The sequence below is a fragment of the Natator depressus genome, chromosome 9 (assembly GCF_965152275.1).
Source record: "Natator depressus isolate rNatDep1 chromosome 9, rNatDep2.hap1, whole genome shotgun sequence".
NCBI lineage: Eukaryota > Metazoa > Chordata > Testudines > Cheloniidae > Natator > Natator depressus.
The window spans coordinates 84,485,711-84,625,201 of record NC_134242.1 but is presented as its reverse complement, the minus strand read 5'-3'; the positions used below and the strand labels follow the sequence as shown (position 1 = coordinate 84,625,201).

Sequence of the window (139,491 nt, the reverse complement as noted above, 5' to 3'; positions counted from 1 at the left end):
ATCGTGTGCCAGCAATGCCCCTCTGCCATGTACATTGGTCAAACTGGACAGTCTCTACGTAAAAGAATGAATGGACACAAATCAGACGTCAAGAATTATAACATTCAAAAACCAGTCGGAGAACACTTACTCTCTTTAGTCACTTGATTGCCACTTTTAGGTCTGTAATTCTTCAACTAAAAAACTTCAAAAACAGACTTCAAGGAGAGACTGCTGAATTGGAATTAATTTGCAAACTGGATACAATTAACTTAGGCTTGAATAAAGACTGGGAGTGGATGGGTCATTACACAAAGTAAAATTATTTCCCCTTGTTTATTTCCCCTCTTACTGTTCTTGTAAAGTGCTGGAAATGGGCCACCTTGATCATCACTACAAAAGGTTCTTCTCCCCCCCCCCCCCCCACTCTCCTGCTGCTAATAGCTCACCTTTCCTGATCACTCTTGTTATAGTCTGTATGGTAACACCCATTGTTTCATGTTCTCTGTGCATATAAGATCTCCCCACTATATTTTCCACTGCATGCATCCGATGAAGTGAGCTGTAGCTCACGAAAGCTTATGCTCTTATAAATTTGTTAGTCTCTAAGGTGCCACAAGTACTCCTTTTCTTTTTACGGATACAGATTAACAAGGCTGCCACTCTGAAATGTGCCAAATGTCTTACTAAACTCAAGATATATCACATCTACAGCTTCTCCCCATCCACTAGGTCAGTAACATGATCAAAGAAGGAAATTAGGTTGGTTTAGCAGGATTTGTTCTTGACAAATCCATGTGGGTTATTACTTATTACCCTACCATCCTCCAGGTGCTTACAAATTTATTGTTTAATAATTTATTCCAGTATCTTTCCAGGTATCGAAGTTAGGCTGACTGGTCTATAAATCCCCGGGCCCTCTTTGTTTCCCTTTTTATAGACAGGTACTATGTTTACCCTTCTTCAGTCCTCTGGGACCTAATGTACTCAAAGATAATTGCGAACAGTTCCAAGATTGCTCCAACTAGTTTCTTAAGTACCCTTGGATGAACTTCATCCAGTCCTGCTGACTTGAATACACCTAACTATTCTTTAAGTGTTCTTTCTCTATTATGGCTTGTGTTCCTTCACCCTTGTTTATTAATATTAATTGTGCTGAGTATCTGGTCACAATTAACCTTTTAAATGAAGACTGAAGCAAAATATGCATTAACACCTCAGCCTTCTTGATGTCATCCATTATTAGCTCTCCTTCCCCACTTAGCAGAGGACCATACTTTCCTCCATCTTTCTCTTGCTCCTAACGTATTTATAGACCCTCTTCTTACTGCCTTTTATAGCCTTGTTCCTACATGCTTGTGCTGTCCTTTTGTGCTCATCTTTAGCAATTTGTCTACTTTTTGTAGGATTCCTTTTATGATTTTCAGGTCATTAAAGAGCTCCTAATGGAGCCAGATTAGTGTCTTACTATTCTTCCTATCTACCTTCCTATTTGCATTGGGATAGCTTGCAGTTGTGCCTTTAGTATTGACTCCTTAACTCCTTTTTTCCATTAAATTTTCTTCCCATGGGACTTTACCTCCCAGTTCTCAGAGTTTGTTAAGTCCGCTTTTTTAAAGTCCATTATCTTTATTCTGCTGCTCTCATTCCTTCCTTTCCTTAGAATCATTAAATCATCATTTCCAGGTCACTTTTACCCACATTGCCCTCAACCTTCAGATTCACAACCAATTCTTCCATTAGTCAGAATCAAGTCTAAAATAGCTGTCCCCCTGATTACTTCCGCCACCTTCTGAAATAAGAAGTTGTCCCCAATACATTCAAAGAACTTATTGGAGATTGTGTTTTGCTGTATTACTTTTTCAACAGGTGTCTGGGTAGTTAGGGTCCCCTACTGCAACTAGATCTTGTGTTTTGGATATTTCTGTTATTAGTTTAGAAATACCTATCCAACTCTTCCACCTAATTTGGTGGTCTACAGTAATCTGTGACCGGGGTCCTAGTGTGAGTCAGTTGTGGTCACTCAGTTAGGGTGAACTGCAAAGAATGGGGCAGACAATCCCCATAAAGCTGGTGGATATTCCAATACTTAGATTTACCATGCCAGCATAAAACAGCTTCTGAGTAACCAGTAAGGTAATAAAGAAGTCCTAACACAGGTTCCTTAAAGTGATCCAGCCTCAGGCCTACATCCAGGTACCTAAGTCAAATATGATGATTTCTGAAAATCTTATTTCATCATATAAAAGAAAAGGTTATACCAATCCCAAAGGATCGGACACATTCCCCAAGTTATTGAATATTCCGGATCTTACCCAAATACACCCTACAGCCAATTCTTATTAACTAAACTAAAATTTATTAAAAAACAAAAGAGTATGGTTAAAAGATCAATATACCTACAGACATGAGTTAAATTATTAAGATTCAGATTCATAGAGAGTTGCAATGAGTTTTCAGAAATAGTTCATAGGCTATAGTCCAATGGTCATTGCAGGGTGTTCCAGTTTAGGACTGGGATCTCAATCCTTATGGCCTAAGCTTCCCCTGTGTGAAGTCTCAAGCAGATATGAGATGACAGAATCAGGACCCAAGGATCTTTTATACAATTTCATGTCCTCTTTGTTCCTCCGGGAACAAAAGGTAATTAGGATGACTTTGAAGGAGATCCATCACCGGTACTTAGCTATAGAATTAACATCAGGCAATTTGCTTGTTCTTCCACCATTCACAGTACATTTCAAAGAGATGAATACAGAGATAGCCTATGTTTACAATTTAAATTCTAGGATGTTCAGAATACAGCATAGACAGGGACTGTTGATTGACCCTACTCATACATATGTAAATACACAAACACTACCATGACACCACCCCTGTTGTTTCCCCTTTTATCTTAATGCAAAGACTTTCAATTGGTCTGGCTCACACCTCCTTCTGGACCTCAGAAAAAGTGTGTATATTCTTGATGTATAATGTAAGATCTCCTCCCTTGTTCTTCCTGAACAAGTTATACTCCTCTAAAACAGGACTCCAGTCATGAGATTTATCCCACCAAGTTATAATGCCACTTAAGTCATAATTTAGTTTATGTACTAATATTCCCCGTTCTTCCTATTTATTCCCCATACTCCTTGTAGTTGTGTATAGACATCTATGTTAAGCGGATTCCCCCACTGTTTTCTGTCTCATATCCTATGACCCTACTGTAATTTTCCATTCCCTCCTCCTGCCACAACATCTAGCCCTCTCACAAAGTCTTTTTTTAATGCATGCCTGTGGTTTTTTGTCACCTGCCCCTTTCAAACCTCGGTTAAATCCCTCCTCACTAGGTTGGTGAGTCAGTGTCCCAAGATGACAGGTTTCAGAGTAGCAGCCATGTTAGTCTGTATTCACAAAAAGAAAAGGATTCAGAGTAACAGCTGTGTTAGTCTGTATTTGCAAAAAGAAAAGGAGTACTTTTATTTGAGCATGAGCTTTCGTGAGCTATAGCATCCGATGAAGTGAGCTGTAGCTCACGAAAGCTTATGCTCAAATAAATTGGTTAGTCTCTAAGGTGCCACAAGTACTCCTTTTCTTTTTGCAAATACAGACTAACACGAGAGTTGTGAGAGTGTTGGGTCATCCTTCAGGATAGGTTGTAGATCCTTGATAATGTGTTGGTGGGGTTTTAGTTGGGGGCTGGTCACGCGATTACAGATATGAAAGTTGCGATATTACAACAGAAAAACTTCAAAACCAGACTCCAGGGAGAGACTGCTGAATTGGAATTCATTTGCAAATTGGATACAATTAACTTAGGTTACCTTGCATAATGACTTAGTCACTCCCAGTCTCTATTCAAGCCTATTTCCCCTTGTTTTTTCCTCCTCCCCCTCCCCCTTCCTCAGACGTTCTTGTTAAACCCTGGATTTGTGCTGGAAATGGCCCACCTTGATTATCATACACATTGTAAGGAGAGTGATCACTTTAGATAAGCTATTACCAGCAGGAGAGTGGGGTGGGGGGGGGGGGAGAGAACCTTTTGTAGTGATAAACACCCATTTTTTCATGGTTTGTGTATATAAAAACATCTTCTGTATTTTCCACAGTATGCATCCGATGAAGTGAGCTGTAGCTCACGAAAGCTTATGCTCAAATAAATTGGTTAGTCTCTAAGGTGCCACAAGTACTCCTTTTTGTCCCAAGATGCTGTTCCCCTTCTTGGTCAGGTGGACCCCATCTCTTCCCAGTAGTCCTCCTTCATCTCATAGTTAAGGAAGCCAAAGCTCTCCTTTACCTCTAGGACGTGTCTGTTCCTACCTGAGCCCCTACCCTCAAAACAGCAGGATGGATGAGAACACTGCCCATGCCCCCAGCTCCTTCACCCTTGCTCCTAGTGCCCTGTGGTCACTACGGCTCTGCTCAGGATAATACCCGACAGCATCCTGAATACCAACATTATTGAGCACCGTGGGGTAGTGGTCAGAGGGATAGATGAGCCTCAGCAACCTTTCTGTGGCATCTCAGATGCAGGCAGGCAACATACCTCCTTGGATCTCAGGTCAGGTCAGCAGATGGAGGCCACATATACAGTGCCGTCCTTAGGCATAGGCAGCATACAAGGCTGCGTGGGGCACCACTGGGTCTTAGTGTCCACCCTTCCGGCTCTTCCTATCCCTGTTCTGACCCTTCCTGCAGGCTCCCACCACAGCTGGCTGCTGCAGCCTGGTGCTCTTACTCCGGAGGGAATCTAGTAACTTAAACATGAAAAAGCCCTTCCAGTCCACCAGACCTATTAGCACAACATTGAAACTGTTAAAGAGCCATTCAAGTGGCAGTGAAGCCATTTAACAAGCATTTGCCAACCCCCAAGTATATACTGTCAGTTTCTGAATTTACTGACAAAAATAAAAAAGAAAAAGGAGTACTTGTGGCACCTTAGAGACTAACCAGTTTATTTGAGCATGAGCTTTCGTGAGCTACAGCTCACTTCATCGGATGCATAGCATACGATATGCTATGCATCCGATGAAGTGAGCTGTAGCTCACGAAAGCTCATGCTCAAATAAACTGGTTAGTCTCTAAGGTGCCACAAGTACTCCTTTTCTTTTTTATTTTTACGAATACAGACTAACACGGCTGTTACTCTGAAACCTGACAAAAATAGTTACACATTACTGTAATATTTACTCAGAACATGTTAGTCTACAGGGCCTTAGTTTAAAATATGTCATTAGTGAATTGGTGATTATAATAAAATCACATCTCTAAAGAATCCTTGCATAGATTTTTAGAGGCACAATCATCTTTAGCCTTAAATGCTTGGATCTTCAGACATACAGTTTTTTAAATAAATCCTTCAAAAGACCACACTTATCTAAAATACACGTTAATTTTAATTACTATAGGTTTAAAAAACAAAACAAAAAAAAACTTGCTTCCAAAGTCTTCCTGTCCTTTCTGTCCATCCCTTTCTCCCTTCACACACCCACCCACCCGCTTTAAGAGATCCCTTAAAGGGACAACACCCCTTTCCTTCCAGATAGCCGGATAGAGAGTTTCCCTTTCTTTACTTCTATCCGATGAAGTAGTTTTAAAGGGAGCCCTCCAGAAAAATCAGCACCTAGTAGGATATAAAATCCTTTGTTGTGCCTAAAATCTTTGGAAACATTTTTTAAAGTTGGTGAAATTTCATAAACATGTCTATTGTTATGGAGATATCAAAGTAAATTACTGTTCCCTTTTTCTAAAAGCAATGAACGTTGTTATGAACACACTAAACCTCTGTGACTGATTAATTTAAAATGTCTTTGTTTCAGAGAGTTAAATATGTTGTAATCTGGAATGATTACTTTATGAAGGCTTCAGAGTACATTTAAAATATAAAATCAGCTTAGAAATACTGATTAAGAAAATGTAAAACAGAGAAGAGCTGCATCATGTATTCCATAATATTTGATGTTTTATTCAGGAAGACAGCTGACTCGCCCTTATTACAAAGTTTTTGCAAATAAATCTCTGACAAACTTCAGGGCATATCAAAAAACCTGTGACTGACTTTTTTATTCCCAAGTTTAGTGCTTTTAATTAGGTACCTTCTGCATGTCCAGTCTTCACCATCTGGCATGCAGTGGAAAACATGCCCATTTTCTTTAGAAAGAAATTGCAGGAGAGTATTTTTTCAAATGTCATTTGCTTCATTTGGGTTCATGGATTTGGCTGGAAGGGAGTGAGCAGGGAAGAGAGGAGAGAGACAGTGGGCAGGGCCTAGGTGGAGTGGGGCGGGGCTTGGGGTGATATATGGGGCAGGAGTAGAGTACGAGTGGGGTCACAGGCAGAAGAGGTGGGCTGGGGAGCTAGCCTCCCCAAGCGGCAGCTTCACCCACCGCCCATGACAGCAGGTAAGAGTGGGTCGGCTCCCACACACCCAGTGCGCACTGCAGTGTCTTAAGCGGGGGCTGTATTCACAGAGCTGAATGTGGTGCCACACATTCTGCGTCAGGGAGAGGGTACAGGGGTCTCTACGGGGAACTGTGACTCTCCACCACCATGAGGCGGGACAGGCATCTCAATATCCTTTGCTGCCTCGTCCCTCCCGCCCCTCCCCCCCCGGGCTCTGAGCCCAGGCTGCTGTCAGGCATAGGGGCACCAGTTTAATAATACTGCGTGGGGCCCCATAAATCCTAAGGACGGCGCTGCACATATATCAGGTCTAACAGGGGCAGATAAATGTGCAAAAGGAGGACCAGATGGCCATTACAGGAAGTAGGAGATACCTTAGCACTCTGAGCCTGATATACTGCAAGAAGGGACATCTGACAGATTTCAGACACACAAACATACAAGTGAAGGTTGCCTACAGAAAATATAACATCCTGTCATCTAATCTTACAATCCTTTTCTCCAAGCAACACTGCTGGAGTACGCTGTCCATTCTCTTTATTCTGTTCTTCCCTGCTTTGGAAGTACTCCTAACTGGTAGAGAGGGGCTGTACTGAGATCTAAGTACATCAGACGAATGGAATCACAATGCTGATAGCTAGGATTGTGAGTGGATGGATGTGATGGGAAAAAGGGAGGACTCCAAGAAACTACTTCTGGTGAAAAGAATGAGTACTACTTGTGGCACCTTAGAGACTAACAAATTTATTTGAGCATAAGCTTTCGTGGGCTAAAGCTAAGCTTTCATTGGGTGCATGCAATGGAAAATACAGTAGGAAGATTTTATCTCACACACACAGAACATGTAAAAATGCCATACACACCTTCCCATTCACCCTGTGGCAGCTGATGCCCAAACTAAGTGGTGGGGCTGCAACTAGAAAGATTTCCTCCCTGCAGGCTGATCATACTTTAAGTGTAAAAACTGGAATTCTAGTTGGGTTTTGTCAGAGGGAAGCATTTTCCTGGGGTTGGGGGAAAAAGGAAGACTAGTCAGGAAGTGGAAACAAAGAGGTGATTTTAAATGAACACTTTATAATAAAGGAAAATGGTCATTGTCCCTCTGTTATTCTGTACTGAGTCCCACCCTCTCCCCATCCAATCTAGCTCTGTCAGTACCATTCTCTCACACACACACACTCAGCCCCATCTATTCCTATCCCAGCTCAGAACCACCACCACCACCCCAAGCAACCTCATCTCCCTACCTTTTCCTGTCTAATACCTACCCTTTCAAACACCCCTGTATCCCTGCCCCCAAGCTGAGAATCCCTCCACTTCTTACCCCTGACAGTTCCCCATCAGAAACATCCCACCTCTGAACCCATTCCCACCTGATACCACCAACTCACAAAGATGCACCCTCTGCAGGCTGCTAACACCAGGTTCAGCCCCAGATCAGATTCCCCTCTAAATGAGGGAGAGAAAGACTAGACGCATGGGGCCTGTGAAGAGTTCTCTATTCTCTGTGGGACTGATCTGAGCTAGCTCTGTAGAAGCCAGTATCCCCGTTCTGTGCCTCCTCATGGACTCTAGAGGCAGCAGGGAACCCTGTGTTCTTTCTGTGGGCTAACCTGAGTTAGCCCCGCAGAGGCCTGTACCAGACCTCTACTCATCAGAAGCAGATATGACATTTGAGGGGGCCCTTCCACCAGTAACGCTCTGGAGCAATGCTCTGGTAAGAAGCCCAGTGCCACAAAATGAACTTCTGATTGAGCGTGAACAGTAGTCTGTATTGTCAGGAGCACAACTAGCTCCCAGCCTCATTGCTAAGCAACCCAACAAGCTCAGCTGGGCCCAGTGTGCCTTCTCCAAATGGCTGTGCCTCCTGATTGGGCAAAGGGGCCAGCAGTCTACTACTTGAGCCTTGCACCCACAGCAGCACAGTGGCTCCCCAGTGCATACCATGCCTGCAGCTGTGCTTGCCCTGATCCTGCTTCCAGCCCCTTGCTCCAGCCTGCTTCCAGTTCCGTTCCAGCCTTGACTCCTGTCTACTCCAGTCTAGTCTTTGCACCCTGCGCGGCTCCTGATTCTGACTTTGGTTCTGATGATTGGCGTGGCTTCTTGACCCTGGCTCTGGCTTACCCTTTGGGGTGGTGTTCCCAGTCCCGTCTCCGGTTCTGATCTTTGGCTTGGCTCTGTCATGTACTTCTTATGCACAGTGCCACCACGTGGCTGAATAGTATAATACAGATTAGCATTCCACTACAGGCTCCTCCATGATGACTCTGGCTTTACCCTCAGCTCAGTACCTGACTCCTGGATCTATGCCTACCATTACATTGAATTGCCCCCATAACTACTAGGCAAGGTCCTGCTCCACCCATTAGATAGGCTGTCCACTCCCCAGCAGCTTACACATATCCTATCTTAATCCATGCATTAACTCTGCTCATACATAGTATATACTGCAAAAAAATATTTTTGGCAAAACCGTACATTCGGGCCAACATTTTCAAACTTGGACCCCCAAATTAGGCACCTAACTCCACTTTAGACACCCAAAACAGTTCTGATTTGAGGCATTGCTAAGCATCTGCAGCATCCTTAGAAGTCCAAGAGCTGTGGATGCTCAACTCCTTCCTCAAACAGGCACCAAAAATAAGTGGTTTTAACTTCCCAAGTGCAGACATATTGGCCTTCATCAGCTTGCTAACATGTATCACCAGAAACAGATTAGGTCAGACCTCCTGAGGTCCCTTCCAACCCTGATATTCTATGATTCTATGATCATAGTTTTCTATCACATTGCAATATTATCTGAAGTCCACCACTGTGTAGTATTTCTTTCAATTGCCACTAGATAGCAGTGTCATACTATAATTTATTTACCTGGTCCTAAATATAAAACTCCCAGTTTCATGCTAAGAATGACATCCATTTCTTAATATCAAAGTAAACCCTTTTATAACTGCCTTTGTGGTGGTGATTTGCAATACTTCAACTCTGTTTTAACTGCTAAGCTCCAGAGCTTGCTGAAAAGATTGCTTACCTAAATAGACTGCAAATGAACTAGTACTGCAGTCATCGCTCAGGGCACATCTACACTACTGCCTAACTCAAAATAATTTGTCGCTCAGGGGTGTGAAAAAGCCTCCTCTCCCCACCGAGCAACGCAACTTTCACACCAGCACTATGTTGGCGGGAGATGCTGTCCTGCTTATATAGCTTCTGCTTCTCACCAAGATGGAGTAATTAAGCTAACGGGAGAGTGTGCCTCTTCACCAGACGTGCTACAGCACCACTTCATCGGTCCAGCTGACTGACCTAACCCCCATCACAGGGTGCTCCACTCATTGCTAGTCTGGCAACTCCTCCTGGCCACTCTGGGGATTAGCTCATCAGGCAACGCCTGGAAGCAGCACCATCACTTCATCTCTCTCTCTCTCTGCTCTGCAGCCCCTCTCTGAATCCAGGAACTGCAGTATCTTCTTCGTGACTCAGCACTCTGACCAGGTCACTCAGCATTCCCTCCTTCCAGGGTATATCAAAGTCCTTTCTTCTTAGGCAGTCTTCCTATTCACTGCCTCAGCTGCCACTTCTTCAGTGGCTAGGAAGGGAACCCAGGCCCACCCACTGCTCCTTCTCTAGACTGTTTCCTACAACTCTTGGTTATCTCCCCCCTTTGTCTGAGTGTACCAGCTCCAAACCCTCCTCCTCCCCAGGGAGTGACTGATGGGCACTTCCTGCCTTAATAGCCCCAGCCCACCTTGTTTCTCCTCAGCTGACTCCCTCACTCAGTCAGGGGATTACTTAGCCACCTGATTCCTCTCAGCCGAGGCTTGTTGGGTTAATTAGCCCTCTTTGTTTTCAGTAACCCTTTCAGGTACATATGATGGGGTGTTCACCTCATCATACCTCCCCTGTAGACAGCACTATGTCAGCAAGAGAGCTTCTCCCACTGATATAGCTACCACCTCTCAGTGGGGTGGATTAACTACCCCAACGGGAGAAGCTCTCCATCAGCATAGAAGTGTCTTCACTGAAGCACTACAATAGCGTAACGCTGTACATGAAGACAAGCCCTTGGGTTTTGGACCATGGGGTGAGCAAATTCCAGATTCAAGAGGCCTTCCACTGAATGCTGTGGCCCAACACTTATCTGTACAAAACTAGGGACTATCGGTTCCAGGGCTCTCGCTCTGGAGTTAAACCATGAGGAGACTTATAAATATAGTACACAGGCCCTAAACCATAAGTAGGTTGATAGATCAAAACTAACACTTCGGATAGTATCTGGGAACAAAACATGAGCTAGAGCAGTCCCCAACAAGTACTGCTATGTAAATGGTCCACTGCTTTCTGTAAAAGCAGATGATTTCTGTCTTCACTACAACACTATTCCAGATGATCAGCACCCAGGTTAGCTTAGCCCAATGTGAGTAGGCACACTGCAAAGCACTACCAGAGTTACTGTGTCTTCACTGGTGCTGCATTCCCCCATGTAAACAACGAGGAATCCGGTGGCACCTTAAAGACTAACAGATTTATTTGGGCATAAGCTTTTGTGGGTAAAACACTCACTTCTTCACCCCTCTGATACTTATTCCCCCATGTGTCACTGGACTTCTGGGACCATAGCCTGCAATTTTTTGTGCGGCAGTAACCCGAGCTGCTCTATGATTCTTTCCCAGTGATTTGTGGAGAACTTATTTGTCCTTCTGGGAAGATGAATGAATTGTGGGAAGGCCTTCAGGACTGTCAACACTCAAGTGATTTCACCTGCATCCTCAGTGCAATGGGGGTGGGTTACCACTTCAAATGAAAGTGGAACTTGGGTTCTAACCTACAGTATACCTGTGTGCCAGATACCAGAGTTAGTGGACTTTCAGCTCAGGCTAAGAACTATTGTGTGGATGGGTGGGGAATTAGAGGCAAAACCTGGGTAAGAGCCCAGGCCAATTGCAGTGAAGACATACTGAGGGGCTTGTAATGGTCACTTCAAGCAGCGTGCATTGCCAAAGTCTAGTCCAAAGATAACACAGACATAGATTATATCCAAAAGAAATGGTCACAAACTCCATAGAAATATATAAAGACACAGGAAGCTCTCTTTGTCTCAAAGTAGCTGAGGACCCAATAGGATGCAGAGGGAGATCTATTGATGCAGTCTCAGGCCTAGAGCCAGATAGAGAAAGGTCAATGAAATTATAGCTCTAAGGTATTGCCAAAATTTATAAAGATTTGCATGGAAATCTTCCCTTACAAAAAATCTGGAGAACAATAATTGACCTTTATGCCAGGGGCTGGGAGACCAGAAACAACAGTTCTGGAAGATGACTAGACTAGAAATCCTGCTGTCATGAACAATACTAGGTAAGGATTTGGACTTTCCTTCTGTAGCTTTAAGTTATGATCTGACCACTTGCTTAGATCTCTTCTCTGGTATCTATTGCTTGTATTAAATACACTGTGTGGCAAAGTTCCTTGTTCACCTCAGCAGACTCAGTTCTTTTTAGCCTTAGAAACACAGGTTTGGGCAAGGCAGTCCTTCTAGGTGGCCTAAGGTCAGGCTAGACCTTTCCTCACTCAGTTCCTTGTACCTGTTTTCCTTTCCCTTCTGGGGAGGGAATGCAGCCTCCCTTCCTGGGAAGGTTCAGTATCTTGCTACACCCAACCTGCTAGTGGCTTCTCTCACTCTTCCCCCCCCCCCCCCCCCTTTCCTCACAGGGGAGGTTTTAAAAAGGTCTCAAACAGTTGGAGTCAGCTGAACCTAATTGGTTCTCTAGCAACCCCTTTTCAGCTGAACCTTATTAACCTGTGGTTACCTCTCCTCAGTGGATAGAGAGGGGCCTTTTAACCTTCTGGGACTGATTACTCTGCCCCCTTTGTAGCTGTTTGTCCTGGGTTTATTACAACTGTTACCCTCTTTCTGACCCAAACATTTAGCTAATTTTGGGGGTCTTGCAGGTTGTTTCAGAGGAGGAGAAATTGATGATGGAGTCAGTTATTTCTTAGATACAATCCTTTATATACAAAATGTACAAAGTCATATTTCCCTAAACACAGGAGGAATCAAACAGCAGGAAACAGTTTCTTTGCTCAATTTCTAAGGCTCTTTCAGCTTTCACTCTACCCAAATATTTCTCTCTAGGCTTTTTCTCAGCTTCTCTGGCAGTTTCTGGATATGTCCACACAGCAAAGAAATACCCACAGCTGACATATGCTACCTTTCTCAGGCTTGTGGGGCTTGGGCTGTGGGGAAGGCTATTTCACTGCTATGTAGACTTCCTGGCTCTGGCCGGAGCCCGAGTTCTGTGACCCTCCCACCCTGCAGCCTGAGCCCGAGCCCCACAAGCCAAGTTGGCTGTTTTTCTTTGGCTGTGTAGACCTATCCTTTGGGGCTTTGCTCCTTCTCTGTCTGCTTCTGTGATGTAGCTGCCCTTTCTCTCATATACACACACGGCTGCAATCAAAATCAGTTTCCCTCCCTGTATTTCCATTCAGCCCACTGTGAAACCTCTCTTCCCACAAAGTCCGATTTCTGAGCAGCTTTACCTGTGGTCATTGTTTTACGTGGTGTTTCCCATTGTTTCAACTATCTCTAAACAAAGGGGCATTTAATTATTCCCTCAATTAGCCTGAGTGGATGATGGCTGTTAAGCCTGCCAGCTTCAACAAGGTTTCTCCAACCCGCAACATAACAGTATTATGGGGATGATCCTCTGTTTTGTAGCATTTGTTGCACAGTGTATAATGCATGCAGGTTAAACTCAGGATGCTTACAATCATTTTAACAAATGCTGCTGCCCTATAAATACATGCAGCACACACACACACACACACCCCACCCAGCAAAGCACAGCAAATGTTTCATTGGGGGACAGACACAGCTACTACTCTGTAACTTCTCTGGTTATTTTTTCTTTAATAAAAACGTCTCATATTTGCATAAGAAACTTAATCTGAAGTTTGAGGCAATTTTTGGGCTCATGAATAATGATGAAAGGAGCCTGATGCTCCTGGTGATGTCTCAGACCTGGTGAACTGGTGAAACAGTTCATTGTCCATGGCCTACTTAATCTCTTTCCTTTCTGTAATGTACTTTTGCAGACAAAGGTGCTATTTAAATCCAGCTGTGATAGTTTATTGGTGGATCCCCGAGAACTGTACTGAGACCACCCTTGCCATCTATCATTTAGAGGGACATAACCAGCCTTGGATCTAATGTCTAAACCTGAAAGAAAAATAAGGCAAGTCAAAGAAGAGTTTCAATAAAAAACATCCTCTGGTCTCCATCACCACAGTATTGTTATAAAAGTGGGTAATGGCTGCCTATTAAGGGTCATTGACATAGTCACTCCAGAGCAAAAGTCCCCACAGAAAGTGGCAAGCCCATACAAACACGTACAGTACCGAGGGAACCTAAGGGACTGTTCTAAGGCTAGAGCCCCAGGTTCTCCTGGCCAGCCATACAGCTACAGCAGAGGGGAGGGGCTGTTTCCATGTGTGTTTAAGCTGTTGCCATGAGGAATCAGAAGCTGGAGAGAAGCAGAAGCAGACAGTTTCTGGCTTGAGGAGCCCTGGGGGAGAGGGAGGAGACAGAGCGATCTCTTGGGACAGGACAGAAGTGCCGGGTCAGAGATTTTTGTCAAAGGGGGTTGCCTGTGCGCTGTTTGTTACCACCCCTGCTTCAGAAAACAGGACTCACGCATCTGAAAATAAACCGATTACATGAAGAAATGCCAACTTTGTCACAAATTTCTGTTCCCAACGGGAAGTCTGACCTGGGAGACCTGCTGCTACTCTCCAGAGGGTCAGTGGTATTTAGTTCTGGCTTTCCCAGTTCTGTGAGCTGGGGGTGGGGAACTGACAAAATCATGCCTTTGTATTATGATAGCATGAGCCAGCTTTTGGCAAAGTGAGATTCTTCCCTGTCTGTGTCAACAATGGACACCACCCACAGGCTACTCACCAACTTGACGTGTTTCTCTCAGCACAAACACAATGGGGACATAAGTTCAAGTGTCTGCTTTAATCTTTTATTTTTACAGTGGCTCCGTCTTTCAAAAGCAGGTAGCTGGCCATTTGGCTCCACTGCCATTGGCACAGAATGACTGGATGCTTCCTCACCGGCCTTGTGCATTCAGGAATGCACCCACTAACCCATCAGAGAGGTGCACACATATGCTGTGTGTTGCTGTGCTCACCAGTAGACAGGGGTTAGACTCCAGTTTATGCAATAAATAAATCCTGCTGCTCTTGATCGGCATGCTTTCCTTTAACAAACCTGATTCCTAAGGCTGGGGTGTACTACTACAAGGAAGCGGGAGGCACAGGGGCTGACAACATCCCCTCTAACTTTCCTCATTCAAATGGAAAAGAAGGGAAGTATTTAGTCTGTAGGAGGGATTAAAGTGGTGACTGTCAGGAACAGCTGGAACATGTATATCATTTCTTTTTTGTGAGACTGGGTTTTTCTGCTTGCTGTGGGAATGCTGCAGAAGCATGTTACATTTTGCTGAATAAGTGTGGCACCAGCTCCTTATGTAAACAAGGATCAGTCACCAGATGAGCAAAAAAGGCATGGCACTGGCTGTCTTCTGCATGCCTCCCTACCTCTATCCAGTGAGGGGGGGTTAGAAATTAAACAAGGATGCAGCTTTGTAATTAGACACTTCAAAAATTGTTCCAATACAGCTCAGTTTAGATTTGTACACGTGGAATATGACAGATACATTATGGCTATTGTAAAACACTTTATTCTCTACATGACTTCTAGATGTTGCCAAATGGGATTTTATTTATGTATTTATTTTTGATAATTGACCTTTAGGGAAATGTACCTGCGTTGGACACTCAGCTATGGTCATTGTGTCCTTTCCTAGTCAGTTAAGAGGCTGGAATAACACAGCAATGCTGCAGCTTGGGGATATGAAGAAGGTTAAGGAGGAGGAGGACAATGGAAAGATGCAGTTGAGGGTGTGGGAGCAAAAATGTTCTTATCAGCTGGGTTTCTCACATTTTTGTTGTGATAGGCACATGCCCTGTCTTCCTAAACCCGTCAGGCCACTTATCAGCTAGAGCCCTGGTTTTAGACAATCTCCCCATGGATCTTTTCTCTGAATCTGTGGGTGTTGGCTGACAGGGAATCTGTTCATGTTAAATATAGGGCTGGGGTGGCTAATAAGGTATATTCCATCCATGATTAAATCATGGGTAAAGCCCATGTTTATGTAACTAATCTGACTGAATGACTCACATGGCTCTCGAGACTTGCTCTATGTAGCATGAATTGAGAGAATGTCTAAGGTGGCTCAGCCTGCTTTCAGACTCCAGATACAGGAGCTGAATCTGACTTTGCCTGTTATTTCTGAGACTCAGGTAGGGTTAAAGATAAGAATAATTGTAGTGAGGTATGAGCTGAATTAGTTTTCTCAAAACAGCACTGGTTTCCTATTTGCTCATTGGTGCAGTTCCAGGGGTTAGATATTGATCTATGGAGTCCTATATAGTCACCTAAGAGACCACATCTGTGCAATCCTACTGCAGCTGAGATCAACTGAGCCATCTGTGCCAACAAGTCCACAGATTTGAATGTCTAGAAGCTTTGGGAAGGATGTTCTGACACAGGGCCCTTCAATAGGCATTCATTTCTTCCCCTCCACATCTGACGGCACCCCGACAGGGTCTGATTCCTGTCAGGGTACTCTTCAGACCATTGTGGTTTCTTTTTCTCAGGCCTGTGACTGGTGGAAAGGGGAATTGGGTAAGAGTCTTGTTCTGTGGGTGTCAGCATCTTCAAAACAATGCTCATGGGTTCAGACCTTGATACTGGATGCATTTCATAAAAGTAAAAATAGAGTAATGCTGTGAAACACTGCTGAAGAAGCATTACTCCAAACAATATATCTGTGACATTAAGAGTTATTGTACTATTTACAGTAAATCAATTTAGTGAGATCTACTAGTGCCCACTCAAGTTAGTGACCAAAACATCAACAGCACTGAAAACATTCTGACTCAGTTATTGACTTCTCTACAAGAGGAAAAAAGCCCTATGACAAAGGCCTAATGGGCCTGAGCTTTCTGTATGATTCCTTTGGAGCAGGAAAAGTGAGGTAAGGTAAAACTTCACGCTTGAGTGAACTTAGTCATATGTATAAACTTGAGACCAAAAATTCAAAGGAAACCTGCATGCACAGGACACATTTTCATCCTGGCTAGTGTCAGCAAAAATACAGAAAGACATTCTTAAAATCATATGCATCGTTTTGGCCCAGTTTTCTCGTGAGTGGTGTGATGGCTGGCCACATCTATACAACAGGTTTCAGAGTAGCAGCCATGTTAGACTGTATTCGCAAAAAGAAAAGGAGTACTTGTGGCACCTTAGAGACTAACCAATTTATTTGAGCATAAGCTTTCGTGAGCTACAGCTCACTTCATCAGATGCATTCAGTAGAATGAAGTGAGCTATAGCTCACGAAAGCTTATGCTCAAATAAATTTGTTAGTCTCTAAGGTGCCACAAGTCCGCCTGTTCTTTTATCTATAAAACAGGCTCTCTTAATATTCTCAGGTATTGCATGTGATAAAAGAGAAGTAATCTATTAGTAATTTAAACATTTATTAAAACCAGACTAACTCTCCTTCCAAGGGTAGCAGCAAAATGTTTCCCACCTTGAGTCAAAGCATCACTCACTATTCTCTCTGTTGCAAACTTAAACATGGATTTGCTAGCTAGGATGAATTTGTTTGTCTTTAAAAAAACAAAACAAGAAACCAAAACAAACCCTAACTCTTCTTTAATGTATTGTTTCAGAGTAACAGCCGTGTTAGTCTGTATTTGCAAAAAGAAAAGGAGTACTAGTGGCACCTTAGAGACTAACCAATTTATCTGAGCATAAGCTTTCGTGAGCTACAGCTCACTTCATTGGATGCATACAGTCTCTAAGGTGCCACAAGTACTCCTTTTCTTTTAATGTATTGGTGCCTCCACACACCTACCTACACATTAGTAGATTCCAAGAACGAGGCTTACATAATGTCGCTGGAGACTGTTTAGGTATTCTAGTTGAAATGAGGCTTGTTTCCCTCCCCCCGCTTTCAGAATAACTGAACAGCTATAGGGACTTCACCCTTGCTGCAAATCATTGTGGTTTAAAAAAAAATTGGCCATTGTACCACTGATGAATGATACTGAAACTCACATCAAGCAACTAGCAAGGCACTGGCAAATACTAGTTTCTTAGGGCAAAATTCTCAAAAACACCTAAGTGATTTAGGAGCTTAAGCCATGGCTGGGTTGCAAGGAACTGAATTAAGTGAGGCAACTTTAACACCATAATTGTGCTGTGGCTTTAGGTTTGTTTTAGCCTTGACCTATTTTCTTGTGTTTCCTCCCCTTAAGTCTCATGAGACTTAGGCTCCTATGTCACATTTGAGAAGTCTGCCTTCAGTAATTAACTTGAGACTGAACAAAAATGTTTCTGCATGGGAATTTCTGAAGAAGTTTATTAAGGATTGTCCCTTGATGTGGTCTCTAGTATTGCTGAATTCCCTGCACACACACCCACCATCACCCACATTACACACCTACATGGATAAATATAACTATGCCTTATGAAATGTATCCAAGGAAGTGGGCATTCACCCACGGAAGCTTATGCTCCAATACGTCTGTTAGTCTGTAAGGTGCCACAGGAGTCTTTGCCGCTTTTACAGATCCAGACTGACACGGCTACCCCTCTGATACTTGACACCATGCAAGGCACTGCATTGAGCCGTATGGAGTGGAAATACATCAACCTCATGAAGAAACTTGCACAAGTACAGACAGACATCATCTTCCTTTCCAAATGCAAACGGATGGACATCATACCAAATGGACTGAAGGTGAAAAATCCATTACTATCTACATACTGCACAGACCACAGTGAGAGATTAGGCCACACACTATCAAAGAAACTGAGGAACCACCTGATCAGCATCCTATACAGCAAAGAGGAAAACATCAAAAAAGAGCTCTCCAACCTGGAGACTCTCATCAATAATCAACCTTCCATACAAACGGACTTTACTAAAATAAGACAGGAGATGTACATTACACACTTCACCTCTCTACAAAGGAAAAAGGACTGTAAGCTGTCTAAAATCCTACCTGCCACCTGGGGCCAAATCAGTGGTACCCCTAACTCACCCAGCAATATCGTCAATCTATCCAGCTACACACTTAGCCCTGCAGAAGAGTCTGTCCTATCTCGGGGACTCTTTCTGCCCCGCCACCCCCACAAACATGATATAGTTCTGCGGTGATCTGGAAGCCTACTTTTGCCATCTCTGACTCAAAGAATACTTTCAAGATAACACTGAACAGCACACTGATACACAGATACCCTCCCACCAACAGCACAAGAAAAAGAACTTCACGTGGACTCCTCCTGAGGGTCAAAATGACAGTCTGGACCTATACATAGGATGCTTCTGCCGACATGCACAGGCAGAAATTGTGGAAAAACAACATCGCTTGCCTCATAACCTAAGTCGTGCAGAATGCAATGCCATCCACAGCCTCAGAAACAACCCTTGACATAATCAAAGAGGCTAATAAAGGAGGTGCTGTTGTCATCATGAACAGGTCTGACTACCAAAAAGAGGCTGCCAGACAACTCTCCGATACCAAATTCTACAGGCCACTTTCCTCAGATACCACTGAGGAATACACTAAGAAACTGCACCATCTTCTCAGGACACTCCCTACACTAACACAGGAAAAAATCAACATACCTTTAGAGCCCCAACCGGGCTTATTCTATCTACTACCCAAGATCCACAAACCCGCAAATCCTGGACGCCCCATCATCTCGGGCATTGACACTCTCACTGAAGGACTGTCCGGATATGTGGACTCTCTACTCAGACCCTACGCCACCAGCACTCCCAGCTATCTCTGTGACACCAGTGATTTCCTGAGAAAACTACAATGCATTGGTGATCTTCCAGAAAACACCATCCTAGCCACCATGGATGTAGAGGCTCTCTACACAAACATCCCACACACAGATGGAATACAAGCTGTCAGGAACAGTATCCCTGATGATGCCACAGCACAACTGGTTGCTGAGCTCTGTGACTTTATCCTCACGCACAATTATTTCAAATTTGGTGACAATATATTCCTCCAGACCAGTGGCTCCGCTATGGGCACCCGCATGGCCCCACAATATGCCAACATTTTTATGGCTGACCTGGAACAACGCTTCCTCAGCTCTCGTCCACTCACGCGCTTCTCTACCTACACTACATTGATGACATCTTCATCATCTGGACCCATGGGGAGGAAACCCTGGAAGAATTCCACCATGATTCAATAGCTTCCACCCCACCATCAACCTCAGCCTGAACCAATCTAGGCTGGGAAGTCCACTTCCTAGACACCATGGTGCAAATAAGTGACGGTCACGTTAACACCTATAACACCTATACCGAAAACCCACCAACCGCTATGCCTATCTTCATGCCTCCAGCTTCCATCCCGGACACATCACATGATCCATTGTCTACAGCCAAGCGCTGAGATACAACCGCATTTGCTCCAACCCCTCAGACAGAGACCAACATCTACAAGATCTTCACCAAGCATTCTCAAAACTACAATACCCACACGAGGAAATAAGGAAACCGATCAACAGAGCCAGACGTGTACCCAGAAGCCCCCTGCTGCAAGACAAGCCCAAGAAAGAAACCAACAGAACTCCACTGGCCATCAGCTAAAACTTCAGCTAAAACATCAGTCCTCAGCTAAAACCTCTCCAACACATCATTAGTGATCTACAAACCACCCTGGAGAATGATTCCTCACTTTCACAGGCCTTGGGAGGCAGGCCAGTCCTCGCCCACAGATAACCCGCCAGACTGAAGCATATTCTCACCAGCAACTACACACCGCACCATAGTAACTCTAACTCAGGAACCAATCCATGCAACAAACCTCAATGCCAACTCTGCCCACATATTTACACCAGCGACACAATCACAGGACCTAACCAGATCAGCCACACCATCACCGGTTCATTCACCTGCACGTCCACCAATGTAACAGACGGCATCATGTGCCAGAAATGCCCCTCTGCTATGTACGTCGGCCAAACTGGACAGTCCCTACGTAAAAGGATAAATGGGCACAAATCAGATATTAGGAATGGCAATATACAAAAACCTGTAGGAGAACACTTCAATCTCCCTGGACGCACAATGGCAGATTTAAAGGTAGCCAAAAAAACTTCAGGACCAGACTTCAAAGAGAAACTGCTGAGCTTCTGTTCATTTGCAAATTTGACACCATCAGCTCAGGATTAAACAAAGACTGTGAATGGCTAGCCAGCTAGAAAAGCAGTTTCTCCTCCCTTGGTGTTCACACCTCAACTGCTAGAAGAGGGCTTCATCTTCCCTGATTGAACTAACCTCCTTATCCCTAGCCTGATTCTTGCTTGCATATTTATACCTGGCTCTGGAAATTTCCACTACATGCATCTGATGAAGTGGGCATTCACCCATGAAAGCTTATGCTCCAATACGTCTGTTAGTCTAAAAGGGGCCACGGGACTCTTTGCCGCTTTTACAGATCAAGACTAACATGGCTATCCCTCTGATACTTAACTAAACTCAGTGAGACTACTACTGTGGTAAGCAAGTAGGGTTTGGCCCTGTATCCACAGACAAGATACTCAGAATACTTCAGAGTGTAAGAGGGATGTAAAAGCACACAGAGACATGACCAAAACTTCTGAATGCATCAATGTGGTTGGAGACTAAAGACAAAAAATCTAGAGCTTTCAGTGGTTTAGAGATTTCCAGACAAAGACCTGGCAGACTTCTGGAGAAACTAATGGAGCAGCACAGTGCTAAAATCCCACAGGTTCACTGTTCCTGATGACTGCAGCCTCCATGTAGACAATACAAGGATGCCATAATTTCCAAACTCCTCCCCTGTATGAAAACCATGGAATTCATGCAAACCATCTCCAGTCCCACATATTCAGTTAGACACACTCTGCACCTGACATTTAGTCTGGGTGTGGACACAGCAACGGACACTCATCCAGGCAAAGATTATGGCCTTCCTTTTCCTCTACCGGGCAAAGGAAGCAACAAAGCTGAGTCAGCCAAGATCTTCTTCATCCCATATGTTTTCAGCACACTTTAGGCAGGCCGACTACCCACTTACAAGGCTTCTACTTGCTCATAAACACTATAATTTCCCAGTGACCACAGCCACCAATGCCCTGTCCCTGAGAAAGCCTCCCTCCTGAACTGACTGGAAAGAACAATGGGGTTCACAAATGAACTATACTGAATGAAGTGGATAGGCAGTAGACTAGAATGTGGTTGGTATAAACCTGTTTGGAGTCTATCCGCCAAGATCACCAACTACTTACAGGACTCTGCCACTGCTGTAATGGAAGGAAAGGGAGCCTTCTACTCCATTGTCATCATAGCTTCAAAATCATGGCCAGCAAAATTATTCTGCATAGGGAAGCAGCGAGTAAATCGAGACTGTGTGTTGCAGGCCCTTGTTTTCCCTATAAACCAATCTAGGTGCTGGGAGTTGAGTGGAGCTGTGATCCTGAGGTAAAACTGATAGGCTGGTATGTATGGTCCCTCTGGAGTAGCAGATCTATGAATTCTGTAAGTGTCCAGTGGAAAAGGGGCTGGACACGCCAGGGGGAGGCTCAGAGTGCTCCGCAGTAGGAGTGCACCTCTGATCAGCCTGCAGAGCCTTGATAAAGGACTGAAGAGCCTGCATAGGCTGAAAGAGGAGTGCTTATGTTTCCTGTGTTTGGGGGAGCTGACACCTGGTGGGCACAGACAAGGCTTGCTCACACTAAGGGTAGGCAGTAGAAAGATGCATTACAACCCTGGGAACCCCGGAAAGCGTCATACTGTCGCCTGCATATAGCAGCTTCCCATCTTTTCCCATTGGGACCTTCCTACTGATGTAGTCCATCAGCATGATAAACGGCAGCGGACTGAAGGCTGACCCTTGATGCAGTCGGACTTTGACTTCGAAGGTGCTTGTAATTCCATAACATGTTTGGATCACTGTTTTAAGTGATCTATATAGTGCAGTCACCATAGTTATTACATTCTCAGAGACTTTGTATTTCCTCAGCACTGGCATCAGCATCCTTCTATCCACTTTGTTGTATGTCTTTTCCGGGGCTGGAAAAGCCCAGAAGCTATCCTGTGGGCGCTCCAGCCGTTTGTCTATCACTTTCTGAATTACAAACATCACATCTGTGGTTCCTTGTCCTTTCCTAAAGCTAAAATGTTCTTGTTCAAGGAGGGCTTTTACCATTCTCCCACTCCTAGCATCTAAGATATCTTGCAATATATTCATTCCATGTGACACTAGCTTTATCCCTCCATAGTTTCTACATTCATGGGTACTTCTCTTTTTTAGGTATTCCTTCTTATGCATTGGGACCAACATAGACTTGAACTTGTCTTCAGGAATTCTCTTGTCTTGCCATGTGGCCTTAATCACTCTGCTCATTCATTTTATGCCTCTCTCGCCTAAGACTTTCACCAGGTGTGCCGTCACTTCATCAGGTCCTGCTGCCTTACTGTTCTTCAAACTCTGGACTGCATGTCTCACTTCTTCCTCCGTTGTGTCAGATTCACACCCTACATTCAGATCACGTGTTGGCAAATCCATCAAAAAGGGGTTTGCCTCCTTTAAAAGATTCTCACCTTCCACCTCACCTTCACTTGTTCAGCTGTTCCTAGCAGTCTCCCCTGGTCATCATTTACAAATACCGAGATGTAATGACAACATGTCATCTATGATTTGCCAAGGCAGCTACACGCCACTGGGTCAGTTCTGCTCACAAAACCCAGAACCAAGAGTCTGAAAGCTGGGGACAAATTGCTGCCAACTGGATGGGCTTTGCAGTGATGAGAGCTTCCAGAGGAGCTCAGACTAAGCCAGCATCTGATCACTTTCAAGGCAGGGTGCACAGACCCTTCCTCTCTTTCCCAACATAGCCAAACTCATGGGAGTGTGTGTGAGTGAATATACTCCTAGGGCAGTGTTTTTTTCAAACTGGGGTATGCGTACCCATGGAGATACTCAAGTTCTCGCCAGGGGTACACGAGAAAAATGCTGTACTGAGGGACAACACATTTTATTTTGTAAGACTTGGTAATCTAATCATGCCTATTATGACCAGATGGGGGTACACGCTAGACAGCTTTATTTGAAAAGGGGTACATAGCCTGAAAAAATTGAAAACCACTGCCCTTGGGAACCTTTGTATCAGAGAAGAGCAGAAGACTCCTGAAGCTCCGGGGTGTTGGAACAATTTTTATAGCAGGACTGCTGAGAGCCATTGAACTAGACTGTAAACCCTGTATATGATGGAAACCACTCCAAGCCAGGGGGTACAGCAGCACCCCTAGTTCCAGCCCCTATGCTGAAGTCCACTAGATAGCTGATCAGGCCAGTTAATTTGATAGGGGAAAGCACACAGAGGCTACGGGGATGGTCGCTATTAAACGGATAGATGACTATTTCATTTCCACTCTTGCAGTGAAGGCTGGAGTGCGACCCTTCATGTCACGCGAAGAGAGACAGAGCCCTAGCCCTCGCTTCCGGGCCGATGTGACACCTCCGGGCTCCGGGCGGCGGCTTGTGGCCAGCGTGGCTGGCAGCTCGTTGCAAGGCGGGGGGCTTCCAGCGCCCCGCTTCTCGCCACCCGGGGCCCTGCGGCGTGGGAGGGAGGCGGTGTTTGCTGTGTCTCCAGCCCACACCCTGCTTGGCGCGCGGACCAATGCAGCGGATTTCGGAGCCGCGCCCCGGCCAGAGCCCTGGCCCGCCCGGAGCCGCCGCAGGTTCCTTCTCCGAACGTTGTGCTGGCGGCTCGCACCGGCTCCCCCGGGTGTGTGTGTGTGTGTGTTTGCGTTTGCTAGCGCCCTGCCTAGCCCAGTCCCAAGCCAGGCTGATTAAACCGAAGGGACGCTATTGCACCCGGGTGGGCGTGGGAGAGCGAGAATAACCGGCGGCGTGTCAGTAGCAGGGTGGGTGTGGGTATTTTGCACACGCTTGTTTTTGTTTATCCCTGTCCGCTCGGCCCCGTCACGTGCTCTGTGTGTTGCATTGTGTTGTCCGTGGGAGGGGGGAGCTGCCTGTGTCCGTGCTCAATGTTGTGACTTCCTCCTTGCGCTGTAGCAGCATTGGAAACACAGCTGAAGGAAGCCGATTGCTGCTAGTTTCAAATTGGCTGGGAAGGAACAATACACACAAACGCGTCCACCCTGGATTCCGGGTCTCTTCTCTTTGAGAGGGGGGGAAGATGAGCTCGGGGGACGTTGTTTGCACTGGATGGCTCATTAAATCGCCCCCCGAGAAGAAGCTGAAGAGATATGTAAGTAAAGCGACTCTCCTGATATTGTTCCATCCAAGAGCATTTTTGCATCTGCTCCGTGTGTAACTCTTGCTTTGAAATGTGTCAGGGATATAAGCTTTTGTCGGGACCAAAACAGTAAGAGAAAAACCGATGCGCTTATTAAGCGATTTAATTTTCAGTAATGTTTTTGCGCCTTTGTAAAGGAACCTTTGAGGCTCACAAGGTCAGAATACTTAAATTGTATGTTATGCAACAGAGCTTAGGTTTAAACCACATTTCGGTTTCAGTTAATGTTGCCATAACTGTAACAGTTTTGTAACAGTCACTCGGGTATCTTGTTCAGAAGCTGAGAAGAACCTCCTGTCCCAAGGTTGTTAACTCCTTGCTTGAATTAGGGTGGCATGCTTTGCTAAGACGCAATGTAATGGCAATGACACTTGATAATGCCAATGCCTGGGATATTTTTGTTGACCAAATTAACATTCCAGTTGCATTTACACAGCTACACTTTTTGCCTGTCATAAAGAAGTGCCAGGACATGCCTTGCTATAAAGTTTCAAATGGTCAAAAGGTAAAATGGACTGAACAAAACAAACAAGGATTTCCAAGCCTAGATAGCAGCAAGGGCATTTTGAGCAATGGGCCCCCCTTGTTTCATTTTCTATCTGCCTGTTTTTCTGCAAAAGAAGGGTGTGTGTACAAACATAGGAAACTGTATCACTGCAGGGCTGCAAAGGAAGGCATTCCAGGCAGAAATAAATGACCTTTTTAAAAAAAAAAATTGCTTGGAATAGCACTAAACTTAAACCCATCTTGGGCCATTTTGCATGCACGTTTATGAAAATCCTTATTCAGGCGTGTTTTTGTTCAGTCTTTTTGGAACTGTGTGATGTTCACTTAAGTAGTGCACTTTCCATCTATCTTGCCCTAGAGCATTTCCCTAGACTAGAAGGATGCCACCATATGTTTCTGTCATAATTTTGTAGCCATTTACATGGCTTACATCATTTGTCATATTTGCGTGGGTTTATCGGCATTTTTTTTCTGGATTGCTGATGCTAGCTTTTTTCTAGTAATATGGGGAACCACTCTGTCTTATGAAGAATAAAATCACAGCTCTTTTGCCATGGACTTCTTTTGTTTGCTTTTAGAAAAGAAGCAATTTACTGATGATAAAATTGACATCAAACTTATTCTAAGCATCAGTTTCACCTCTCGCACCACGATAGTGCATTTAAATGGCTGGATATTTGCTTTGTTCGGTTAATGTTTTCTAACTAAAATAACCCATGAAGTCTGTCTTGAGAGAGCAGCAAATAAATAGGAAAATCTAGTGGTTTTTGTAGTATTTTCTTTAATAAATAGCACACTAAGATTCTTTTGCAGAGGTGTATAAGCCACTGATTCATCCAGCTGGTAGCATTAGAAACTCTGTCAGTGAAACTGTTTTTGATGACTCAATATTCATAAAAAGGCAAGGAAGAGAAAACAGAATGTGACAAAGCTGGGAGTTGAAAGCCCCCATTATACAGTCAAGATAATAGTCGCAGCAGGGGCACTGATCAGCTCACAAAACTAGCTGCAATCTGCAAAAGCTGTCCCTAGATTTTGCACTACAAACCCCAGTGGAATTGAGTCTTCATTATTCCTCAAACCTGAGCCATTAGATTAGCTAGATCTCTCTTGATTAATGTTTGTTTTCTGGTCAATGGGATAAACTACTGCCTTGTTCACAGTAAAGCAGAAGCAAATCTGCTCTAAGTACAGCAAAGATTAACATCTTTTCTTTTATCCCAGTGCTTACAGTGTGGGTGGTGGAATCTGAATGGTAAAGTAATTTTTGGTAATAATAATAACACCTAGTTATAGCATTTTTCATCCATAGATCTCAAAGCACTTTAGAAGATTATTGTTGTCTGTTATGGTTTCATCACCACAATTTTCTGATATAAAGACAAAAAAACGCTGCTAAAAGAGTGACTAATTTAAATTGGTCTCTGTAGGTATAAGTATAAAGTGTTTACTGCAGAATGCTGTAGGCTATGATTGTGGACAGAAGCCATACACTAATCCAAAAGATTTGCACCGCTCTTTGTGCCCAGTTGTCAGAATGTATACTCTGATACTGAATCTTTCATAGATTTTAAAAATTATGTGCAAATTGTAAACACCTGGGTCTGATGTGCCACTCATTTGCACCAGTTTTACACTAGAGTAACTCAGCTGAATTCTTTGATGTTGCTCCCAGTTTATACTGATCTGAGTATAGGATGAGAGTACCATGTAGGAGGATCAGGTACTCTCCCTGTTATACACACAAGTGGTTCCTAATCCTGTATCCATTGCAGTCATTGGGAAATTCTCAGTGATTTCAGTGGGATAAGGAGCAAAGGTATATTGAGGGGAAGGAAATAGACCCTCAGTTTCAAACTTACGCCTTAGTGTGCTGACACCGTGAAGACTTACAGGTGCTTAATGTTACGCATTGTAAGTAGTCCCACTGAAGTCACTGGGACTACTTACATGTATGCTTAATTTTACACACTGTATGTCTTTGCAGGATTGGGACCTAAAGGTGAAAGCCTGCCTTCACTGAGGCCTGGTTTGTATTTAAAAGTTAGGTCAAAGTATCTCTGGCATTCAAAGGTATGAGTCTCACACCCCTGAGTGCTGTAGCTATGCCGACCTAATCCCACGTGAGCACAGCTAGACCTAGCTACCGTCACTCAGGGAGATGGAGTTCCTGCAATGGCAGAAAACCCCTTTCAGTTGCTGTAGGACTGGATGGGAGCTACAGCGACCTAGCTACAGCACCGTAGCTGTGCCACTGTAGCCCCCGTAGCGTAGACATGGCCTCACACTTGTGCCCTGTGAACTCTGTTAGGTTTTGTGAGCATAAACAAAGTCTGAATTTGGCAGTAAATAAGGATAAAATTATTTTGAAGCCTGTGAAAACTGAAAAGCAGGTGTTGGAGTCTGTATTTTTCCTGTAATGTCTCACAAAGCTGACACTCTGAGTATTACTATTCTTAGAAGTGTCTTATCATTCCCTAACAAAGGGTGCTGTCTTACAAGTGAAGGAAATGAACATGAGATTAATTACCAACATGTAACTTTCTGTAAAAACAGGCTAATGCTAAATGCAGAGAATTCATTAGAAACACAGGACACTTGATTTTTGTATAAGGAAATATTTTAACAGTACTCTAATGTCCTATACAGTATTGTACTGCTCTCTTATCATGAAACATTAATCTTTCATCAGCCTATCTAAAGGCTCAACTGTGCAAGGAATCTCCCTGGAGACTATTTGGTGTTTGCTGCAGCTCTTTGTCCCATAAATGTGACCTGCAAACTGCTGAGCTCTCATTTCCCCACTGTGTTCCATTGTAGATTTTTCTCATTGGTTTAATCTATGTAGGTTTTGGGGGACGGTTCTGTAAGGTGCTGGTGCAGGGTTTGGTGAGGGGTGTAACCGTGAAAGCAGTGGTTATACAGTACGTGGGGATCATAGTTTCCTAGACTAAGAATTCTAAATATCAGACTCGATATATTTTAAATTTTGATATTTCAGCACTTTGGGTGAAATCTTGACCCCACTGAAGTCAAAAGGATTTTTGTCATTGACTTGAATGGGCCCAGCGTTACTTACTGGATGAAACAGGATTATCTGGGCTTGTTCAGAGAATGGGCCCTGGATATTTAGGTCTCTTGTTGGGGTGCTTTTATCCCCCCTATTAGCACTTAATAAACACCACCAAGTCAGCAAATTCAGTTAAGCTTTTAACATCTCACAGGAAAGAGCACTTATTGTAGAATGAACTATGGGTATGTCTTCACTACCAACATTAAAGCGCTGCTTGGCTGTGTAGTCGCGGCACCAGCGCTAAGAGAGAGCTCTCCCAGCACTGTAAAAAACCCATCCCCATGAGGGGAGTAGCTGCCAGCGCTGGTGCACTGTCTACACTGCCATTTTACAGCGCTGAAACTTGCATCGCTCGGGGGGGGGGGGTGTCTTTTCACACCCCAGTGCTGTAAAGTGGCAGTGTAGACAAGGCCTAAGTCTGCATCTTTCCAGCCAAAGTCGACTCTCGCTACTTGTAGATAAGGCAGTGAGCATTCAGAAAGGAAGAGCAGCCAGGGATGTTCCACCTATAATCAGTTACACAATATGAACCCTGAACAATAGGGAGCTTTTTGGTACCCTTAGTGTTGTAGATGTAGCTGGGAACAACCACCAGTCTCTCATTGTTGAGAAAAATAACAAAACTGTTTCATGGCCTAGAAGAGAGAGGAGGTATTGTCAGTCAGGGCGTGAAATTTACCAGATTTACTACTAGCCAAGAAAGACACAAAAGAGGAGGATCCAGAGCTGTGCCACTGAGCTCCAGGAGCACCTTGGTGAGAAGGCCAGCCCTATAGATACTTTTTTGTTCCCCCATTCCCCCCCAAAATCATAAAAACTGTAAACTCTAAGGCCAGTTTCTTAGCTGGTGTAAATCAGGGTAGTAGCTCCATTGAAGTCAGTGTTGCACAGATTACCAACAGATGAAAATCTGACCCTTAGTTTTTAACCTTTAGTACTGTAGAAATTGATGGGGTAGGTCCCCTTCCTCACCAGGCCCAAGGTCCCACTTGACTTGGGTGAGTGGATATTTCAAACACTACCAACAATCAAGATTCTTTATCTGGAGCTTGAAAATATAGGCTAAAAAGAGTCCCATGTAAGTAGACATTGACTTGCATTTCTCACCATAACCCTTCTTGGAGCTTCTGTATTAGAAGCGTCATGAATTGAAGCTTGCTTTAGATTTGATGGTTTAGCTAAGTGGCTAGGCTAGGTTGTGGTAAACAACATCAGTTCCAGATATCTGAAGCTTCATGATCCACATACATGATTTGACACTGAACGCTAGGCTTTAAAAAAGATCTGAAAATGGCTAACTGTTTCCTCTGAACAACTTCTCCATTTTTTTGCTGAAGTTCTGGTATTTGTCAGTAGAACATACAGGAAGCTGCTAGCAGCTCCGAAGAACCAAGAAAAATTTAATTATGGGAATAATTTGTTCAAGCAATGGAAACAAAAATCTCACAAAAATTCTGGAGGCTGCTGGGATGTAAAAGATCATCCAGAAGGTTGTCTGATTCCCTAGTAGTTGAGTAGTTGAGACACTTCCTTCCTGCTCTAAACAAAGTCTGCACATTCTAGGTACAGGTCAAATTAACCCCATTAGTAAGGTTTGACTTTACTGGTAGCTCTTGAAAAGTAACAGAAGAGAATCCTCAACTTAAGTTTCTCTCTAAGCCAACTTATTTCCTGCAGAATCTTTCCATTTTTGCCCTGGTCCCCCTACCGTTTATGCTCTGGTGAAGTCAACAAGCTGCACTTGCCACAGTGAGAGAGCTGATTGGACTCAACCACTTTATGAAAGGTTAATTCCTGTTGACAACAGAAAAACCCTATGGCCTTATAAAAAGAAAAGGAGTACTTGTGGCACCTTAGAGACTAACAAATTTATTTGAGCATAAGCTTTCGTGAGCTACAGCCCACTTCATCAGATGCATGCAGTGGAAAATACAGTAGGGCAATTTTATACACACAGAGAACATGAAACAATGGGTGTTATCATAACACTGTAAGGAGAGTGATCAGGTAAGGTGAGCTATTACCAGCAGGAGAGAAAAAAAACATTTTGTAGTGATAATCAAGGTGGGCCATTTCCAGCAGTTGACAAGAATGTGTGAGGAACAGTAGGGTGGGGGGAAGTAAACAAGGGGAAATAGTTTTACTTTGTGTAATGACACATCCACTCCCAGTCTTTATTCAAGCCTAATTTAATGGTGTCCAGTTCGCAAATTAATTCCAATTCAGCAGTCTCTCGTTGGAGTCTGTTTTTGAAGTTTCTTTGTTGTAATATGTGGAGGTCATAGAGCCTGTCTCCTCTATAAACTGTGTTCTTCAGCTATGTAGTCTATTCTATCTGTTGATATAAAACCTAATCTACTGTCTGGCTGGCTGGTGTTCTGATCAGGCTACTAGTTTCTGAGAAGGAGGCCGAAAAATAAGTATCAGGTGAAGACGGGTTGCAATGGAAGTTACTTTTGAGCAAGGACCATGTTCTCCTCTGTTGTAAAGCACTAGTTGATGTCTCTGAGCAAATAACAGTGAAGTTATTTTAGGGTAGAGTTTCCTTCTCTAGTATTAAATGTTCATAATTTGGTGAGTGTTAGATCATTTTATCCTATTTTAACCATGTTTTGGGGTTTGATACAATGCTTACTCTTCTGACATGGTGAATAATTCTAAGAAAAAATTTGTAAAAAAATAACCACTGCTGTTCTTGGCACCCTGAATATCAAAATTTCCGTCAGACTATTAATTTGGGTGGAGCTCTGAAGTCCCTGTTTAATCTTTGACTACATATTTTCAGTGCCCTGGAATGTCCAGCTATTGATTTCTTTTCAAAACAGCAACACAGAAGTTATCAAGTCTTTAAATTTGAAAATAAGGACTTAAAAAAAGCAGTGTTCCACAAACTTAAGTGGAGAAGGAAATGTTAATTTACTGGTAGTTAATCTAGTGATGCAATCAGACATACATTAGAGGAAAAAGCTGTTAAAGTAGTGACCCTGTGGTAGATGCTTTGTTATAGCCTATGAAAATTGGAAGGCACCTAACAATGTTACTTCTACCCATTATTATTATTTAATATATTACAATAGAGCAAAATATTTTGTATTGGTCATCTCAGAGCATTTGTCACTTTTAATCTGTTGTATACTAATTTGTTTTATATTTTTTTGTTTTAAGGAGGAAGGGAGATTATGTAGTATATTTATCCTTATAAAGTTTTTTAGAAGAGAGGATTTTCATCGGTGTTGGAAGTGAATTAGTAATATGATCATGCAAAAAAACCCAAATCCTCACTTGCTAAATTAGAAATGAAATTTGCATGTCAAAACAGTGCATCCAGGCAGATGATGTAAACTTGCTCGATCTTATTTGACTATTGAATAAAATGCTTTAATTCAACTTTTTGTTTTATTATATTTTAAAATCTGCCTTTGTTGGTTTTCTGTTTCACCCAACTTGCACCAGGACACAACTGGCTTTCCAAATATATATACCAAGAGAAAATTAATATGTAACATGGGTTGAGAGGTACTGTTAAGGGTGGTGTAAGTTACAGTATTACCAACCCCAAGCGTTCAAAAGTCATGAGTCACATCCCAAAAAAGGAATGAGATTCTTTTAACAAGAATTAACCTTTTTTTTATAAGCCTTCTGACTTTTGCCTCTGTGGGGTCCATGTTTTTAAGCTTTTCTCCACAAGGATGATCATGAGGGCTAGAAACTTACTCTTTTTTTTAATTAGATCTGAGAGTCTCATAGTCACATGACTCTGTGAGTTGAAGCTTTAAGAAAAACAAGTATCATGAGAGTTGCAATAAAATCATGACCGCTGGCAGCACTGTGTAACATTTGGACATTAAAGGTGCAGAGGGTAAAGTGTTGTAAAGTTCCCACTGAAAGTAGGATCAGGTTGAAATATAGTTAAGATACTGCAGCCTCAAAGGTAAGGGCCCTGCTTTACAATATAAGGGGGTAGGCAGGGCTCTGTATATAACTTACTTTTGCAGTCCATTTTTTTTTTAATGGGGTGTTTGTTTGTGCTCTGGAGCTATCAGTTAAAAATAAATCTAGCCTTGAGGGTGGAGAAGTGCTCTCTTCACCATTTTGAAGGCTGACTGAACAGTGTTATCTTCCTGAGTTTGCAAAGAGACAGAGCCGAAACAATAGCTCTTATAGGTGTGAGCTTCCCCATTCATTTGTGTCAACAGGCTGTTGAATTGTGAAGGCAAATGGTAATGTCAACATTGTTAGTTATTCCCTGCTGGTCATTTTAGCAGGAACATCAAGCTAATATACTTAACCATTGTTACTGGATGTATTGGCAGACACTGGAGGGGGGCAATTAACTGCTATCACAGGTTGCTGAAATAAGGGTTTCAAGAATGCCCTCTCACTTAGCATTTAAAATAATCATTGCCCTTCCCAAAATGGTGAGGGGCAGGGGAAAGATTCATCCCTTACCAATAACAGTCTTCAGAGGGGTAGCCACGTTAGTCTGTATCAGCAAAAACAACAAGGAGTCCTTGTGGCACCTTAGACTAACAAATTTATTTTGGCATAAGCTTTCGTGGGCTAAAACCCACGATGGGAGTTTTAGTCCAAGATGGGAGTTGCCTTACCAAGTGGGGGGTCAGCGCTAACGGGGCCAATTCAGTTGGGACTAGGCCACTTCCACCTTGATTGAATTGGCCCCATTAGCACTGACACCCCTTCCCCCCCCACTTGGTAAGGTAACTCCCATCTTTTCATGTGCTGTAATATATATACCTGCCTACTGTTTTTTTTACTCCATGCATCTGATGAAGTGGGTTTTAGCCCACGAAAGCTTCTGCCCAAATAAATTTGTTAGTCTCTAAGGTGACAAAAGGATGCCTCATTTGTTTTTTCAATAACAATCTGGCTGTCGACAGCCCCAGCTGCCCTGGACTGTCACAATTACCTCCAGCTTCCCTCCCAACAACTTGTACAGTGCAGTTCTGCATTTTCATGGCAAATACCAAAGCACTGTGAAAACTGAAAATATAGAAGCAATGTAAAATTCAATTCAATATCAAATAGCATGAGAAATAGCTGATTTACTGAGGCTTTAATTCACTAAAAACCTGTATTCTAAAATTTACCAGAATGTGCAACAGAATGTTTAGTTTGCTGCAGGAAAAACTACAGTTTAGGCCCCTGATTAAGGTCCAGACTACATGGGTCCTTGTTCTTCTGGGGCTCCCTTCCTGCAAAAGGCAACATGCAGAAGAATAATGTTGATGTTACATCTATGAATGCAAGTTCACGTCCTTGTTAAAGAATTAAACACTTATCACTTCATATTTTAATTTTTGTTACTTTGCCATTGTTTGTCTTCTAGAAATCCAGCAAAATACTTCTCTTTGTGCTTTCGAGCTACACAAATCTCTTCTTCGGGTGTGGGAAAGATACTCAGAGTATTACAGCTAAATAAAAGGTGGAAAAGATTGTTTAGCATATGTAGTTAACATATATTCTAAGGGACCATTCAAGGTAAAGTGCAAGGTAAACCTCTGCAGGTTAATAGGCAAACACTTTTCACAAAACAATCACTGTATATCTGACCTCTCAGTCCTCCTCCTAAAAGGAAACCTGCACAATACCTTCAAAAGATGTGGGAGCTTAAATTCGTAACTTTGTTAGATACTTCGTGAAATGATGATGATCAATGGGACACCGTAATACCAGGGTACAAAACACATAGGAATAACTATAAGTTGCCCAGGTGGGGGAAGTGGGGAAAAAAGCATAGAGTCAATATAGTATCATAGAATCTCTATGGAGAGAAATTCCATGCTTGAATAATAAGAGTATAGCAGCAGGAATATAGTACTAACCACCCAACCAGGATGGTGACAGTGATTGTGAAATGCTCAGGAAGATTAAAGAGTCTAAAAAAACAGAAAAGCCAAGAATAATGGAGGATTTCAACTAACCCCATATTGACTGGGAACATGTCACCTTGGGATGGGATGCAGAGATAAAATTTCTAGACTCCATTAATGACTGCTTCTTAAGAACATAAGAATGGCCATACTGGATCAGATCAAAGGTCCATCCAGCCAATGCCAGGTGCCCCAGAGGGAGTGAACCTAACAGGTAATGATCAAGTGATCTCTCTCCTGCCATCCATCTCCACCCTCTGACAAACAGAGACTAGGGACACCATTCCTTACCCATCCTGGCCAATAGCCATTAATGGACTTAACCTCCATGAATTTATCCAGTTCTCTTTTAAACCCTGTTGCAGTCCTAGCCTTCACAACCTCCTCAGGCAAGGAGTTCCACAGGTTGACTGTGTGCTGTGTAAAGAAGAACTTCCTTCTTGGAGCAGATAATCCTAGAACCCACAAAGGGAGAGACAATTCTTGATTTAATACTAAGTGGAGCACTAAGTGGTCCAAGAGGTGAATATAGCTGAACCACTCGGTAACAGCAACCATAACGTAATTAAATTTAACATTCTTGTGGGGGGGGGCGGGGGGGGGGAAATACCAAAGAAACCCAACATAGTAGCATTTAACTTACAATAGGGGAATAAGTGCCAACTCCGTGGGTGCTCCAGGGCTCAAGCACTCACGGGGAAAAAATAGTGGGTGCTCAGCATCCACCAGCCACATCGGTAGCCAGCCCTGGGGCCACGGAACCAATCAGCTGCTAAAAATTGGAAGTCGAATCCTACTGAGAAAAATAGAAAGGAGCATAAACTCTGGCAAGCAAGTAAAAGTATAATTAGGAAGGCCAAAAAAGAACTTGAAGAGCAACTAGTAAAAGATACAATAACTAACAGAAAAAAAAAAGTTGAGTACATTGTTTGGCAGGTTTCCTGCTTCTAATCATTGGGGTCACTGGACAATGAAGGTGATAAAAGGAGCACTCAAGATATAAACATCCCATGGGGAGAAACTAAACGAATTCTTTGCATGAGTCTTCACTGCAGAGGATGTGAGGAAGATCCCCACACCTGCGGTAATCTTTTCTGGTGACAAATCTGAGGATTAATGCCCAGTCAAAAAGGGACCCTGGTGGCTCCAGTCAGCATCGCTGACCGGGCTGTTAAAAGTCTAGGCGGCAGTGCTGTGGGTCTAAGGTAGGCTACCTGTCCTGGGGCATCGCACTGCACCCCGCAAGCAGCCAGCAGATCTGTCTCCTAGTCAGGGGGGCCGCAGGGCTCCTCATGCTGCCCCCAGCCCGAGCACCAGCTCTGCACTCCTATTGGCTAGGAACCGCAGCCAATGGGAGCTGGGGAGGGTGGTGCCTGCGGTTGAGGGCAGTGTGCGGAGACTCCTGGCACCCCTTCCTGGGAGCCAGACCTGCTGCTGGGGCGCAGCGCAGAGCCAGGACAGGCAGGGAGCCTGCCTTAGCCCCGCTGCGCCACTGACCGGGAGCTGCTGGAGGTAAGCCCGCACCCGAGCCCCAATCCCCTGCCCAAGGCGCTCTCCCCCCCGAACCTCATCCTGCACCCCAAATCCCAGAGCCCATACCCCTGGCCCAGAGCTGTACTGCTGCATCTGCGCCGTTGTAAGATCTCTCATGTAGCTGCTCTATGCTGACGGGGAAAGAGCTCTCCTGTTGACATAATTAAACCACCTCCGGTGAGCGGCAGTAGCTATGTCAGCGGGAGAAGCTCTCCCACTGACGTAGCGCTGTGCACACTGTCACTTATGCCGGAGAAATGTATGTCGCTCTGGAGGGTGTTTTTTTTTTTTTCAAACTGAGCGACCTAAGTTTTGCTGACAGAAGTGGCCTAACTTCAGTACCAAGCCAATTGGTTGAAAATATAGTAGAGAACAGAATTATCAGACACATAGTTGAACACGGTATGTTGGGGAAGAGTCAACACGGCTTTTGTAGAGGGAAATCATGCCTCACCAATCTGCTAGAATTCTTTGAGGGTATCAAGAAATGTGCAGACAAGGGTGATCCAGCAGATATAGTGTACCTGGATTTTCAGAAAGCCTTTGACCGGGTTCCTCACCAAAGGCTCTTAATCAAAGTGAGCAGTTATGGGATAAGAGGGAAGGTGCTGTCATAGATGGGTAGTTAAAAGATATGAAACAAAGGGTAGGAATAAATGGTCAGTTTTCTCAGTGGAGAGGTAAATAGCAGGGCCCCTCAAAGGTCTGTACTGGGACCAATGCTGTTCATAAAATGATCCGGAAAAAGAGGTAAACAGTGAGGTTGCAAAGTTTGCAGATAATGATACAAAATTAGTGACGATAGTTAAGTCCAAAGCAGACTGCAAAGAGTTACAAAGGGATCTTACAAAACTGGATGGCTGGGCAAGAAAATGGCAGATGAGATTCAATGTTGATAAATGCAAAGTTGTGCACATTGGAAAACATAATCCCAACTATACGTACAGAAAGATGGGGTCCAAATTAGCTGTTACCACTCAAGACAAAAGATCTTGGACTCATCGTAGATAGTACTCAGAAAACATCTGCTCAAAGTGCAGTGGCAGTCCAAAAAGCTAACAGTGTTAGGAACCATTGGGACAGGGATAGTTAAGACACAAAATATTGTAATGCCACTGTGTAAATCCATGGTACATCCACGCCTTGAATACCGCATGCAGATCTGGTTCCCCTATCTCAAGATATATTAGAATTGGAAAAAGTATAGAGAAGGGCAACAAAAATGATTGGGGTATGGAACTGCTTCCAGATGAAGAAGGATTAAAACACTGGGACTGGTGTTAATGGACCATTCACCTTGAATGGTTCCTTAGAGCTAATCTCCAGGCAGCCTCATCGGTACAGGTGGCCTGCAGCAGGCTGCATGATTGGCCATGTCACCTGATTATCAGCAGGAGCCAGGAGACTGGCTTTGAGCAGCCAGCAAGGCAGGGCTGCCCGGGGGGGCGGGGAAGGGGGGCAAGTGGGGCAATTTGCCCCAGGCCGCGCCCCCACGAGAGTTTTCGGCGGCACTTTGGTGGCAGGGGGTCCTTCGGTGCTGTCGAACACACCCAGAGTGAAGGACCCACCACCGCTTCTTCCACTCCGGGTCTTCAGCGGCAATTCGGCGGTGGGTGGTCCATGCCCCGAAGACCCAGAGCGGAAGGACCTCCGCCACCGAAGACCCCAGGCCCTCTGAATCCTCTGGGCGGCCCTGCAGCCAGGTGCTGCTGTCTTAAATGTTCTTGCCGGCTGCTGTGCCTGCCCCTGTGTTATCTAGTTCCTGTTGCTCCTGCCTAGCCCACAGCCTTGCCTCTGTCCTGCCCCTGACTTAAACCTCTCCTTGCCTGATAAACGTGCTCACTCCATTCCTGCCCTCCAGTTTGACCTTGGCTTTGGCTCCTGAGTGCTTACTCCGGCTTTACCCGCAGCTCTGGTATCCAGTTTCTGCCCTCCAGTTTGACCCTTGGATCTGGCTCCCAATTCTGGCTGTGACCCTAGTCTTTGGGGCCTGATACCTGCTCCAATCACTAGGTTAGACCACCCTTGTCCAGGGTGGCTGACAATGTGTTAACTACTTATGTTAAACAATTTGTTTTACCTTGTATTTAGCTGTGGCTCACTAAGTACCTTTTCCAGACCTGAAGAAGAGCTCTTCATGGCTCGAAAGCTTGTTTCTTTCACCAACAGAAATTGGTCCAATTAAAGATATCAGCTCACCCACCTTGGCTCTATATTATCCTGGGACCAAGACTGCAAAAACAACATTGCAAACAGTACAATAATTGTCATTAGTAGAACAGATTTAAAATTGAATTAATCAAGGGCCTAATTTAAATGGGAGTTGACCTGAACCCTAAAAGTAATATTATAAAGTCTCACGATTAACTTTTAAAATGTATTGTCTAAAATCCATGGTTACCATAAACTCTGTAAATGGCAGACATAAATTCTGTGAATCCCATGTTTCGGTTATTGTGGATTATATCAACTCTTCGGACAGACTTTGTAATGGTCATAAGTGGACCGTTAGAGTCATAGCTGTTGTAAACTCAGCAGAGTATCTAGCTCATGAACCAGCTGCTTTTACATCTGCACGTGCCAAAGAGAAACCAACAATTCATAGTGGTCATGAACTAGCTATCTTTATACTTGCAGCCATTCAAAACTCTTCAGAGAAAGCAACTGAGTTAATAAAGGCCTTGAGTTAGTTATTCCTGAGATCACAAACTTTTAAACTCTGCAAAAGCCAAACATTTATAAAGGGTGTGAAACATCATTTCGAGGATCCGCTGCAAATTCCACAGAGAAGCCGTGGGGTCCATAAAGGTTGTGCGCTAATATAATAGGTATGAGCAGAGAAACAAGCACCGAGATGGCAATTACATTTTCAGTGGCAGCAAAGAGACAGTTTTTCAAGACCTCATACCCTAATTCATGACAGCAGAATTAACCCTACTAATCCGTATATTATGGAATGATGTGGACAGCAGTCGCTCGGTGCTTTCCCACCGTAAGTAGTTTTGCTTTTAATTACCGAAACCTAATATCATAAGTGTCTGAATTCGCACTGAAATCTAGGGCAAACTTTTCAAAAGTGCTTAAGTGACTTAGGAGCCAAAGTCCCATTTTTTTAAGTGATTTAAGCACTTCAAGAGACTTACTTTCATTGAAAGTCAATGGGATTTAGACTGCGAAATGCCTTTTGAAAATAGGACTTTGGCACTTAAATTACTTCGGGTTATTTCCCCAAAGGGCACTTAGGCTCAGCATTGCAACACCTAACTGAGGTGCTCTGTGGCCTGACTGAATCCACAGCCATGAGTCAGATGTCCAAGCTCCCTATAAAATGCACGTGGCGACTAGGCGCCTAAGAATAGGTTCTACAAAAGCCATCCAGGTGAACGGAAAGCCACCTAAGTTAGCCAGTAGGAAATGCCAAGGAGAGCAGTATGGCCTAAGCCCCATCCCTTAAAGGGAGTTAAACGCTGCAGTCTGCTCCTCTCTTCACTTGGGATGCACAGCCTCTCCTGGATTCAGATGCCTATACCCTTTGTTGCAAAAGCCCTGCTGTATAACCTTTGGCACAGTGGTTAGAGTACTCACCCAGGAAGTATGGGTTCAGATCCTCCAGCTGCCTGATCTGGAGCAGCGATTTGGACCTACCTCTCAAGGGAATATCCTAACTACTGAGCTATAGGATGTTCTGGGGTGGGACTTTCTCAGTCTCTCTCGAGTTGAAGCCATTGCATTGCGCTAAAGACTTGGGCCTCCCACCTCCCAGGTAAGTGCCCTAACTACTGGCTCTAGAGTCATTTTCACTCTTCCTTTGGCCCAATGAATATTTAATTATTTATGCACAGTGGAACAGCTTCAGAAGGAGAGACCGAAAGATAACACTCTCCAGAATATTTTGGGGTAATCTCCTGAGCCCTTCCAAAGCCTGCTCCAAATCAGGCAGAAGTGGAAGACCTGTGTCCAAATCCCACATCAGTGGTGAATGCTCTAACCAGTGGACTAAAGATTATAAAGAAATCAGTGGCACCCCCTCCAGCAGCTTTGCCCTGGGCACAATCTGTTCGGCAGCCTGTGAGAACGCATATCGGATCAGGCCCTGCAGATGAGATAGGCAGGGGACTGCCTAGATTGAGGGCCCCACCAGGACTTAGGTGTGAGCTAGACAGTGGGTGTCAGGACTTAGGTGACCTGTACATGCTCACTCGTGATTTTTAGATATTTCGGGGACTTATATCAGCAGAAACGCCTAGGGATTTTAGGACATACAGGGTTAAAGGCAGTTGAGAGGTGGAAGTGGGGATCTGAACTTTGGGCTTAGGCACATAAAGTGACGGATGCCTAAATCCCTTTGTGGATCTAGCTCGCAGACACTTTTAAACATTTTACTCCGAGACAATGAGTTTCTTAGATCACATTGTTCTGGAACTGTAGATGGTCAAATATTTGAAAAGTGTGGGGGGGGGGGGGGGGAACACCTTTTCCTCCACTAAGTTGCATGATTAATGCAAACTATTCCTCCTCCCCTCCCCCCAAAATCACTCTCCTGTGCTTTGGAACCATGCTAAATATGCTCACACGTTTGTAAAATAAAGATTGGAGGGGGGAAGGTAAGAGGTTTATTATGGGAACAGTCACCACGATGGCTTTTCTGTTGTGACTCCATCTGCAGCTCTCTGTACTTTGAGTATTTGCCCAAACTGGAAACACGGTAATCCTGGCTTTTAAAAGGAAAATGAAACCATTATTAGAGGGTTATTACACTGAAATTCTTTAACAGACTTTTCTTATGAAAAACATGTTGAGTGTTTTTGTTTTTTTTTTTTTAAACTGACATCTGAAAATACTGTTGCTATGTTACTGTAATAGTGTGTAGGCTGCTAAATAAATAAAGGGAGTTTAGTCCATGCCAAAAATAGAAAGCCAGGTCAGAGGTGACGTTGGGGAAAAAATATATATCATTATTACTTTTCCTTCCTATCCCCCTCTTCTGCTTCTTCACCCCAGACTGCTCTGCAAGAAATCACCAGTGTGTTTCTGGGCACAAGTGGGTGATGCGCTAACCCCAGTGGCTTTGGGTCTCTGGTGCCCCAAGAGGTCACTTTGGTGTGTTCTGTTTTGTTTGTTTCAGATTCCAGTCCAAATCCGCAAAGGAAACTCTGGCAAAATTACTGAGTTTTGCATGCTTCTTAAACAGAGAATAAGCCCCTCCCAGGAGCCTCTGGGGAGGGGGATTGTCCAAAAAATGCAGCTCAAGTTGGTTTGCTCGGACAGTAACATTGATGAATAGCATAGACTTGAAGGGAGGATGGTCCTGTGGTTAAGGTGCCAGACTGAGATTCATGAATGTGGGCTTGCTTTCTGGCTCTGCCACAGACTCCCTGTGTGGCCCAAGGCCAGATTTACAAAAGTATTTAGGTGCCTTACAAGAGGCACTTTTGTAAATCTCACTAGGTGCCAAAATGAGTAAGGTGCCTACATGTCAGTGACTTTCAATGGGAGTTAGGCACCTAACCTGCTTAGATGATTTTGTGAATCCCACTGGTTGCCTGTCTGCATCTTTAGGTGCCTAAATACCTTTATAAATCTAAATTTCTCGTTGTGGCAGTTCTCATCCATATAATGGGTAATTCTACTTCCTTTACCCTTATCATCTGTTCATTTTGTAAGCTTTTCATGGCAGGGACTATCCCTTTCTCTATGTGTACAATGCCTAGAACAACAGGACCTTGGTGCTACTATTATACTGGGGTGGGCACACTTTTTGGCCCAAGGGCCACATCTGGGTATGGAAATTGTATGGCAGGCCATGAATGCTCATGAAATTGGGGGTTGGGGTGTGGGAGGGGGTGAGGGCTCTGGGGTGGGGCCAGAAATTAAGAGTTTGGGGTGTGGGAAGGGGCTCTGGACTGGAGCTGGGGGTTGGGGTGAGGGCTCTAGCTGGCGATGCGGGCTTTGGGGTGGGGTTGAAGATGTGGGGGGGGTTGAGAGTGCAGGAGGGTGCTTTGGGCTGGGGCCGAGGCTATCAGAGGGCAAGAGGGGGATCAGGGCTGGGGTAGGGGGTTGGGACATAGGAGAGGGTCAGAGGTTCAGGCTCCGGGCGGCGCTTACCTCAAGCAGCTCCTGAAAGCAGCATGTTCCCCCTCTAGGTCCTACGCGTAGGGGCAGCCAGGGGGCTCCGCATGCCGCCCCGTCCGCAGGTGCCACCCCTGCAGCTCTCATTGGCTGTGGTTCCTGGCCAGTGGGAGCTGCGGGGGTGGCGCTTGGGGCAGAGGCACTGTGTGGAGACCCCTGGCTGCCCCCATGCAAAGGAGCTGGAGGGGGGACATGCTGCTGCTTCCAGGAGCTGATGGAGCTGGGCAAGCCCCAGCCCCTGCTCCCTGGCAGGATCTTGAGGGCCAGATTAAAATATTTGAAGGGCCAGATGTGGTCCCTGGGCCGTAGTTGCCCACCCTTGTGTTATACAGATAACAGATAAACCAGTGAGGCTGAGGCAAGTTTAGAGTTTGTGGCAAAACTTTAAACCAGGCAAGTAATGGGTGCCTTGTGCTTTCAGAATGAACGACTTATCACTGCTGAAGTTCTGATGTCATTTCATCTCCCAGAATGTGAGCCTGATCCTGCCTTCATTCGTGTCAATGGGAGCAGATGTAGGCCTGGTATTGCCTATGGTGAATGCCCTTTGGCTCCAAACCCATTTGTTACTCAAGTATTATCCCACTTGCTGAACATTTCTACACTACACTCATCTAGCCACAAAACTCTTGTTAAATACCTGTATCCCCAAAGCAGACTGTCGTGCCTGTATGATTGTATTGCTTACTTGATGGTGCATTCTTGTCATGCCTGTCGCCTTTGTTTTGGCACCGCTGATCTTGCATGAGAGCCGATAGCCCTGGTGTGTATATATATATATATATATATATATATAAAATACACATTTGATCTGATATAATTTGTCGAACCTTCCTGCTAGAGGGATGAGACTGATCGATATGGACTAAGCTCACTGGCCTCTGTTGTTTAAGGTCTGGTCTATACACAGAGCTGTATTGGTTTAATTGTAGGTGTGAATTTTATACTGAGTTAGGGCACTACATGGCACCACAGTCAGGGTTGTGAACTGTAGAACGCTGTAACACAGGGGTGGGAAAACTTTTTGGCCCAAGGGCCACACTGGGGTTGCGAAACAGTATGGAGAGCCGGGAAGGGAAGGCTGTACCTCCCCAAACAGCCTGGCCCCCGCCCTCTGACTGACCCCCTCAGAACCCCTGACCCATCCAATTCCCGCCCCGCTCCTTGTCCCCTGACTGCCCCTTCCCGGGACCCCCCACCCCAACTGCTCCCCTGGGACCCCACACCCTATCCAAACCGCCCTGCTCCCTGTCTCCTGACTGCCCCAACCCCTATCCATACCCCCACCCCGATAGGCCCCCCAGACCCATCCATCCTTCTCCTCCTTTCCCCCGGACCCCACCTCCTATCTATCCCCCACTTCTTCCTGTCCCCCCTGAACCCCACCCCCATCCAACCCCCCCACTCCCTGTCTCCTGACCGCCCCCCCCCCGCAAATCTCTGCCCCATCCAACCGCCCCCTGTCCCCTGACTGTCCCGTGGGACCTCCTGCCCTCCCCCCATCCCCTTACCCTTACCAGGCCGCTTAGAGCGGCAGGACAGGCTTATTTGAAAGCCTGGGAGGTGGGCAGGTGCAAGCCACGCTGAGGCTGCGGTGGAGGGGGGACAGCGTGGGACTAGCCTCCCCGGCCTGGAGCTCAGGGGCTGGGCAGGATGGTCCCGCGGGCCGGATGTGACCCGCAGGCCGTAATTTTCCAACCCCTGCTCTAACATGTTCTCTAACTTTGTCCTCGGTTCAGGTTGTTTAGACTTAAACACGCTGCAGAAGTGCAGGTGCAGCAAGGTAAAGAAGTGGGGAAATGGAGAGAGCTTTCTCGAAGTTGCAAATATGCATAATCCTTTTAGGAGAGTAGCTAGGAGGGAGAATCAGTTACCGAACTAAACTGTGGATCTGAACTTTGTGAAAATTCACATCCAAGCGACGTGTCTCAGCACCAACTGCGGACAGTTTGCACACATTATAGTGCCCTGAACGATATAAATATTTGATCAGTGTCAAGCTTATTTCTCCCAAGTACAGAATTTATCGTGAGCCCAGGGCAAGGTTTAGTTTGCCTCGTTTATGTAGGTTTCCTGGTTCCAGCAGTGCTCTATGAGAATATCATTATTTGCTTTGAGTTAGAATGTAGTCATTGGAGAGAGCACATTTTTAAAAAATTCAGACACCCTTAGAAATAAATGTGCAGTAGATGAAAGCAAACTCCAGTATCTGTCTTGTGCCAGGGATCCGTTTGTGGCAGAATATATCAAGCTGCTTGTCACCTCCAGTTGCTGCTGTGAACGGTGCTTGGGAACATGGCATTGTGGAGTCATCTTAAATAAAATCCTGGATAGACTTGGCAGCAGGGCAGAGTCATTATGGTCATGGTGCCAGGACAAAAGGTGGCAGGTTTCAGCGATACACCCACACAAGCAACTGGCTATGGAGGGGCAGGGCCTGAGCACTGGCTGAGTCAGCACTCTGACTGGGAGCGTCTCCATTGCAAATAATAAAGCAATGATCTCAAGGAACGCTGACAGCTTCTCTTGTTAACTGATAGAATTAAACATAACAATATGCTAGCTCGGGTCATGAAGTTCAGCTCTGGAGTCAAACTGCATCCAGTTTCAGGGAGTTTTTAGTTTGGATCCATTGGTTCACACACCTCTGCAAAATACCTTTTTGTCCTTGTTAGTAAGGATTTCATGTGGGGTTTCCATGCTTATTTAAATAATGTACAATATCCAGGTAACATATTCGGAAAAACAAATGTAATCTCATGCTGAAAGGTAGGAGGAGGAGGAAAAAACTAGAAAGGTAGGAGGAGCCTGAGGAGAACCCAGATAAGCCAGAGTCTCCTCAAGTCTTAGCCTTTTGGGATCTTTACGTTACTAAAATTTGTGGGCAATACTTATATTTGCTCTACTTGTTCCTTGCTTCTGACTGTAGTTTATGATCACTAATACTTGTCTTCATGAGTTAAAAATGGACTTGATTGTAAGAACTGAGCTACAGCTGTTTCTCTTTAAAGACTGATTGGTTTTGGTATCTGTTTCATTGGCAAAGTGAAGCTGAATGCAGGAGAAGTTGAGGAAGCAGAACTTTAGTAAACCCTGTGTGCATGTGGCAGCGCTGCTTCCAACCTGACTCCCTGCGTTGCCTGTTTTTGTTCTGGTGACTTTTCAATAACTGTCTCTCCAGGGAACGTTAAAAGAAAAGGAGTACTTGTGGCACCTTAGAGACTAAGTACTCCTTTTCTTTTTGCAGATACAGACTAACACGGCTGCTACTCTGAATCCAGGGAATGTTGGCCCTCTGACTCCTGTTCCACTGATCACAGTACATCTTCCCTATTTTACAAACATTTTAAATATAAACATTAAAACAAATTGATGCCCAGAACCCCACCCTGTGTTTCTTCAGCCAGAGGTTACTAGTACGTAGCCAAGTTGGAGTCTCCTCTTTACCACAGACTTAGGTGGTTCCATAGTCTCATCACCAGGCAACTACGCCAGGAGCGACTTATCTCTGTTGTCTGTCTCCAAGTTTAGCTAACTTTTTCTCTGTGGAATCTCTTCCCTCCCCTTGGGATTGGCCCCCCGATGGTTCACTCTGCGTGTTGTGTCTTGTGGTATGTAAGCATCTCCTGTTCCTTTGGATCACTTGTCCTTCTTTGTGGTCACTTCATATGACCTGGATGTCACTCTCGACTCCTTTAGTCCACTTCTGATGTCTCTGTAATGGCTGTATCCTCACAGGACAGCCTGTCCCCAGGGCTGGTGGGTCCTTGGCTGACCTATTGTTCTCCAGTGCCAGCATTCTCTGATTGTTGGCCATCTCCTCTCAGCCGTGTCCTGATCCTTCTGGCTGCAACAGTTCTTACCTCACTGGTTTTGGTCCTTCATCCCATCAGGTTTTGCACCTGATTGTTTTGGCACCCCTGTGATGGGTATTGCTGTGTGTCAAAAATACTACCAAGGGGTCTGAGCCAGAAGGAATAGGAATTTGTGTAACAGTCGCTTAGTGGTTTTTACAGCTGATTCCACCTTACTCTGTGGGTGGCTGTACCTGGAAATCCTGGATGCCCCATCATCTCAGGCATTGGCACCCTGACAGCAGGATTATCTGGCTATGTAGACTCCCTCCTCAGGCTCTACACTACCAGCACTCCTAGCTGTCTTCGAGATGCCACTGACTTCCTGAAGAAACGACAATCCATCGGTGATCTTCCTGAAAATACCATCCTAGCCACTATGGATGTAGAAGCCCTCTACACCAACATTCCACACAAAGATGGACTACAAGCCGTCAGGAACAGTATCCCCAATAATGTCACGGCAAACCTGATGGCTGAACTTTGTGAGTTCGTCCTCACCCATAACTATTTCACATTTGGGGACAATGTATACCTTCAAATCAGCGGCACTGCTATGGGTACCCGCACGGCCTCACAATATGCCAACATTTTTATGGCTGATTTAGAACAACGCTTCCTCAGCTCTCGTCCCCTAATGCCCCTACTCTACTTGCGCTACATTGATGACATCTTCATCATCTGGACCCATGGAAAAGAAACCCTTGAGGAATTCCACCATGATTTCAACAATTTGCATCCCACCATCAACCTCAGCCTGGACCAGTCCACACAAGAGATCCACTTCCTGGACACTATGGTGCTAATAAGCGATGGTCACATAAACACCACCCTATACCGGAAACCTACTGACCGCTATTCCTACCTACATGCCTCCAGCTTTCACCCAGACCACACCACACGATCCATTGTCTACAGCCAAGCTTTACGAGACAACCGCATTTGCTCCAATCCCTCAGACAGAGACAAACACCTACAAGATCTCTATCAAGCGTTCTTACAACTACAATACCCACCTGCTGAAGTGAAGAAACAGACTGACAGCCAGAAGAGTACCCAGAAGTCACCTACAACAGGACAGGCCCAACAAAGAAAATAACAGAACGCCACGAGCCATCACCTTCAGCTCCCAACTAAAACCTCTCCAACGCATCATCAAGGATCTACAACCTATCCTGAAGGACGACCCATCACTCTCACAGATCTTGGGAGATAGGCCAGTCCTTGCTTACAGACAGCCCCCCAACCTGAAGCAAATACTCGCCAGCAACCACACACCACACAACAAAAACACTAACCCAGGAACCTATCCTTGCAACAAAGCCCGTTGCCAACTGTGTCCACATATCTATTCAAGGGACACCATCATAGGGCCTAATCACATCAGCCACACTATCAGAGGCTCATTCACCTGCACATCTACCAATGTGATATATGCCATCATGTGCCAGCAATGCCCCTCTGCCATGTACATTGGCCAAACCGGACAGTCTCTACGTAAAAGAATAAATGGATACAAATCAGACGTCAAGAATTGTTTCAGAGTAGCAGCCGTGTTAGTCTGGATTCGCAAAAAGAAAAGGAGTACTTGTGGCACCTTAGAGACTAACAAATTTATTCGAGCATAAGCTTTTGTGAGCTACAGCTCACTTCATCGGATGCATTCAGTGGAAAATACAGTGGGGAGACTTATATACATAGGGAACATGAAACAATGGGTGTTACCATACACACTGCAACCAGAGTGATCACTTAAGGTGAGCTATTACCAGCAGGAGAGCGGGGTGGAAAGAAACCTTTTGTAGTGATAATCAAGGTGGGCCATTTCCAGCAGTTGACAAGAACATCTGAGGAACAGTGGGGGGTAGGAGGGGATAAACATGGGGAAATAATTTTACTTTGTGTAATGACCCATCCACTCCCAGTCTCTATTCGAGCCTAAGTTAATTGTATCCAGTTTGCAAATTAATTCCAATTCAGCAGTCTCTCGTTGGAGTCTGTTTTTGAAGGTTTTTTGTTGAAGAATTGCCACTTTTAGGTCTGTAATCGAGTGACCAGAGAGATTGAAGTGTTCTCCAACTGGTTTTTGAATGTTACAATTCTTCACATTTGGGGACAACGTATACCTTCAAATCAGCAGCACTGCTATGGGTACCCACACGGCCCCACAGTATGCCAACACCTGATAGTATCACTCTCAAAAGCTTATGCTCTAATAAATATGTTAGTCTGTAAGGTGCCACAAGTACTCCTGTTCTTTTTGTGGATACAGACTAACACGGCTGCTACTCTGAAACCTGTCATAGTTTGAAAAGTGGGCCTTCAGTTTGCCAGTCATTGACTTGCTTCTTGTATCAGGCAGAGAATTGACCTCCCAGAAATTTGAGTAGTAGTTGTCTGTAATCAAGTTCTGCTTTTCTTTGAAAGTAAATAATCCTACTCCCACCTTTTCTCAGGGTCAGGTGGGCAGCTCATGTGGTAACAGAGTCACTTTCTACTGGTGGTTATCACATGACTAGTCGGTGTCACTCTTCTGTCAAGGTGCGGAGTTGTGTATTTATTCCCAGCCAGTAACCACACTCTGGCGTCCCTTTAAGACAGCTGTCGATGTTCAGATGCGAGCCATATATTTTTTTGCATGACATCCTTCTGTAACAAGGCAAGAATAACAGCTCTGTGTTCTCAAACTATGATCCCATCCTGCACATTCAGCTCATCTTTAATTTGAAAATATGGTTGTGCTCCTACGGTACTTGGCTTTTGTCTTTTGGCCAAGCTGCTAGGACTGCTCTCTTGACTGCCTTTTCTGTGGCCTCTTTGATTTCAGTCAGTTATGCTGTTTAAAACTGGGAGATTGAATCCATTATCATGCTACACTGTCTTGATCTCCTTCCCCCAACTTGCTGATGCTGGGTATGTATGCCCTGCTCAAGATATGAGCTAACACCAGTAATCATCCAGGACAATATCTGATCTCTGTGTGATAGCACTGGAGGTGCATCAACATGCTCTGCAATCTCTTTGGAGCACTAAGAAAGGGCTTTGCCATGATTGTCTCTGGAGGTTTGTGGCCTGATTGCACTATTGCTGGGTGACCCTAGATGTACTGAGGGAATCGGTCCACTCCAGATACCACAGCCAGAAGCTCTTTTTCCTGTTTGGGCATACCCTTGTTCAGTTACTGAAAGGGGTCTGCTGGCATAAGCAGACAGCTGCTCTTGCGAAAGAGCTACACCCAGTCCTTTCTCTGAGGTATCATACTGGCATGTCAGTGGCTCTCCTGGCTGATTGTACTTCAGGACATGGGCATCCATTCTCATTTGTTTCGGTGCATCAAATGCTTGCTGTTGGGCACCTGCTCGGTCCCACTCAACATCCTGCCTTGGGAGCTGAGGATGGGGTTCTGCTGCTGCAGCCAGGTGTGGACAGAACTTGAACAGAAGATTTGTCGTTCCTATGAAGTGCTGAACCCCCTATCACATCCACTGGAGCTGGCCTGTCTCTGACTGCCTTGATTTTGTTGGGATCTGTTTTCAGTCCCTCCCCTGTGAGCTGATGTCCAATGTATCTCACCTCGTGCTGCTTGAGTCACATTTTTTCTGGGTTATGTTTTACGTTCTTTTTGTCACGGAATTGCTCTGCAAAAGATTGTTGTTTTCTATCATTCACCTTCACCTAAAGTGAGAATATGATCTGTAATTATTTCCACCTCAGGCAATTCTTCCCTCCTTGGGTGAGTGTTCTTTGGAACACCTCTGGTGCTGGGCTTATGCCCTCTGGCATGCACAGCCCTCTGTAGCAAACAAATCGTGTTGCAAAGGTTGTCAGCATGCTGGACTCTTTATCCAGGCTTATGTGCAAAAACCAGTTCCTCATATCACAGACGGTAAAGATTCTGACTTTGGAAAGTTCTGTCAAGATGTCATCAGTTATGGGCGGTGGATAGTGGCATCTATGCAGATGTGTAATTTGGCTTCTTTACCACTACTATGCTGCTTAAGTACTAGTCTCTACAGATGCTATGAAACTCCTGATCTACATACTTTTGAGCTCCTTGCATACTGGTTTATGTTAGGGCTGCCAGGTGTCCAGTTTTCAAACGGAAAGTCCGGTCAAAAAGGGGCACTGCTGACTGGACACTAAAAGTCCAGTTACCTGCAGTAACTGGCGTCCGTTTTTAAAATCATCCCCATATGCTTTTAAAATTGTCTCCATTGTCCAGGGGTGCTCTGTCTTCTAAAGGAAAGTACCAATGTGCTGCCATGGCCAGAACTTTTGGTGTCTTCAGTGTAACTGTGAAATATAGTAATTGATATAGAAATTGTGATGCATTGTAGTGGAAACTGAAGACAAAAAAAAATATGTCTAAGAATCTATCAATAGTGAAGAAAAATATAGCACAATTCATCTGTCTTTTGAACAGCATTCTTTATACAAACAGTATCCACCAAAAGCCATTAGATTTGGATATGATTCTGGTGATAAAGAAGAACAGTCGGAGAGAAACTAATCTCTTTAAAAGAACAAACTGTCACTATTTGGAAAGTCTCTCACTTTCTAACTGAGGGATCAAAATTTATACACAGAGTAGCCATTTTTGCTTTGCATAGTGTGGGTTTTGTATGACTCACACTCAGCAGCAGTACCTATTGCTGAGGACTGAGAAAGAGAGAATTCAGAAGCAGATGCCGGCTGCGAGCTGGAGAATTCTCATAGTATACTTGATACAATGAGCTTATTTGATGGGGCAGAACAAGGTGTGCCATGTCTATGTATTTACTGCCCGTCCCCTCTACGGGGCAATATGTGAAGTGAGCAGCTGTGGCACTAGCTCTAAAAGCAGCTGCAGATGCAGGAGTCTATCCCAGCTGAAGAGGCGGGGCTATAACAGGCCAAGCAGGAAGGAGAAGGTTTCCAGATGGGAGGGCATAAAATTTAAGGACTGCATGCAGAACAGAGAGTTGCATTCCTAATTTAGAATGCAGACAGCTCAGCAGATGGCTTAGCAGCTGAGTTGTTAGGTATCCGAATATTGCATGAGAACATGAGACTGTTAAGGGAAATAGGGAGGCTGTGTACAAAAGATTTATAACCCTGCTTAACTAAATGGTATGAGGGGTGATCTGATGCCATGTTGCCGCACCCTGCCTGGCAGTGGCACTCATGTTTCTCCCACTGTCCTGCCGCCGTGCCTCATCGTCTCTGGTCCCAAGAGGGTAGTTCAGTTTTCATGTCTCCCCTGGGTTAGCCTACCAAAAAGAAAAGGAGTACTTGTGGCACCTTAGAGACTAACAAATTTATTGATGGAAACTGGACCATGACCACCAAACTCATTTCATATAGTCCAGTAGTAGCCACTTTCTGTCATTTTCATTCTAGCTTGCCTTTGAACTAACTACGTAGCTAGTTAATGTCCTATTCATCCCCTGAGCCATGAACTCCCACAGACAGCAGGGTTTCCATAAAGCAGTATGTGAGTGAGTGACACTGCTAATGGTGCTGTTTGTTTGTTGTGCTGCTGATGGGCGCTAAGCAATGAGAGTGGTGCATTCTGGTGCTTCTGGAGGAAATATTTGTCAGAGAATTTGGTGTAATGTTAACTGTCATCCTAAACCAAGTTCTTTACATACAATAGACAAAAACCACTAAACTCCGGGGAAAAATAGTTGATATAATGCTGCCCAAACTGTCTTTCAAGCTACAGGGCTATGAGTAGAAGTGAAATGTTCTGTTCTAGGGAAATGGCGAATTAAACCTCCTCTGATACAAGTGTTCTAGTGAGAGGAAGCAGAAAGGTGCGTTAAAATATATTACTATAATTTATTATTTTATTATAAATAAGATGAACCCTCAGGACATCATACATTTTTATAGTCAAGCAATTAAATAAGAAATAATGAAATACATCATGAAATTAAAATGGGGTTTTCTTCCATAACATACCTGTGAGGTGGAATAGTTAGAATGCAACCAGCTGACTGTGGTTTTTTTCCACAGCTTGAAGTACTGGTGACCATCTGGAAAATTACATGGTTCAACAAGTCCAGCAATCAGGCTAGTCACTTTTAAGGAACCTAAAACTGTTGTTGCTGTACACAGCCAAATAGAACTGTCAACAGTAGGAAACATGTTCAGTTCAGATGATCTTGTTTGTCTTTGTTCTTATTTTGTGGTAATATCAATCTCTCTCAGTGGGCCTAGGCCTGCAGTCCTCACTCAGTGAAAATTCCCATTGATCTGAATGTGACTTTTGCCTCCATGGGCATGTCTGCACGCCAGTGTAAGCCCAGGGTTTTTAGAACTCACGTTAGCAGACCCCGGGTTTGTTTATTTAGGGTTTGAGACTCTACACTCACCACAGGTTAGGAATTATTGAAACCTGAGTCCCAGCCTGGGGCTCCAACGTCTACAGTGCACTGTCCAGGGGCACTTCCAGCCATCCATATCCCAGACTTCCTAGCGCCCTCCCAAAATGTGGCTATTCTAACCCTTTGTTTTTGGTGCAGCGTGGGAAAACTTGACTGTCCCCCAAACTTGACTGTCCAGATGACAAAGGAAGTTGGCCCGTGGCATTGTGGGATGCTTTTGGCGGATTCCTAGGGTATGCCTACACTGCATTAAAACATCCGCAGCTGGCCTCCATCAGCTGACTCACTCTTGCGGGGTTTAGGCTGCGGGGCTATACAATTGCAGCGTAAACATTTGGGCTTGGACTGGAGACAGGGCTCTGGCTCATCTACGCTGCAATTTTATAGCTCCGCAGCCCAAACCCCAGAAGCCTGAGTTCTCTGATAGAGGCCAGCCGTGGATGTGTTAATGAAGTGAAGACATACCTCCAGAGCTCGAGCTCTGTGGAGCTGTGTCTACAACACAAAGCAATAGGGTTTGAATGCTGGGGTCCTAGCTTGACTCAGGCTCAGACTCTCCACCCACGTGGGGCCCTGGGTCCAAGTCCTGGGTTAGGGTTGAGCCCGAGTTCAAACCCTGGACTTGCATTTCAGTGTAGTCATACCCCATGAAAACAGCAGGAACACACCCAAAATGTTTCAGTTAAAAGGTGTTTGAGACCTCTTCAGAGCTGGCTTCATAATGCAGAACATATATGCGGGGCCATCCCTACGGGATGTGGGACCCGGCACAGAAGTGACGGATTCGTCTCTTCCAGGACCGACCACACCGGCCAATGACACCGGCCCACGGTGCCCCCCAAAGTGCGGGGCCCGGAGTGGTCACCCCAATACGCCCTACCTGCATATACGGGTCCCACTACAGGCAATCTGATAATTCCTTCCACCGAGTATGAGACAAATGAAGGATCCCGGCCCGTGACCTTTTACTCATGTGAATAGTCTTTAGTGATATAAATTTCAGTAAAATTTCAGCCAAGAAAAATGTCTCCCAGAGCTATATCTTGCTCCCATTGAATTCAACTGAAAAATGCATTTTTTGCTATTGACATCAATGGGAGCAGGACCAGTACCAGTGATTTGTGCATGGGGGGAGAGTCCCTGTCTCTGGGGGGGACAGGGGACAAGGGGAGTGTTTTGGGTTTGGTTTTGTTTTTACAAGTATTCCTTTAACATTTTAAAAACCCGTTCCATTTCAAGTTGCCATCTATCCAATGATTAATAAAGTGTGTTACTTTTTTGTCTTCAGATTAAAAATGCTGAGCCGTACATTGTGCTTCTCTGCTTTGGAGAACATGCTACAGAGCACTCTTAATTAGTCAGCAAATACCAGAGCCGCACTTCAGGGAGTCAGTGAAAGAGAAAGGGGGAAACGTTCACTAATGATCCAGTTATTCAACAAGAATGTTGACTTGCTGAACTTCTAGCAAAGAACTGGTAACGACAACTTTCTTCTAGTGCTTAGCATCTAATTTGTTTTCAAGACCACAAGTATGATAAGACTGCAGTATCTATTAGCTGTGTGGGGCGAAGAGGTGAGATATCAGAGAGCTACATAGCTAACTGGGCCTTCACAAGACCTTTATGGCTCTATCCCACCACTCTTTGGAAATTCCTGTGGCAAGGCACCTCCTCCGCCTCGCCAGGCTATGGGGTGGGATGTGGGGGGCTGGGGTAAATCAGTCCCACTCTGGAAAGTTTTTATTTCTCAGTTGGGTTTTATTTTTCAATATTCACAAGGTGGGCCTCAGGGTAGACCCAAGGAGTACTCTTCAGCCAAACCAAAAAAGCAAATTCATAACGCACAAAAAAGGAGTATCTTTACCTGTCCCCTCTTTGGGGTACTGCTCAGGTATGCAGGCCACAGGGTACCACTCCTTCCTCAAACAGGCAATTAGCTTGGTTGCTTCCCCGATAGGGAGGGGAGCAGCCTTCCACCCTGGAGAAACCTTTTCTCCCTGCTGCTACTAGCCCTGCTGCAGCTTGCCTCTCTTCCTTTCCTCCCATGAGAGAGGGGTTTTTAAAGGTTACAGGCAGTCCTTAACTGGACTCAGGTGTCCCTAGCTGGCTTGAGGTTACCTCTTTTCAACTCATGGGGCAAAGGGTCTTTACCATTCTAGGGCTGATATTCTTGCCTTCTACCATTCTCTTACATTTCTGGCTCCTCTTGAACCTAGTCTAATGGTTCTGGCTGCACTTCTCCCTGCACCTTCTAATCTATGCACACCCCATCCATGGCCCCACGAAGTCGCGAGACCTCCTCATCAGCCTCTTCCTAGTGTGGCCAAATTGGCCCATTTATAATACCAGGGAGAGGATGTTGACTGAGGGGGTTCCCTGCGACTTTGGGGCCTATTTCCGTTCCTCTCTGTTCATGTATCCAGGCAGAGTTAATCTGGGCTGCATCCACTGACTCCCTTGACATCTTTGACGAGCAGTGGGCACTGTCTGGGGTTCTCTGCTCGGTGTTCCCTATTTTTGACCTTTGACCCTCACACCTGTCCCAGTTGTTGTTGTCGTCTCCCATATCTATTTGAGTCCCAGGCTCAGTAGCTCCTCCACTTAGGCTGGGGGAGGGGCCTGTAGCTGTGGGTGGGCTTGTGCCTGCCCACTTTCCGGAAACCTATAAGATGACTCTCTTCCAGCTGTGAGGTCTGACTTTGTCACACCCCTGTTAAACTATATGATACATTCAGCTGTCAATAACTTCAGGGCTTGCTTAGCTTTTCAATCAATTTGTCATGCTATGTAGTGCAGATTCCATGGTTTAGAGAATCAATTCAGTGGGACCGGAAGGAGTCTATTATTATATAGAAATAGTGGCTTGACTCTTATGTAAATTCAAGTAATAATTCCCCCTTACTGAACACAGTTTTGTTGGAAAACTCTTGTCCACACAGCATCTGGCCATAACTAAGTTCTGATCTCACCTGAGGGCTGGATGCTTTGGGGCAGATCCTTAGCTAATGTAAATGATCCTAGCTCCATCCCATTTCTAGGCCTGTAGTTTTGTTTCTTTTGGCTTCCACCAACCAGCCTCCTTCACCTTGCATGCTGCCTTCAGTTATTTTAGTGGTTAAACCTAAAAATTCACACAACTGCAGCCTTAGCCTTCTCTAGGCTGCAGGAAGCATGGGAGCTACCAACCCCAATCCCCATGGAAAAGGCCAAACGACCACAGGCAGAATAAATGGCAAACAAACATCAGCTGGTGTTTTTGCAGTTTCTATCCATTCAATTCCATTCCTTTCTACTACACCTTGGAATGGGGATTCCGGAATGGGGCCTTTAAGCCTGAAATAAATCCTGCTGCCATTTCCTGGCCCCTAGATCCATAGGAGACGTAGAATACTTATGGTTCAGGCCATGTTTTACACTATAGGCACTACTGAGACACTTCCTGTGGCAACAGAAGAGGTTTTTCTGTTGCTGTAGTTAATCCATCCCTCCAAGCAATGTGAAAACTACAAACTGCTTTGTCTTCACTAGGATATCACCATTCGTTAGTTAACACAAAGTAAAAACACACCCTTTTCTCTAGTGAAGACACACTTACTCAATGTGAGTAACCCTTATATGAGTAGGTTTCAGAGTAACAGCCGTGTTAGTCTGTATTCGTAAAAAGAAAAAAGAAAAGGAGTACTTGTGGCACCTTAGAGACTAACCAGTTTATTTGAGCATGAGCTTTCGTGAGCTACAGCTCACTTCATCGGATGCATAGCATATCGTGGAAACTGCAGAAGACATTATATACACACAGAGACCATGAAACAAAACTTCCTCCCACCCCACTGTTCTGCTCGTAACAGCTTATCTAAAGTGATCATCAAGGGAGGGCCATTTCCAGCACAAATCCAGGTTCTCACCCTTCCCCCCGCCCCCCCCACAGACACACATACAAACTCACTCTCCTGCTGGTAATAGCTCATCCCTCTTTGAAACCTCTCTTTATAATGCGCATGATAATCAAGGTGGGTCATTTCCAGCACTAATCCAGGTTTTCTCACCACCGCCACCCCCCCACACACACACACACACCCCCCTCCAAAAACCACACACACAAACTCACTCTCCTGCAGGCAATAGCTCATCTTACAATGTGCACAGCAATAATCCAAGTTTAACCAGAACGTCTTGGGGGGGGGGTTGTAGGGAAAAAAAAACAAGGGGAGATAGGCTACCTTGCATAATGACTTAGCCACTCCCAGTCTCTATTCAAGCCCAAATTAATAGTATCCAATTTGCAAATGAATTCCAATTCAGCAGTTTCTCGCTGGAGTCTGGATTTGAAGTTTTTTTGCTTTAAGATAGCGACCCTCATGTCTGTGATTGCGTGACCAGAGAGATTGAAGTGTTCTCCGACTGGTTTATGAATGCTATAATTCTTAACATCTGATTTGTGTCCATTTATTCTTTTACATAGAGACTGTCCAGTTTGACCAATGTACATGGCAGAGGGGCATTGCTGGCACATGATGGCATATATCACATTGGTGGATGTGCAGGTGAACGAGCCTCTGATAGTGTGGCTGATGTTGTTAGGCCCTGTGATGGTGTTCCCTGAATAGATATGTGGGCACAGTTGGCAACGGGCTTTGTTGCAAGGATAGGTTCCTGGGTTAGTGGTTCTGTTGTGTGGTATGTGGTTGTTGGTGAGTATTCGCTTCAGGTTGGGGGGCTGTCTGTAGGCAAGGACTGGCCTTTCACCCAAGATTTGTGAGAGTGTTGGGTCATCCTTCAGGATAGGTTGTAGATCCTTAATAATGCGTTGGAGGGGTTTTAGTTGGGGGCTGAAGGTGACGGCTAGTGGCGTTCTGTTATTTTCTTTGTTAGGCCTGTCCTGTAGTAGGTGACTTCTGGGAACTCTTCTGGCCCCCCAACCTGAAGCGAATACTCACCAACAACCACATACCACACAACAGAACCACTAACCCAGGAACCTATCCTTGCAACAAAGCCCGTTGCCAACTGTGCCCACATATCTATTCAGGGAACACCATCACAGGGCCTAACAACATCAGCCACACTATCAGAGGCTCGTTCACCTGCACATCCACCAATGTGATATATGCCATCATGTGCCAGCAATGCCCCTCTGCCATGTACATTGGTCAAACTGGACAGTCTCTATGTAAAAGAATAAATGGACACAAATCAGATGTTAAGAATTATAACATTCATAAACCAGTCGGAGAACACTTCAATCTCTCTGGTCACGCAATCACAGACATGAGGGTCGCTATCTTAAAGCAAAAAAACTTCAAATCCAGACTCCAGCGAGAAACTGCTGAATTGGAATTCATTTGCAAATTGGATACTATTAATTTGGGCTTGAATAGAGACTGGGAGTGGCTAAGTCATTATGCAAGGTAGCCTATCTCCCCTTGTTTTTTTTTCCTACAAACCCCCCCCCCCCCAAGACGTTCTGGTTAAACTTGGATTATTGCTGTGCACATTGTAAGATGAGCTATTGCCAGCAGGAGAGTGAGTTTGTGTGTGTGGTTTTTGGAGGGGGGTGTGTGTGGGGGGGGTGGGGGTGGCGGTGGTGAGAAAACCTGGATTAGTGCTGGAAATGACCCACCTTGATTATCATGTGCATTATAAAGAGAGGTTTCAAAGAGGGATGGGCTGTTACCAGCAGGAGAGTGAGTTTGTATGTGTGTCTGTGGGGGGGGCGGGGGGAAGGGTGAGAACCTGGATTTGTGCTGGAAATGGCCCTCCCTTGATGATCACTTTAGATAATCTGTTACGAGCAGGACAGTGGGGTGGGAGGAAGTTTTGTTTCATGGTCTCTGTGTGTATATAATGTCTTCTGCAGTTTCCACAATATGCTATGCATCCGATGAAGTGAGCTGTAGCTCACGAAAGCTCATGCTCAGATAAACTGGTTAGTCTCTAAGGTGCCACAAGTACTCCTTTTCTTTTTCCTTATATGAGTAGTTCCATTTTCTTCAATGGGGCTACTTAAATGAGGAAGTGAGACTCCGTTTGAGTAAGATTTGCAGAATTTGCACTTTACAGAAACATGCAACTAAAATGATGTTGCAGTAAGGGTAACCTGTGCTCATTAAGACTGACACGTAAATATAATCCGTTGCTTTAGTTTGGAACAGTTTTCATATGATTTGTAATGTTTCATCCATCGTGGTATTGGCTTAAATTAGTAGAAAATAAAGCCTGTCTGCTTGGGCCCAATTTTGCAGTCTTTATTCAGAGAAAACTCATGAGAGTAAGGACAAAGGAGAGTAGGATTTGGACTTTTAACAGAACCATTTTCTACCTCTGAAGCACGTGTGTGTGCATAGCTTCCCCCCTCCCACGCACACACAGATCTTTGCCCTTTCATAAGCAAAGATTAAGGAAAAATATTAGTTCAAGTTAAGAAAACGAACTAGGTAAGTTAGGTTAGCATAACCGGTTTATCCTGTCTCTATTGATTCTTTAATTGTCAGACAGGATCTAATGCAAGTTCCTCATACTGATGAATAGGAAGCCTGCACATCTTGTCACATGGTTGGCAATATATAATGTTATGTCTCTATTCCCTGGGTTTGGTCAATTTGTATGTCTAAGTTCAAAATGACAGCACCGTGCTTCATTTGTCTACCATGCAAATTGAGATGGTGAGAGGAAAGACTTGACGACACAGGAACATATGCAATCTTTACTGATGATCTTTACTGATTCACTTGTGGTTCCATTACTTGTAAGTTAAAGGTTATGAACAATGCTTGGCAATATTCCTTATCTCCGTGATCAGCCTGTTGGCGAGCATGCCTTGCGGAGAGGTTATTCTGCTACACCTCAGGCTTACTCATGCAGTCTTCTTGCCATTTACACAATATTGTCAGGGTGAAACCACGGCACAGCAGCAAAGGGTTTGAGCTGCTTGTGAATGTGGTTGTTTTGGCAGTTATATTGTCACCATTTTCCAGAGCACCTGAGCACTTCACCTCTGATGCTGCACATCCAGAACGTGGCAGACAGCAAAGGTGAAGTTCACCTCTGTGCAGAGGGGCCGTACAAGCTCTCTGTATTAGTTCAGTGCTCCAAACAAAATCTAAGGTAGACTTAAGTGATGGATAGGCCTTTTGCTGGCCTGCAAAGGGGAGAATTTCACATCTTTACATTATTCTCATGCTCCAAGAGTGCAGTAGGGGTCTGATTCAACCCCCACTGACTTCCCTCGAACTGGATCAGGCTGGGTATTACTTCTGATAAGTTCCTGTACTGACATTCAATAGAACAAATAGAATAAATTCAATTGATTTAAAAATTCTTGGTACTGATGGTTTAAAGTATTGAATGCTCTTGCACCATCCTCTTTATCTGATCTTTTAGTTTATATTCTGAATTCTTTAGTAAAATTCAAATAGGTCAGTTATTTACCTTGCCCTGAATTTAATCTCATACAATTAAGAGCCAGAGCATTGTGTGATTTGAACCACGTCTGCAGCATGTCACCATTTAAAAACTCCCCATCAGCTGTGGAACAGACAGGAATATCTGTTGACTGCTCTGTTTTGTTTTTATTGCTGCTCTGGATTCTGTTCTCATCTACACTAGTATGTTCAGCGGTGATATACTCCAGTATAAGCCTAACTCCATTAGAGTCACTCCAGATTTACACCTGCATAATGGACAGCAGAATCTGGCCTTCTGTTACTTGTAGTGTAGGAATATAGAGTGCTCTGGACTTTTTTTTCTAGCTGTTTCACAGTGCAAGTTTTCTGTTATAGATGCTCTTGTACATGATGAGGAACACAGTATAAATATGAAGAAAGATATGCAACCTATTCTGAGCTAAACTTTCAAAGATTTGGCCTCCGGTTTTGCAGATGCAAATCAGGCAGCTAGCCATCCAACTGGTGATATTTTATACACTATCTTGGCTTTGATTTGTATATAGCTTTCACTAGGTTTAAAAATGCTTTAGAGAGTCAGTCAAAAGGTAAAGAGAGTAGATGGGTTTTCAGATGAGATTTAGAGAGAGGATTCAGTGCCTCCTAGGGAGAAAGAAAGGGAGGAGCAACACAAGTCAAAGAGTGACTTATAGCCCCACATCAGATCACGGAGAGGCAAAAGTGGGGAGCCCAAGAGCTTGATTCTCCTTTCACTGGCGTAACTACTTTAGAAAACAATGGGGCAGGTTATCAGCTGGTGTAAATGGCCTGAGGATCTGCTCTTGTGGAGTTGCATCAGGCTCAAAGTGTGTAAGAGTCTTACCTAGAAACACTCCCATTGACTTTAATAGGGCCGCAAGTGAGAGGAGAATTGGGCTCCAAGATGACAGCAGACGAACTAAGCAGGTGCAGCGGTAGCTGGAGATCGGAGAAGTAGGATAAAATCATCCCATGGAGTGTTTTGAATACTAGTGGGATAAGTTTGTGCTGGATCTGGTGACTGAGAAGAAGCCAATGAAGTAGACACATTCTTCAACTCCTGCCCCCAGATAGGCTAAAAACGCTCCTTGAAATGTGTTTTGTTTTTTGTTTTAAATATTTCTCTGTTGGTGCAATATATGGGATACATTCATAACTGTAATAGTGCTGCCTTAGCCTTCAGTCCTCTTATAATGCATATGCCTCAGTCTGTATAAATAACAAACTCATGGAATTAAATAGTCTCATATGTGTTTTTTTTTTTCTTTAAAAAAGCGAGACCACACTATCAATGAGGCCAGAAGCTCTAAAAGTTGCCAAGTTAATGTTCTCCAAGTAATTTTTTAATGTCTTGTGGATTGTTTCCAGTAAATTAGAGGAGATCTTGTGCAAGCACTTCCAAGCATTTCTTGCATTTGTTCCTCTACTTATAGACTATGAGACAAACAAGATGGTTGCCTGTCTTTGGCCAGGAAATTAGATATTGAAACAGTGAACTCCCATTAAAAGCCCCTAACGCTTAATTTAATTTGAAAAAAAATACCAAAAAACTTCTAAGTAGTTTTGCCACTAATTTTACTCTGTAAAAAAAAAAAAAAAAAAAACCTCCGGTGACATTGTGCTCCATATGTTTATGGAAATATGCTTATGAGTGTAAATATAATGTAATTGGAATATGCTTTATGCAAAAGGTCTCTTGTAAGGTATCATTACAAAGCTTATAATCTACTGAGTGTGTTACATTCATACAAATTGGATGATCATTCTTGTATCTGAAGCTAGGTATATGAAGTATAACTCTGAAGTCCTATTGTAACTAAGCAAAATGTGGGCCATTAATGGTGGGTTGGAATCTTGATGGCTCCCATTAACTAGGACAATTGGTTGTGAATGGCTCTGTTTACTCGCAAAACTTCCTGAGTAAGTGCAGGCCAACCCTGAAAGAATGGAGAATGAGGTCTTACAGTGACATGTGATCATGTCACCTGATACTGGAATCCATCTTAAACCTGGGGCTTTTCCATTTTGAAGGAGTGGTGGGGACCCAGAGAGACAAAAGATTCTCACCTTGTGCCAAAGTTATAAAAGGGGGTGTAACAGAACAAAGGTGGCCTGTCATTTGAAATCCCGTAGTTACCACTTGAGCTGGAACTAACAAGAACTGTACCAGGGCAAAGGATTGGGCCCAGACTAGGAAGGAATCTAGTCTGTGAAAGAAGCTTATTGGAACATCTCTGAGGGTGAGATTTACCTGTAATCAGTTTCTTAATGTATTAGGCTTAGACATGCGTGTTTTGTTTTATTTTACTTGGTAACTTACTTTGTTCTGTCAGTTATTACTTGAAACCACTTAAGTCCTACTTTTTATACTTTTGTTTATTAATTAACCCCGTGTAAGTGATTAATACCTGGGGGAGCAAACAGCTGTGCATATCCCTCTATCAGTGTTATAGAGGGTGAACAATTCATGAGTTTACCCTGTATAAGCTTTATACAGAGTAAAACAGATTTATTTGGGATTTGGATTCCACTGGGAGCTGGGTGTCTGGGTCCTGGAGAGAGGTAACTTGCTGAGCAGTTTTTAGTTAAAGTCTGCAGCTCTAGGGGCGTGCGTGGACCAGACCTGGGACTGTGTTGCAGCAGGCTAGCGTGTCTGGCTCAACAAGGCAGGGTTTGGGAGTCCCAAGGTGGCAATGGAAAATGGGCTCAGAGGTGATTTCAGCATATCAGGTGACAGTCCCAAGGGGGTTTCTGTGACCGAACCCTTCCATATTTTGATGTAGATTGAAAGAAGCAAACTGAAAACTCTTTATGTGGTCAAATTCCAAGCAGGCGATCACTATATGTAAATATGCTTACAAGCAAAAGCCACAGCAGATCTGAGAATCATGTCTCTGCCAAATTAGCTCAGATTCCATGGTTGATTATATTACATGAATAAATTATTGGGAAGGTGCATTCTGAGCTTGTCTTTTTTCCAGGGGGAGTGGGGAGAGTGATTCATATTTTATCTTTTGAAAGCAGAGCCAAGATGATACGATGAGTATGACATTGCTAGTTGACTGCCAATTACTAGCCAATTTGATTTGTAGATGGCCCTTCTGAGCAATGCTGGTGAAAATATTCCTGAGATTAACTTTATGATCAATTTTTAGTTATTAAGGGCCAGATTTTTCAAAGATAGTTTTGTGCCCTAAGAGGCAGATAGGAGCCTAGTGGGATTTTTAGAAGTGCCTAACTCCAATTGGTGGTAATGGGAGTTAGGCACCTAACCTGCTTGGGTGCTTTTGAACATCCCACGAGGCTCCCCTCCACTCTTTGGGTGTCTAAATATCTTTGAAAATCGGGCCTAACTATACACTCACTAGCCCTCTCACATCTCTAAAGAAATGGTTTTTTGCAATTCCCTCTGGCCCTCCACCCTTATGGATAGCCTTGTGGATAAGATATAGGAGTGAGTATCAAAGGACCTTTACCTAACTGCCACAAATTCATTGTGTGGCCGTGGGCAAGTCACTTAGCTTCCCTGAGTTACTCCATCTGTAAAATGGAATTAATAATAGCTCTCTCACATGCAAATTTAGGATTAAATAATCACTGCTGTAGTTATGAAGCACTGGGAGATCGGTGGATACAAGCATTAGTTTAAATCTTCATAAATAAATATCTGAGTGTTATGGTGTTTGGCTTACAGGTCCGTGTTTTTTCTGCAGAATCTCATAAAATGCTACAGTATGACTCGCTATACTGCATTGCATTGGTTTCTTGCACACGTCAGGACATTTGGCATGCTGCTTTTTACCATGAAAGGGGATATTAAGGCCTTAAAAGCCATGACATTGTAGGTTTCCGTGTTAATCTGTATTCGCAAAAAGAAAAGGAGTACTTGTGGCACCTTAGAGACTAACACATTTATTTGAGCATAAGCTTTCGTGAGCTACAGCTCACTTCATCCGATGCATTCAGTCCACTGTAGCTGTAGCTCACGAAAGCTTATGCTCAAATAAATGTGTTAGTCTCTAAGGTGCCACAAGTACTCCTTTTCTTTTTATGACATTGTAGGGTCACTACTGTACTTCTTTAGTGAAGATGAATCTGTGATTGCCCCATGGAGGCAGAATGTTTCTCCATCTTCGTGCTCATTTCAAGGCCAATCTAAATATGCTACGTATGTTACTGTTTGTCCCCAAACCATTTTCAAATATAAACTGACTCATATACAAAATATAAGGAACATGGCCTGAATATATGTTCCTCTTGGCATCTATTTTTAGGTGTTATACTTTGAACGATCACTGTTGTGCCAGTGGCATTCAGATTTGTTCTCCCTGCTGTTCTTTCTGAGGCCAGCTCAGTCCCATAATAAAGTTCAAATCTGGATTTCAAAGACAGTGAAATCAGTGCTGACAAACAAGGATTTTTGAAAAATGTTTGCTAACCCCTTCCACTGACATAAAAGTTGTTTAATGGCACTCTGACTCAAGGTGGAGAGAAATCAGGTTTTTTAAATTACTTTAATTCAGTTTTCTTTTTTATAATAAACCTATTTAAAAGTAAAATTGACATAGGTTGTTAAAATGTTAAGGACTAACCTTATACTACATCCATTAAAATAATTTAAATTAAGTAAAAAATATCATTCAGTACATATTTGCTGCTGAAGTTTAAACCACTAAGCATGTGGAAGCCACTGGCTAAGCATCTGGAACTAGAGTTTGTTAAAGTGCTAAACCACTTTTGACAGCAGTAGCCTCTTCTGCAGGTGCAGAGAATATTTCCTTCATTTCAGTTTATTGAACTAGTTCAATACAATGATTAATTCATTCAAAGTTGAGAAACCGAGTGGGAGTTGAAAAAGCAGGAAAGTTTTCCAAACTATGAATAAAAATGAGTTGAGAAAAGAGGAGACCTACTACTTTTAAAATCTTGAAGGACATGGTGACCAGAAACAGTCAGTTCCATTAATTAGCTACTCATGATAATACTTCTTTTGTTTAATAAATCAGGTAGTTTTAAATGCAAAACAGGCATTGATAAACATACTTTTTTCTTATGTATCCAGCACATTTGAGGTAGTTTTATTTAAATAATAATAATTGATTTTAAAATCCTGGTTTTGTTCATTTTTAATTGAATTCTAGTTTCCATCCAAATGCAGCTTTACACAAAACAAAAGTTAAAAATTCATCATCTAGTAAATAAGAAATGTGTCATTCACCATTTTCTAACATAATAAAAATAAAAATTAACAATCTGAATAAATGTATATTAGCTATATAATTGCTTAAATAAATGTGTATAGATATTTCCTCTTGGTTAGTAAAAAGAAGTATGAAATTATACCAACTAATGAGAATCAACCTTTCTTTAGGAAAATAACTAAAAAGTACAAATGCAAACCAAGATGAAAATCAATGATTTAAATGAAAGTTTCCTGCTTGCTGATTTAAATCATTAAAATCAGCGAGTTAAATTATTTTGATTTAAATTACTCCACTCCCCTATGACTGTTCCTTTTAAGGCCATGTCTATGTGAACCATGCTGCAGATGTACCGATGCAGCTGCACTACTGCAGCATTTGTGGTGAAGACACTCTGTGAGTCTATGCTGACTGGAGAGAGTTCTCCTGCTGGCATACAAAAACCACCTCTGCGAGCAGCATAAGCTGTGTCGGCGGGAGAAGCTCTCCCAGCGCTGTGCACACAAACGCTTATATCTTTATAACTTATGTCACTCGGGGGGGTTGGTGTGACATTCTGTACTTTGGGGGAAGCATCCCGTATTCCTCATTTTTATATAATTGTGATCTTACACATAAAGCGTGCCTTGTAAGATGTCAGGGGAAAGGTTATGATCTGCTGAAAGTCATTTCTCTTTCCATATATGGATATCATTAATGCATATGAAGTTATGAGAAATGTGTTGTATGGCTGTCACTAAAATATGCTGTAACTTGGGGCATCAGCCAGATATTAGCTCCCGAGAGGCAACAGGAAGGAGAGTAACCAACATCCGGGCGGGGTGTCAAACAACCCATCAACAACCATTGTCCAGCAAAGGAGCTACAATTCAATGACTCACCTGCATGAGGCCACACCAGGGGAATTGCTCAACCTTGCCTGGAGACTCAGCAATGCCCCCAAACATGCCTGGACTTGTGCTCCCCAAGCACATGGGACTGAGAGTATAAAACAGAAGGCAGCGGCCACATGCTTGGCCTTTCTCCTGCCCCTACCTATACGTCAAGCAACGAGGCACTGAGAAGATTTAAGACTGCAGCAGAGGAGACTGGCCCAGATTTCAAAGGTGAAATCTGTGTACGATGAACTGCAATATCCAGTGGGGTGAGAAAAACTGCTTAATTTAGATGTTGCCCAGTCTACTAGGGTTGAGAGTTTAGACTGCGTGCTTATATTTTATTTTATTTTGGTAACTAATGGCTTTTTGCCTATCACTTAATATCACTTAAAATCTATCTTTTGTAGTCAATCAATTTGTTTAACTGTTTATCTTTACCAGTGAGTTTGTATGAAGTGTGTGGCAAAACTGCTCAGGTTTGCAAAGGCTGGTGTATATCCACTTTCCACTGATGAAGTGGTTAACCAATTAATAAATTTGCATTGCCCATCTTGAGCAGTGCAAGATGGTATATTCCTGAGGTACAGTGCTGGGAGCTGGGGAGGATTTGGCTCTGGTGCCTTTCTCTGTGGGATTCATGAGTGGCTCTGGGAGCATTCATGCAATCTAGCTGAGGGTGTGGGGCTCCACATGCTGTTGTGCTGTTGTGCTGAGTGATCACATCACCTGGAGGTGCTTGCTGCTGGTCACTAGCAAGGCATTGTGAGAGACAGTCCAGTCTGGAGAGAGAGACAGCAGTCCCACGGTCCCAGGCTGGACCCCGGGGAACCTGTCACAGTTGGAATATTCACATCCCTGAGTCATAAATTTTGCTGACATAGGCTGTAGTGTAGACCAAGCCTTACACAACAAGAGTTGGGGTGATAGTGGAATCCGTGGCATTGTTGTTGTTAATCTTGTTTGCTTTTCTCTTTTTAAACATCTTGGAAGTACAGCTGATGTGGTATTGACATCTAAAGCTGAGTATTGTCAATCATACTGCTTTGTGGTGTTCCATCCCATCCCAAGTTGTCATTTGTGCATCATCTGTTTAGATTTTAAGCTCTTCACAGCAGGGTCCTTCTCATCAGACAGTTCTCTACTTAAAGGTCCTTCTCTGTGCACCAGTCAGAGTACCTGCCCATATTAGGTGGAGCACTCCGCCAAACACAATTGTTTAGTTGAGACAGGGTGTCTCTGTGAATATTTCCTTCAATTCCACACTGTGTGGGCTTCACAGCCCTCTGAGTTTCTGGCTTAAACTCAAAGCAAAACTACTGCTGAGTTTTACCTGGTTATGTATTGAAACGATTTGAAACCACAAATTTCACACGGTTTTTGGTGCAAAGCCATAAGTGGCCCACGGTTTCTTGGCTGGTTCTTGTGCTTGAATTGAAACCCCCCTAGAAGATGCAGTTTACTTGGTTATAAGTTTTGCTGCAAACATTTCACTTGGCCTTATGTATTCCTTAAATTTCCTTCAATTTTAAGACACGTCATTGGCTCTCTATAAAGCGAACCCACCAAAGTAATTTCATAATTCATTCTTTGAGGTGTTGCATGGTCTTGCTGATCCTTCCTTTGCATAGAAGATCTGCTGTTTGTATGTTCCTGATTATTCTTGCTTTTCCCTTGGTTAACTGTAATACAGCAAAATGTTGGCCCTATTGCAGTCCATGGATATTTTGCTATTGAATTTATTTTCAAATATGTTACCAGCATCTCCCCTCCCAGTCTTGCCTCTAAATTGTATTCTGCTTATCTTTTTTTCACTGCAAGGTCATTGGTGTGTTTCCTATCCTTTAGACTCTATTGAAAGTATCTTGAAGCCATCAGAGTCATACCACAGTCCTCTATATCAGCGGTCTCCAAACTGGGGTGTGCGAGATGATCCCAGGGGGTGTGCAGCAGTAGTAGCACCGCCGGATGGCACTCCGCCGTTTTTTTCCTTCGGCGGCAGCTCTGCATGTCCACGGCTGGTGTTCCCCTCCGGCAGCGCGCCTACGGCAGGTCTTCCAGTCTTCTTCCGGTGGCGGCGCATCTGCGGCAGGTCACTCTGGGGGTTCGCGAGCCAAAAAGTTTGGAGACCACTGCTCTATATGATCATTACCTCAATTATATTCCCATCCATTGGTTGGGTTCCTTAACATTACTATTTAATTTTTATAAACCCACTTCCCTCTGGCTAATATGGCAAATTAGATATATACTATTTTAATTATTTTCATTAGTAATTGATGTTTGCTTTATATTGTGCTCCTTTCCATTCTAGTTGCCGGGTTTAAGCACTTAACAGCCACATGTGAGTGCAGCTCTTCATCTGATCCCTTTTTGTTTGTTGCACACAATATATTTTATTTTTTACACAGTATCCTTCACACACACTCTCAGAAACCACTTCACTGAAGAAGTCATACGCAAAGGAGAAGAGTAGGAGGAATTCAGCGTTCACATCTAAATTTGTATCAAGTGTGGGATGTAAGTTCAAATAAGAAAGAGCTAATAATTGGAGCCCTGTTGTTTCTTTCCACATTGCTCTGAAAAGGAATCTTGTGATAACTCTACGTCCTTACAAAATGTTATTTTCTACGGGTGGCTCTTTACTAAAGTGGCGCATAGATTAAAATTAACCGTGAAAGTAAACAGCTGGGTGATATTTGCTTTTGCCTTTTTTTTGTTTTGTTTTTTCCATCTGCCCAGAAATGGGTAGCCTGCAAATGTTTCTCTGTGGTTTAAACAAATAAGTCATGAGGCCTAAAAAAGGAAAGCAGCCTGTGCTTTCTGTGTACAACCTTTCCTTTCAGATAAATCTCTTGTGCCTGTGTGGTTGGGGATTGGTTTTTACCTTAAAAAAAAAAAAAAAAATTCTATGGGTGTCGATTAGGGTGGGGGGAGAAGTTTTTGTAGTTGTGTTGTTGTTTTTGCCGGAAAGAGAGCTGCTAATATCAATTGTATGAAAATGAGTTAGGGCTCTGGAAGTGAGACAATAAGAAAAGTGCCTATTTCACTATAAAACATAAATCATTTGTTATTCAAAGCACCATCGGGGGGGCTTTGTTCTTTAAAGGGACACTATCAACCTAAAATCTAGTTCATTTTCGAAAACTGAAGTGAGGGTAGTTTCAGGTACTTTGACCGTCCCTGAATTCCCCTGCCAATCTTGGTTTTACAAACACATTTCCTATTGTTTTTTTTTTTTTAATGCTGTTCTCACCCCTGTTGCTGTGTGATACATCCAAACAAACAGGGGAAATTGACTATGCAGGGGAAGCAGGGCAATGGGCTTTGCGTAAAGTTTTGTCCCATACACTAAGCAAACAAACTCAAAAAGAGAGAAAAATGATCTTTCACTCGTTTCATTCGGTTACCACCAGTGGGGTTGTTACAGGTAACGATTATTTACAACAGAATTTCAGACAGAAGTGGCAATGTTCCTTTAAGGGCCATTTTTACAAGTTGCTGAGCAGCACACTGTTGAGTGACCAACGCCTTCTTTGCTAGCCCCTCTGGCCAAGACTTTCCAATGAGTGTCTTAAGTTACTCTCCTAAGTAGAAAGAAAAGGAGTACTCGTGGCACCTTAGAGACTCAGGAGAGCTAGTCAGAGAATCTGTCAGGGGACAGCCTGAAGTTCTGGGGGAGGAGCCTTTAGACGCCCACCTGCCACCCTGAAGTTTCCTAACCTAATAAGCGCAGCTGACCTTGATAGACGTTGTCTGATTGTTTGCGCTACCTGGTTGGCTGTGGGAGTCAACAGGTTGATACTTAAGCTCAGTAGCAGCAGCTGCCATCCACCGGCTGCTCAGTGTGCTCCTTGCCTGCAGCTGTGCGTGGTCCTGTTCCTGGCTCCTGCTCCAGCCACTCCCTGCCCCTGTCCCAGCATCCTGCTCCCTCCTGGCTTCTGACTTCCTGCTCTGACCCTCAGCTATGCCTCCTGACTTTGACTCTGGTTAATGCTTTGGCTTCTGGATCTTGGCTCCGCCTTCTGACTAGGACTTCAGCTTAGGCTTTGCTTTCTGATCCCGGCTCTGGATTTGCTCCAGGACCCTGTCTGGCTGGATTCAGCTCTGTTCAGGCGCACTGTTGCTCCAGCCATTAGGCAAGACCACCCATGACTCAGTCACTGACAGAAACTTTGAGAGAACTATGTTTCTTCGGAATATGCAGTTCTTTTGAAATCAAAGTTCCTTGCAAGACTGGGTCAATTTCACTGGAATTTCATTTTGGAACAAACCCAGGAAAAACATTTTTTGACACTATCAAATGAATTTTTGAAATGATTTTGTGTGTGTGTGTGTGTGTGTGTGTGTGTGTGTGTTTTTTTTGTTTTGAAACATTTTTATTTTGTATTTTATTGCGAATCTCAAAATCCTTTGTAAAATGGAATTTCCATCTGGTAGTGATAGCTCTAGTCCAAAGGCTCTAGGCAGCTTTTACATTGATGTTTTTCAGCGCAAATCAGAAGGAAAATGCAACTTCATTATATTTTCCTCTTATCCTCCAAACCTTTGAGGCCCCAATTGCTAAATTGAATTGAATTTATCATGTTGGTGAAATGGAAGGTTTCACAGGATTAGCTCGACTCCATTTGGGACTGTCACTGCTCCATGCCCCACTACAAGAGTTCTGTGTCCCTAGCTGGGAGTATTCTCTTGTGCCTTATTAATGGATCACAACAATCTCTCTCCTCTGTATAACCATCCATTTTATTTTTTGTAGAGATATACTTCAGAATTGATTCTGCAAGGAACAACTATAGCAATGTGTAATGCAGCAAAAAGATCACTGAGTAGTTAGGTCAGTATTTTACAGTAGTTGGAATTGTTCCTTCATAAGCTTAATTTCTTAATTAGTTCTGACTTATAATATGTAGTCTTATTGTATAATATGTATTAGTCTTATTTTAGGAGATGGTGGGCACCCACAACTCCATTTGAACCAGAGGAGCTGCAGCGCTCAGCACCTCTGGAAATCAGGCTGGTAATTTATATTTTGTAGGAATTCTAATCAGCAGAATTTTGTTCTGCTGCTGTGATTATTATTATGGTTCCCATGTCACTATAGCCTGTGACTTGCATATCTGGGAAGTATTTGGCTCCTGAGCTGCTTTCTTTGTCATACCATAAATCAAACCCCCACCCGCAAAAAATTCAAAAACATTTTAACTGTGACCCCTTTTAGGGAGAAGAATTGTAGAAATCTATTGGCATAAAGCAGAAAGACGAGTCAAAATCACACGTTTTGGTTTGAAATGTCAGTGAATGTTTTGGAATCAAAAATCAACTTTCCTGTACAGTGGCTCCCCCTGGAAGAGCTCCCTTCCTGGAATCCAGGGATCTGTTTATTTTTGCAACTGATTATGCACTGACTTCTTATGACATCTACAGATGGTGTGTGGAAGACTGTATGACTCAAGGGAGACTGGAAACTGGATAGAAATTTTCACAGGACTTAAGAAACTGAAAGCCAACACACATAGTATCCAGAATATGCAGAAACGTGTGTGAGAAGGAGACAGCTATCAATACATAACACACATACAGTCCACAATACAAAAAATGCCCGCTCCTGCTCTCATTGAGGAATGGCCATTAACTTCAGTAGTAGCTGGACTGGGCCTATGCCTTACCTAATAGGGAAATACCAGTATTCTCATGTTCCTTAACTCTGGTAAGCATCTTCCAGGTAGCTGGTAAATGTATAGCATTGTCATCTAGGCTTAAATTCACTCTCCTCTCGTTTACATCATGATAGGCAAAAAAATTAGAGTTCTTCAGATCTTGTTTTTCTCCTGACCCAGAGTCAGTCCACTAGTGTTTGTTGTTGTCACTTCTATAGTTACACTGGAAGTACTAAATATTTTGGCTGCCCAATGCCAGAAATAACTAGCGGGAATAAAGTTAATAATGTGATGGCTGAGGGCATGAGTCATAGTCCTGGTGGCCTTTGAGACAGAAGAGAGATTGCGTGGGGTAGGAGTGACGAGAGCCTTCCCCTTGGACATTTGGTCTCCAGTTTGAAATGTGTATCGTAGGCTACATCCCAAGGTCCTTAGAGGGCAAACATACCCCTACGTCCATACACACAGGGTACTCTTCCTTCCCCTGATGCCTTTCGATGCATGTGGATCCCAAGACATACTCTGGGGCTGGATCCATGACTTGTCCTGTGGATGGGTAAACCCCATTCCAACCCTCACTGGAGCATCTAGGGAGAAATCTCTGTGAAGAGACCTTCACAGACATTTTCCTTCCTGGTGGTGTCTACTTCCCACAGGAGCAGTTGATTGGGCCCATCATTTTTAGACAACCCTTTCGAACTCCCACTCAAGTCTTGAATAAGGACATGAGGCTTTAGTTCAGTATATATAAGTCACTCACACATGCATTTCCATCTGGTGCATGTTTTCCCCTAGAATTTACTTCAGAGGATTTTCTCTTTTGCCTTAGTAGTGCTCGATCATGTTTACTGTAACCAGTGTGAGTTAGGCTCATTCATTCAGAAAGAAAACCTTCCTATCCTATCTCTACGTTAAGAACTGTTAAATATGAGCAATTCAGTTTCTTGGACCCAAATCCTAAGATCCTTAGGACATTCTCACTCAATCTTTACTCAAACACTCAGGCGTCAAACAATGAAAACAGAGCAAAGAACTCAAATAGTGGCCCAGGCACATTAATGTCCCAATTCCAGCAGGTATATAAGCACATGTTGAACTTTAAACACATAACTATTGCCAGTGAAGATTGACTACTCATGTGCTTAATGTTAAGCATATGCTTAAGTACTGTCTGAGATTGAAGTCTACATTTTGATGACAAATGTACTGGCTAAATGGTTTCTTTGGTACTCACAGAAAACTGCCTTCAACCAAAGAGGAATCGTTTCTCTTCAGATTTCTATCTGGGTGGTTGAATCCTGAATTTATTCCCTTTAGCTTTAAAGATCATACTTTTTAAATAGCATGAACTCTATTGAGATTTAAGGATCAAAAGACTCATGTTTGTTTTTTATTCTGTACTTAAAACAACCCTTTTCTCACATCGCTTTTTCTGTGATTCAGCTAGCAAAATTGGTCACAGTGAACTTCACACTTCCTCTTGTAGGTTCTGACATGCTCTTTGTGTGGTGCATTCTATACATTTTGCAGATTGTGTTTGAGTTTTGTTGTTGTCAACGTGAAGCTACAGGTACCACAGCACAACATGCTTGATTAGCATAGCTTCCCGTTCTGTGGCCAGAGTTGGAATTAGATCAAATTACAAAAGCAAATAATTGTTGAATTATTGGTACTAATGGCCTCCATTTTCAAAAGTGACTGGTGATTTTGGGTGACTACTTGGTTTTGCGTGCTCAGCTTGAGACACCTTAATGGGCCTGATTTTGTCTGAAAACTAGAAGCCCCCAAAATCATTAGTCAATTCTGAAAATGTAGGCGGTTATTTCTAAACATGCAGTTGCACCAAAAGGAAATCTACCCAGAAAACATTCGTGTGTGTGTGTATGCGCGTGTCTGTGTCTGCGTGTGTGTGTAAATCTGGAAGGGGAAAAGAGAAAGGATGCAACTCATTTTATTTTTATTTTTTTCTAACCTATTACAGTGAATTTTTTTCTTATTTTTGTTTTAATCTGCTCAGAAAGACTGATGTATGCAAAAGATTTTTGTGGTTTTAAGTAAGTAGGCTTGCAGTGTAAAAATCTTTGCATGAAGATTCACTTGGCTTCTTTTACCACAACTTATTCTTTTAAAAATTGCAAATACATGTGACATATACATGCTGTTTTCATCCACTGGAGACAGGGTGGGCATAGGAGGAAGCAGTGTTGCATTATTAGAACTGTACACCATACAATACTGTTTGGAACAAACCTGCATTTGAAAGGGATGGCACTTGGTGAAGAGTGTGTTGGAACCATATTGTTTCCTGTGTACCCTATTCCAAACTTCAGTGAAAGCCCCAATAACCGTTTCAGATGTATTTTTGATGATTATCTTTTGCCCTGGTGACTTCAGTGGGGTTGCTCACAGTGCATATTAGGCACCTGACCAAATCTTTGCAAGACTGGACTTTTGTGCAATGCTAAGGCTTTAATCCATTTTATTCTGGTAGCAAAAAAGGTCCAGTTTGTTTTGAAACTGCAATGCTATATGAGTGACAGTCTTGGGATAGTCTATAATTTTGTTATTTAACGTAAGCTTGGTATGGGTATTTTACTGCTGTGAACATCTGATCCAGCAAAAATCTTTGTGGTGATGTATATTTGTATACGGGGTGGCTATCTGCTCTGTATCCAACCTCTAGACTGTTGTTCGCACAGGGCTTTGAGATCCCCTTGAAAAGAAGTGTAAAAGGACAGTGTTACTTTCTGCTGCTGAAACAGAATTTGCTCAATGAGTCATGAGACTATCACAATGATGAAGAAGAATCACACAAAAACGTCACAATGTGACATGTGCATATATCCCCAGTCCATTGTGTTGTTTTTAGTGCATCCAGGAGCTTTGGATGCAAAAACAGGGAAAATCCTGACTTCTTGTGTCAAGGAGCAAAACTCTACAGATATATTGTTAAATTCAGAGGCAAATCTGACTAAGGGTCTGTCTATACTGAGGATATCAGAATCAGTCAGTCTGCAGGGTGAGTCACTGAGGAAAATGCCAGCACATATGACTTGCACCCAGTCATTTGCCTGCTGATCAGGACAGTATTAGAAACTAATTTGTCTGACACAATACAGCCTAAGACTTTGCTTTAAAAGCCATTATTTAAAATATGTGCTCCCTCACTTCACGAGGGGCTCCCAGCAACTCTGCCTGCCAACAGGTGAGCATCCAGAATTTGGTCCCCCACTTGGTTCCTCATTCACTGTGCCAGCAAATGGCTGAGAGTATCAGAGATGATGCTTTAAAAAAAAACCAAACCAAAACCGTGATAACTGTCCAGCTAAGCAGCTGTTAGGTAAAAACTGTTCCCTGGGCTCCAGAGGGAGCATGGTCTGGTTTCCCAGGCTGGAATATGTGACTGTGGCACTAATCTCCCTATGAGAGGGACAGGAACTCTTGCTAATAACACTTAGCACTTGTAGTGCAATGCTTATGACGGTACACTCCTTGGGGCAGTGCCTGTTGTGTTTGTACAGAGCCTAGCACAATGGGGTTCTGGGCCATGCCTGGCCACTATGGTAATACAAATAATAACAATGGTACATGGCTCTTTGCACTTTCAAAGTGTTGTTCAGATACTAATCGTCCCCCGTCAGGTAAATATGAGGAGCCCTATTTTACAGAGGTAACAATTGGGCACAGAGAGCTCAAGTGACTTTCTCCAGGCCACACAGGGAGTCAGCGTCAGAGCTAGAATGACAACAAAGGAGTCGCTGACTCCCAGACCCATACCCAGATCTCTTCTGCTTGAGAGTTGTGCAGGAGGAATCTCCAGTGTGTGGGACAAATCTGAGAAATAATAAAGGCCCCACTGTAAAATGTTTGATGCAGATAGAGCAACCCTGCCTCCCCTGATCCTCAGCTTCTATCTGGCGTCAGTGCCTTGTTCTGACCGTAGTTGGGAACAAGGGAGAGCTGGTGTGGGCGGTGATACAACAATTATATGCTCCTAGAATCCCAAAGGATCGATTTTCCCTTTCTCATTCTCACACACGCACGCATGCCCAAACACATGCCCCTCACTGCTCCAAAAAGGATGTTGAAGTGAGCCTCGGAGGAATAGCTATAAAGAATACAGGCAAGAGGTCAGTTTTAAGAGTTGTCAGTAGTTCTGCATTACTGGCTCAATGGCAGTGCAAAGCATTGCTGCCCTAACATGGCAGGGTGGGGTAACTGAGCCCTTGTACAATTCTATCAGCTCACTTTTCTCTTAATACACTTGTGGCCTCTTCAGGATCTTTTATATCTTTCTCCAGTTAGTCACACAGCGACGGCTTTCTCCTTTCCTAAGCAGGCCCGACAGACATAGCTATCTAGCCAGTCAGACTAGCCCTCTCCAGCACAATCACAGGAAGTTATTCCAAGCCTCAGACAAATCCCATTTCTATCTCTGGAAGAGTAAAAGGTCAAAAAACACCAGGCTGCAGCTTTGCCAGCAATATCAGCCCTAGCAGTTGCAGCAGCAACTGCAGGGCAGAACAGAGGGGAGCGTGTAGCAAGCAATCATGTCCTGGTGACTGCCAGCCTTCTGCTCACTCTCATCCTGACATGCCTGGACTCCAGTTCCCAGTGGGTCACAAGCTCCCAAAGGAAGTGAAGGTGAGTGGGGGCTCAGAATGGACTATGGAAGCTGAGTCAGTCAGCCCTGGGAGAGTGAAGAAGAAAATATAACAGCCAAATTACCAAAGCAGATCTCTTCAAGCTCCATGAGGCCCATTGTCCCTCAGGACTCTAATATTTTCTTGCCTAGCAAATTAATATTGGCTCTTAGCCACATCCCCATCCTCTCAGCGCAATATGTAGTCTAGTTCTCTTAAGATGACTCCTGCTTAGTTTTTACCTTTCAGTCCCTGCCTGCTAGCCAAGCCATTCTGCATAAGGAAAGCCTCCTATTGCAATGCGGTTTCTAAAGCTCCTTGGATTCCTTGTCCTGTAGGATTTCTTTAATGGGATGACATTCTGGTGGCATTACATTCAAACTACCCCCAATCCCTTAGTATCCATCAACATCACATCACATTATTTTTTTTAAATGTCCTCACAATCCAGATGAAGATGCAGGTTTCAATAAACTGTCATGCCAGAAAAATCTAATACAGTTTAAGTAGCTGCCTTCTCCCTACTTTTGCTCTGTGTGAGTTGGGGTTGCTCCACCCACCGGAAAGACTGAGGATCTGATTTTGAAAAGCAGCCATGTTTCTGTGGTCACAATTGTGCTCTGATGGAAAGGGAGGGTTGGGAGGGATATTAAGACCCTTAAGCACTGACGTTGGAGCTGGACAGAGCTGTATAGCAGGAAGACTGAAGCCATCACAGTAACTTCTGGTGCCTTACTCCCCTCGGCAGGAGTCTCCTTTCTGCATAGAGCTCTTCCTAACCTTGATGAGCCTTGAACCCCCTTGGGAATGGGCTTCACTGCCTGACCCAATAAAAGGAAAAAGTCTTCCGGTGCTTCTGAAGAACCCAGTCATCTCTCCACATGCTCACTGACTCCTGTATTCTGCTCCCTCTTTTTTTCCTTCTTGAGCCAGCTTTCCTGTTCCACCCACTCCCGTCCTTCATGAAGTGGCATTGATGCTTTCCTAGGCTGGGGCTTTAAGTGTTTCCCTTCATATTTCAGTTTGGCCCTAACCCTCTCATTAACTTTCCCTTTGAGTAAGACACTCAAGGTAACGCCGGTTTAGACATACTTCTAGGACATCCGTGTCACCAACAAAAGCAGATGCTTTCTGCAAAAAAATAAACCCAGTTTTCTGTCTGTAAACAGCTTTGACAGGTAGCTGGTGATGGCTGCCTTATTCTCTGCCTGCTCCCAGCCCTGCGTATAGGTTAGAGCAGCTTCCAAGCTTGCCCCATCCTACTCCCTGTGCCAGAAGATGCATAGTAGTCAGATTTTCCAGCATCACACCAGCTGAGGTCTCCCCAGCACGAGGGGTAACTTCAGATAGGGGTTTCAGATTAGTCTCTGCTCCCTGTACACAGCTTGTGCAACACAATGGGGACAGAGCAGGTCAGAAAATCAGCCCCCATATCAACACCCCACTTAAAAAACACCTCTGAAAAACACTGAACTGTCTGTTATATTTTTTGTACAGTGCCTAGCACAATGGTGCCCTGGCGTCGACACGCCACACCAATACAAATAATAAATGCTATTAAAAGCCCCAGTCCACCAAATGTTCAGCATTGCTCTCTATTTCTGTCCCCAGGTGATCACCATTGCTCTATCCCTAGTCAGGTGCACGCACAGGATCAGTGGGAGATAGGTGGCTGGGATCAAGCCAACCAGAAGGCACATGCAAAGCCACCAGAAAATGCTTAGCCAACTGGGATTTGAGGCTTTACAGTTAGTCTGTGACTTTAGTCACTGGTGTACTTCAGAAAGTGAAAACCATGGCACTGTGGGACTTCAGTGAAAGAAGGGACGGGGAAGGGACGGAGACGAGACGAAGGAGTAGATCGTGAGAGAGACGTTACAGAAAAGCAGAAATAAGTGCTGCAGTTCTGAAAATGATTGTGGAAAAACCCTGTTGGTTTGTTATCAGCACTTTTGTAAAGGTGAACTCAAGTAACCATTCCACAAACACACATTTTTATCATCGACGCTGATTACTGAGAAAAGATTAAGACCCCGATCCAAAACGGGTGTAAAATCAGCATAGCTCCATTGACTTTAAGTGGAATTATGCCAGTTTATACCAGTTGAGAATTTTGCCCTGTTTCAAATATTAGCATTGTGACAGTTTGTGGAATGATGTAAAGGGACCTGTTACTCCTCTCCCACATTACATATATTTAAGGTATCGCTGAGCACATTTAATTGCCCATTGTTCCCAACAGATCAAGCTATAGTCTCTGAACTTTTCTTTCCAAAGCATTTTCCCCCCCAAATTGTTTTATTAATTGTAGAGTTTTACATGGAGTTTTACTTCTGCTACATTGGCAAAAGTGCGAACAAGTTGCATAAGGTAACGCCAAAGAGAAAGCACCTGTTTGGGAATACAGTTCTGTCTGCCTGCAGTTTAGGAAATTGCATTTTTGCTGTGCCTAGAAGAGTCGGACCATGAAGGGAAGAATTGAGAATTCCAAGGAAATAGATTGAGGGACACGTTAGCTCACAATAGTATTGTGATAGGAGCGTAACGTTGTATAAATCAGAAATATAAAGGGAAATGTATAATTCACAGTTCTAGGAAGGTTCAGTGTGCAATGTGCCAATTTTAATTATTTTCCATGTCTGAGCCATTATATTCTGATGGTGAGGAAATGATTTAATAGTTTTGAGCACTGTGATTTCATCGTTTGGTTAAGCAAGGGAAGTTTGAGAGTAATGTAATTTAAAACAAACAACAAATACACCCTAGTTAGTATTTGATTTAGTCTTATGACATTCCGTTACCTTAGATAAGTCACAGTCCATAAATTAAAAGCAACATTATGCAAAGTATGCAAGTCAGTGACACATTGTCTAACTAAAAGACGTAATGCACATCAATATTAGCAGACAATATTAAAAAGACTTAACCTGTATGTGAACCTCGTGTGTGAGTGAAGAGCTCAGTCCTCTCTGATCCATTCCAAAGCCCTCTGATGGCAACAAAAAGACTCCCATTGACTTCCATGGGCTTTGGATCAGGCCCTAAGTTCCAATTCCAATTTACTTTTTTAACATGTGTGCTAGTATAGGGTAGGTAGAGGGTGAAATTGATACGCTGAGAAACAAAGCACTTGTCTGTGGAATTTCACATCCAGTGTTCCCTCTCCACACCAGAGCGTGGAACTTCACACAGGCTTATCTCATGAGCATGAGAAGTTTAAGTAATAAATGCTTAGATGCTTGAGCCGACTTTACCCATGTGCAGAATACAACTAGAAATGGTAGCTAGATTTCAAAGGAAAGTAGTTTTTTTCATATAGGGAATGAAAATATGAATTTTTAAACCTGTATTTCCACTCAAAATGCTGCTTGTTTGCAAGAGCCAGATAATGCAGAAAAAGAAAAAAAGAAAAGGAATAAAAAACCACACAACCAACAACTCACAAGGAATTCTTAAAAATAAGTTAATTACATACAGTCAAAAGTGGCATATAGAGTTTTGTTGTTATTTTGTATTAGATTTATGTACTTTGAAATTAAAAAGGCAGACACATGTTGATGCGTTATCCTAGACAGCCCTATGAATGATCAGCATGTTTCCACAAACTAAATAAGGTCAAAAAGTAATTCTAAAAAGAAAAAGTCCAGAAATCCAGCTCCTATGAAATGTAAAATCAGGGAAGAATAATTGAGTAGCTTTTAAAGAAGAGAAAAAATAAGTTCTTAGAACTAAACTATACTTAATCAGATACAGAAAGGAAGTAAAAATCCAGTTAAAAACAACAGAGATGAGAATAAAACAGCTTTTTTAATTCCTTAGGGTAACTCTGTAATTATCCTAGTAGTGTGCTCTAAATTAAGTAGTCTCGTGTATATCAATTCAGAGGTTCCTATTGTTATTGCTTGATCGTCAGTGTTTTTCAAATAACGCCAATATACAAAATACAGATGGGCCCAACAATGGAGTTCAGATCCAAATCCAAACTCTGTTAACTGTTGTGCAGTGTTCAGGCCCATCCTGGGTGAGTGGATGGGGTAGTGGTGTATGTCTGTGGAATGTATTATACATACCAGTAATATACATGTATGTGCAATCTGAGCAAATAATTTATTCAACAAATGTCACCACTTTGTCTTGTTTGTTTTTGTTTGAGGATTGCCTGCAAGCAGCTAAGTATTTTCTTGGGTGAGTTCATGCTTAGAATTATTGACTGAATAATTCTGGCAAATAGGTCTTGATCTGTAAGTTGTTCAAATGTCAGTTTTTTGTAAGTATTCAATTATTGAAATTTGAGCTATGATGATTAGTTTTGATTGGATGCACAAATCACATGGTGTGTTTCTGTTCACTGATTGGATCAGCATGAATAGTAGAATCAAGTTTCCAGGGCAAATACTCATATTTACAAATTTAAAATGTGTTAATTATTTATTTATCACTTTTGCCCTGGTGGTGCCCACAATGTGCCAGGCACTGTCCACACATAAATGAAAACCTACTGCCTTTCCAGATAGCTCATTATATCTTTTTCCAGTATTGGCTTAAATGTTGCTATTTCTACAACCCCTTTATCAGTAAACTTGTGGGCTAGAATCTTCAGAGAATGGGGAATAAATTCAGCTGACAGGAATTCATATGAAAATTAAAACAAATACTTTGGGAAAATAGCATGCAGTGTTATGTGTATGCATACCGCTCTTCTGTATGTTATAGACTGGTGTATCGACATCATCCAGAGCTATTTATAAAGCTATAGACAGATACAGACAATATAGCTGAATAACAACAGGGGTGTGCAAGCCAGTTCAGATGGGAAAGCAATCATTTCCCAAAACTTGAACTGAGGCCAAGATGCAAATATTTGTAGATTAAACACAAGAACCACTCCTGGTCCAATTAATGCCTTAGTCCACAAGTGACCCCATTGAAATCTACAGGGCTATTTGTGAAGTTAGGTAATATTCATTAAGCGTAAGTTTGCCCTATTGACATGAGTAGAAAAAGCTTCTATTAGCTTCAGTGGGTGCATCCCATCACTTCTCAGTTCCAACTGGTATTGGAATTGTTCAAAACATGGAGTGAGATCCTGAAGTCCAGCGGAGTTTGGCCAGGATTTCATCCCGGAGGTTCCCTTCCCAATCTGCCCTGAAGCATGAAGTGGCAGGAATCTGACCAGAAGACCTCTTCCCATGAGATTTCTATCCCGCTTTTACAGGTGTAACCCTTCTGCCCATCAAAGTTGGCATCAACAAGGGCCGGGTTCAGTATCTAGGGGTTCCATTCCAATAACACAATGCAAAACCAGCTCGAGCCCCCACCCAGTGACCTGGGACAAATATATACCACCCCCGCTGGGCGCCTCCAAGAGGCAATACTTCCCCTCTCGCAAGCATGGAGTCTGAGTGTAGCAAAAAAGCCTTTTAATAACAGAGAGAAACAATGTGGCATTATGTTGGGCAAACACCACCAACAGGATTCATAACACAACCCATGAGCAAAACCCCACCCCAAGCAAATTAGGGCATGTCCTTTCCCTTGGGTTCTTGAGTCCAGCAACCCGAAATCACCCAAAGTCCCAAAAGTCCAATGGCCCAAAAGTCTCTGTCCCTGGTCAGGGCAGCCCCAGAGTTCGAAAGTTTATCTGCAGAGCTTTACCTCCCAACCTGGGTGGAGATTGGGGAGGGGGGGGAAGAGAGAGGTAAGGGGCACCTTACATGATCTGAAGCTCTATAGGCCTTGGCTCCGCTCGCCGCCCCACAAACTGCTTCGCTTGGCTCCGCTCTGCGGCCCACAAGCAGCTCCCACCGTCCCACAAACTGCTCCGCTCCGCATCCCACACACAGCTCCTGCTGTCCTATGAACTGCTCCACCAGCCTGTCCACAAGGCACTCCAGCCCTCCCGCAAACTGCTCCACCATATATCTTCAGGCTCCCCCACTACTTAACACAACACTCAGTAACTTCAGCTCTTAGTCAGTTCAGCTCTTTGGTGAATTCAGCTTGTAGTAGGGGAGCCTCAGTGCTGGTGCACATTAGCCCAAAGTGAGCTCAGCAGCCTGTAACTAGACTCCTAATGGAATCAAAATTAGCTCTGATATTCCACAGTGGAGAGAGGAGGAAGTGCAATTAGCATGTAAGGCCCTCACTAAGGGGCCCATGCCACCAAGTATTAATACTTGTCCCCAGCCTCTCTCAATTCACAGAGTTTTGGAACCCATGTCCCTTGCCTAGCAAGTGCTACTTAGTTGATGGTGAGTCCCTCCATCATAACAAAAGGCCAAGTACAGTTCCAAGCACAGTTCCCATAATCAGGGTAATAACAATTTATTCTTCCTGCCCCAATAACAGAGACACTGGGGATCCCACAGCAGCCAAAGTGACCATTTGGGCAGCTATGGCCTCATTCTAGGCGGTGTGGGTGTGCCTATGCAAATGAGATCGGCCCCTGAAGTTCTTTTCCACAACTTGCCACACCTCACCACCAGATGTCAGGGTGGAGCTCATCCTGACACTGCTTACACAGGCCTGAGGGATGAAATCTTGCACCCATTGAAGTCAGCGGGAGATTTGTCACTGACTTCAGTGGAGCCAGGATTTCACCCAGTAAGACTGGGTATTTCCTACAGGACTCAGTCCTTCAAGGTGTTGACTACTCTGCCCCCAATCCAGCAAAGCACTTAAGTGTCTGCATAATTTTTCAGCATGGGAGGGAGTCCCATTTCTAGTCTACAAGACTACTCAGGGGCTTAACGGTAAGCACATGCTCAAGTGCTTCACTGGATTGGAGCCTAGTGATGATATATTACTATTTCCATCTTCCTTTCTTTGTGTATATGTTGGGAATGTTAGTTCTTCTTTTCAGCATTTTTTTGGCATAATCTCTAGGACAAATCTGCCCTGGACACCCTAGTCATTTATGACAGGGAGAGTGCTGAAGCTTCCTGAAGAAATCTCAGAACAACACAAATATTTCCAGATTTGATCACCTCCCAAAGGAGTTATTTATAGAGATCTTCCCCTTGTCACTTGGATGAATCTTTCTTTCTCCATGCAATTTTCAGTGGGAAACAGGATGCAAAGACAAATCCTGCTCACCTTACTGTACAGGTAGTACTAGTGAAGGCAGTAAGGTGTGAGTAAAATCATCCAGATTTGTTTAGAAAATATATTCGATCTGTCATCTTTTTATTCTGCTATGAATCAAGCTGCGAGAATTTCCTAAAACCTCTCAAATGAAATCTTGGCAGTCAATCCTTTATTTACATTCTTGTTGAACAGCATTGTTAGTATCAGCCATCACCATCACAGCACAGACCTTTGTGGCTTTTTCTGAACTCCCACTGTTCTAGTTACCTTGGTAATTAAATACAAAATGTTACTATTGCTGAAGAGTTGGGTTTATTTAACAGCATTGTGGGGCTCCTGCTACCAGAGTCACTTTGCCCAATTTCCTGTTTATGTTCCTTCTCTTCAGAACTAGAGCATCATGTGAGTTCAGACAGTTAAAGATAGGCTGCATGACTGTTGCTGACCTCATACCACATGCTCAGTTAAGGTGAAACAGCAAAATTTGTTCTGTTTCTATAGAATGTACTGAGAAAACGGCCAGTTCTAGGTAAAGGAAAAAGAGAGACTTCAGATAGCTCAAGACACAACATAATCTACAGGCTCTAGACACCTGCAGTTTTTTCAGCCTTTAACTGCTTTGCACATCTGTATTTACAGTAAGCTTGCATGCTACAAGAAAGGGCATTAGCCCCCACTCTGTTTCTTTTTTCCCTCAGCAAAGCAGCGTTGGAGTCTTTCCATAAAAGCAATTAGTTTAGCAGCCTTACTCAAAATTTCTCAAAAGTTCAGTTCCCTTAATACAAGCCACTTCCCACCCAACCCTCAGAATAAGAAGTTAATTCTCCATTTACTTGAGTTGCATTACACCAGCAGAGAATTTGTCCCCAGATGTGTGTATTTCATTGCTGTTGTCCTTTTAAATTACATGGGCGAATAAACAAAACAGAGTAACCGCAATTTTTATGAAGCTCTCGGGGTACATCCAAAAAATCACTTTAGATTCCATAGGAATTTCAGAGATGGGACTAATAAGGATTCCCTAATAGGCAATAGGGATTAACCTATACTCTATTCAGTATTAAATTGTCTTACTGCTTTATTGATAATAAACCATTTGTAAATGAATTGGAGAAATCTCCAATGTACCCATGTCATTTTACAAAAATGACGCTGGTGTTGCAGGAGAAATCGTCACTGGCACAATTGTGAATGACGGCTACACTGCTAAATCCATGAGCACCATGGGAAAAATGTATTGGTTCTTTCATACATTTTCCTGTTTCTTAATCAGTTTACGTAAAGGGCCTAGTCCAGCTCCCTTTGAAATTAGTGGAAGTTTTACTTTAACTTCAACTTCAGGTCAAACAGAATGAGATCCTAACTGAACAGAATAGGAACACTAGTCCTTTGCATGTTTCTAGTGTTTTTTCATCCATAGCTCTCAAACCACCTTACACAGGTGGGTATGTTTAATTATCCCCATTGTACAGATGGAGAAACTGAGCCACATGGAGATGAAGATCAAAGTGTTCACATTTGGATGCATACAGTTTCGGCACCTATATCCATATTTGGTCACTTAAATAAGTGGCCTGATTTGCATCGGAGTTCATCATCCAGAGGTGGATGCATTTCAGTGATGAGTGAACTAGTCACTGCATATGTAACTTGTAATCAGCATGTACAATTTGTCGAGTACTTTAGGATTTTTGGGTGAAAGGAAATATAGGAATCTAAGTTACAATCGTGTCATCTTAGATATTACACATAAATATGCGGTTGATGGGAAAAGGGGAATGGAACTAAAACCCTTGGCTAGCTGGCTTATCTGTAAACATCCTCACATAAAGAGCCTTGCCTGTAAGTCTTCACTGTCAGTAAGCTCAGACGCCTGGGAGAATTCAGCAGCATTCAGAAGGTGCAATTTGAGAGGACCAGAGAGAAGTAGTTTTTTCAGCTTGCAAACCCTGGAAGGGAAGGAAAGAGAAGAGGGTGCTCCATTGGGGGGGGGGGAAGAGAAGAGGAATGCGCCCAAGGGTGATGGGAGACCATCAAATGGCTTAAACCCAGTTCCCTTGTATCCAGTTGTTTCGGCTTGTTTCTCCTGCCTTTGGGATCTGCCTATTGAACCAGTATCTACTTTATACCCCGATTTAAAAAAAAAGAAAAGAATCCTGGTAGCCTTCAGGGCACCTTAGTCAAGCCTGCAGTAAGTGAGCAGTTTAAAGTAATTGAGATTGCCATCCTCACAGGAATTCCACGTGATACCTTAAAAAGGATGGATGTGCCCTGTGCTTCGGCAGATTTCACACAAAGGTTGGCTTGATTGTTCTCAGACTGAGTTTTTGACAGTCTGCAGATCCTTGCAGGCTTTGCTTTTAAAATGACACTCAATCAAGACAATCACTGTTACTTTTCTCAGAACATTGTCACCTGAATCTGTTTCCACTCTACATTAGTCATAGTAAAATAATATCCAGACTGTGCTTGAAAGATATCATTTTATATGGTTATTATCTTGTACCTTTTCTACTGAAGCTTGGAAGACGAGCACAGAACAAAACCCCCCCAGATCAGCTCCAAAGACCAGCAACCATTAGGAAAATTTTCATAGGGACCCAGACTTTGGGCTTATAATAAATAGGACCCAACACACTAAACATGTACCTTTTTAGTAATGAGTCATGCTTACACTTTCAGTAAATGAATTAAAAGGAGCCTTCAGATATTCGCAGGCATTTATTGGCAGAAGAGCTCCAAGATTTCATCATTGCTCCAGGAAGGTTAAGGAAACCCTACTTTGGGATGACCACTAGTAGCATTGCTTAGTTATGACCCATATTTGGACTTCATTGTTCAGTGAGCACAATTAAATGGGTCTAGTCCTGCAGTCCCTTACTTATGTGTCTCGTCCCCAGGGATTTGGATGAGCCTACTTCTGTAAAGGTTTACGAGACTGGACGCATGTTCAGTAGTTTTGCACCATCAGAGGCTGGCTTGCATTTAACTCTGAAAGTCACCAAAGAATGAAACTCCTCTCTGATAGCACTCATGATGTATTGCAAGCACTGAATATACTGTAAAAGGACAGGGCCTGATTCTGTGCAGTGTTAAATCAGATTTAGACCTGGCATAAAACTTACTGGCATTGGGCTCAACAACATAGGAGCCTTGTATTGTAGCAAGTTATTATATTCTGGAATCGCCTGTCCAGTCAATATCCTTCATTTTAAAGATTGGAGACACTTTTACCCCATCCCTGTGCCAATAACATTCACATTTTTTATTTACTGGAGAGCCTCTTGCTGTACACAGCTTGTCTTCAGGAAGGTCCTAAGATGTAACTGAAAACAAAGTGAAAGAGGCAGTTACCAGAACCGCTTTCTGTTGTCCAGGATGTTCCTAATGGGAAATCTCTGCTTGCAATACTTGCATGAGAAGGAAGGAGACCATCTCTTTTCCTGGCAACACCCTACAAGAAAGTCCCTGATCAACAATTTTGTGTAAACTGTGATGACTCCTGTTTCTTTGCTCACTCTTGACTAAAATGACACTTAAATGACGATTTAATCAAACATTTGCATTTGCCCTCCCCACAAAAATCTATCTAGATCTAAACACATTTTTTCTACTTTAAGAGCTTGATTTGAGATCTTCTCAATGGACTTTTTAAGTAATGAAATTCCAGAGCTTTCAGGTCACTTTGACTTTGACCCTGCATGCCCAAAGGAACATTAGCTTTACAAAGAATTTGCATGTTTATTAAATAGCAGTGACTCACTCAGTTGCAGATGTTCGTATATATAAAGTACCATAAATATTATGGATTAGGATGTGGAATATATGATGGGAATGTGTTTGGGGAAGCAGGCAACATTTTGCTCTGGTTTTATTCAGTTTATGGCAATCTTCTCTTTCTGTGCAAACCATAGGCTTCTTTCTGTGCGTTACAGAAACAGAGAAAATCTTGCTGGTTCATGAAGACGTCATCTCAGATGCTTTATTATAATGCATTCATCACACAGTGTGGTGCAGGAAATTTTCAGACAAATGCTTTCAGTCAATTAAATATATGTGTATCACCATGAAAGGAACAAGGTATTTCCCCTCTGACTGTGCCGGTAGAAACTTAGTAGGTCCTCAGAGCAAGATTGTTGTTGGCTTTCCTGAAATAAGGTCATTTCAGAATCGTATTGAAACTGAGTAAATGATTCACTTCTCAGCAGATGGCAATGCAATGAGATTAGACATTAGTCTATCCTAAAATGATCACAGCTCAGTCATTTGTAGTAAGATGAGCAGCACCACTCTTGGTGGTCTCAGCACAAAGTTAGCTTTGTAACTTGACACTCACTTTGTTCCTAAATGGGCACTAGCTTTGGGGTGGATGGTGACAGCAGGAGCATCAAAAACCTAACTGCAGAGTGGTGAGGAGAGGGAAGGGAGAGTTCACGCCTTGGCTGGTGTGATTGCATTGGCAGCAGTTGCGTTGTGTAAACACAGTGACAGTTAGGCTGGGTAACCAGGGTAGCAGAATGTCAGGTATCTTGTGAATCTGTCTCACTAACAGAAAGGGCTTGGCAGTCCGTTTAGTGAAATGAAAGCAGAAAGTAACCCAGCTGGAGCTGGCATTGGCAAAAGCTTCTGAGGACCTGGCATGGAAGGTGAGACACAAGTGGCTTTACTGCTGTTTTATTTGGAGCCTGGCGCCCTCAGAGATATGTTATTACATTGGTGAGGTGCCTGGACCATTCACCAGGACCAGCACTCGGGACTAAAGCTAGCTGAAATTTGGAATTTCGGGCTTGCAGGACGTTTCAGAGGACTCAGGATAGGACCCCATAAGCGATCTTGCTACTACTTTTCCTGGCTTGCGGCCTGGTCCGGAGGCCCTTACCCATGTGAATAGAGGCTAGCACCCCCGGGGCCCCAACTGAGCGCTTTCATTAAAGGAAGCGTCAGGGACAGGGTGGATAAAAATCAATTATTTAAAAAAAATTTTTTAATTGGATTTTTTTTTATTTAAATTAGATTTTTGTGATGAAGTGTTTTGGGTTTTTTTGAGGAAAAAGCCAATCTAAAGATAGACACTGTGACAAAACTCTGTCCTTGCCTCCGTGGGTCCCGCATTTCCTGGCGGATTTCGCTAGCCTCAGAGGCTCACTGTGACCCTCCATGTAACCCTTCTTTCTCTAGAGACAAGGGTCACAGTCTACTGAGCCATTTTCATCATAAGCCAGCAAGGGAGGTGAGGAGAAGTTATCCTTCCTTGCACAGTCTCTGTTGTCTCCCAGTCTCAGTGATTAATCAGGAGGGCAAAGGTGGGGGGGGGCAGCCCGGGCCCACCCTCTACTCCGGGATCCAGCCCAGGGACCCTAATAGTATCAGCTATGGTAGCTGACCTTTTAGAAACATGACATGTACAATTCCCTGGGCTGCTTCCCCCACAGTAGCCCTAACTTCCTCAAGCTCCGCTTCACCCTTACCTCAGGGCCTCCTTCCTTGTGCCTGATATGGTGTGTACTAAGCCTCTCCAACAGCGCAACTTCCTCCCACAGCTCCTGACATGCACACCCACCTGACTGACTGGGAGGCTTTCACCTAGTTTCAGCCAGCTCCTGATTGGCTTCAGGTGTCCCAATCAAACTAGCCTTCTCCCTGCCTTCTGGAAAGTTCTTAATTGGCCCCAGGTGTCTTAATTGACCTGGAGCAGCTTCCATTTCACTTAACCTGGTACCAGGGATTTGTTTAGCCTGGAGCTAATATATCTATCTCCCACTACTTTTCTATAGCCATCTGGCCTTGCCCCGTCACAATACATTATAGCTCAAAGATATCTCATCATGGAACAGGGATTATAAATTCTGATTCTATAGTATGAGACAATATATTCATGTAAATGTTTAAGAAAAGTTTTGTAAATGAGTTCCAATAGTTCATGGATTAGGGACCCAATCTTATGGAGTTCCAGTGGCTTCTGTATAGATTATTTAGGTTAATCTTTCTATCTACCCAATGGGACTCAGTGCTCTGTTTAGAAGATACCATCAGAGATGCTTAGTTTTGCAGTTCTCAAACTGTGGATTTGTGTCTCCAGAGATAACATGCTTGTTAACAGCAAAAATGGTTTAAATTAAATAAATAAATGATATATAGAGGTGACAAATAACAGACCTTAACCCTATTGTCCCTCTGCAAATTTGTGTACACAGAGTCAATCCCTTACCTCTCTCTAAAAGTGCAAAGTTTCAAGAAGTTCAATGAATAGCAGATTGTTGGGGGTGGAATAGATCTGGACAAGGAGAAGAGGTCTGGAGATAAATGTGAGAAGGGAAGGAAAGGGAGCAGAAACAAAAGTGAAACTGTTTGAGCAGCATATTCCAGAAATCTTGAGGTCTTTCTGGGTGTAGCCTTGATTGATTGATTTGAGATCTACCATACCATTCTTTCACTTGAAGGGAAAATCTATAATGGCAGCAGGCCGAAAAGAGACCCAGTTTGGGAATATTTTAATGAAGATTCCATTCCTACCTGTGCCATCTTCCAAGTGTCCGAAGTTACAGATCTGGCTGATGTTGTGCACCCATAACTGCATTTCCTCCTCCGTTTTGGCCACCAAATAAAAGGAGCGGTAGGTAGTTTTCACGATGAAGACGAAGTTATTCTGGAATTCTTTCTTGATGAAGTTGGGCCCTGAATGCTTCAGCACTTCACACTCGTTAAGGTCTATGATCCGAATGGGTTTCTTGGAATGGTTGTTTCTGTAGTACTCCAGAACGTCCGGGTTCCCACTCATGCGGCCCCTGCGGAGCACAAACCAGCGTTTCCGCCATGCCTGCAGGAGACACAATTGGACACATGTCACAGATGGGGAATTTGTTTCCTGCTTTAGCCTTCAAACTGGTTGTCACATTTTGTCAACAGACCTAAATATGCATATTTAGATGTGGACTGGTTCCTTCCAAATTTCAACAGCGTCAGCAATAAAACAGCTATTTCCCTGCATTTTGTTCAAGGCTACGGAAATAGGCTTCAGGGGACTCAGCATGTGTTCAACATTTCTCTTAAGCCCAGTGTTGAGAACTTTGCCGTCTATTTTTTCACGATTTTGTTCACCAACTGTCATCAGATTAGACCAGGTCTTGATCTAGTGCTCAGAACTGTCCACTACTGAGTTCCATTGCACGTCTTGTGGGAGAGTTTGCTTGGTTCCTCCCACTTTTTTTCAGAGCAGCTGCTGCAAAGTGGTTGTTACGGAAGTATTTTGCAATTTCAACAACATTAGCCTTTATTTCTGCAACACTGAAGTCTTTGGCTAGGAGGTGCATCAAATGAGCACTGCAACCGTATGTTATTAGCTTCAGATTCTCTTCACTCTCTTCTAAATTTCTTCTCATCTTGGACACATTTGCAGCATTGTCTGTGACCAAGCTGCATACCAGACATTTGAAATTTTTTTCACACTTTGTTATAGCTTTTACTTCTACTGTAAGTATTCTGCTGTGTGTGCATTTGCTGATGTATCAATTGTTTCTGTTAGGAAGACATTCCCTCCTTCTGTTGTCACACAAGCACATACAACAGGATCATTGTGAACATTGCTCCACCCATCAAGATTCAGGTTTAATAATTTCACCCTCTAGACCTTTTGCACACTGCTCAATTTCTCTATCATACACTTTATCCAACAATTTGCCTGCGACATATGCTCTGTTGAGTGGACTGTATCCTGGTCTTAATGACTGAGCCATGTTAATGAAGTGTGGGTTCTCAATCATACCGAAAGGAGAGTTTGTTGCATAAACAAACCAGGCAATTTTTTCATTGACTACCACTTTCTGTAATCTGCTTCTTATCACAAGATTATCTATGATTGTTTCTAGATGATGGAGATTTTTTTTTCTTTTTGCTGCAGGTGATATACAGTGGCTATATGCCATACATGAAGTGACTGAAACACTATCATTGGCAGACAACTCTGAAACTACAGAAAATGATGGTGATCTTCAGAATCTTGTATGTTGAGGATGGATTCTCCTAAACAAAATAAGTCAATGCAGTTATTTAATTTATTATTACCATACTGCTCATTTAGTATTACTCATTGCATTCTCTGACACTCAGTACGACTTTAAAGGTGAAATTGTAAAAGGAAGATCTACCTATTTCAGCTATTTATTTTTTATCACAACTGCATCTAAAATGATAGTACCATAGAGTAAAAACTACATTTTTTGCTCAAATATGAGAATTCAAGAATAGTCCAGAAGAAAGACAGGCAGTCCTTAAGAAAGAAGCATGAAATAAAAAAGTTTACCAACCTGAAGATTCTGCATGTTCAGACATGTTCCTTTCATCATTTTCAGCGCAGCTTCCTCCTGAGAAGTGTTCCTTCTCAGGATGTTGTTTCATTCGGGCAACCAATCCTTGCATTTTTTTATTGCACTGTTTGCATTTTGCACGCATGCCTGTCTTACCCACAAGTAGAGGAACTTCATTAAAATATTCCCAAACTGGGTCTCTTTTCGGCCTGCTGCCATTATAGATTTTCCCTTCAAGTGAAAGAATGGTATGGTAGATCTCAAATCAATCAATCAAGGCTACACCCAGAAAGACCTCAAGACTTCTGGAATATGCTGCTCAAACAGTTTCACTTTTGTTTCTGCTCCCTTTCCCTCCCTTCTCACATTTATCTCCAGACCTCTTCTCCTTGTCCAGATCTATTCCGCCCCCAACAATCTGCTATTCATTGAATTTCTTGAAACTTTGCACTTTTAGAGAGAGGTAAGGGATTGACTCTGTGTACACAAATTTGCAGAGGGACAATAGGGTTAAGGTCTGTTATTTGTCACCTCTATATATCATTTATTTATTTAATTTAAAACATTTTTTGCTGTTAACAAGCATGTTATCTCTGGAGATACAAATCCACAGTTCGAGAACTGCAAAACTAAGCATCTCTGATGGTATCTTCTAAACAGAGCACTGAGTCCCATTGAGTAGATAGAAAGATTAACCTAAATAATCTATACATAAACCCCTGGAACCTGGTAAAATTGGGTCTCTAATCCATGAACTATTGGAACTCATTTACAAAACTTTTCTTAAACATTTACATGAATATATTGTCTCATACTATAGAATTAGAATTTATAATCCCTGTTCCACGATGAGATATCTTTGAGCTATAATGTGTCTTAAATAAAACTATTTTTAGATAGGTTTTTTCCTCAAAAACCATTTTATCAAAAAAATCTGATTTTTTTAAATTTTTTTTTTAAATCATTGGTTTTTATCCACCCTGATGAAGACCATTTAGGTCTTTGGATGAAAGGGGTTGTGATTAAAAAATAGAACGTATGAACTGCATACTTTTATACTAATGTTATATCACATAGCTAGTATGTGTTCTCATATATGCTTACCTGTCAGTATGTATTTTGCACATGAGTATTTACAAATGAAAATATGTTCACCAAACAAAATGCTCTTCGGTTGACACATAATCCTTGTTTACTAGTGCTCTGGCTGTTTTTCTGTACATTATTGTTTTGTTTGTGGCTTGTCTTACCTGACTTTTATAGCTCACACCAACATCACACCTCACACCACTTATTTGTCATGTATGAAGATATTGGTCTGTGGGAGCGGCAGTCATTTATGGAAGACTGCTACTGTAGTAATAAAGACAGAGGTATTCCTTTAGAAGTGTCTGTGGAGATTCTTGACATTAAAAACTCAGAAGCAAGCAGAAAACACTGATGTCTTGTGTTGCATACAGCAACACCTGGGCATCAGACCAACGCTGCTCTAAAACCTCTCCTTTCATTGGCAATGGACCATTCCACCTGTGAAGGACAGATGAAAATGATTATTAATTTGTTCCCTCTTATCTGATAGTTGTGGTTTTCTGACGAAGATGGCTTTCTAGTGCCAACTATGGCAAACTTCTGAAGCTATATAAACATACAGTGAAGTCCTCAGCAATTTCGAAAGGCACCAAAATAAATGTAATATTTCTCCTGGAGACTGTCTACATTACAATAGCAAAACCAAATGCAAACTGGGGAATTTTTTCCTGGAGAGATCACAGCCCTTCTCCCACTGGAGTTGAGCTAAACTCCCCTGTAGATTTGATACTGTATTTAGTTTTGAGCATGTAAACAAAACAATCCTCTTTCCAAACTCTACCGGTTCTGATCAGATGAAACCAAACTATCCCCACGTCCACGCTCCCACTTCTGGTTTTGCTAGTTTTTGAAGTGTCCGTGAAGCTCAGCACGATCAGCATTCACAATATTGCCCTGCCCCTCAAAATGCCAGTCACTTGCTAGTTTTGTGTTGACAAACCGGAGCAGCAACAGCAACTGTTGCTGAGACAATGACACAACTTTATTTCAAAGTGATCCTGCAACTCTGGTAGCTCGATGAGCAGCTTTTTGAGTGGATTGCGAGGAATGAATTCAGACAATCCCTGGATCCCAGTTACACTGCAATAGGAGAGTCTTTTAACCATCTGTAAACACACCCCAAGAAAAGGCAGAGAAAGTTTGACCTCTGTAGTTGCTTGCAGATAAAGGTGATAGCATGTGTGCCTTTCTTCAGTATGCATACAAAGTCAGCCAGATTTGCATATCTCATAAAACTGCATGAATGTCACATATTGGCAAATGTGTAATCATTTCAGATGAGTTTTGCAATGCAGTCCCTGGGCGCTTAAAACTCTCAGCACATAATGCATTTAGCATAGTTGAATGTGCAAAAGCTTTTTAGGGTAAAAATATTTTTTGCAGATCAGAGGCATAAAAATGTAGAAAGCTTTTTAAAATGGAAATAACCTGTTCTACAGTAGCTGTTAACTGTACCAGGATATGGTGGTATGATGAAAGTTTAAACAGGGAAAAGAGGTAAAAAGCAGGCTCACTAACCAAATAAAACCCGGATACAAGTAAAAGCCTGACTTTGCCTTTCCCCAGAGGTCTGAGACATGCCATGTTGTGGGCCCTTGTGTCAACTGGAAAGTAGTAATGTTGGTTGAAAATAAATGACAGTACCTGTCACTTATAAAGAGGAGGGTTGGCCAAGTGATTAGGAATTATCCTAGGATTTAGGAGACCTGCATTCAAGTCCCTACTCCAGCACCTTGGGCAAGTCATTTAGTTTCTCTGTGACTCTGTTCCTGGTCTGTGGAATGGAGATAACAGCACTTCCCAGCTTTGCAGGGGTGTTGTGTGGATAAATACATTCAAGTTTGGGAGGTGCTCAGATACCTATGGTAATAAAGGCCATCTAAACACTAAGGAAGGTAGATGTACTGTAATGCTCTTTATCTAAGGATCACAGTGCTAGTATTTTTACAATCACTAATGAATTAAGTGTGACATCACCCACGTGAGGCAGGTCTTAGACTTACTTTATTGATGGGTAAACTGAGGCACTGAACAGTTCAGCCACTTCCCCAGGCTAAAATGGTGAGCCAGAACTAGGAATACAACCCAAGGGCCCTGACTCCTGGTCATGGGTTGTAGGGCCTGATGCTAACCCCACTCATCTCCATGGAGGTCTTTCAGTTATCTTAGGTGGGTTTCTGTGGAATCTAGGGGTGTCTCCGCTGCATGGGCTCTGTAGCACATATGTGACTGGCTATGTCTGCTGACATGGACGAAGGCAGTGGCATTTTTTGACACATGTTCTATTACTCATTTTCTTTATCATTAGAAACCACAGAGCATCTTACTAGCCCCAAGAATTTGATTACAGAGAAAAAGAAATTGTGTAGTGGTAGAAACCGCCTTCTGCTACGGTTGTTTACTCCAAATGCTCTATTGAAGCACATTAGAAATTTAGTCATCTTTTTGAATGTCAGGACTGGGATTAGCAAGAACCAAAGGCCCTACAGTGTTTTATCTCTCAGCTCGGTTTTCTTTACAGATTTGGTAAGGGAGGGTAAATTGCTGGTGGATTATATGACTAGGTTTGGAGTCATCTGTGCTCTTAAGAGACATTGTGCAGTGAAGAGAGAAACTGAGTCTTCTGCTTGAAATCTACATTACTGCTAAGTATGTGACTGCTTTCATTTGTGTCACCCTACATAATTCAGCATTTCACCCTGAGCCTTTACCTGGTGTTCCTTGCACACCCAGACCTCCATTGAAGTTGAGTCTTGCATGCTTAACTGTCCACCCCTCTCCAGCATTCCCTGACACACAATCTTTATAATAGAGCTAAGAATAATATAATTTTATCACATATTTGTAAAAAAATAAATAAAGCAAGTTGTATGGCCACAATGGTGTGGTAAATAAACCAATGCAGTTACAATCATTTTACAATAGTGGAGAATCTGGCCCAAAGTTTTGAAATGGCAGATTTGAAATACTTTGTACAGAATTCTGTTCCAGCTGATGATACTGTGCTGTAGCCTGGCTTCTGGAATTGTGATTGAGATCCTACAGACTTTAGATTCAGCAAAGCATAAAGTCTAAACAAACTGAGACATAGGGCTGTCCTGCACTGTACCTTGAACTCCTTAGGAATGTTATGTCTCAGATTGTGTGCTTGATTCTCAGCATGGAGGGGGTGGAGGAAGCTGCTTACAGTTCCCTGATTCTGTGCCAGCCCAGCTCCAGCATTGGTTAGAACAGCCTAAAGTAGCTACCCTGGGGGAATCAGAGCAGCTGGCACAGGAGTGCTTCCTCTGGGTTTATGCCAGCAGGGAGTTCAATAGGCATTATCTGCTGATCATTTAGAGCCAGAATTATACCAAAGAATCAAGCCTTATATATTTTGTTTTGGGATGGACTGTTAATGATACAAGCATGATATTTTATTGAGTATTGGGCTATTCCCTGCTAGGTTATTCAGCAAATGTCACACTTTTTAAATTGTGAAACAGCATTCTCTTGGGTTTTGTCCATAAATTCCGTGGCTCTAATGAGATCAGACACATCTGAAGCTTCTGGGCATTCCCCCACATAAACGGTAATTACAGTAGAACCTCAGCGTTATGAACACTTCAGGAATGGAGGTTGTTTGTAATGCTGAACAAAATATTATGGTTGTTCTGTCAAAAGTTTACAATTGAACATTGACTTAATACAACTATGGAGAAGAAAAATGCTGCTTTCAACCATCTGAATTTAAATGAAACAAGTGCACGAACAGTTTCCTTACCTTGTCAAATCTTTTTTTCAACTTTCCCTTTATTTTTTTAGTAGTTTACATTTAAAACAGTAGTGTTTTTTAGATTTTTTTCCCACTCCTGAATATGTTGACCTAAATTTCAAGTGAAGACCAGGCCTCACACAGGATAAAATCCTAGGCATGCCTTGTCTTCACTAAGATAAAAGATGTGTTCTTACTTCATGTTAGCTAACCTGGCCACTAAAATCCTAGTGAAGACAAGGCCATTTGTAGCTTTAACACATGGTACTAGACCGACGTAGAGACTGTGGAGAAGCCTATAGCTTACCTTGCCCTGCAAACTCATGTTAAAATTACAACTACCCACCTTTCTTCTTGTATTTGCTTTTTTTTGTTGCTGTCTCTGCTGCCTGACTGCGTACTTCCAATTCCAAATGAGGTGTGTGGTTGACCAGTCAGTTTGTAACTCTGGTGTTTGTAACTCTGAGGTTCTACGGTATTTTCAAAAGGTTGGATAAAAATCCACAGCTAGGTGGCATATCCTAAGTGCCAGCGTTTGAAAGCAATTAATCAGGCGCTTTGGGAGAGAAGGGCAAATATTACATAGCCGTATTCTTTTTTCATTAAAGCACGTGGCTTGAAAGAGAGAGTGGAAAAAAATATATAACTGTGCTTCTTCACTGAGGCTAGTGACATGTCTGTCCGATCAACTCCCAACTCAGGAACTGTGCGTGATAGGCGGAGGAGCCCAGAAGTTGGTTAGGAGAGAGATGTATGTATTCTGTGGGTATAATATACACCTCACCACTTCAGAAATTGCTGGTGTTCTCCCGAAGGTGCTCTGAGTTTCTCCACAAACAAAGAAACAGATGTTTAAATCTTGACATGCTGTCAGGACCTGTCCTGTTTTACAGACCTAATCATTAACCAAAATCTTTACAGTGTTTGTATTTGCGTAATAATGTTTTCAAGGTATGAAATTTCACAATTTGTCCTTAAAAGAGATTGAATCTCCAGGCCTTGTGAGAAACGGTCCTTGATGGCCTCTGTCCATTTTCAAGAGGACAGGATTCCACATCTCAAAAACCACAACCATGCTAGCTAATAACCTGGTTGGAAGATGCAACAGGAGGGCCAATGGGCAAAGAGATCAAATCACCCTCTGACTTCTAGAGGTCAAATGATCAAGAGTATACCATAGTGGGCAGTATGCAGTGGGAGGGGAGGCAGGGTGGGGAAGCTTGCATTGCCGATGTTTGTGCTGTCCACCCTACCTACACCTACACCCCCTTCCTGACCTGGCCCACCATGCCTCATTCAAGTCCCTTCTGAAAACCCACTTTTCCACATAGGCTGACAAATGATGGTTCAGGCTTGCAAAATCCTTCTTTAACATATTACTTTAGTCTCTGCCCCTGGTTTGGACAGCCTTGCACTTTAGAAGTAGGTCGTGGTATTGCTGGTTGAATGGACATGCTTTTAAGTAAGCAAATCAATGAATATTTTATTGGATTATTTATTCCGTGTGCATCTCTGATGGTAGACTCCCAAAGCTTTGATGTGTCCTGACCAAGAGGACTGGAGACCCTTCACGTTCAGTTTATTTGCATCAAAAAAATATGAGAATAACAGAAATCAGCTTCAAAGCCTTCACTGTCAGGCAGCTAATTTGGGGTCACGTTACATTTCCTCCATATTTTACACGTTACATTTCCTCCATATTTTAGTGGCCGTTGTACCCATTGGATATGAGAATCAGCAAAAACTGTAGTAATTGTATTGACTTTTAAGGTACATAAAGGAGGATTTTTACATAGCAGCTAAAACATTTTGCAACCAATTGCTTGGTCTCAAGAGATGCAGGACCTGTTTGCCAGCTTAAAAATAGCCTCCTACCACAAAACGGGTATGATCATACTCACACTAAGATTTCTCAAATGACAGACAACTGCTCAGTTTTGTGTTATGATGACTAGTCATTTTGCAAGCAGGAGTTGAGTAAGATTCAGGCAAGGAGATCATTTCTTCTCTTGTTGTTGAAATTGTTTTTCTTGCTGTCCCTTTTGAATTGTATGAAGCCAATGGCCATTTAGCAGATGTAGTGAACTGGCTAAAGTGTGTGTGTGCCCCACTGCTCTCTAGTGGGTAGAATCAGAATTGCTCATCTAAGAGTCATAGCTCCTACACTGCTTGCAGCCAGTGAAGATGCTCCTTTCATTCAAATGGTTTTGGAGCAAAGGAATCTAGTTTTGTCTCTGCTATCACTGTGACGTTCCAGCTGACCAAGTGTGCAGGGTAGTGGTAACAGATGTTCTTAGGTGGCCAGTGTAATAATAATTATACAGTGTACTAGAAGCTCTGTGAAGGTAGGAAACAGCTGTAAGGTTGGTCACATCACAGGGACATGTCCTGTTTCCCTCGGCCAGCCATCAAAGACAAACAGCATTGTTTTATTTTTGATCATGTGACCTGATTTTATCCAATCACATTCTTTATAAAAATTCAGTCGGTGAAGAACTCCTAATTTCTTAATTTAATATTTATCCATGGAATGGGACATATGGAGTGGGGTCACTTCTGGGTCTGGTAGTAAGTATATTGGTGACAGCTGTAACCAACACAGCACTGTACGTGAACTGAAACAGCTGGTGAAATGGAGGAAAAAAACAGATGTCTTTCTTCCCCCCCCCCCACCCCAAATACTGCACACAGCTTTATAAAATCATATGGTGTCTTAATCTATATGTGCCTTTACTTAACCCTGTGTGAAATCCAGGCTATTAATCATTTGGGCCAAAAAGAGATAAATATTTATTAATTTACAGTTCTGGACAGAGAGAGTTAAACAAGCCGTTATGTGTGATATACAGGATTTTGTAGCTTTCTGAAGTCATCTGTTTAACTTTTTAGCACTGCAACCCCCTCAAGATCTGTTCTTCTTAATTTGCATAAGTAACTGTCAGCTCATTAACAGCTCTTTATTAGCGCAAAAAAACATCTGATGGAAACATGCTGGGTTCATCTTAAGGCCTTGTCTTCACCAGGAGAAGAGGTGTTTTCTACCAGGTGTTAGCTAACACATGGTAAGTAAGGCCATGTCTACAGTATGGGGACTGTAGCCGCATAGCTATAGCACTGTAATTATCCTGGCATGACCCAATAGTGCAGACACAGCTTAGAGTGATGGAGGTTTTTGTTGTTGTTGTTGTTGCTATAGAAACACCACCTCCCTTAGCAACGGTAGCTAGCTCAAGGGAACCATTTTTGTCAACCTAGCCACATCTACACTGGGGATTAGGTCAGCATAGCTACATCCCTCAGGGGCATAGATTTTTCCCCACCCCTGAATACTGTAGCTATGTTGACCTAAATTTCAAGTGTAGACCAGGCCTAACACAGGATAAAATCCTAGGCATGCCTTGTCTTCACCAAGATAAAAGATGTGTTCTTACTTCATGTTAGCTAACCTGGCCACTAAAATCCTAGTGAAGACAAGGCCATTTGTAGCTTTAACACATGGTACTAGACCGACGTAGAGACTGTGGAGAAGCCTATAGCTTACCTTGCCCTGCAAACTCATGTTAAAATTACAACTACCCACCTTTCTTCTTAGAGTAGATGCGCCCTATGGGGATGGATTTCAAATCACCAGTCACAGTTCAGCCTGGTGATTAAGATAAGCATAGAATCTAAAGAAAATATGCATATTTAGGTCTGTTGACAAAATGTGACAACCAGTTTGAAGGCTAAAGCAGGAAACAAATTCCCCATCTGTGACATGTGTCCAATTGTGTCTCCTGCAGGCATGGCGGAAACGCTGGTTTGTGCTCCGCAGGGGCCGCATGAGTGGGAACCCGGACGTTCTGGAGTACTACAGAAACAACCATTCCAAGAAACCCATTCGGATCATAGACCTTAACGAGTGTGAAGTGCTGAAGCATTCAGGGCCCAACTTCATCAAGAAAGAATTCCAGAATAACTTCGTCTTCATCGTGAAAACTACCTACCGCTCCTTTTATTTGGTGGCCAAAACGGAGGAGGAAATGCAGTTATGGGTGCACAACATCAGCCAGATCTGTAACTTCGGACACTTGGAAGATGGCACAGGTAGGAATGGAATCATGGCTCAAGCTCTGTGGAAATAATCTGGAGCTGGAATCTCCCTCAGGCAGCACAGTGGCCAGAGGGGAGTGGAGACTTATCCTGCTGGGAAACATCATAGTACCTGTGGTAATTGGTTTGATTTTTGAAAGATTGCTTAAAACTATCAAAGATATCAGTTCTGCTGGGTATAAATAATAACCAATTGGTTTTGGTCTCATTTCTGTGAACTAACTCCTTTTTGAATAAACCAACAGATTTTTTTATAAAAGAAGGTACTGTTTATGTACAATACTGACTGAACATTATCCAATGGGACTTTATATTTCATTACATGCTCTGTATTTATTTAGTTTGACTTAACATCAGTCACCCATCTCAGAGAGAGAGAGAAAGTGTCCTAGAAAGTTCACATTGTCTCAGGCATTATAAGATGTGATCTATAAATCTTAATGCTAAAGCTGTAAAGCCCTCTTACTCTTGTAAAGAGAAGAAAAGGCAGAAAAAAGAGGCAGAGAATCAAATGCTCCAGGAGTGTGGTAGGAATGTGTGTCTAGATCCAAGATATGTTCCTGCCGGTGAAAATGAAGACAAAGTATTTTGTCAAGGCCTCCACCCATACATAGAAAGATACCGTAAGATAGTTCATTACAGTGAATTTGTTGGAGCTGCTCCTAGAATTAGCCACTACAGGTTGAATCTGGCCATTAATTAAGACAGGAACCTGTATCATTAGCTCGATTTTTTTGAGCCATTCAGCCTCAGATAAATGCAAACTGTATTTTCCCCAACATTTCCAAGGAGCAGATACAGCAGTGATTTGAAAGCAGCAGAGGAAATAAATCAGATTGAGTCTCATGGTCACGAAGAAGGCCATTGCAACAACAGAAGTGGATGGTGCTGGGGGAACTCACTGAAAGATTTGTCTCATTAAAAGGGACAATAGCACTTTTAATCTCATATATTTGAAAGGAGACAGAAGACCATGCTGGGATGCTTTAATTTCCTCTATTACAGTTCATGCATTGTTTAATCTTCTCTTCATTAGTATGCTTAGAGGGGGAATGGAAGGGACTGGGGAGATTTTGGCAGAGTTCCCATTATAACCCCGATAGCTGCCATTTTCACATTCAATTTAGAGTCCATCAGGGAAACTTGGTGTAATGTTTGGTATGTGCCAGTGTATAGCCATAACTCCAAGTAGCAAAGTAGGACTTAGACACAGGCAGCATGAGCTAGGAGCCTTGAGAGGGCTGGAATCACTCGCTCACCTGAGCTTGAATGAAATATGAGGATGGTTCAGACACAAACTCTCTTAACCTTGCTGAAATTGTAAGGTTTGGGGGGGTTGTTGCTGCATTGTTGTAATTACTTTATGTACAATTTCATCATAATGTCTAAAATGAGGGTAAGGCTGTCCCTGTGAAGCTAAAGAGAAAAAGTATCCTTCTACTGTGGGACAAAGAAGTAAAGTCATGAAAAACCAAAACAGGATAGACGAAGGTTCGTTTCAGTGAGGCCCAGTTGACTAGGTCTGGGCTGTATTTCGCTCAAAGGGCCTCTCCAATTTGATTTGAAGTGATCCTTTTATAAAGGCAGTAAGTGTTTGCCTGAAGTCAGGATACCTTCAGAGCTAGTGCTCAAGCAATGTTCAGGCCTTATCTTCTCACAGTTTGTGCTCCAGTCTAAGGCTTCGTGTATCCTTGGAAGTTTTATTGGCATAACTAGAGCCTGCACTAGGGACTTCTGCCAGCGCGACTGTGTTGGTCAGGGATAACGTCTCTCCACAGCCCTGAGTGACACAGCTATGCCAGCAGAAGTGTAGTGTAGACCTAGCCTTAGACGCTAATACGCTGATATAATTTATGCCAAGGGAACCCGTATAAGCACTTTGATACTAATAATGCTGTGTCCTCACTAGGTGGTTTTGCTAGTTTAACTATGCCAGTATAGTTGTATGCAAGGCCTAAATTGCTTTAGAAACTGATTAATTTGGTTCAGCTTCTTTGTGTGAGCACTCTTAAATTGGTTTAAAAAAGCCTTAAAACATCCATGTTGTTTAATTCAATTACTGAATCTGTAGTTACCCCTAAGATAGACAAGTCCTGAGTCTTGCTACCACACTATAGGAGTCTTCACCCTTATTCAGACTTTTAAGAGCAGTCATTATCTCCAGAGTCATTAGGACCATATCTGGTTTACCGTGAAACACCTGGTGGTCTGATGAAGATTGGGGAAGGGGTGGATTCAGGGTTATATTCTGGTCCAGTTTGCCACCAAGTCTATAAAGTTGCATAGGTTGTACATCAACTTTTAAACAGCTGCTGATTACTCATGCTTACTAAAAGCACCTAAATCCCCAAAGTGTCTGTAAATTTCAACAAATTACCATTAAACATGAATATAAGAAGAGAACAGAGCTGTGAAATGCCATGTGCTTTTATGACTTGAAGTCTTGTGTGTAAAAATATTCCCAGGAGTGAATCATCATATCAAAGATAAGTCAATTGCGGGAAATTTTAATAAGCTTTTCAGTGCATTAAAAATTAATATCCAAGCCAATATTATGTTGCTAATCGATCATTCTTAATCCATGTACCTTTTTCATTTGTTTGTGACTGTCAGGCCAGAATCTAATTTCAGATTCTTTGTGCATGATGGGTGCAAAAGGGTAGTGGCAGGTTTACTCAGTGACTAAGCCATATGCCCAGCGCTCTTGTGCTTCGAATTAGCCCCTTCAAATGGAGAAGAGTTGGGGTTAATAGCCAGGCTCATACGATCAAAGAGCCACTAATCTGGCATTTCTACAGCCAAGATGCGACAGACACGAATTACAATTTGAGAGCCCTACACAGGGTCCACCGCAAGTAGCTGTTTTCGGTCAACACAGAGAGGGACAGCAAAGAGTAAGCGAAGAGAAATGCAAGTTCCAAATAGATGTCAGGAAGCACCTGTGTGCATAGCTGTCGGGAAGGGTTTACCAGGCAAGGGTGTTCAGGCTGCAACATTTGAGTAACCCAAGAAACCATGCCACTTACTGGTTACACTAGGAAATGGCAGCTAGAGAAGGAACTGTGCAGTCCTCCATCGTGTTTCTGCTTTGCACCCTTTTCTGCTCTAGCAGAATCCAGCTGGAGTTGCGAGACTCCACACCAGTATTTCCCTACTCCCTCTCTTTAACAGCCTGCTCCCAGCCCGGAATAGCTGAGAAGCACAGGACAGAACTTCCTTGGAAGCACTTCTGCCTATACTGCCTACAATGGGCCAGGGGGAAATAATTAAGGCATTACCACAGGGGTGGGCACAGTATAAAAACCTAAACAGACAGATTATACAAGCCTTGTTTCCCTATCACAGGCCACAGATGCCTGTGCTGGTACAGCATGGATAGGGTACGCTGGTACCAGTGTGTAGGAACACAGAAAACCTATCAGGTCATCAAGTCCCATCACTGTGAAGGGCAGGATCCATTCCCAGAGAGAGGACTCTCACCCTTTTGCTGTACACCGGGTGTTTGCAAACTGCGGTCCACAAAGCACCTGCTGGTGACCCATAGATTCACTGCTGATTGGCCACGTGGTGCTGGCTCTCATCTTTGTTCCCAGCAGCTTTTACAGGCTGCCAGGCAAAGAAGAACTACAAGATCAGATGGGAACAAGCAGGAGCCAGCCTTGCTGCTTACACAAGGAAGGCATCCAGGGAAGCAAGAGGAGTAAAGGACCACGTGGCTGGGCAGCATGTCCAGGAAAGAAAGGAACCAAGGAGCAGAAAAGCCCATGCAAGAAGAGAGGAGGAAGAGGGGACCAGGCAGCAGAGAAGCACAACACGCCCCATATGGCATGCATGCTGAAAGGATGGTTAACTGGATCAATATAATCTTAACAGGATTTCATTGGAGAACCTGTTAAGGTTGTTTAGGGTTTCCCATTACCAAGCCGTACTTTCAAAGATTATAACTCTGCAATAAAAACTCCTCCAGGCTGCATCTTGGCAGGGAGCTCCTCGGCCCAGGAGGGACCTTTCATCTTGAATTCTCTCTTCAAATTCCTCCATGTGCCCCTGGTAACATTTCACATTGAGTGTGACTAATCTGCTCCTTGCTTACAAAGGCAATCACCTGGCAATCGCTGTGTTACTCCCCACCCCATAAGTGAAATCCGTGGGCTTGCTGCCTTGCACAGGTGAGCTCAAAGTATTTCAAAATATTCCTCCATGCAGGTGCTTACAGACTGTAATCAAGTCACCCCATAACCTTCTCTTCATTAAGCTAAATAGACTGAGCTCTTTGAGTCTCTCACTGTAAGGCATGTTTTCTAATCCTTTGACCATTCTTGGGGTTTGTCTCTCTGAACCTTCTCCAGTTTATCAGCATCCTTCTTGAATTGTGGGCACCAGAACTGGACACAGTATTCCAGCCGCAGTCTCACTAGTGCCAAATACAGAGGTAAATTAACCTCTGTACTCCTACTCTACATTCCCTGTTATACATCCAAGGATTGCATTAGCCCATGGGAGCTCATATCCAGCTGGCTAGCCACCATGACCCCCTGAAAAAAACAATTTGAATTTTTTTTGTGTAATTTTATCCTTCATAACGTTTACCTCCCTATTTGTGTGCTCCTGTGTCTTATTGCCCTGCCCCCACCTCCTCTGGTCTGCAGATGATGCCAGCCTCATCAGCCCCCTTCTTAGCTCCTCACAAAGACATTTCTGTGCCTCCTTCCAGGCCACCCCTCCATGCATGGAACACCCTCCCTGAAGTGATCCATAAGGTGCTATGCACTCCTCTTTCAGACCTGCCGCAATTCCTACAAAAAACCAGCCAATTAATAATGACCCAAGGGGCCATTATTGGAAAGTGTCTGGGGATACAGTCTTTCTATCTTTTTGAAGTCATGCTTGGAGTTTATTGGGGAAATTGTACAGTAAATTATCTGCAAATAGGAGAAAGTGGGGTAGCCCAAGTACACAGAAGAGAGTCAATCTGGAAATGGAAGTGCAATGGAACATGCTTGAACGAAAAGGCTTAATGCTAGTGGAAAGCCAGCCAGAACAAATGCACCACCCCAGTCAGAAATATCTGCTGGATTAATACCGTCCTTTCCGGAGGCAAAGGGCTGATACCCAGGTCCTCCATATGGGCCATCCAGGGAGAAGCCCCTTGCTTCCATAAGAGAGCAAACCCTGAGGGATCCCTACTGTCACATTTTGATTTCTGAAATCACACTGGCCAAGCTGAATAATTGACTTCTAGCGAATAACTATTTTTGTCTTCAGCTCCCTTTAGCTAGCGATTGATCATCAGGATATTAGGAGGAATTATTTTATTCCAGCTAATAAAGTATATACTACATTTCCATTGTGGGTGCTGCTGAGACATGACGTTTGTGGTAGGTAACTAGTAAAATGTGAAATGAGTGAGTCCGACTTGAGAAGTGAGCAGTGAGAGCAGAGGACTGGGAGCCAGGAACTCTGACTGTGAGTATCTGAATGCTTGGGCAAGTAACCTCTCTGTCTCAGGTTCCCCTCTGTGCAGCGGAAATGATACTCGTTAGGGTGTGATGAGGACTAGCTAATTAGTGCCTCTGAAGGTCAGTGCTGTCATGATTGCTCTTTGATTCCCCTTTTGTTTCAGGGCTTGGAAGTAGGAAAGAGCACAGGTGACAAATAAACACACCCCTAGCCTGTGCTTTGGAATCAGTGGAAAATGGAAGGCAAAACGCCGAAAGAGAGGTGAGCGCTGGCATCTTAATGGACATGGGCAGCGCACAAGAGGGAAAGCAAAGTTCATCAGGTGCAAAGCACTGAGCGGATGTCGGTGAGAGCGATGCAAACCAGGAGGCTCCTCGGTGTGGGAACTATGCTGGGAACGTGCACAGTTAATGAGTGGATTTCTAATGGGATTCTTCTGTCCTCTGGCCCCACCCGCTCTTGCTTTGACTGCAGACTCAGCCTGGGAACCTCCATCCTTTCCTTGAAAAATATCAACCTGTCTGGTGTTCAGCTCCCCGCTGTATCTGTGTGTGGTTTGTTCTTGTAACTCTGACGAGTGCCTTGGCAATGCAGCTGTTGTGGTAGCAGTCACTTCTCTCTGGTTAAAACACAGAATAGTCAGGCAGGGGCAGTTCCTGAGGAGGGCTGAGAAGCTACAACCTCCATTGACAGAGAAGGGTGGGTTACACAGAACCTCTCAGGCTCCAGCCTAACACCTTGTTGTTGAAGACACCTCCCCAAAGGGGCTGTTCTCCCCTTTGTGTGTGTGTCAGGGCAGGGGTAGGTTTCATCTCCGGGGGAGGGGTCCTTATTTTCCTTTTTTTTTTCTTTTTCTCCATGTGAATTTAGTGCTCATGCAAAATGGGTGCCCCACAGAACAGCCCTCCCCTCCCCCCGCCAACCAGCATGGGATGGTATAGGCAGCAGCACAACCAGCTTACCCCCATCGGACTAGATGGCTCTGGTCCTTGTGTGGGCACGAGGGGAATTGTCAAGGCACCTCGCAGTGCTTACTGGAGAACGCAGGGACTACTCCCGCCGCAAGGGACTAATCCCTCCCTGAGCTCACCTGGGGGCAGCATGACCCAGGGCCTCTTTAATGCCATGGTCTGGTCCATTGCCACAAATTGTGGGAGGGTATTTTCATCTCCTTGACTTTTCTGCTGATACGGCCAACATGGAACCCGGCTGGGTGTGTGCTGTGATGGGGACACCTGCCTGAAACGCTGAAGTCATTTCACCTCCATCCCCAAACAGCCATCAGGTGGTAATGACTTTTAGTCTCTAGACAGGATTTGAACCAGCAAATGAAGGGCAAAGAACCTCCACTGAGGTGAGTTATGCACATACGTTGAAGGGCGATCACCCAACTAAGCGTGCAATGGCGAGATCAGTCCTCCAGGATCTACTGCACTGCAGAGGTTGGGTTTTTACTCCTTGCCATCACTTAAGTTGCAAATGAACTCCTCTGCAAAACGGTGCCGCTCTGTTACCTCTTAGTAATATACAGAGCCCAAATCCAAACTGGATGGTGCTACATTCAAAACACACAACCACCCCGCTGCCCACTCCCCAGCTCTTCCTTGGGGCAATTAGCACTAAATGAAGCAATTACTTTGGCAGCAGAGTCAGCTCGCTGTCTTGTTGGGGTGGGGTGGGAGGAGGCAAAATGGCATAAAGCTTATTCTCTGCATTCTCTCTGTAGAAAATGGCCATGCGTAATTTATTCTCCCTGGCTGCTGCAGTATAACTTTAACGCACACCGATTCTATTACCCGCAAAGCCCGCAAAGCTGACCTCGGCTCTTGGGAGCTCACTACAGATGTCAGAACAACCCAAAAGTTACGAAAGGGCACAGCCATGTTCCCCCCATCAGTGCAGTTGACTGTGACTACAATGTACTCCAGACCTAAGAGTCTTTACCAGTGGGATAACTCTGATGCTAAAGGTAGCGAATTGCAGATGGAATTAGTGCCTGTCAATTCTGTGTTTGTATTAATAATCCAGAGAGCCACTGATTTCTCCTTGTTGTGCAGTTTTTTAGATGCAGTCAGATGGTGACATGAACACGTTTTCCTGAGATTCCCACAGACTTAGCTCAGTATATATTTGAGTTGCCACAGTTTAGGATGTAGCTCTAAGAATTCAAAGTCTGAATAGCTCAGTTCACCATTTGAGCCTGTAGAGAGAGTCTTGGTGGTAAAACTTCTGGAAAAGTTTTTTATCTTGTTTGTAATGCTTTGGGCCATCAACACCACCCAGCAGATGTAATACGCTTTAAGAGCCTGATCGTGGAAACACTTACTTTCAGATGTAATCCCTCAGTACTGTGAACAGTGCTACCGAAATCATTCGATGCAAGATTCAGGAAAGCACTTAAGCATGTGTCTAAATTTCAAGTGAATGTGAAAGGCATAGATTTAAGCACATGCTTAAATGCTTTGCTGAATCTGGGCCTAATTGTGCATAGTATTGGGCGCTAATCCGGCAAGAAGAAATAGTTGTCAGACACAATATTGAAAAGAAAAACACAAATCCCCAGTAACTCCATTGCTGATCTTTATATAAAGGTACCAGTACTGGGGCCATTGGTAAGTAGTTGTTTGATTGCTGTGGGCCAGATTTTGCTGGCATTACTTATATTGAGTATGAGTATTACCTTACTTCCTTAGTCTCACTGAATTCAATAGAGTATGGTACTACTCTGCATTAGGCTGGCAAAATGCAGCTCTAAATGGGTTTTTGTACTCTTAGACTAGATAGTCAATGGAGCTGTGCTGCATTTACGCCAGTTGAGGAGCTGGTCCAGAGTCTGCCACGGGGGAAGCGTACTTCTGTGCTCATTATATGGCAGGGGTTTTGTTTGTTTGTGTGGGGGGGTGAGGGGGAGAGCAGAGGTTATCGAACATCAAGGCATACAGGGCCAAATCCTTATTCTGTCTTTATTGATTTGTTTACACTTATACACTGCATCTATCAACAACTTTCCAGGGGCATGCAGAATTAAAAGCTATACACGTTAATCAAATATGTCACAAGAATATTGATGTCAGTTGGAATTGTGTCCAGCGAAGGACTGAGTAAAATCTGAGTTAGGACCTCAGGATCTAGCCCACAAAGTAGGAGCTGGCCCACCTTTTAATGTCTGTTCACAATGAGATGTCTTCAGGATTTCTAACAGGCAGCCCCTGAAATTGGGACTTCGAAGAAATTGACAAGCTTGCTACCACTGAATCTTGATGTAGTAATACTTAGGACCTTGAAAGCATACTTGTGGAGTTCTGTATTTATCAGTTGCTGGGGTTTTGGTGGAATACAGCTGCTCTGATTTATGAAATGTGTAAGTTTTTTGAGACATGTGCTTTGTCCTGGATGGTAAATATCTGCTGATAACATCAGAGTAACACTAATAATAGGGAAAACAATTGGTCGTGGAACAAGATGCACACCATCTGGTGGCCATAATGGGGTAGTGCAGTATCATTGGAATTAATTTCGGATTTCCGTTGCTCACCAGTTACTCAGAAATCTTATTTCTGGATTACATTCAAAACCCGATAGGAAAAAGGATAATTCTCTCTTTGGTGGCTTTTGTAGTTTCTCTCAGGCTTTTTCTCAGATACTTTCAGCAGTTCCCATGTATCTGATCTTCTAGAACAGCCTGTTGGGAGAGGGAGGAGGAATTATGCCAGAACCCGAGGGAATTGTGTTCAAATTCCACAGGGAACTCACAGTGACTGTTCCAAAGCTGCTCAGCTACAAATGGGCCCAAACTGCAAACTGGGGGAGTCAGATTCAGATCGAAACTCCCCCAAAGTTTGGGGAGGACGGGGGCCGTATCTAGGTTGTGGTTCACACCCGGCTTTATGTTGTTCTCCATTCTTCTTCGATCACTAAGCTATTTACTTCCATTTTCAAACGTACCCAAAGCGTTAAAACACAAAGGACACTGTGTGTGAAGGAGAGACTCTAGCCCTGATCCTGCCCCTTTGAAATCGAAGGGCCACACTTTTTGCTCTGGCTGTTTGGTGCTGCACAAAGTGGCCTGCCATTGGGGGTGTGGCATCTGCCAGCCTGTGGCACCCAGTCTCTCAAGAGTCCCTAACTAATGCTGGGGCCATGTAGCACCCACTAAGGGTCTCCTTGATGTCCCTGCCCCTGCCCCAAGTAGAGCTCAGGCACTGGGAGAACTGAGCCCAACGCAAGCTTTGTTATTGGCTTCAGTGGGTGCAGGATCAGGCTCTATAAGAGGACCAGTCAGGGAGCCCACAAGCACATCACATGGGCAGACTGAAAAAGTCACAGCGCCCAATGAAAAGAGAAGTCATCATCAACCTGGGGGTGACAGGTTTTCATTTTCCTAGGGGTGCTGCACTGCAAATACTGCCCCATAAGGGCCCTAGGGGAATTGTAGGTCCTCATAAAGTGGAGGGTAACTTTTTTTTATTTACCTCTAGCCATAGTTTCTGAGTGATTTAGACTTGGCTTTAACCCTTTGGAGCCTAGGATTTTTTCCATACAAAATTTTAAAGAGCACTGGGCACGTTGTACGTTCAGGTGACTGCCACATGCAAGCGTCGGGTTTTGTGCTGGTAATCCCCACTTCCCAAATACCTTGAGGCTCATGGAAAAAAGAGCGTATCTCCGCTGTGTCAGTAGGCTACGTTGCTGAGCCCCTAACTGTGTTGATCATATTGCAGCACATCTCTGGCTCATGTAGGCTTTGTCCAACATTAAGAGACACAAGAAGACTGCAAACAAATTCCTCAGTGCAACAAATCTGGATATTCTGCAAGCAGAAAGTAAAGATCAGTTTCATCCTCAGAGGTTTGGCGAGTGGGAAGAAAACCCCCTCTTGTCTCCATTAATTTCAAATGGGTCTCATGGTTCTTTATTTCTGCTAGAAAAGTTCAAAAACGTACTTGATAAAACCGACTCCTCCATCTAGGTGCTTTCCTCAGAGGAAGTGATTTGTTTTCTTCCTGACCTGAGAGAGGAGTGCAGCAACCAAGGCTATTAGAAAGGGAGCATTCAAGGATTTCAAGGAGAGATGGCTCCAAGCCACAAGATTTGGATGGATCCCCAGTGTTCTGTAGTTCAGCAAGGGTTTGATCTAGGGTTCTGGTTCAGGCCGTTCAGAGTGAAGGGAAGCCAGAAAGTCTGGATCCAAATCTCCCCAGGGTTTCAGGGGTAGTTTAGATCTGAGGTTTTGTTTTAGGCTAACCTCTAGTTTAAGACGATGCTTTCCTGGAACAAAAAGGATCTTCAGGGGCTGGCCGAGGAAGGATCTGCGTTCACATGGATTCTGTGAAATGGCTGTGAGGATCACTCGTTAGGGTGGGGTGACTTACGTGTAATGCACGGTACAGTTAGAACGTGAGCGCTCTCCTCCTCTGTACGGTCTGTGCAGGGAGCACCGGGTCCAAGCTCAGGAACCACTGTGGTAATGACAGTGAGGCTGCCAAGAGGCAGAGACACGGCATTTTCCTTGGGGATTTCCAAATGCCGCAGGCACCTGCTGAATTCCGTTTGTTACGGGCACAAACATGCATGTGTTTTAGGCCTGCCTTTCAGCGCAGATGTTGGGGTCTGTGCCCTGGCCTGGAATCCCCTGCTCGCTAGTCCTGTTCACTCTTTCTAGTGAATGTCCATGCAGAGTGTTTGTGGGAAGAGTGTTTTGGCTGCTGATTTTTTGGACCCTAATGTCTCTTACTGGGTAAATACTGCACATCTTAGAATGTTGCATAAGTTATTGACTTGGCCTCCTTCCCCAGACACTGTTTATGGGGTAGGGAAACAGCGTTCCCAATCAGTATCAACACCTGGTGTGATCTGTGACTGCCCAGTGCTCTTAAGGAATGGGTGGGTGCACAGCGTTTTCGCGGGAGGACGGCTGTGCAAACCCATCACAAGGTGCAATCCTATTACATTGCAGATTCTGTGGAGAGCCTCTCTCGCACCACCTCGTCCCTCCAGCCCTCGCCAGCCGTCTCCACCCATACCTCAAGGGTCGCAGATCCCTCCTCCTCTGTAGGCAGTGCCACCACGGACGCCTCTGCTTCCGAAGAGACCAGGAGTGAGTCGGAGTCAGTCTTCCTCCCCGATTACCTCTTCCTATCAAACTGCGAGACGGGCAAGTTCAATCATATCAGGTAAACCGCATGCGGTGCGCTAAAGCCATTTTACAGTTGATATGTCCCTCTGCCAATGAGCCACATCCTCCATTCCTGCGCTGGACACAGGAAGCAGAGATGGGGGCAAAGGGGCTTTATTCCACCCTTGTGCCTTCCGTATTCATGTTGCCATGGCCCTGTGCAGCCCCAAGCACAGGTTAGAGCAGCCCTGAGGCTGATTTAACTTGCACTGGGCTACCACAGCTCAATAGGGGCCTTTCTGCAGGTGAGACTAGCTGGAGTGCAGCATATTCCAGCCATGACCCTTTCCTCCCAACATCCCCCTTGTGAGCTGCAAGAGGGTGAGGAGTGGGGCTTTAGCACTGGCTCTGCACCCCCGTGCCCTCTTGTGCCAAAGAAATTCTCTGGGGGCTGGTTACAGCCCTTTTACATCCTCAGGGCAGCATGCAGGGGCTGCTGCACATCCAGAAATATGCTCCAGGGTTTGTATTCCCAGCAAATGGACAGTCCCCCTATACGCTTGTCCTTAGTCCCTTTGTCCCCCTCCTCTAAATGGTTGAATGAAATCTTAAAGAACCAAGAAAAGCTCAGCTCGTTCTGCCCCTTCTGGTTCCAAAACCCCAGCATGGCATTAGGGAGGGCTGGGCTTCAGGAAATGGTACTGAGGGTTTGCTGTCCCCCTTGAGCCTGTACTGAAGCAAGGCCCAGGCGGGTGCAGCTAGAGGACCAGGTGCTCCTAGAGGTGCCATCTCTCAGACAGGATTTAAAACTGGGGTTCTGACGGTCAATGGCTTTTAAGGGCTGGGCACTTTTCCAGAGTTCGGTTGTTAACCTCAGCGTCCAGGACACACTATAGGTGAGGTAAGAACATTCCTTCCCCCTAACTTGCCTCTGTGATTGACATGGTCCTAACTGCTGGGCACTGTTGCTATGTGGTGTTAAATACTCGCTGCATGTCTCCCTGGAAATGGTTACTCTTCAGTGGTGGGTGACATCATTCCTATATATAGATATGTCAAATATAGATACCCAGTCTCCAGTCCTGCAGGAAGCACTAACGGCTGTGCTTCTCCTTGGGGGCCGTGGAGGAGAAAGCCTCCTACCCCAGGCCTCAGAGTGGCAGCAGTAGTGGTGGTGTCTGGCATGTTACCCCTTCACATGCTAAAAGCCTGGTGGACCCCTGTATCCGGGGATCCATTGGCTGCCCACAGCCTGCTCCCAACCCTCTCTGTGTGGTGGGGTGCAAGGAGCCCCTGCAGAATTATCACTGTGCTGAGTCCCCTAATCCTGCCCCCAATATCTTCCAAGTGGAACCTCCTCTGTTCTCTGGCAAGGGGGGCCTCTCCATACCCATGGAGGAGAGGGCAGGATTTAGCCCATAATGAGCTATTGGGCAGGTAGCATCATTCTGCCATCAGCATCCACTATGCAGTGAAAGGTGGCACAGGCCTTAGCCAAAGACGATATTCTCAATCCTCCCACAGTTTGGGTTGGAGCATCTGCAACAAGAAATGCTGCTTGATTTATTGAAATAATGCTGTGGAGGCCACTTATTCGTAGTCTGGGTGCGTAGATCCTCTTTGGCTACGATGTTGAGGTTGAAACTCCAGTAGCAACGTGACCCAAGAATTGTCTTCCCTTTTCATGTACGCTACCAGTCACTTTGACAGAAAGGTCAAAACTCCCATTGACTTCAGTGGGAACAGGATCAGACTCTAGTTGGTATCATGGCTGCTACTATAGACTGTTATCCGGCTGGTGAACAAGGATTTAATAAATAGGAAGGAAAAGTGAATGACATAGGTTACTCTGAGCTGTACCCCCAAAGTGCACACTGTCCCCTCGATGAGCATGTACATAACATCACTTAAGACTTTCTGCATACATCCAAAGCCCAGAACCCCAGCCCAGGTGCGAGGAAGATGTCTGGGGTAGACTATACAAAATGCCTCATGCAATCTCCCCTATCCTGATAAAGGTGGAAGGGAGGTTCCTCACAGCAGTGGATCTTCTGGTTCCACCCTGGTTTCCCCAACATGCTGCCACACGCTGAGTTCAATCAGACCAGGTTTCTACACCACACACTGTGTGAGCCCGCTGCATGGCCCCCTTACGTCCAATGCCCCCTCTCTGTACAGCACCACATCCTTTGTAAAGAGAGAATTGGGCTGAATCTGCCACTCGATGGATTGGACCCTTTGTGGAAAATGGCTCCTGCAGTAATGAGTAAAGACAAATACACACAGCACTCCCATGGTGGGTGCTTACAATGGGTGAATGAAATTAAATGGTCAATACACAGTTTCAAAAGTGGGATAGAAAAGCATGAGGCTGGTCTCAGGAACTGACTTAAATCTGGTGAGACTGGATTTTGAATTTAAAAACACAGAAAAGAAAATTGTATGAAGCAGTTGAAGCCTTGGGTTGGTTGTGTTATTGTGGACCAGTGGGCATGTATGTATACCTCGCATATAGTGTGAACTCACTGGAGTACAGACTAGTTCACTTGCAACAGTGGTAGAACGAAGATACAGAATTTGGTCTTTGTCTTCTATCCAGATGTGACAGCTGGTCAAATTCCGACAGATCCCTGGAGCAGGCCTCATCAGATGACGTTTTTGTTGATGCCTTGCAGTCTCAACCCTCCCTTCACGTACAGCCATCTGGCAACGGCGTGGTGCACCAGGATGGGGGCCAGCCAGCGAATCATGGGATTCTACCCAGAAGCATAGACATTAGCGGGCCGTTCAGTGACGTCTCCTCCTCCTCTCCGCTCTCAGGGCCTCCTTTAACACCAACCTTTCAGATTGATAAAAGCCAAGCTGCGCTGCCCTATGGCGTAACCGAACTGGATATTTTGTCTAACACGCCACCACCCCGGCCACCCAAACCAACCCATTTCTCAGACCGGAGCGGGGAGGAGCCATCCAACGGGGCTCTTCAGAATGGACACGGTGGGATCTGCGGGGCTCAGATTGCCTTGGTGCCGAGAAGAATCTCCTTGTCTAGTTTGGATAACGTGCGGCACTGGAAAGGTAACTCTTCTCTTCCCCTCCTGAGCTACTGTGCCGTGACAGTGTGATCACCTCTAAAGAGGTTCTTGTGTCTAAAGCCAAGCTAACGCCTTTGTGAGTGTGCACAGGCTCCTGCTCTGCATGAAGTGGGATCCGAGTGGCAGTGGTTAGGGGTTGTGCTGCCCAGTGAGAGTGAAGGAGTGGGAGGCAAAACTTATGTGTTCTCCTCCTGGTTCTGTGACCTCCTGAGTCACCTTGGGTGAGCCCTGAATGCAGTGGCCAGGTTTTCAGCTCCCCTTGAGACCTGGGTGCTAAGCACTTTTGAAAATCTTGCCATTGCATTCAAATACCTAAATAGGAACTGAGAACTTTTGAAACTCGGGCCCTTCTGTGCCTTAGTATCCCCAACTTCTAGGGCCACTGTGCAGCTCAGTCAGTTACTGACAGGTGATTTATAAATGCCAAGTACCATGGCAACATGGGGTCAGAAGTGGTATCCCTCAGCTACATACAGCAGCACCTGCTCCTGTATGTGGAATTAACAGGGTAAGTACCAGTCAACAGACAGCTGTGATCTCCCCGAATGTGACAATTTGTGAGTTTGTGTGTTGTTGTTAATTTTTAACACACACACACACCCCCAAACTAGGCCTACATGTCAATCAATTCCAAGCTCAAACTTCCACTTAACATGGCTCTTGGAATTTTTTTCATCCTTAGATGAGTCAAAATTCAGGCTTTCTCGAGTTAAGTGCCCCTTTAAGTGCAATACTTCTGCTGCTGCGGCAGGTAGTACACTCCATGGAAGAAGGATGTTTCTTAGCACGTAGAGAGCAAAGGACTGGAAGACAGGAAGAAGCTGGCAATGGGACATAATCCCAGATGAACCAGTGACGCCTAGTGTGATATTAAGCGAATCAGTTGATGTCCCTGCATCTCAATAAAGCCTACCTGGAAAACTGGGGATAAAGCAGGATGCTGTGCTGCACTGGAGCTGAGCGGGACAATTTCACCCGCTCTTGAGACATTGTTTAACAAGAAAAGGAAAAAAAACCAAGAAAGAAAGTGTGAGCCATGGTACAGTGTGACACAAATACAGTTGTATTCTGCAGCGTCTTAGAACAGAATGAGCAGATAAAATATCTAGTTGGAAACTCAAATGTATTGTACAGGAGCCATAACTTTCTAAGTGGAGGCAACAACAGGTATTTATATTCAGCATTATTGATTGGCTTCCTTTATTCTGCAGTTTAAACTGTCACTCGTGCATTGTGCAGAGCCAGGGTGTTTAGCTCTTATAAAAGCCAAAGCGTGGAGAGTTTTGCCCAGCCTGTTTATCAGTGTTCAAGCAATTCTTGGAAGCTTTTAGAAGAAACACCCATAGCTGGAAATAGTATTCTTAATAATCAGTTATGACTGAAAGCTGCCTGTGAAATGTTCTCGGTACTTATGGGGGGGTGTGCGTGTCTCACACACACACACAATCTGGCTAGAGATAGTTAATATTTCTCCGTTCTAATTGACACTGAAGTGCATTTCAGAGGATTAAGTGCCAAAATGTCATATTCTGTGAACGTGCTGCAAGGTTATCTCTGCCTGACAGGGGGCAGCAATGAATTAATAAGCATTGCTTCTTATTTTTTTACCCCAACTGCAGCTGAAGCTGTTTCTGACTTTAAAATATAAAAAGTGTGAATCAAAATTGAGACATGCAATAGACATACAAATGGCCCAGCTGCTTCTCACCAGTTGAGATGGTGAGGTGAGCACACCCCTGGTGAGTTGTCTGTTCATAGGCTTTCTCTACACATTCAAGTCGTACTGCTTTAACTATCCCAGTAGATAGGTAAAGCAGTACAACCCCCCAGTGTGAACTCAGTTGTACAGGTATAAAGATGCTTTATATCGGTGTAGCTTATGGGCAGGGGACTAATCTATGCTGGTCTAAGGCACTTTTATAGTGCTAAAACGGTATGCACACTAGAGCTTGTAGCAGTGTAACTATTTTGGTAAAAAATCACTCCCCTGATCGACACGCTTATACAAGTACAAAATCTGTGTGTAACTGAGAAAGTACAAGTAGCTAATAACAGCTGTCTAGAAAGCTGTTTAATTTGGGTACCAATGATAGTTTCTTTCAGTCTTGTCATCTTTATATTGTCTATTACACTGTTATCGCTACAAAAAACAAAAACAAAACAAAAAAAAACCCACTTCCACTACAGGATAGAACTCTACATCAGGCAGATTGTATCATACTCCATTATATACTATTTACCCTCATGGAGTTTTTTTATGGTATTCCAGAGAAAAGCTCTACAGAATCTCAGTGGGGAAATGGCCCATTTCTCCATTTATAGATATTTTCTATAAAGGGAAATGGATGGACAGTTTAAGCATAGGGATTAAAATAAGGGTTTGAGTGGAAAGAGGCAGCCATTTGCCCTCCCACTCTCCCGAGTTACCTTTTTTATCTGTCAACAAACTCCCCAAAAGCAAATGGCAATATACAGCCATAGCTTTAGAGCAAAATCTTACCAAGCTAACAGAATCTGCCACCCAGTCCTGCTGCTGCTCCACAGGCGCACTACCTCTGTCCACCATGCACTGGAAACAATCACACGAGTTCTGTCCAGCTGCTGATCAACACTGAACACATTTTACAACCTCTTTTACCTCTGTTTTGAAAAGAAAACATATTAAGAACCAAAAAGAAAACACAATAAGTGTCATAAGCCAAATTTGCACTAACAGGCATTGTGACAAAGACCTTTTCACTTGGTGGGGAGGTGGATTTATTCTAAACCACTTCTATGCTATGATCGTCCATCATTTACACATACACGTACTTCTCCTCTCATAGTGCATACTATCATGGATTCCATCTATAAATAATTTGCACTTCCCTAGTGCCTTAGGTCTGAGGATCTCAGAGCACTTTAAGCTTCCCAGCACCCCTTTGTGGTATAATTGTCCCCATTTTACAGATGGGGAAGTTGAGATATAGAAAAGTCCAAAGGTTATACAACAAGTTGCTGACAGAACAGGAATTAAATCTCAAATCTCCTGACTTCTTTTCTCATCGACAAGGATCTTACTCTTTATCTAGATGTGATTAGAGAAAACTCAGAATAGGTTTATAGGTGTGTGCTGACTGTTTCTTCTTTTCAATGTGCTTAAAACTAATATAGCATTATAAGTTGCCCACTCATAGAATTATAGAGAGTTATTTTTTATCTTGTATTTCGTCAGGTTTTCCCATTTCACGAAGACTAGCAAGATATTTCATGAGCTTTAGAAAGTCATAATTATTTTAATGCCATATGCCTTGCTCCAGAATTATATCCTTCAGCTTCCATTCCCTTTTGCTTATTACATTGTTAATCACTGGGGGGTATTTTTTTTTCAGCCAGCATGGAAGGAAGCTCTCTCAGAAGTCGAGATAAGAGGCTTAGTTTGAATTTGGTAAGTACTCTATTTGCATATATTTAAACACTGGCACAAAACAGACTAAAGCACATTAGTTGTCTTGTGACCTGATGCTCTGTTACTCCTCTCCTATGCTCAGCACAGGAATGGAAGAGGAGGGCACAGGTGGCTTTATATCACATTTGCACCTCCTACATCTGGAGTGTGTGGAGGCTTGTCCAGCCCCTGCTATAAGTTAGAGAAGCCTCACAGGTGCCCTGGTACTAAGGTTTTTCATAGCCCCTTACGGGGTCCCTCTTAGCACGCTGGGCAGTCCCCCTCCTGACACTCCTAGAATACCTCTTCTCTCCGATCATACATCCCCTATGCTGCAGGCCTGGAGACAGAGCAGAGCAGAACATGTAGGTCAGCTCTTCACAGAGGCCCTTGCATGAAGGGGTGTTTCCTAGGGTTAAGGGGATAGGTCACAACCGAGAATGGAGCCCATGTGTTGAAAGTTTCTGTATCACTTTGGAGTCATGCGGGTTACCTCCTTTTGGGGGCCTGTTAACTGTCCCAACCCTCAAAATCCCCTATAATGTGGTGATCCGGTTTTTGACTGCAGAGAATTAGCTGATGCTGGTCAATGTTGCTGTGAAAACACATTAGGCAGTGACGTTCCCGCCAGGTGTTCCCTGCCTCCAAGGGCTGAGCATGCTGCCTCTGCCTCACCAGTCCGGGGAGCCTGAGAGCCAGAACTGGATTTTCCCAAATGGGAAGGCCCTCTGCTGCCTTTAGGCTGCTAGGCCAGATGCAGACTCTGTTGTCTTTGACAGATGCCATGTTTTTCTCACATGTGAAATTGATCTTACCCGATTTGTAGTCAATGCCTCTTGATATGCAACCAGCATTAACCTGCATGACATGAATCGCCAGGGTTAATCCTCAGCTATCAAATGTAATCCCTGTGCATGTGTCTCTGTGCTGAGAGCTTTCACCTTTGCGAAGGAATAACTCACCAGATGTTATCCGTTAGATGATGGACACGTGAAAGTGCTCCTTACATTATAAGCCTCCTGTCATTTTGTGGCTCTGATTTGCTGCTGGTGTAGGCAAGTGCTCTTCCTTGGAAGTCAGTAGATTTGAACCTGCTAATGCCAACAATTCATTTATGCCCATGTTTGCAGCAATCATGGGCCTGAGCTGCCAAGTTCAGATCTGAACTTTTCGAAAGTTGGCATGGATGTCTGTCTTGGTAGTTTTGACTCCTGCCATTCCAGAGATAGGCCACCCCAAAAGTTCAGATGGGGGTGTTCAAGCGTGGGGTTTAGTTCAGGCTAATTTGTAGCAGTGTGCAACCTTGCTTGATTATTGGAGTTATTCAGCTGACTGGAACGCTCTTTCTTTCCCTTCTCCTTTCGGAAGCCGTGTCGATTCACCCCACTCTACTCTTCAGCATCGGACAGTACGGAGGACAGTTATGTACCTATGCACCCCAGCACCTCTCCGCCCATCCCAGGATCAGATTGCTCACCCGATGGCTACACTCCCATGAGCCCAAGCTCAGCGACCTTTACCTTTCCTGTAGTCAACAATGACAAACTCTCCAGTCCACTGCCGGAACTTCCCACAGACCTGGAACCACCTCCAGTGAATCGAGATCTCAAGCCCCGTAGGAAATGTAAGGCATTATACCAACCTAGTAAGCAATTCAAAGCTAAGGTACATTGCTATCACTGACCACTAACTTCCATTTCTATGGTACGTGGCATCCCAGGGCGTCACAAGGCACTTCACACATTACAGATGCAGCCAGCTCTAGGGTGGAAGGTGGTAGACAATGGCCTTGAGGGGAAAACTTTTTTGGCCAAGATCACTTGGGCAAACCTCTTATATCATTAAAAGTGCCATGGAATTTAAAAGAACCAAGGTGGTATCCACTCTGCTGGGATGCTGAAGATCCTAGGAGAAAGATCTTAGTGCAATAACCTGCTATGTATTGGCTGTGTTAAATTTAGGGCATCCTGAATGATATGCTTTAATCCAGTGGCCCCCAAACTATGGAGCGTGCCCCCACTTTGGGGGAGGGTGGGGGACACGGCAGGACTCACTCTGTCTCCAGCTCTGCTCCAGGTCCAGCCCCACCCCCAGCTGTGGCCTCGGCCTTGGCTCCTGGCTCCCAGGTTGGCCGCAGCTCTGCTCCTGGACCTGGCCTCAGCCCCTGGCTCCTGGCCCACCCACAGCTCCAGCCCCAGTCCCAACCACAGCCCTGGACCTGGCCCCCCATGGCCCCACTCCCAGCTCCGGATCCTGACCGCAGTTCCCTGGGGTGAGGTGGGGAGGTGGATAGGAGTAATTTCCTTCCAATGGTTTGGTGAAAGGGAGAATTTTTTCCCCATGCCACCTCCAAATCCTCTGTGATTCATACACATCTGGAGGATCCACCTGGAGACAAGATCCATCTTCGCAGAAGCCCTCTATCTCTGCACAGCCCCATGGACCTTCTAGCTCCCTGGGGGCTCCTGGAGGAACTAAGCTGCCCCTGGAATGACCCTTGGCTGAGGAGAGAATTCTACAGCACTGATGGGAAAGCACTGCAGGTTACACTCCTTTGCCATGTGGGCTGGGGAGGAAGGTGGAGAATCTGGTGGAGACCAACAGGCTCACTCCCTCGTCCCACAAATGGAGCGGAACCCCAACAGAGAACCCATAGAGAGGGGCTTCCACTGGGTGGGGGGGGAGGAGCATACTGTGGAAGTGGCACTTCCCATTTCCACATACCCTCAACCTGGGATCAGCAAGTGCAAGCTTACATCCCCTGTCAGAACCAGAGGGGAGTTTGGGGGCCTAAGCTCCTTAGACTACAAGTGGTTTATGTATTGGGCAAAATCCTGCTTGCCTTACTCACACAAGTATTCTTATGGGCCTGCTTTCATGATAGGATGAGCAGGATTTGGCCCATTAAGTAGACAAGAGAAGAGGAAAAATCCATTTCTGTTCCCACAGCCTTCCTCAGCCTATGCCACAGGGTTCCAAAATATGTGATATTTTTATTTCACGCAGCTGCATTAAGATGCTTAATATGCACACACTCAAGTCTTATGCCTCCTTGTTGGAACGCCACAGGATTTGTGTGATGTTCTGGAGTGTACTGAAGTATTTTATACTCCTTCCTGAGATAGCACCCATGGATAAACTAAATTCCAATGGGGAACTCTTCCATCTCTCCCTCAGTGTGTGGGAGTGTTGTGAAATACTTGGCATTATCATAGAAAAAGTGTTAGATTTTGTTACCACGTACAAAATGTGGAGAAACCTGGTGAAATGGGAGAGGATGGCTCAGGGGAAAGGTAAAGCTATGACTTTAACTTCTGGTTGCTGGTTCAAATGCAGCCCAGGCTGCTGTTGATAGAAATTTGTTACCGCCTGGGGGTTGCTCAGTGACCTAGATGAAATGAGTTGAAGGCCGCAATCCATTTCCCCGTGAAGAGATGTTCACGTCACACAAAGCACCATCACACTTGGCACCCCAATGAGCAGCAACCATCTCAGAAGACAGGCCAAGGGCTGGCTGGACCTGGAGACTGAAGTAGCCCCTCCCCTGTGGAAGCATCACTTGCAGACCAGGGTTCAGGTGTGTTCACGGTCATTCTGGAAAGTCTGCTCTCCAGCTGCCCATCGTATTTAGCTGCTCGTTTTAGGATCCACAGAGGACTTTAGTCTCTAGGGCAGATTTAAACAGTCCATTTATTCCACAAGATTTCCTGCGTATAATCTCGCACAAATGCTAGGCTGTATAACCTCGTTTGTTACGATAGTGCCTAGGTGCCAGCCAAGAATAGGGCCTCATTGTGCTAAGCACTGTACAAACACAGGAGTAGACTGTCACTGCTTGAAGAGCTTACTGTCTAAACACACAACACAGATGCAAGGCGGTGTAGGGGTAGAGCACACAAGCAAAGTGAACAATGTGATGGCAGCAAACGGCATGTTAGTTCCAGGACTTTTTGGCAGGTGGAATGGAGAGTTTAGTTAGGAGGCGACCAGCTAAATAGGAAAGGAAGGGAGATGAGGGGAACGGGACAGGGCAGAAGAGGGTAAGAAGGGCAGGTCTAGAGTGAAGCTGAGGTGAAGAGACTGAGGGAGCTGGAGCAAACAACCATTCAGCACAAGGCAGAGTAGGTCCAGTCATAAATGTGGAAAGTTCTCTGAGCATCTGAAGGTTCCTGCTTTGGCTGCTTTGGCCCCTACCAGCTGGAGTTTCTGGCTGGTTCCTCTCTGCAGTTTTTTCACCAAGGCCACATTGAGGGGAGGAGGGTCACCACCTGGCTTCTGGCCCCCCCAGAGTTGAGGGAGGTGTCTCCCATTTATTTATGTTATTAGAGCCATTAATAAATCCTGCTTTTAAAATTCCTGTTGTACCCATCTGCAGCACGACCCCCTCCGCTGGATCTGAGAAACCTCTCCACCATCCGGGAACACGCTACCTTGACCAGGATGTGGACTGTGCCTTAGTAAGTGGATGAGAAACCTGACATTGAAACCTCCTGAAGCATAAGCATTGTGAAATGGAGTTATAAATAACTTATCACATTCCGCAAGAAATAGTTTGTTGGCAAAGTCTATAAACAAACATGCTATGCAAATTCCATGGGACTCCTTCCAGCATTTTACAGGCTTTTGCTGCCATAAAAAAAGGGCTCCTTTTAAAGACAGACACAGTGCACTCCCTTCAGACTGTGCTGTGAGAAATTCTGTGGTTTGGATCTCTTGCAAATTAGCACTACCTGAAAGCCTAAATTGTCTCTTGTGAAGCCTCCTTATGTAACTTTTTAGAAGGCTGGAGCTACTCTGTTCTCTGGTACAGCTGCCATAATGTTAGCCCTCATGACTTCTCATATTTTTCCAGAGGAGAGCAGACATCTTTGTTCTAGAAGATTAATGTGGCAAAGGGAAAACAAACCCAATTTAAAGGCCTGGCTGGCCTGATGATCTGGGGCTAATGTTCTGTGCTGCCATGACAAAATGGAGACTTGATTCCTGCTCCTCATTTAATGTCACTGCAAACCAGTTGTGGGGTGGAGGGAATGCCTCAGATCACTCTCCCCAAACAATGACAAAGTATCAGTGGGCCTCAAAGCGAGTCACAGCCAGGAATTCTTAGCTGGTAGGATCAAAGCAGTGATGTGGGATGAAACATGCTGGCATGGGGAATGGTGACAGTAAGTTCTCGGAGCTGATGGGGAAAGTTTGAAGGGATTTGCCAGTTTCCCCTTGAAAATACCTGAGTGAGCAGAGAATTCTCACAAGCCTTCCTGTGTGGATCCTTTTAGTGCCTGGCTCTTTAACAGTGGCATGCCAAACACTGCCTTTTTCGCTAACATGGCAGGTACTCAGAGGAAGGGCTTGCTATCTGGGAGAAGCTGACACAGTCTGTCAGGGCCAGGTAATCTGGTACCAGCAATCAGAATCTTCCCCAGGCTTCCAGGTTAGCAGTTAAAATCTGGCTAACCCCTGAGGTGCTTTGTACTTGGCATATTCGACAATCCCACAAATTCAGTGCTGCTGCATGAACATCCCTGCTAGCGTGCCATGGTTAATGAACTCTGACACATTCAACTGCTATACAAGGTCTGCGGGGAAGAGGAGCGTTGAGGAGTTCATTCATTGTCAACTAAATAAGAAGTTTTTTGATACTAAACAAACCAAACAAGTTTAAATGACCAAATGTGCTCAGAACAAATAAAGTGACACCCAAAGGGATAACTGTTTGGATTAAATTGTTTATGCTGTATGAAGTACACAGCTAATCTCTGGTTAACTAGTCGTATTGGCCAAGATGCAGTAATTTAGTGATGATTTGCAGTAGGTTTGAATTACATTATACAGACTGCTTCTGACAGTTAGATTAGCAGCTAAATTTTTCTTTTAAAAGAACTGAGTTGCAGACAACTCCAAAGCACAGATAACATGTGTTTGTACTGCATTCAAAGCCAGCCAAGTTGCTTTGCAGGCAGCTACAGTAGCTGATTAATTCATTTCAATCTCAGAAACGGTGGTACCCATACAACAAAGTAACTGCTCCATCAGCACATATTACACAGATGAATGTCTGCCTTCATTTGCGTTCCTTGCTGGAGAATTGCTCTGATATCTCCTGCTTTCTGTCATGCCATAGCTGGCAAACTTTTATAGTGTCAAGATAAATCCCAGAAAATCCACCAGAGATGTTATTGATGTAACTGTAGCATGCTTTATAGCTAAAAACCATTTTTGGATGGCCACTCCATTAAGGCTTCAGAATTAGGGTGAGTTTATTCGCCATATGGGCCATGTCAGACTTTGGCTTCTTTTCAGAGCATCTGTTATTTGCTTCCCTAACCTCTCCTGTGTTTTTCTTCCTAGCAATCGAACGAGCTTTATCTCTCCAGATAGAGACGGTATTAATTCAGCAAGAATATTTGCCAATTCCGTTTCCGGAGAAGAGGAAGAAAGTTACATTCAAATGGTAATCTTCATTTTCACACAGCTATCCTTTGCTCTGTTCTGCTCTGTCACATGCCCTGAGAATTCTCAAGTTCATTTTCTAAGAAAAATGTTCAGCAGATTTGTCCTTTGCCCTCTTTTTAAAAAAAATCAAATGGTTTTAAACTAAAGACACTGGGTCTGATTTACAAAGAGATAAGGGAAGCCTTTTTTCCGCTGTGCAGATCTCAGCTGTTCCCCCCACAAATGTTGCCAAGCAGTTGCAAGAGATCACTGAGATCAGGCATACTTACAGGAGAGCTCATTAAAGGCAAAGGACAACTAAGTCCTTTCACCTTTTACAAGGGCCCCCTGCAGAATCTCCTGGAAAATGACAGACAATCTTCAGTGCACTTCCTAAAGGAACACACACAATGTTGTATAGAACGAGAACTCCTATTAAAGTCTTAGTTGCATTAACCCTACTTCCCATTACATAAAACAAAAACATTGTGTCTTCCTTTTCTTCATTCATTCTTTGGCCATGTCTAGAAATAGGCCAGAACCTAATCCCCTTCGAATTTCAGATGGGGATTGATCTAGGATGCCTAGATCTGAGCCAGCTCTGGCAGATTTGGTTCCAAATCCAAAGCCCGAAGGGGCCAGCTTTCCACTTCCAGTTTGGGAATGATTGCACAAAGAGTTTACACGGTTGGCCGCTCCAAACAGAAATCTTACCCCTTCGCTCCAGACTAAACCTGAAGCTGATCTGAACCTACACAATAGCTACTCAGCTCAGCTCTAGTCCTAATCACACTCCAATTGTATTGTTCAAAAAGCTAAAGCCTTTAACATGTTTGTGATCGTCTGTGACTCTCCATTTTGATATTCAGTTGCGAGAGATGAACCAGAACCATTTATCCATACCCCCAGAACTTTGATGGCTTAGATGAAATGGGATCCAGATGTTAAAACATCCCAGGTTTTGGTTTTGCAAAACAAAATCCTTACTGATGTTTTGCTAAACCTGAATGAAAATCACCCCTGCCCCATTTTGCCCTGTAATTACCCCAAATCAGAGTTCCTGAATTTCTTTGAACAGTCACATAATTAGACATTGTTAGGATCTTGCAATTAGTTGATGCATGCATCCCCTGACATACTATACAAATGATGTGGGCCAGAGCTCTCTTTCTTTGCTTACTGCTGGATTAGGAATAATACTAAACAGTCTGGTCTTTTTCCTTTTAGGATCATGATTTAAGGGTTTTGAATTACTCATTAAAAGTTTCTCTCCTTCCACAACAGGAGCACAGCCAGGCAACATCTCCATGCAGTGGTGCTTTCCCATGGTCAAGGAAGTCCAACCTTGATTACTTAGCATTGGATTTTAATTCCGCTTCCCCATCCCCTGTACAGAAGGTAAGAATCATTTATGCAAATACCACCCTTTTTTGTACATCCTGGTGTCTCTCTCTGATGGAAGCAAACAGACAGAGATTCTCACTTCTGAGTATCCTCAATACAATGAAATCCATCATGCTTTTCCAGCTGATTGCATTCATAACAGGCTCAACATGAACATACTGGTAACGTGATAAAACCACAATTAATGTTTTGACAGTGGTACCAGTATCATGCCTTAATGTGATTCCGTTCACATTAGGCATAATGGCTCCACTGGAATGTACAGGAGTAAGAACATATGGGCAAATTTGTAGGTGCTTGCAGGAATTCTGCAAGCTCTTTTTTCATTCTCAAAAGAGACAGTTTCCCACAAAACTTTCCTGCCAATTTTCCCACAAATCCCATCTGCAGTAACTTTCTGTGATGTGAGTATGACAAAGTAACTTTCTGTGACGTGAGTATGAGCAGGGTCACAGGAAGACATGATATGAGATCTTGTAACAAGGCAAAAATATTTATTAATATTATCTATGTCATTACAGAAGTGTCTTAGATTCTTTAGACACAGTCCGAAGATAAGATCCCTGCTCCAAAGAACTTACGATTTAAATAGACAATGATGGACAAAGAAAGAATACAATGAAAAGCAAATAAATTTACTATAAAGTGTATAGACTTGCTAGTTTGCTGAGTTTTTGTTTAACATCATTTTAACCATCAGTTTTGTTAATATTCCTTTGGGGGAATTGACTTGAGGTTTCTAGGCCTCCTTTAATTTAAGCTCTCTTATGGTTAAAATTCATGCAGGTCATCAGTGTAGCAGGATCTTACTAAAGGCAAGAGAATAATTATCCTTGCTCTGGGATGGAGTTAGCCCATACAGCGTGTTTCCATATCTCACTATGCTGGGCAGGGTGACAAGGTGACAGATGGATAATTCTATGTAAAGCAAACTGCAAAGCAATGCTCTTGTCAGCTGATGTCACTGTAACTTCAAGGTGAAATGAAACAACCAGGAAAGAAAGAAAAGGAGGAATAGAAAACAAAACCAGTTTTACTAGCATCCATGTTCTCTCTAATATAAAACAATTGTTCTTCCTCTGTCCTACAGAAACCTTTTCTCTCGGAAGAGCAGAGAGTAGACTATGTCCAGGTAGATGAACAGAAGACTCAAGCCCTACAGAACACTAAACAGGAATGGACAGATGTGAGGCAATCTAAAGTTTAAAGGAGGAAGGATTGGGGTTTGGTTTTTTGCACTGGAACAACATTGTTAACCAAACAGCTGTAACAGCAGAGTTCAAAGGCAGACAGAGTGTAAGAACCTGGTGGTCTCTAGAGGAATCACATTTTTAAGGGAAAACCTTCAAGTTCAGCTGGAAATAGTATGTTGAATGAGTGGTTTATAGGATTATTAAAGTAACACATTAATCTTCTTTGCCACCCCTTGCAAGCAAGTTACATGGTACAGTTTTATGGCCTGATTGCGGGAGTCACACATTTAATGGTAACAAATGCCACCTACATGTTGCATTTATCTATTTAACCCCGCCTTCTCCCTGTATTATGTAACTCCTTGTTGCTAAGGCTGTTTTTTGATATTCTACAAATATGCAGGTGCTAAGGCTGCTTATAGCTTCTGGTATCGGACAGGTGTTGGTGACTAATTGACCAAGGGCTAAAATACTGAAATAATAAAAAGCAGAACTTTTTTATATATAGAGAGAGAGAGAGAGAGAGAGAGTGCTTAAGCAAACAGAATTTTGGAGAATATTTTTCCCCCAGATATAATGTCTGACTTTGAGTGACACTGTTAGAGACTATAAATAGGTCTTTGCACTGATGGAACTGGAATGCGTGGTAGTCAGCACCCCGACTGACGTTCATCATATTGAATTTCTTCTTTCTGTTGCGGTTCACGTCATCACCGTTTCCGTCCAATTGCTCCCGATGTTTTCGCTCTGGTGTGAGGACTTTCTTCAGCACAACACGGCAGCTCCTCTGACAGGAAGCTGCTGACACACAATTCTTCGCTGGCCAAAAAATAAAAAAAGGAAGCTGTGCGTGAGCCTGTTTCTACAAGCCTTGGAAAGGTTGGCAAAATATCAAGCATGTTTTTGTCTGAAGTGCAAAAGAAGAAATGCAAACAAAATTCCTGATAACGGTGATCGACCTGAGCATTTTGTTAGCCTCATCCTAGCAAAAGAGGTAATTAGGAAACACAGTCTTAGTCGGGCACTCAGGTAATAATGAGGGAAGGAGCATTGTTAGGCGAGCAACTCTGCCTTGTAAAACAGCCACTTAATACACTTCAGTGATGTGAAGACCTGTATTCAGGAAGCTTATTTTCTTTAGTATTTCTTATGGGGGCAATCTCAGGATCAGATAAGTGTATGTTTTATAATGTATTTAACTTTATTAGTTTGCTTAAAATCCTTATTTCAAGATGTGCACAGGCAGTTCAAATCAAGAAAGTGCAGCACCCTTCAGTTATCTCATTGGGTTCAGTCTTGAAGTCCTTACTTATGCAAGAGATCCCACTGGTTTTACTGGGACCACTCTTGTGAGCAAGGACCTCAGAATCAGGAGCTTTATGAAGGATTTTCCTTCATGCTGGATCCAAACTCACATTCCTCCTCCTCATACCTGCTGATATCACACTATGTTACTGTAAATTATTGACATCCAAAAAATGCTGAATTACCAAACTGGGATTAGAAAAAATGTTGTTTATGTCAAAGAAATGACTCTGATGTCCTTTCAAGCTTCTATCATATGTTTCATGCATTTTGTATTATTGTCACGCATTTGGGCCCATAGGAAGGTTGAAAGCGATGACTACCTGATTCTCACTGTACCGCTAGTAGAGGGCAGCTTAGTTGATGGAAACATCATTTTCTCCTACCTCAAGACAGCTGAAGTGTTTGCAGTTCTTGCTGCTTCATCAGAGCAAAACACATTTGTGACTCTGCAATGAATGTTTGTTCAGTTTTGCTAGTGAGAATGACAGGGTTTATCTGTGCATTTATTGACTCGGAGGCAAATCACACACCCCAGTCTGCAGGCACCAAGTGTCATGGATTAGAGCTGATTGGAAAATGGGGTGTTTCTGCCTTCTGCAGAAAAGGTTGACTTTTTGTCCAAAAAAAAAAAAAAATTGGCTGAAAAATGCCAATTTTGGCCAGAAAGATATAGACAAAAGCTCAATGTTTTCTGCAGAAAGCACGCATCTAGTGAAAATTTTAATTTTGTTGAAAAACCAATTTTCTGTTGATAAACAGGTTAGAAAGAGGGAAATCTTCAACCAGCTTTATCCTGGATGCAGTTTTGCTGCATGAGAGGCAGGATTCAGGGAGCCTGCCTGTGCTCAGTGGTACAGAGCACACCTCTGTGGAGGCTGGCACGGATCCGAAGTACCACACCTACAAAGAGGTTTGCCTTCCTGCCCAAAAGCATTCCCTTTATTTTGAGGAGGTAGGCAAGATATCCGCCTGTGTCTATTGGGCTATGCCAGTGTTTCCCAAACTTGGGACACCGCTTGTTCAGGGAAAGCCCCTGGCGGGCCGGGCCAGTTTGTTTACCTGCTGTGTCTGCAGGTTCGGCCGATCGCGGCTCCCACTGGCCGCGGTTTGCTGCTGCAGGCCAATGGGGGCTGTGGGAAGCAGCGGCCGGTACGTCCCTCGGGAAACACTGGGCTATGCAAATGGTCAGTCGCTGAATGTGCTTTGTGCATACTGAAGTACTGACAAGGAAACACAAGACAAGGTGAGCTTTACAGCAAGAGAGCAGCACGCTTAGGAGCAGTGACAGGTACAAATCAAAGCAGGTGCTACCCTAGAAGTGGGGGAATGAAATTGCATTACACTGCCCTGGCGCCCAAATGCTCAGTGATAGCGAGATAGCTTCTCAGTCATTTTAAAGTAAAACTTTAATAAAAACCATTCTGTGTTTTACTGGAATATGTTCTCCATGATGTAAGAAAAATACTCTGGAGCAGAAAAATACAAAGTCAAAAGTTTTAAAGAAAAATAGAAGGGGATGTTTTCCCCCACTATTCTTACTTCTTTGAAATATTTAAACTTTGGCAGATTCACTGAAGGGTCACTGAGGAGTCTAGAAAGTGTCTTTTCTGTCAATTTTCAGAGTAGCAGCCGTGTTAGTCTGCATCTGAAAAAAGAACAGGAGTACTTGTGGCACCTTGGAGACTAACAAATTTATTAGAGCATAAGCTGTCATGGGCTACAGCCCACTTCATCGGATGCATAGAATGGAACATATAGTAAGAAGATATATAGATATAGATATATGTATACACACACACATACAGAGAAGGTGGAAGTTGCTATACAAACTGTAAGAGGTTCATTAATTAAGATGAGCTATTATCAGCAGGAGAGAAAAACTTCCATCCCACCATCAACTTCAGCCTAGACCAATCCACACAAGTGGTCCATTTCCTGGACTCTACTGTGCTAATAAGCGATGGTCACATAAACACCACCCTATACCGGAAACCAACTGACTGCTATTCCTACCTACATGCCTCCAGCTTTCACCCAGATCACACCACACGATCCATTGTCTACAGCCAAGCTCTAAGATACAACTGCATTTGCTCCAACCCCTCAGACAGAGACAAACACCTACAAGATCTCTATCAATCATTCTTAAAACTACAATACCCACCTGCTGAAGTGAAAAAACAGATTGACAGAGCCAGAAGAGTACCCAGAAGTCACCTACTACAGGACAGGCCCAACAAAGAAAATAACAGAACGCCACTAGCCGTCACCTTCAGCCCCCAACTAAAACCTCTCCAGTGCATCATCAAAGATCTACAACCTACCCTGAAAAATGATCCCTCACTCTCACAGATCTTGGGAAACAGACCAGTCCTCACTTACAGACAGCCCCCCAACCTGAAGCAAATACTCTCCATCAACCACACACCACACAACAAAAACACTAACCCAGGAACCTATCCTTGCAAAAAAGCCCAATGCAAACTCTGTCCACATATTTATTCAAGTGACACCATCATAGGACCTAATCACATTAGCCACACCATCAGGGGCTCGTTCACCTGCACATCTACCAATGTGATATATGCCATCATGTGCCAGCAATGCCCCTCTGCCATGTACATTGGCCAAACCTGACAGTCTCTACGCAAAAGAATAAATGGACACAAATCTGACATCAGGAATCATAACATTCAAAAACCGGTAGGAGAACACTTCAGCCTCTCTGGCCACTCAGTAAAAGACTTAAGGGTGGCAATTTTGCAACAGAAAAGCTTCAGAAACAGACTCCAACGAGAAACTGCTGAGCTTGAATTAATATGCAAACTAGATACCATTAACTTGGGTTTGAATAGAGACTGGGAGTGGCTGGGTCATTACACATATTGAATCTATTTCCCCATGTTAAGTATCCTCACACCTTCTTGTCAACTGTCGAAATGGGCTATCTTGATTATCGCTACAAAAGTTTTTTTCTCCTGCTGATAATAGCTCATCTTAATTAATTAGCCTCTTACAGTTTGTATGGCAACTTCCACCTTCTCTGTATGTGTATATATACAGTATCTTCTTACTATATGTTCCATTCTATGCATCCGATGAAGTGGGCTGAAGTCCATGAAAGTTTATGCTCTAATAAATTTGTTAGTCTCTAAGGTGCCACAAGCACTCCTGTTCTTTTTTTCCATCAATGTTTCTGAGAGATGGGCCCCAACCATAAACCTGGATCTGAATATCCCTGAACGTGGGTCTATATCTAGTGTCTGTATCTAGTACCTCCTGCCTGCCACTGGCACCACACCTGACCCTGCAAGGCCGTGCTGCTTTTAACCTTCACTTTTTATCCAGAAACCAACTTTTCCCCCCATGATCCAGTGTAGCAATCCATTTCCCTCTGATATATGTGGTAACTCTCATCGGCATTAACATGTGGGTATAATGTGGGGAAATGCAACCAACTGAGTTTGGGTTTTGGTGAAAGTTAAAAGCAATGCTGACCGCACCTTGATCACAATGAAACGTGTTTTTGCAAACAACTGGGTGTTTCCTTCTTACTCAAACGGAGAATTCCACAATGTGACAAACTAGAGTAACAGCGTTATTTTCCAGTACGTTTGTGTATTAACCTGCTATTGTTCAAGGTTCCAATCTGAATACAGTTGTGCGCCCTTGTAGATCAGCTATTCCACCTGTTAGGTAGTTGTAATTACTATGGCATTACAGTGTGTTATTGTGCCATCAGAACTCTTGGCATCACTATGGCCTAACGGCAGGAGAAAAAAGGTATTACAGTGAAAGCAGGAGCCCGTATTTACTTTAACACTCTCATCACTGACCCTCAGCCAAAGAAGAGAGGGAAGCGAAAAGCACCTGGAAATGGGTTTAGCTTTTAACAGTGACACATCTGAAAATGTTACCTAGTCTGAGAATCCTTCTTTAGTACTAGTTATGGAATCAGCCAAACCGCAGCTTACTGAAGCACAGAATGCACCCTTCCTTGACTGGGGGCTAATTCTTTATTATTTCGTTATTTTTATTTATTTATTTTTAAAAAAATTAAGAACACAGATGAAGAGGGAGGTGTGGCCCTCGGTGGGGCAATCTAGCTAACAGCAGTTGGGGCTGTAGTTTCTTTTTAAATTGTCTTTTGGGGGGAATCTGCTGAAGGCATGGTCCGGCACATGTCCTTCAGCAGTGCCTTATCCAACCACTTTTTTTTTTTTTTTATTTAAGCCAGAGGGGAGCATTAGACTTTTGTTTGATTATAAATGTAGCTTGGTTCAATAGAGCATTCAGATGAAGTTCAGTAGCATGGCAAAGTGAAAAGTAAACAAGCAAAGTGGTTTTAGTCCATGTGCTTCTCATGAGGGATCCACGTGGTTGGAATGTTATGTTGATCAGTTGTATTTTTCCAAGCAATTGGACACAGCAGGTTTATGAGCAAGAGCATTAATGTCTACTCATCGGAAAAAGGAAAACTGTTTTCCCCGGTGTCTTCCTTTGCCTGAGAGTGCTATCCCTTAAAGAGGCAGGATCCCTTCTAATCAGCCACACGGTGCTCTGAAGAATCTGCCATCCCATTTGTAAATCTTTGTTAGCGTGAGCTGATCTGCCTCTGTGAATAGCAGGCTGATACAGGATGGACCATACAATTCTAACTCCTTAATTTGGGCCAAACCCCGCTGTTTTTACTCGGGCAGAACTTCCGCTTACCTCAGTAGAGACAGCAGATTTGAACTATTGTTTCTCAATTTCTGTGAGTATGTCTGCACTGCAGCTGGGAGGTGGGATTCTTAGTGTGGGCAGACAGACTCACGCTAGCTTGCTGAAATAGCAGTGTGAAACTGACAGCGGCTCCGGCTAGCCATCTGAACTCAGAACCCTGGGGCAAATGGGCTTGGACTTGGGCAGCTAGCCCCAGCTGCTGCCCATGCCGCAACATCCATGCTGCTATTTTTAGCGTGCTGGCTCAAGCTGAGCTAGCACAGGTCTGTCTGCCTTTGCTGGGAATCACACCTCCCAGCTGCAGCATAGACATCCCCTGTATGCTACAATACAATATGGTGCTCATTCAACAAAGCACTTGAGCCCCAGCTTAATCACATGCTTAAGGCCTTTGCTGAGCAGGGAGGGATTTAAGTGCTTGCTTAAAATTAAGCACATGCTCAGATTCTTTCCTGTGTGGGGCTTAAGTCATATTCTGCAGTCTATATGATTTGAGCAAGGATTTGCAGGACCCCACGACCCTTTTGCTCAGAAGGATAAAATATATTTTTCACTTATTTCTAAGGCCACCATCACATGCAGCAGCATTAATTACATTAGAGGCAGAAATGATTGCATTATAACTGAAAAATCTCAACATGTTTCTAACTCAAGACCAGTGTTTTCAACCAGTTCACTTCAGCCAGGGGTAGAGCTCCTTCTTTTCACTGTTGCTAGTGCTGTAATAGATGTGGGTTTGGGGACTGCATTCATTTTAAATAATTCAGTGGCTTAGGAATTAAAAGACCATCAGATGCTGTGATCAGAATGAAGTGCAGGGCAATGCCTTTTCTTTGTTCCCCTGTTCTGCAGAATTCCTCAGGTTAAAAAAAAAAAAAGTCACCAAAATAACAGACTTTTTTCAATTTTAAAGCCAGGGTATTTGTTGTTCAAAGAAAAATAAATAAATAAATGAAGTCTTGTGCAAACAAAGCATTACACTTTGTATATGTAAATCTTTGGGAAAGCATTAAAACAGTCATCTCTGGTATGAAGGATTAAAAGTCATTAAACAGAGGAGAGCGACTCTGTCTTCCTGCTGTTTCATTGTGATGTTTGTTGTATATATTTGCACATTAAACTGTGTTCCTTTTTTTTCTAATAAACTAAGATAAAATTTAATCTTGATCTTTAGTGATTTTGATTATCTAGACTGCTCACAGAAATATCCCCCTTCCATTTTTTTTATTCATTCTCTTAAACACTCTTTCTTCCTGTTAGCATGTGAAAGGTTCATGGTAAATTCCATTTATGCATCTTCTGTCTGCAAACTGATTTTGTGCAACAACTTATCAGAAGTATCATTTGCGGGTGATTTGGGATGTGTCAGTTGGGAGAGAGAGAGAGGCCGAAGTGGTGGTGGGTAGGTCCTCGGTCTAATCCTGGCTCCAGCACTGACTTCTCTTGGTGACCGTGGGTAAGTCACTTTGTCCCAGATCCTCAACGTTATTTAGGCAGCTAACTCCCACTGAAATCAGTGGGAGTTAAGCACTTAAATACCTTTAATTCCTATTGATTTCAGTGGATGTTAGGTGCCCAAATACCTTTGAGGCTCTGGGCCATAGCCTCTCGGCCTCAGTTCCTGCACCTTTAACATGTGAATAATACTGACCAAACAGGGGTGTTGTGCACACAAATTAACTGCTTGTAAATGCTTTGAAGTTAAAGTGAAGCATATGCTTTGCTGGATCCCGGCCTAAATAGAAAGTGCGGTTATTATTTGGGCTAATCTTGCAATCGATCGACGCTCAGCACTCCTGTTGATTTTAATGGGATTTCCACACACAAAATGCTGGCAAGATTGGGACCACTGTAACATACATATCTGAGGAGCACTGAGGCCAAAACAAGATAAGTCCAAGTGTCCCAACATTAGCATCCCTTTTAGATATTCACAAGTGATGAGAAGGTTTGGAAAATATTTTACTGGCTACTTAGAGCTCCTGTTATTTTGAGAACTGTAGGTCCTTGCTAGATACCCATTCTGCTGTTGATAAGAGTCATGGACTATGAGAGCTGAGAGTGATGTTGATGAAAACTCAGGTACGCGTGCCAAGGAGTGATCTAAACAGTTATCAAACTGAATTTATTGGGCCCCATAAGGGGGTAATTGGTGACATTCTCTGGTCTGTGTTACCCAGCAGGGCAGACTAGATAATCTAATGGGCTCTTCTGGCCTTAAACATCTCTGAATTTGAATCTATGACTAAACATTAGGAGAAAAGTGCTGTTGGGCTGGTACCAAACTCCAGAAACTATTTATTAACCCAGTACTACCTACTGTACATAGTCAGTGGTGATAAGTGACGCAGAGAGAAGTTGATTGCTAGTCACAGATCAAAAGGTCTCACACGGCTGGATTTATACACCGATTTGGTAAAGATTAGCCACCTTTCTTTACCGACATTTTTGCAGTTCCAAAACATCCGTTACAAATCTGCTGAAGAACAAAGACGCACAGTGAACTGCTGGGTTATCAAATCCAGGTTATTTTTGCACAGTGCAAACCTTTCTCTATTCCCATGCACATCCAATGTCATATTACAAGCAAAAAGGTGGAGATGCTATGACTTGCCTGGAAATGCTTTATCCCCCTTCACTGATTTATTACAAAACAGTTTTTCCTCTTCACTTTGAAGAACTGAATCCAAAGGCTTGCTCAACACACAGTTTTTGTACTGATTTAACTATTTTCGTGTTAGGGCTGTGATTTTTTTATTTGTTGTTTATTTATTTATTTTATTACTGAAATAGTTACATCAGTACAGCCCCTAGTGTGGGTGCAGTTATAACAGTATAAAGGTGCCTTATATTGCTACAGCTTATTCCCCTATAACTGTGTCCACACTCAGCATTGTACCAATGTAACTACACCAGTTTCACACCAGTATAGCTAAAGCACCACAAAAACTGTTCTGACAAGTCCTAAGATAAGCTTTCTTTTTCAAAGAGAGTCCAAAGCAGCCCTGCCAGTTATTCAGAACAGACAGTATAGAAGGTCCGTTGCTAAATCTCAGGCAGTCATATTTAGGGGAATCCATCTGTGTGTGTCTCAGTAGTGCCACATCAAGACATTTAAAAAAAGAAGTCTGGTAATGCTGCAACCCATGTTCCAACTGGGGAGCTGATTACAGGGATGTGGTGTGAAACAGGAGCAAACGCTGAACAACAGAGCCTTGAATTTACTGTTCTTTTTTAACTTTGAAATTTTGATTTCCTTTAAGATTTGACAGCAAGATCTGTGCTAATAGTCAGAAAATACGAATGAGTTACCATTGTGAAAGCTAGTAAAATCTCAGTGCTTGGGAAAGTAATTGGTAAATTAATCATACTGTACAACAATAAAAAAAAACCCACCTAGTAAAACTGCTAGAAATATACTTGTCCAACAGGTGACTATCAATAGGTTTCAATGGACTTGATGTAGCCTTTTGCATATATTCAAGATTGTACAAATGAAATATGTTGGGGGAGGGAGGATTAATTCAGAGATATATTCAACTCCTGGTTGGAAAAAGGTAGCACTTGCTTATTGTAAGCACAGTCTACAGAGGGTATTATTATTATTTTAGTATAACCACCTTCCCTATGAGAACAGCAGGTAGTGATGAAGGAGACCTACACTGCACAACTTCATCTTTCCTCTCCTGCAGGAAAACAATAGAGACCTAGCAAGAAAGCTGCTTTGCTTGCTGGCTCTGCAGCTTTCACTGTGAGAGGACACTACTTGCAGAATACAGCTGTTCTCTGGAAAATGATAGGGCCATGGAAATGACCAAGCATCCAATTAAGGCAGCACGCAAGGCAACCTGCCCACGCTGGAGGAGTTGCCAGCAGGCAAACACAGCTTTTGACATCAGATTGTTAGACCAAAGTTCAGGACTGGCCCTCTGCACAACCCTTTGCACAGTCTGGGACAGACTGTTTCCCTGGACAGAAATGGAGAACTGAGGGATATAGAGAATCATAAAATCTCTAGGACCTTTATGTTTTTGGGCTCCATTTGAAAAAAAAAAATCAAGTCAATGTAATGTTTGGCAGGATACCAGACTAGCCATTTTAGGCACAGAAGAGCCAAGGTTTTCCAAGGGGACCCGTGATTTGGGGTGTCGCCATGCCTGGATTACCAAACTGACACATCTTAAAATGTCTCAATTTTCAGAAGTGCTGCACATCCGCCCTCTGAAAACTGGGCTGCTTTATGGTGCCTCAGGTTGGGAACTGAAGCCCCACACATCACTAAGTACTTTTGAATATTTTATCTGAGCTCTCTTTTTATCTCGAGCACAAATACAGCAATGTGCGATTTCCCTCCACTGTCCCACCAGCGGACCTCTGGGCCAACGTGGAGAGCCCAGCTCTAGCGTCAAGAAGTGAATCAGTTTGATTCCATTTAATTCTTGACCTGTCTGCTGAGATTTGCAACCAGGGCATCATTTGTGGTCATGGGGTTTATATTTTTTTTGTTACATGAATACTTATCCACTGGGAACTGGAGAGACTAACAACACAGTTCGCACAGGCACTCAGCAGAATTCACATAGACTTTGTGATCTATGGAGCTTTGGATATTCTGAGGAGGTCACTGTCCCTTTAAGCTCTGGAAAATTCTGTGGGTCAGAGTTTGAAAGAGTTGTCACTTGGCAGCAGTTGCAGGTACTTTTGGACCCTGAACCCAAAAATGGAGGTGGCTGGGTATAGCTTGTAAATAAGGACCTCGCTTAGTTCATTATTGTTGTTATCATATTTTTCCAGTTAATCATTGTAGTTAATCAGAAATGGTTTTTGTGATTTACTGAATTTCAGGAGACACTGTTGTAAGGATTCAAGCTGGCACCCTAAATATGAAATAGCCTATTAAACAAGTATCCTGCTCCTCTAAACAGAGTGTTTAAAAAAATACTAGCCTCTTAGAAAATGTTCTTTCAGCTTAGTAAGAACATAAAAATGCCAGGTCAGACCAATCGTCCATCAAGCCCAGTATCCTGTCTTCCGACAGAGACGAGCACCAGATGCTTCAGATGGAATGAACAGAAAAGGCTGACTATTAAATGATCCATCCCCTGTTGTCCACTTGCAGCTTCTGGTAGTCCAAGAGGTTTTGGGGCACCAAGAACCATGGGGTTGTGTTCCTGACAATCTTGGCTAATAGCCATTGATGGATCTATATTAATGAATTTATCCAATTCTTTTTTACCCAGTTATACTTTTGCCTTCACACCATCCCCTGGCAATGAGTTCCATAGGTTAACTGTGCATTGGGCAAAGTACTTCCTTATGTTTGTTTTAAACCTACTGCCTATTTCTTTGAGTGATCCCTGGTTATGTGAAGAAGTAAATAGTATTTTCTTATTCAGGTTCTCAAAACCTTCCATGATTGTATAGACCTCTAGCACAGGGGTAGGGAACCTCCAGTCTGCGGGCCGAATCTGGCACACTGCTTCATTTCATCTGGCCCACAGCAAGTCTCCACACCATGGGCTGAAAGCCCCAAGTCTCAGTGTCCCCACCCACCATCGGGCTGGAGCCACAAGGGCCAGCTCGCCAGCATGTCCCTGAGGCTCCTAGGCAGAGGGGCAATCAGGGAAGCTCTGCATGCTGCCCGCAGCGCCAGCTCTGTAGCTCCCATTGGCCGGGAACCGCGGCCTGTCCCCTCCACCCAGGGGCCAGACATGCCAGCCACTTCCGGGAACAGCACAGAGTCAGGGCAGGCAGGGAGCCTGCCTTAGCCCCGCTGCACCGCCGACCGGGAGCCACCTGAGGTAAGCACAGCCCGGCCGGAGCCCACACCCTGAACCCCCTCCTGCATTCCAACCCACTGCCCCAAGTCGGAACCCCCTCCCACACCCTAACTCCCTCCCGGTGCCCGCACCCCCTCCTGCACCCCAACCCCCTCCCGCACCTCAGCCCCCAACTCACAGCCCTGAGCCCGCTTCCACACTTCAAACCCCTCTGCCCCAGCCCGGAGCCCCCTTCCACACCCTGAAACCCTCATTTCTGGCC

General features: G+C 43.7%; 1 protein-coding gene across 2 annotated transcripts; it reads left to right on the top strand.

Moving 5' to 3' along the window:
- Window positions 1-24,356: 24,356 nt before the first annotated feature.
- On the top strand, window positions 24,357-130,436 carry GAB3 (GRB2 associated binding protein 3). 2 transcript variants are annotated; one of them, XM_074963169.1, is made up of 10 exons: window positions 24,357-24,766; window positions 99,984-100,287; window positions 111,710-111,926; window positions 114,468-114,943; window positions 118,332-118,387; window positions 119,756-120,011; window positions 122,763-122,844; window positions 124,736-124,838; window positions 126,104-126,217; window positions 127,314-130,436. In XM_074963169.1, exons 1-10 carry the CDS (start codon window positions 24,695-24,697, stop codon window positions 127,428-127,430), a joined length of 1,797 nt encoding a protein of 598 aa, XP_074819270.1. In that variant the 5' UTR covers window positions 24,357-24,694; the 3' UTR covers window positions 127,431-130,436. The 2 variants fall into 2 exon arrangements, with proteins under 2 accessions (XP_074819270.1, XP_074819269.1); XM_074963168.1 differs by lacking the exon at window positions 127,314-130,436 and having other exon boundaries at window positions 126,104-126,376.
- The last annotated feature ends 9,055 nt before the right edge of the window (window positions 130,437-139,491 follow it).

Excerpts from the sequence above, each read along its gene's own strand:
- GAB3 (XM_074963168.1), top strand. The coding sequence starts at position 24,695 with ATGAGCTCGGGGGACGTTGTTTGCACTGGATGGCTCATTAAATCGCCC. Across the intron at positions 114,944-118,331 it reads TAACGTGCGGCACTGGAAAG|CCAGCATGGAAGGAAGCTCT; the intron begins GTAACTCTTCTC and ends TTTTTTTTTCAG. Across the intron at positions 118,388-119,755 it reads AGAGGCTTAGTTTGAATTTG|CCGTGTCGATTCACCCCACT; the intron begins GTAAGTACTCTA and ends TCCTTTCGGAAG.